Here is a 144,179-nt window from a genome sequence, read left to right on the forward strand (position 1 = left end):
ATATTGATGGATTTTGTTAATCATTTAGTTGTATACGACGATGTAATGCTGGATAAGCAATCAAATTCTGCTAGAATATTTTCACGCGGTAGACATAAAACACAGATGTAATTTATGTAACCCAGCGGTATACAAAAATACCAAAAGTGATCAGAGATAACTGCAATATTTTAGCTGTATTTAACGTAGTTGATACGCATACTCTGCGAAATATTCGCCATACTTAGTGCAGCGGATATATGGATATAATTAAGTTTAGAAATTTATTTAGTCAGGCTCAGTCAACCCCGCATGGATTTATTGCAATAAACTTACATGATCAGCGGTCGAGTTACCGAGTCGGTCTTGATAAAAGTTTTGGATAGTAGCAGCAGCAACGAGGGTGTTGTCTCGGCACCCCAGTCACCGCCGCGATCTTTTTTTTTTTGTTGCGATTTTCAGAAAGGCTTATTTTTGCGATTCGAGAGTGAGTCAGTTAGAGTTTTTGCGATTTTCAGAGGAAGGCTTATTTTGCGATTTGACAGATAAGTCAATTAGAGTATGTTCACCCTCTCTGCTGCTTACATACATACATACATATATTGCTCACCTTTTCAAACCTCACTTTGTTTTATGGACAATGCACACTTGCCGATGATTTGTTAACTGTAGTAAAACAAGCATAAAATGTGTACACAATGAATGTAGCATCTGTAACCATGTACTCCACACGAAAATATATGTGATGGAACTAGTGGAATGGTATAGACACGCACATGGCACGAAATATGTGTGACGATATAATCCAGAGGTCAGGACACGTGGACGGCAAAATATGTATGTGAGGACACAAAGTTGAGAGGTACCAAAAATCCGATCAAAGAGCATTTATATTCAGAGGGATGGCTTTGAAAATACTCTAAATGTCTAAATGTGACACTGATCGTAAAATACTAAAGAAGAAGGAAGTTACCTTTTGTTAGAATAAAATACCAATAGGTGAAGTCTGACTATGTTTCAAGAAGAATTTTCTCAACAGTTCCGTGTTTTTATCTTCAATGTTTATTTAAAAGCCCCCCCCCAAAAAAAAAAAACAAATTCCTTGAGCTACAACTGGGGCAGCAGTCTAATAAGATTCAACACATTATTGTTGTGCTGAATAGATACTTGTAAATTTCAAATATTCCTATAGCGAATAAGGATACGTTTTTTTTCCTTCGGGATAGTCCTTAATAACTTTCTAAGGTTCTGTTCGTTGGAAAAGTATGGAAAATCAATCTTGATAAAACAGAAGAAAATGTCCTTAAATGTCTCCTTCAAATCAGAGTTCAAACTTGTTTCGGAATATTGACTGTTTGAAATAGTATTTACATACACGGTGGTTTCTGTTCCCACTTTTACCACTTTTCACATTCTGATTAAGTACAGAAATCATACATATGCCAAAAGTCTGTAAACCTTTTATCAATATCCTTGTTTGATTCCAGTCTCGCTCCTATCCATCCGTGGAAACATGAATGCCAAGTTACTCCGCAGGTCGATTTTCATATTACCAGTTTGGAAAATCACACATTTCTTCGTGCTTTCGTAGGCACATTGCATTAATAATAATTTAACTCATTAGTAAGTATAACAAGATTTCTAATTGACAAAATTAATTTGCAAAATGAAAACATGTCTTAGAGTGACTACTCAATGATATGAAGTCAAAAGAAAGAAAGGCCACAAACGGAACACGTTGACTGTTAAATTAAGCAATTTTAGGACATACAATTTTAAGAACTCTTGCCAAAGAAATAGTAATGAGCAATGTAATTTCGACCATTAAAACATATTTTGAATATACGTGCTTAAGTAAGATATACTTCTATATTCACCACCAATGCCGATTTCGGAGTGGTTAGAGCGTCCGCCTCAGATGCGGGAGATCGCGGGTTCAAAACCCGATCGAGTCGTACCAAAGACTTATAACAATGGTACTAGCAGCTGCCTCACTTGGCGCTCAGGATTAAGAAGTTAGTGTCATGACTGGTCGGCCTGGTGTCAGGATAATGTGACTAGGCGGGACATCATGCTACATATCTGCGGCATGATGCCCCAGTGTTAGACATCACGATTTACTTGTCGCACTGCAGACATCGTAGCGATTTGACTGAAAATTGTTAAAGCTACGTTAAAAATCCAAACACACAAACACACACACACACACACAATCACACACACGGTTGGTCTAGAATGAATATATCTGAATCTGGGTGGGTGGATAGTGACGTGTTTATCTCATATACCTGCACGGCCAAAAGCAAACGTGGAGACTCTGAATTTTTTTTAAAAAAATGCATTTTGGGAAATTAGCAAATTGTCCATGCTGATTAATTCCATAATTGCTCAAGTATAACCCATCCGTCAGTGAATATAAGAGAATGAGACCTTCCAGCGTATTATTTGGCGACATATCGAGGTCATTTTTGTTCGCAATCGGTTGGCAGTTACACGAGCGAAGTACAGTATATTGAATTCAGTGGTGTCATGCCAAAGAAAGAAGTGAGGGAAAGGAATAAAGTATTGAGGGGACGCATGCTACTCAGATGCTGGAGAAGGGGGGGGGGTGGCAAAATGGCCACCACGCCATTACATATATGATTAGTTCACCTAAATGCATGAACCAAATGATCAAGACAAAGGCGATCATCTGAAAATGTGTTTAGAGAAAAAAAGAGGGAATGATAAACAGTTAAAATAATTTCATCTGTTTAATAGCGACCTGTTTTAATCTATGTACTATCTCGATCAACATTTTACGTCATCTCTTATTCGCTGATTACTTTGTCTTTGCTAAATGTGTTATTTTGATTAATATAGCACATTATTTCACACATTAGAAAAATACAAATAACTAGCCAACATGGCCTGCTCAACCTCCTTATGGTCGCATATTTAATTATTCCCATCTATTTATTCCCATTTATTCAACATATTACATGTATATTTATGGAATGATATTTTAAGCCATCATATATGTTTTATATATCCATGCCAGGTGTAGATGTGATGTATTCAGCATTTTCCATTCTTGTTTTACCTTGTAAAATTTGAACCAATATTAGTATCGAGTAAATATTGCTAGACTTTACGATTTTCCATGCTTGAAATGGTATGACAAATTATGAACCATTCTAAAGCGATTTACTTTCATTTCATCAAAATGTTTTTTTTTTGTTTTTTTTTCTTCAAGACTTGTTTCAAAAACGACCGTGGGAAATTGGTATAGATTTTGGTCGTTGCTAAAGAAACCTTTGTGTTATAAAACAATCCCATCTTTTTATATAGTAGCTGTATTCTGATATAATTTGTGTTCTTGACAACATTATATAGGTCAAGACGATATGCTTTGTTTATTTATTTTTTCTTTCTTTTTTTTGTATTTTCGAGTCTTTGACGTTCTGATATTCGACCTTACAATTCATCTTGCCCTCTTTGTGCTTTGATCCGTAGAATTTGAGCCTCATCCACTGTAAGAATTTAAGGCGTTGTGCATTGATCCGATGAAAATCAGCCTCATCCGCTGTAAGAATTTAAGGCGTTGTGCATTGATCCGATGAAAATCAGCCTCATCCGCTGTAAAGATTTAAGGCGTTGTGCATTGATCCGTTGAAAATCAGCCTCATCCGCTGTAAGAATTTAAGGCGTTGTGCATTGATCCGTTGAAAATCAGTCTCAGCCGCTGTAAGAATTTAAGGCGTTGTGCATTGATCCGTTGAAAATCAGTCTCATCCGCTGTAAGGGTTTAAGGCGTTATGCATATATCCGTTGAGATATCAGCCTCATCCGCTGTAAAGCTTTAAGGCGTTGTGTATTGATCCATTGAAAATCAGCCTCAACCGCTGTAAGGATTTAAGGCGTTGTGCATTGGTCCGTTGAAAATCAGCCTTATCCGCTGTAAAGCTTTAAGGCGTTGTGCATTGATCCGTTGAAAATCAGCCTCAACCGCTGTAAAGCTTAAAGGCGTTGTGCATTGGTCCGTTGAAAATCAGCCTCAACCGCTGTAAGGATTTAATGCAGTATGCATATATCTGTTGAAAATCAGCCTCACCCGCTGTAAGGATTTAAGGCGTTGTGCTTTTATCCGTTGAATTTCAGCCCCACCAAAAATTTTACTTATATTATGTGCTAATTACTGCAGTTCATCATTTTCTCGTCGCAGTCATAACTCATCATGACTTCGTTGTTTAACGTGCTCAGGACTGATGGGTCTCATATCACGGTCTTCATTCACGTTAGAAGTTACCGTTTTAATTGATTTAAACTGTTTCAGTTTGTATGCGTTAGACATTTTCAAACTTTAAAATGTATTATTCCTAACCAATAAATACCTCAGTTACACAGTGGTTATTGCTTCATTTTGTTTCATATAGAATTCTTCAAGCTTCTACTGTCACGAGCTGTTTTCACAAATGTTTCAGGCAGTAGTTTATTCTTGTATTTTTTTTAAAATAAATTCCACTCCTTACAGCTAAAAAATAATCACTCTCGTTTCTACTCTTTACATGTCAAAATCAGAAGTCTCCTTCGCCTAATGGTATTTAAAAATCAAGTACTCCCCCTTTAAACTCTTTACTTGCCAAAAGCAAACGCTATACTTTTGATTATTTACATGTAGAAAGTAACATTCACTTTAAAATGCTTTACATGTCACAAGAGCACTCTACTTTCAACTTTTTAATTGCCAAAGTTACAAACTCTCCTTTCTACTCTTTAAATTTCAAAAGCAAGCACTCTGCTTTTCATTCTTTACATGTCAAAAGCAAACGCTTTGCTTTCCACTCCTTACGTGTCACAACAAAACACTCTCCCTTAAACTCTTCACATGTCAAAAATTAGCACGCTAATTTTTACGCGTCGAGACCGAACACTCTGTTTTCACTCTTTACATGTGAAAAGCAACACCCTTTTTTTCAATCTTTACATGTCAAAGGCAAATACTATCCTTTCCACTCTTTAAGTTTCAAAAGCACACACTCTACTTTCCACTCTTTACATGTAAAAAACAAAAATCTCCTTTCCACTATTTGTATGTCACAAGTACCACTTTCCTTTTCACCCTCCAATCCACTCCTTACATGTCAAAAGCAAACAGTCTGCTTTCCCCTCTTTAGATTCCACAAACATCGATCTCATTTCCACTCTTAAAATGTGAAAAGCAGACACTCTTCTTTCCATTCTTTACATGTCAATATCAGCACTCAACTTCCACTCTTTACATGTCAAAAGCATGTACTCTCCTGTCCACTCATTACGTGTGAAAGCAAACACACTCCTTCAAATGTGAAAAACAGACACTCTCCTGTTCATTCTTTACATGTCAATATCAACACTCTACTTTGCACTCTTTACATGACAAAAGCATGTACTCTCCTGTCCACTCGTGACATGTGAAAAGCAAACACTCTCCTTTCAATGTAAAAAGCATTCAGTCTCCTTTCCACGTTTTACGTGTGCGAAGCAGCACTCTCATGCACTCATTACATGTGAAAAGCATGTACTCTCCTGTCAACTCATTACATGTGAAAAGCATGTACTCTCCTGTCAACTCATTATATGTGAAAAGCATGTACTCTCCTGTCAACTCATTACATGTGAAAAGCAAACACTTTCTTTCAAAAGTCAAAAGTGACCGCTCCGGTGGCCTAGTGGTTAGAGCGTCCGCCTCGGATGCGGGAGGTCGTGGGTTCGATCCTAGGCCGAGTCATACCAAAGACTTACAAAAATGGTACTAACAGCTACCTCGCTTGGCGCTCAGCATTAAGAGGTTAGTGTTAAGACTGGTCGGCCTGGTGTCAGGATAATGTGACTGGGTGGGACATCGTGCCACATGTCTGCGGTATGACGCCCCAGTGCTGGACATCACTATAAGCTGCCACGCTGCAGACATCGTAGCAATATGACTGAAAAATTGTTAAAGCTACGTTAAAAATCCAAATCACACACACTCAAAAGTCAAAAGCATTCAATCTCATTTCCACTCTTTACATGTAAAATGCACCACTCTGCATTAAACACTTTTAATGTCAGAAGAAACACTACCCTTTCCGTTCTTCATGTTGCAAAACTCACAGTGTATCGTTACTGTATCATGATAGGGTGAGGTGGTGGTGACATTTGCATTTTTTCTATCAGGAAGTGAGAAGTTTTTGTTGATTGGGTACAAAAATCAAAAGTGGTTGTATTATCAGACTTCCTGGATAATGAACTATACTATCTGTCTTTCTGGTTAATCAATTATGTTATAATACCAATCTTCCTGGTTAATACAATTGGTTCTGTTATTAGTCTTCTTGCTTACACAAATTGCTGATGCTATCAGTCTTCCTAGTTAAAGAGATTGGCTATGCTATTGATCTTCCTGGTTCATGAAATTGTTTCCTCACAATGCTATTTAACGAAAGCGATTTATACAAGGAGATTTTTAAAAAAGTACCATCTTAGAGCAGGCAATGTTGTGCGAATGGCATGAACAGTATGTTTGTGCGTATTTATATAAATAAAGACATACCAGTATACACACACACATACATACATACATACATACATACATACATACACACCACACACACACGCACGCACGCACACACACACACACTCGCATACATACATACATACATACATACATACATACATACATACATACATACATACAATACTCATTAAAATACAATTTAGGCACACACAAAAACAGGTGTCCATAATGCAAGATAATAGTAGTATTACATGATAGAAGTGGTACCCTGAAAATGTATCTTAAGTGAGCAGTCTTCAGGTGTTCTTTAGGAGATAGATATACGCCGAGCTGCGACGTCTTGTATTCATTGTTAGCATTTTTCTCCACCATTTCTTTTAGCAACACTGGTCTGGCAACCAGTTGTGTGTCATATCAATACACGTTAATATTCATTTGGTTATACAACTATTTATATCAAGACTGGTCGTGAAATGTTACACAATATTCAGGCCATTACTTCGTCTCCTCAACATCTAAAATAGCATGCAGCAATTTCTTGCCATTCGGAACTGTCGCAACTGTAAATAATTACTTAATATATAATGACCATTACATAAAATAGTCCATGCTTTCGTGGGCCTGACTCTTTCGACAACGATGAAAACGATAACGGTATTCTGAACCGACTCACATTTTCACATTGAAAGTCTACGTTCTGCCAACATTCATTGCTTTCCCTTCGGTGATTATATTGAATGTGTTTATTTTTTATGTTTTCATTTTTTTTAATCTGCCTCTTTACTTCATTTAAATATTAGGAGCATCCAACAAAAAACTTGATTACATGGACAGTATAGCTGAGGATTTTCAATGCTATGCTTCAATGATACACATTTAAATCTAGCATTCATGTGGATACTTTAAAATTTGATGTTTTTTTTTTAAAAATCCCCTTTTGGAAAGATACAAACTGTCACGGAGGTGGCATCACGGTATACATTTCTGAAAAGCTACTTTGCAAACGTTTGAGCGATTCGCACTTTGGTTGTCATGACATTGAACTAATTAATGTGGATTGAGATTATACAAAATTATAAATTATCCTTAGTGATAGCGTATGGATCAAACTACTCTTCTACCAAGTTCTTGAAAAGTTTTAAAGCTTCAGTTAATATCATTAGTGACAATGTCAACATGTTATTATTACGGGGAACTATAACACTAGATTGTACCATTTATTTTTTGCAAATTTAGTTAATTTAATGGCAATATAAAGTCTACGAAATGTGATAAACAAATCCTACATGAGTTACTTCTACTAGCAAAAGTTTGATTGATCCAATCTTTGTAATTAGGGGTACAAATATCTTTCACTCAGACATCTTAAACATTGATAGAGAATTAAGTAATCACATGCTTCTAATATAGCAACCAGCATTAACGTGTTCCTCCAAGCGTCCTACATGCGCTGTCTGGATTTACAACGAAGCGGATTTTAACAAATTAAAAGCCCTGTTAACAGGAACTAACTGGGTACATCTTTTGCTAACACCAAGAGGTATTGATGCTGAAACTTACACATTCAGTACCAAATTAGTAAAATTATCAACTTTGTGTATTCCTTGTAAAACCGTAACAATTCGCCCAACTAATAAACCATGGTTTGATTGATGATTAATACAATGTTAAGTTAAGATTATGAGGAAAATGTACAAAGCACGCACATTTGCTCTCAATCGTTGTCATCAAATCGACTGAAACAAATTCAAACAAATCCGGAATAAAGTAAACAACATCAAAACTTATGTTAAAAAGCAAAATATTGATAATATTGGTGCACATCTTTTGTAAAACATTTTGGAAAATTTCGAAATTACTTTTGAAAGAGATAAATCCTTCCAAGTATATTCCATCCCTTGTAGACATAAGAAATAATGCTTCGGTTTGCAGCTATGATAAAAAGAAAATCTAACTTATTAAATGATCATTTTACGTCTACTTTTCAAAAACTATGATATGATTTCCTTAAAGGAGTTACTACTACTGATAAAGAAATTAAAGATATTATTAATTTCATTTCTGTCAATGAAGCCACCGTGTCTGATGGCGTAAGTCATATAATCATTAAAGGCGTCATTCAAACAAGATGAGCACCAATCACAATGTTTTCTAAATAATCGTTCAATGGAAATAAATGTTAATATTTAAACTGAATGAATACAATACTTAAGGTAATCTGATAAAATGGTTTGAAAGTTAGCTAAGTAATATAAAACAAAATAATCATTTTGCACGATATTAATTCACGAGAAATGATAATACAAGCTGGTGTGCCAAAAGAATCCGTGCTTGGGCCTCTCCTGTTTCAAATTTCTCGGCTGTCTTTTTTTCCGTTGACTTATCTTTGCAGTATTCATGCTCATAGTGTGCTGATATATAGCCTGTCATGAATAAGGATCTATTAAAACTTCGTAATTAGTCCAAGCAATGGCTCTTAAAGTTTAATCCAGAAGAGAGAAGAAAAAAAAAACAGTGACTATGTTTTTCACGAACGTAAACGTAACAAATATTCATGAACTTGTTTATTAACAGGCAAGTAGATTCTCGTCGCCAACTGGAATTAATGATTTCATCAAATATCAAATGGAGTTGTCACATTGATTGCATTTTAAAACAGTATCATCTCGATTGGCTGATTTTAGAAAACTAAAATACAAACTTTGCAGGCAAATGTTACCAAAATGATATACAAGATATACAAGGCCGTTCTTGGAATATACCAGTGTAGTCTGTGAAGGATGTTCGTTGATCGATTAAGAAAAATTGGAAGAAGTACAGATTAAAACGGCAAGAATAGTTACAGGACTTACTAAATACCCTAGGAGGCAATATCTCTATTTGGAACAGGGTGGGAAAGTCTGCAGTCTAGAAGAAAACGACAAAAATTATTAACACTCTATAAGATTAAACCGAACCAAAGACCGGACTCGATGAATTACTCTTTCCTATGTGTCCTAACAAACAAATTATAACTTCAGACGTTCAAATAATATGGTCATTTGCAATTTCGGGCTAAATTTTACCAAATCGTTTTTTATACCCTCATAAATACTCTTCTGGAACAGTCTCGAACAGGTTACTCAGTGCACCATGTGTTATCGTATCTTGTTAAATGCCCAGTTGTATCATTCGAAACCTAGATATTATCGGTACTAGATTGCGACATAATGTAAACTCATTACAATTCATCTTTACCGTGTTCAACTTGTTGACACACCATTTTTGTTCCACTGCTGGGATTGAAACCATCTTGTATTTCTTCATGTTCTGTCAAATTGCTTCAGTTATGAGTTATCATGTTAAAAATCAATTATTAACAAAGTGAATATTTATGTAAGCTGAATTTCACTTGTATTATTGATAATTCATGAAATGAAAATCTTCATGTTATACGAAATTTTTTTGATCACCATGTTTGTAATATATAATATACGCAAGAAAGCCCAGAATAGTATGTGAACTAACTATAAATATATTTGGAATAATAGTAGTGAATAGGGATACCCTAGCGACAATGGGAATTAGCATTACAGAGACCCCTGGGACACTCTGGCGACAATGGAAAATTAACATGGAGAAAAATCGTGGGACACTCTGGCGACAAGGGAAATTAACATGGAGAAAAAATTGTGGGACTGTTGAGCGACAAGGGGAAATTAACATGGGAATAAATCGTGGGACTGTCTAGCGTGAAGGGAAATTGAATATGGGATTTTTTTTTTAAATTTTTTTTTAAAAAAAGGGGCTAGGCAATTGAAAGTCATTCTCTTTTCGAGAAATATGGGTGGCCCTGAAAAGGGCCTTTGGGTTTATGTTAATGTATCCATTAACATAAAGGGCATCTGTGGCATCTTCTTGTCCTCAAGCTGCGTCTTACTCGAAGGCCATAAATTAGTGTCCTCTTGAGGCAACCTTGTCTTTCTACGTACACTCTTCGTATCCACAGTTTGGTGTCTGACTTGTCGACAACGGTCCACTTGGACCGGACATACATGAGCATGTCCGTCCTAAACATCATGGAAGACACAAGGGTGGATGATTCGACTGTGGTCCACATCTTGAAGCGACGAGAACAGGTGAATCAATGCAGTGAACTGCGCTTATTTATAGGTAGAGGAAGGATTGAAACGGATTGAGTTCATTCACCAATCAGAACACGCGTTACAAAATTCAGTCAGCCCGCATTCAATCCGAAGAGAGCAGTCTGTGACGTCACGTGTCTATATAGATTCGCTAGCGCTTGTGTGCAGTCAATCTATGCGACAGTGATTCAACATGACGGAAACTCAGAAAACGATCCATTGGGGTGCACCAGCAGGGGAGACTGCCCAAGGGAACCCGGACTTACTTTCAGAAGAGGTGAATTGGGATTTTGTAGATTTTCTTACCTTGCAAGAATTTGTTCCGGAACCTTCGTTTCCTTCTTCATTACAGCAAGTGGAGAATTTTAGACAGAGACAGAAAGAAGAATTGGAGAAATTTATACAACGACAAAAGGAAGCGGAACAAGCTTTTCTCCTACAGCAGCAGCAAGAAGAAGAGGTAAGAAAAAAACAACAGCAACAACAGCAAGAAGAAGTAGCAGCAAAAAAACAAGAGGGTGAAAATCAAACGGTCACGGTACTGTTGGACATTTTAGCGGAGTTAAGAAGTCTGAAACAAATGTATCAGACTTCTTTATTACGACCAAAGAGAATACGACCTTCCCGAGCTAAACACGTTAACCCTGTGACTAAGCCTACCGTACCACCCTTAGTGATTTCAACCAAATCATCATCATCAACAGTACGCAGTCCAGAAGTAGGCCTCGGCCGTGGCAAAGGCTTAAGGCAGTTAAAGTTGATTGCTTAAACTCACCCCTACACCATAAAAACCAAAGGTCCTTTTCAGGGCCACCCACGTCTCTCGAAAAGAAATACAATTTCAATTGCCAATAACTCAAAAAAAAAAAAAAAAAAAAAAACATTTTACCCCCTATAGTACGTGTCTTTGTATGAGTGCGTGAGTGTACGTTCTTATTTTAAAATCAAAACTCAAAGACACTTACCTTATATAATTAATTTATTCTTTTATCCATTGTTACAATCCAATTCACAATTCACAACACTTTAATAAAAAGTTCATTGACTTCTTCTTTATCCTTTTTTAGTCTCTCTGTTTTTTGAATTTCTTCACCGTCACACTCTTTTCCTCTTCTTCTTCCTCCTCGCTTTCTTCCCTTCTTCTTTTCTTCTCCTGTTTCTTTTTCTTCACCTGTCTGCTTTCTTCCTCTGAAGAATCCCTCTCTTCTTCTGAAGAATTCCTCTTTTCTTCTGACTCCTCTTGTTTCTTTTTTGGACAATCTGGAGACCAATGTCCTTTTTCATGACAATAATAACAGGTATCTTTACTTTTGTCTTTTTTAGTCCCTGTTTTTTTTTCTTTTTTGACGGTCTGGACACTCTGAAGACTAATGCCCTTTCTTCTGACAGATATAGCAAGTATCTTGACTTTTATCTCGAAAGGAAGGAGAATAGTCCGTGGGCTGGTCTGAAGAGAATTTTCTAATGACCCCTCGCAAAGCTCTGACGAAACGTTCGATTTGGCTAGTCTCTTCCATCGTTGTGCTCAGCTTGAGAGTGAAATGAATAGTGAAAGGACAAGACACACACCCTTTTATATACGCTGGTCTGCCATGACTATAAATTAGTCTATGGTGTTTAAACTTGAGTCATTTGACGTTTTGCACTCAAGATGAAACGATCCTATTCATTCGAGAAGAAAGAAGAAGAAAGTAAGAGGCAGAAACGTGATCTATCGCCTCGTACCAGTGCTGAAATCTTGGCTTAAATTCATGCCAGTGATTTTGAAGAGGACATGAGTGAACCAGAATCCCAACCCTCTAAACCAAGTTCACCACCCTTAGTCAACCCTGAAAAATACTATTCCATTCGAGAGACGGAAAAGCGCTCCTCTAGAAAATTTAGAACCACGGCTTACAAATACACAGTGAAGTTTAAAGATTTCAAGGCTGAAGTGCCGTTAGAGAAAGCAGAAGGGTTTATCACTGGGGTGTGGGATTCTTTGCTCACCTCACTCAAGCGACAATGTCAACCCAAAGAAGACGATCGCTTGAGACTTTCCATACAACACGACGGTTTGAAATCCCCTGTTTGGATCGAGTTTAGCACCCCTGCAGAATTGACCGTTTCCAAAATCATGGACAAGATTCAATACGTACAACAATCTAATGATCAGTTTGACATCACCGATGGTAAAGCCACACTGGACATGACCCACGTTTCTCCTCCTCAAGGGACTGGACGCAGAAAGATGTTATTGGTGGACGACCTTCGCAACACCAAAACAAGTCTCGTCCAAACTAACAACCCTCAAGACCAGATGTGTTTAGCCCGTGCCATCGTGGTGGGACGAACCTATGCCAACAAGAACGACACGGTAGAATGGAAAAGAACCTGGAAACTATTCAACGATCCGATCGAGCCAAACAACGAAATGAAGCAGAACTCCTGTTACAACAAGCCGGACTGTCCAAAGACACACCCTGTGGCATTCCTGAGATGCAAAAATTGCAAGATGCCCTAGCTCCACGATACACCTTGAAAGTGCACCCTCAAGAAATGCGCGGACCTCTGTTGTTTCGAGGCCAAGATTTTAAGGACGGAAAATACATTCATGTCTATTATCACGATGACCATTTCGATACCATTACCAGTATCACTGCATTCCTGAGATACGGTTATTACTGTGAGAAATGTGACTATGGTTATAAGAATCGAGAGCAACACAAGCATTGTGGATTGAAATGCTCAGGATGTTTGGCCTCTTCACCCTGTCTGAGTGAAGGACCAGTGCCTTGTTCAACTTGTCTGCGCACGTTTGTTAGCCTTACCTGTTACCAACAACATCTGAAGACGCAAGGTTCACAGAAGAAATGTGCTTGTCAACTCCTGAGATTGTGCCCTACGTGTGGACAAGGCATATGTACCAATGCTGCCAAGGCACACGTATGTCGAGGAAAGAAAAAATGTCACATTTGTCACCACATCGTGGACTTGGAACACCAATGCTACGTGCAAAAATACCAACCCCCACCAGAGAAAGAGGACGGTCACAAGAAGAAAGGCAATTTCATCTTTTTTGATTTCGAATGCATGCAAGAGACCGGCATTCACATTCCTAATTTCTGCGTGGCTCATCGAGCGTGCGAGAAGTGCATTCAAGAACCTATTTCAGTCATTGCCCTCACTGCAGCAAGATTCCCGGAGGGCGTGAAAAAATCTTTCGGGGACCGAACACGTTAGCCGATTTTGCCCAATGGGTCTTAGACCCCATCGACAAGACGTGGAGCCAAGAGGACATCGAACGTTACGGAGATTGTCATCGTCATGCCACGGTGATGGCTCACAATTTTTCCGGATACGATGGACAGTTTCTTCTCAGATACTATACGGAACATGGCACCGAACGTCCTAAAGTGACTTTGAACGGAGCCAAAATCATTTTCATGCAAGTGGGACAAGTACAGTTTAAAGATTCGATGAGTTACTTGGCCATGCCTTTGAGTCGAATGCCTAAAACGTTTGGAATGACAGAAATGGCTAAAGGGTACTTTCCACACTTTTTCAATACGGAAGCCAATCAACACGCCGTTCTACCCCATTTGCCTGATGCTCACTATTACGACCCCGACAACATGCGTACCGAACAACGAGAAGCTTTCTACGCTTGATACCAGGCTCACGCCTCTGACCCCTTCGACTTTCAGGAAGAAATGCTAAAGTATTGTCGTTCCGACATGGACATTTTACGACGTTGCTGTGGAAAATTTCGAGAGCTGTTCATGGAACACGGAGGGGTCGATCCTTTGAAAGAAGCTTGCACCATTGCCAAAGCGTGTTCCTTAGTGTATCGACAACGATTCATGCCTGAAAACACCGTGGCTGTCATCAGCCCTCAAACGACCCACTATGTCAAACGTCAATACTTGGTCAAAGCCCTACGCTGGTTACATTACTTGTGCGACAAGGAAGACAAGTGGATTCAGCATGCCCGCAACGGAGGGGGCGAAAAGACCATCGGAACGTATTCGGTCGATGGCTGGGACTTAGAAAACCCCAAGATCGTGTACGAGTTTAACGGTTGCTTATTTCACGGATGTCCCTTTTTGTTACCCTGACCGTGGCACTAAAAATCAGTTTTTACAACGAACCATGGAAGACTTGTACCAGGACACTTGTCAGCGGCGCCTAAAGTTAGAACAGCAAGGATACCAAGTGGTGGAAATGTGGGAACACGAGTACGATCACCGTATGAAAACCGATCCCGAGTTTAAACGCCTCGTGGAAAGTTACCAGTTCATGGACCCGCTGAACCCGAGGGATAGTTTGTACGGAGGAAGGACCAATGCCACCTGTTTGCTGTACCAAGCCGACGAAGAGAAAGGAGAAGAAATCAAATACTTGGACGTGTGTTCGCTGTATCCCTACGTGTGCAAATATTGTCGCTTTCCTGTAGGGCACCCGCAATTGCTGGCGGAACACATCGACCTGAAAAACATTCGACAATACGAAGGCTTGATCAAGTGCAAAGTTTTGCCGCCCACGGACTTGTACCATCCCGTCTTACCTCACCATTGTCAAGGCAAACTGATGTTTCCATTGTGCCGTACTTGTGCCGAAACGTGCAACCAAGACCAACCTTGTCAGCACACCCAGGAAGAACGTGCCTTGACGAGAACCTGGGTCAGCGTAGAATTGTTCAAAGCTCTGGACATGGGATACCAACTGTTAGAAGTGTACGAAATTTGCCACTTTCCCAAGACACAACAATACCACAAGGGTGATCCCAGTCAGAAAGGCATTTTCGCCTACTACGTGGATGCCTTTTTGAAACTGAAGCAAGAAGAGAGCGGCTATCCGTCCTGGTGTCACACTCCCGAAGACCAAATACAATTCAAAGAGAAATACTATGAACAAGAAGGCATCTCTTTAGACCACATCGAGAAAAACGAAGGCAGGCGATCGTTTGCCAAAGTGATGTTAAATTGCTTGTGGGGTAAAATGGCACAACTACCGTGTTTACCCAAGACGGAATATTTGACAGAACCTTCCCGCTACTTCCAGATGATTCACGACAAAACCAAATACATGAAACACGTGGACGTCGTTCGAGAGGATTTGATCTTGGTCAATTACGAAGAAGATCTGGACTTTGTACAAGACGACCCTTTTGGAAATGTCATCATTGCGGCTTACGTGACAACTCATGCTCGCTTAAAATTGTACGAAGCTTTAGAACTGTTAGGAGAACGCGTCCTGTACTTTGACACGGACAGTTGCATTTACATCCATCACCCGAGTCAACAGCACCCTGGCATCGAAGGAGACCGTTTAGGAGCCTGGACAGACGAGCATCCCGACGACAAGATTCTAAGTTTCGTCAGTGGCGGTCCCAAAAATTACGGCTACGAATACCGGGACAATCAAGGAGAAGTGCACACGACGTGCAAAGTGAAAGGACTGACTCTGAATTATCGTACCAGTCGAGTGGTCAACTTTGGGGTATTGAAAGAAGCCTTGCGATCGGGAGAGGATGGAAACTTTAAAGTAACCACCTATCAACCGAACAAGATTGTACGTTTACCCACTCACCACATCGTCATTCGGCCCTTGGAAAAAGTCTATCAAATCGTGTACCAGAAGCGAGTTCGACCTCCCAATCATTTCACCTTACCGTATGGACACGTCGCTATTGGTCTGTATATAAAAAGGAACCCTAGGCAAGATCGATAGTTCATTGTGACTACCAAGACCGAGCGAACAAGATGAATACTTTCAGAGAAACACAAAACAAGTTGTTTAGAAAGGCAAAATTCAAGTGTGAGGCTTCGGAAGTGGAATGCGATTGTGAACCTTGCGATGGGTACGATGCTGTACGTTGTGACCTTAGCGATGCCGTAAAGCATCATGGGAACTTTGTTCTCACAACCCCTATCATGGAAAGTGATGCTGTGCGTGTCAAACCTGAGGGATGCGAAAGTGATGCCGCTCGTCCTCTTGGACATTTTACTGGGTTTCGTTTTAAAGGGGAATGTTCACCTTCACGTCTACCCCCCTACGGATGTCATCCAGCCCTGAGCAAACTCCTGCCCATGTCACTCAACCCTCATCGAAACGAACCTGTGAAAGACGAATATTCGTTTCCTGTGCGTTTGTCAGAATACTGCGACTTTGAAAATCGTCTTCAATCGTTCAAAGGAAAATGGCCTAAGTATCTGGGAGGACCGACCCCCGAAGAATTAGCCAGAGCCGGATTTTTCTACTTGGGCGAAGGAGATAAAGTCAAGTGCTTCAGTTGCGGTGTGTCACTTCATTACTGGGAACCGCAAGATTCGGCCTACGTAGAACATGCTCGATGGTCACCGAATTGTCATTACTTACCCTTAGTGGAACCGAGACATTGAAGTAACTTACCATAATCTGTTCATGGATACTTTGCTAGAGAACATTCGTGCTTTGCCTGTGGAGTTGAGAGAACGCATTTACCGAGAGCTGGTCAAAATACAAGTGAAACGTAAAGAACAATTGCATCCGTTACGTCACCGGTGTTTGAACCACTGGTACCTGAATGCTATTCAAGGACTGATTGAGTTGAAAGTGTTCCATTGGACAGACATTGATCAACGATCCCCGGTTTTAAAAAGGAATGGGTTGTTATTGACGATTCTATCTACTACATTGTAAACGTACTGCATCGAATTCCAGAGTTAACGAATTACCAACATCTTGTACGCAATGTCAACTTGGTGAAAGAGGAAACTTCTGAACGAATTGTAACGTGTAAATTAGGAACTAAACGATTTAGATTCGACAATGAATTAAAACTATGTCTGTGCAAACAGTACATTTCTTGTGTCAGACCAAAGAGGATTTAGTATGACCTATTCATGGATACTTTGCTAGAGAACATTCGTGCCTTGCCTGTGGAGTTGAGAGAACGCATTTACCGAGAACTGATCAAAATATAAGTGAAACGCAAACGCAAAGTTATTCAACCGTTTTTAAATTATGCTCTGTTTCAAAGTATAAGAAGACTGATTATGAGTGGATATTACATCAGGCACAAAGGTAAACGAGGCTATTGGCCACCACCCAAGGATTCCAAAAACAGTGTATATACTTATGGATACTTTACAAGAGAACATTTTGGGCTTGCCTGAGGAGTTGAGAGAAAGGAGTTACCGAGAGCTGGTCAAAATACATGTCAAACGTAAAGAACAATTGCATCCGTTACGTCAACAGATCTTTAACCACTGGTACCTGAATGGTATAAGAGAACTGATTCGTCAGAAATTGTTTCAATGGTCAGACATTGTTCAAAACTTTGAGGTCGACAATGATCGACATGTTCATAATTTTGGTTACTTCGACATTCACCTAGTGCAACGCATTGAGGAAGACAAGTTAAAGGATTACCAACATTTGTTACGTGGAATCTGCTTAGCGTAAGACGAAACATCTAGACAAACTCTGACGTTTCGGTTACAGTATGCAAGATTTAGATTCCCTACTGGAGAACGAAGATCTCTGGCTAGAAAGTACGTGTATTGCATCCGAAAAAAAGAGAATATAAAAACAGGCTGCCATGCCACGACTTATGTCACATGTCATTGAACAGATTCCGTGGAAGGAACTCAATGACCATATTCAAACCGTGGATCATTACCATCGATTATTACAAGAACTGTATCCATTCAATTTGGGTCGACAAGTGGCGTGTGTCTTAGTGACTTGTTTTCTGGGATTTCGTTTACCAGCCGATTCCTTGTGGACTCTTTACGATCAGTACTTACCATACCCCCATGGCCTTAAATGGTCACGAAAGACTCCTTTTGCTCAAAGCCTTGCGTTTTCATCTGGATACTTCTCGACCTCAACAGGAAAAAAAGATTCGTCAACTTTTAGCTACCCAAGACGTGTATGACGATGTGTGTGTAGCTTGTGACTTACATCCCCATTGGACAGATGTCCTTGCCTGGAAAGAATGGGATTTTGAGGCTTGGACCCAAGAAGTGGCCCAGTATGCACGAGAGTTGTTCAAGGAAAAAAGTTACTTTTCAACCCGTGTTAGTGACGGTGCCAGAAGAACCCGTCACCCTGGACGGGACTGTCCTGGACAGGCCTGAAAGACCCTTTCGGGAGGACACTTGTGTGACCTTACCCCCTACTATAGATCTGGTTAGAACATTACCCAAAACATGTTGTACAGACACTTGTGTTTATTCCACGTTAATTGTTATCATGTGCCTTTTATCCTTGTACTTAAGCCTTTGGCTTTTATGTATTTTTGTCTTTCGTATTCATGTTTGAAACATTCAATAAACGTGTTCTGAAAAAAGTATATAAACTCTTGTCTTGTTTGTTTTCGTGTCACAAGTGACATTTCTCACCCTATGGCTACCTCTGCTGTCTCTACTCCCTCTTCCTCTACTGTCAAAGTCATCGACGAACACTTAGATCGTGCCAGTTGGGAGGCTTTGTATCTTCGCCATCCCTTTAACATGCTCATTGCTGGACCTAGCGGTTCAGGCAAAACCGAATTCGTCAAACGTTTGATCGAACATAAACATCATTTGATCGATCGGCCACCTCAGCGGATCGTGTGGTGTTACAAAGAGTGGCAATCGGCGTACAGCCCCTTGCGAGAAAGTCAAGGCGATTCCATCGTGTTTGTGGAAGGCATTCCTAAAGAAGACGATGGCATCGTCTCTGACTCCCGTCAAACCCATTTGGTCATTTTCGACGACATGTTAGGAGAAGACGAAGAAGAAATTAAACTGTGGTTCACGCGCAAAGGGCATCACCGTAATGCCAGTGTCGTTTACATCACCCAAAATTTGTTTCAACAAAGTAAAGCCCATCGCACCATCAGTCTCAATGCGCATTACGTGGTCTTGTTTAAAAGCCCTCGAGATAAATCGCAAGTGCAAGTCTTAGCCAAACAGTTAGGAACGCCTTGGCTGACTCAGGCGTACGACGATGCCACTCAAACTCCACACGCCTATTTACTCGTCGATTTGAAACCTACAACACCCGAGGATTTGCGATTTCGTACCCACTTGTTTCACCACTGGTGCCAAGACGGAGGGCCTGTCCTGTACACGTATCCGTCCTCGACTTAATTTCACTCCACATAAAAAATCTGTTAAAACCTCTGACCCTTTTTCGTCTGTCTCACACAACGTCAACATGACGTCCCTTCAGTCGCATCTTCCCGTCAAATTGATTCGTGCCTTGTATGGCATCAGTCGAGAAAAAAATCCACAAATACGAGCTCGTGTCTTAGAAGCTTGTCTCAAAGAAGTCTTACGATGGTTCACGGTGACGGCACGTCAAATACTCCAAGGAATCATTCAGATTCCTCATCAAACCAAACGCTTTTTCGATCGAAACAAAGTCGCTTTGGTCCAACTGGCCGATCCCCGCATCGACACTCAAACCAAAAATCAAATCATTTTGAAACCTGGAGGGAGCGGTACTCTAGGAGGGGTCATCATTCGCTCTCTCTTAAGATGGGATCCTAATGCCCCCAAAGTTATACCCAAGAAAAAAGTCCAACGAAGCCCCAAGAAGAAAAAGAAAAAGACCACGTCCCCAAGAAGAACTTCTCCAGTGGCAGGACCCTCCTCTTACCAGACACCACCCCGGAAAAAGAAAAGAAGCCCTCAGAAAAAGAAACAGAGAAAAAGTCCCCAGAAAAAGAAAAGCCCACAGAAGAAAACTATTCGCAAGAGAGGCACTTCGGCCAGGACGCAACCTTACACTCGCAAACCAGTGACTGCGTCTCCGGCATCCTCACGTTCATCCACTTCTCCGTTGATGACACCAAGAATTGAAGAGTACTTGGAGACGTTGATTACACCAAGAACTTCTCCGTTGATGACCCCAAAAAGAACTTCTCCAGTGGCAGGACCCTCCAATTTAGTGGCAGTGGCTGCTGCTCACAAAGTACCTTCTCCCAAAATCAAAGTCCAAGAAAGATCGGGCATGTTACAAAGTTTACTGGATTTGTCCAAGCAAGAACTGGCTCGATTTAGTCCGTTGCGTACCCCTGCACGACGTGTCATGCCTGTCCTCAAACTAATACGACGTAAAGACAATCAGTGGCGACGCGTTCCAGTATAAAAAAGGCCTGTGACCAAGTCGGGGGTATCAGTGCTTTTTTGGTGCTCCTGAAGACTCAAAGATGTCACCCTCCAGAAAACCGCAAGGAAAGAAAAGGAAAGGACTACCACCACGTTTAGTCAAGCATGGGGACATGTTATCTGTCCTGTCCAAAGCTTCTCCACCACTACGAAAAAAATCATTCAATCGGCCTCCAAAGAGGTCATCGATACCGTGTGCGAATGCTGTTTGAACGTCTTGAAAGGCACGATCCCTTTGTCCAAACACCAGAAACAATGCTTAAGCAAACATCGTCACGTTCTTCGCCAAATGGTTCAAAAGAAAATTCCCATTCGTCAAAAGAAGAAGATGCTGGTCCAACGTGGAGGCATTTTGCCGCTCTTGTTAGGCCCCTTACTGAAAGGAGTCTTGGGAACCATGTTAGGAGGACTGGGGGGAGCAAGATAAAAAGGCCCTCGGAAGTCCCAAAATTTCAGAATCGACCCCTGACAACCTCATGGAAGGACGAAAACTAGCTTTAGTGCCTTACAAACGATGGATGGAATACCATCGGTGGCAAGAACAACACACCCCGCATTTACCTCCCAATCCCCATTTGAGCGAGATGTCCCAGTTACAACACGAATTGCAGTCCTTGATGGATCGCCAAGATTTGTCCGAAACAGAAAAATCGCAAAAGTACGGTCAACTTTTGCAACGACTGCAACTCTTTCACCAGAAAGCTTTAGACGAAACAGCTCTACCCAGTCTGAAAGATTTTAAGACCTTGAAGAAAAGTCCAGCACCATCACCAGTACCAGTACCAGTACCAGTGACCAAGTCAGAAAAAGGAGAAGAACAAGGGTTTCAAACTCCACCAGAAAAAGTACGCAAGTTAACAACACCACCTACCTCCAGAATTGGATGGATTAAAAAGATGATGGCCACCCCTTCTTCATCACAAGAGAAAAAGACAGTGAAGAGAGAAGTGAAGACAGAAGTGAAACAAGACCCGATATCCCCTGCTCAGACATCCTCCTCTTCAACACCTATTGCCGGTCGCACACGCAAAGCATTGCAATCCAAGAAAATACCCCAAGAGAAAAAGAGTAGTATCTTCCAAGAGTGGGTGCCTTATTAACACACAAACAAACACAAAAAAATAAAAAATGGAAAAAGTCTTAGCCAGCATTTACTACGATCCCTCGCATCCTGCAGGTTACGCAGGAGTTCAAAAATTGTATCGTGCTGCCAAAACTCGATTGAAAAGTCTCCGTTTACCTCAAGTGCAACGATGGTTACAAGAACAAGCTACCTACACTTTACACAAACCCATTCGACGCAAGTTTGCCAGAAGTCGCACCCGAGTGAAAGGCATCGATCATCAATGGCAAGCCGATTTAGCCGATGTCTCTCATTTGGCCAGCTACAATCGTGGCTACAAATATTTGTTTTGTGTCATCGACGTCTTTTCCAAATTTGCCTGGGTCGTGCCCTTGACTTCCAAATCGAGCAGCGAGTTAGTGCGAGCCCTGCAACGAGTGTTGAAACAAAGTGGCCGTCACCCTCTTCGATGGCAAACGGACAAAGGCACCGAATTTCTGAACCAAGCTTTCCAAAAAGAATTAAAGAAACGTGACATTCATTTTTTTACCACCGAGAATCCCGAAACCAAAGCCAGCATCGTGGAACGTTTTCAACGCACTTTGAAAGAACGCATGTGGAAATATTTTACGCATCACCACACTCTGAAGTACATCGACATCTTACCACACCTGGCGCAAGCGTACAGCCAATCTTACCATCGAAGCATAGGACGTGCCCCGCATGACGTGACTCCCGAGAACGAAGTGTTGGTGTTTGAGCGCCTGTTTGGTACGTTTCCGACGAGGGCTGTCCCCAAAGAAAAGTGAAGAGTTAACCGTAGGAGATTGGGTGCGCACTGGCAAAACCAAACGCACTTTCGACAAAGGTTACTTACCTAACTGGACGACCGAACTGTTTCGTGTCACTGGACGAGTGCATGGCCGTCATCCTACCGTCTATAAATTGGAAGACATGAACGGAGAAGTGCTCAAAGGAACGTTTTATTTGCCCGAGTTACAACGTGTCACCAAAAAAGAAGACGACGTGTACGACATCGAAAGCATTCTCGAACGCAGAACCCGTAAAGTGGGCAAACGACGTGTCAAAGAAGTCAAAGTACGTTGGAAAGGATATCCACCCAGTTTTGATTCTTGGATCGACGCTTCGCAAGTCATCGACTATAAAAAGAAGTGACCATCATGCCCTTTCACACAGACGCAGCTACGTCGACCACTCCTCCTTCACCCAGTTCTTCTGTGCAAGATTTACAAAAACAACCCTTGTGGGTGTGGTGCGGAGAACGTGTGCTTAAAACGCAAATCGTCTTTTTCTGCCAAATCTTCGTGGTGTATTGTGTCATCGGAGCAGCCATTGCCAATTTGAGTTTGCAACAAGGAGACAAACAATTGTGGACCATTTTATTGAGCAGTTGCATCGGTTACCTGCTTTCTAATCCCTCCCTGAAATTCACCTCGAACGGGAACCACGGGAACCTTGTGTCCAGTGCCAGTGCCAGTCACCACTCCAACCACAATAACAACCCCATTTTGAGCGGAAACACGCCTTTGACGTCCAGTAACCCCTCGGACAGCCACAGAACTCTGGAATTATGAGTCACGAAAACCAATTTTACTTAACCTTACCCAGTGACAGTTCCATGGAGGTGTTTCCCCACAACACGTTGTGCTGTTACACGGCCAAATTACCTCAAGCCATCCCCTTAGATCACGAAGCCCATTGGGAAGTGGCTTTAGTGGAAATCATTCACCCGACCCAAGTCCAAAATGTCCTTCCCAATCAAAATAAATTTGATGTGGAAGTTCATGACGAACAAATGCAACAGTGGTTGGATAACAATGTCAAAAAAATATGACAAGAAATTCCGTACACAAAATCAAAAGTCGACCATCTATCACTTGTTCATTCCCCCAGGCTATTATTTTAGTGGTCAACATTTGGTCAGCACCATAGCCACCAGGTTTAATGGCGTGTTTCTGAAAGCTTTGGAGTATTTCAAAAAAACTGTCACCCTGGAATACCACAAAACAGCTCGTCGCTTCCTGATGAAATTTCCTGAGGGGGGTAAAATCATGTCTTTCTTATTTTGTCCAGAATTGTTTGACATGTTGGGCGGAGACATGAACATGAGAATGGCCATGATCAAGAAAAACGAATTACCCATCGTTTACGACAACGAGTCTTTTAGCAAGTTATTTCGTAACCCGGTAGAACTGAACCAAGGAATGAATTTGATGTTCGTGTACTCCAATGTGGTGGAGTACAACGTGGTGGGACACACCTCCGTGCCGTTACTGCGTGTCATTCCTTTCAAAGTGGATTCTGCCACGAACGCTGACGAGGAAGGTGGAAACACTTACCACGTCCACCGCGAATTTGTACATCCTCACTATTTGCCTGTCAGCAAGTCGTATTTGGACACGGTCAACATTGCTATAAAAGGAGATCTGGGACAAAATATTCCATTCACCAAAGGAAAAGTCACGGTGAAACTCCATTTTCGAAAACAGTTTTCTCACGACTCGTAAGTCATGTATCCAGTGTACCGAGGGGTTGCTCGACAGCGAGGACACGGTTTAGGAGATATGTTAAAATCGGCCCTTCGTTCGGTGGCCCCGGTGTTGAAACCGATGGTGACACGCGGATTGCACGCCTTGAAAGATGCGGCACTGACGCAAGGCAAAGAATTTCTCCAAAATGTCATCATCGACAAACAAAACCCTAAAGAAGCCTTCATGAGGGCAGGCAAAAATGTCTTGCTGCAAACGGGCAAAGACCTTTTGGGCCGCCGAGACACACCTATAAATGCCCTGCACGCTACCGAGTCAGGCATTCAGCAAGGACAAGGCAGAAAGAGACGACGAAGAAAACACCCTTTCACCAGACTTCAAGCTAGAAAGGCCAAGAAAAGAAGAACCGTTCGAGACTTAGACGTTTTCGATTATTGAGAAAGAGACAAAAAATGATGCACCGAGAGTCATGTGCTTGTTCCAAGTCGGAACTGGATATGTTTGCCATGCCCCCCACCATGATGACCATGCAAGAATCCCAGTGGGTGGAATTTCATCCCGTTTCCTCATTGACCGATTCCGCTCCCATCGAGTTTGAAATCAAAGGACGGCCCGAAGATTACATCGATCTGAATAGCAATTACTTGTACTTGAAAGTGAAAGTGATCGAACCACCCAACGCTAACCTAGACAATGATGATGCAGTAGCTCCCGTCAATTTCATGCATTCCTTGTTTAGCGAAGTGGACTTGTACTTGAATAACAAACTGGTCAGCAACAGCATGGATACTTACCCTTACCGAGCGTACCTGGAAAATCTCTTGACGTACGGAAAAGAAGCCAAGAACACTCATCTGGATGCTTGCGTGGTATGGAAACCTGACCAAGCGACTAAGTTCAACGGCATTACACTTGCTGGGGATGCTTCAAATCCAACGGGATTTGTAGAACGACGAAAGAAAATTCATCTATGTCGTAGTTTAGAACTGATGGATCGTTTGCATTTGGACATGTGGTTACAAGAAAAGTATTTGCTGAACGGGGTGGATATCCGCTTGAGACTGAATCGCAGCAGTGCCACTTTCCATTTGATGGCTGCTGCTGATGCTACTTACAAAACCATCATTCAAGAAGCCAGGCTCTACGTGCGTCGCGTAGAAGTGTTACCTAAAGTGGGAAACGACATCAGTCAGACGTTGAGCAGAACGACCGCCAAGTATCCGATACGTCGCGTGGAAGTGAAAACGTTCACGATTCCCACTGGACAGCGATCTATGATCGAAGATCATCTGTTCCAAGGACAGCTACCCAAACGTTTAATCCTTGGCATCGTAAGTAATGCAGCCTTCAACGGAGCCTACAACGAAAATCCTTTTGAGTTTAAGCATAACAATGTGTCCAAGATTGAAGTCAGTCGCGATGGCAAAACCTTGTGTACCCGACCTTTCGAACCTAACTTTACCCAGAAGAATTATTTGAGATCGGACTTGTCCCTGTACGAAGCCACTGGTCAGTTAGGAACCAACACCAGTCACGGCATTACGTACGACGATTATGAAGGAGGCTATGCTTTGTGGGCTTTCGATTTCACTCCTGACCAAGGCAGCGACGAGGGACATTTCCACCCTATAAAATCCGGCCAGATTCGAGTGGAAATTCAGTTTGCGAATGCTCTACCAAACACGGTGAACGTCATCCTGTATGCAGAATTTGATAATACCATAGAAATCAACAGTTTGAGAGAAGTCATTCTAGACTATTAGAAGCTATGGAAGACTGTTATCCCTCTTTACCTAGTGGAGAAACTTTGGAGATGGAATGTGAGGAGACCATGGAAAAAGAAGAAGTGATCATGATGAAGTCAAGATGGCCAGAACAAGAAGCCCACTTAGTCTCCTGTTTTGCCAAACACTTGGTGGAAAAAATGACGGAATTGATCAAGAAAAATTGCTATGGATGTCAAAACGATCATCCCAGTCAAATTCAACACGATAAATGCCTGATGTTAAGTCAAGAAGAAAAATTGGACGAGTATCTGGACGAAGCTTGGAGTCTCATCTCGGACGAAGACGTGTGGCACCAGTGGTATAAAGACTTGTGTGAACATTCTTGTCCACCATTAACCACTCAAGAGATCCATCGTATCGAAGCTCTCCTGAATCAGAGTGAGGAGACGAAACGAAGAAACGGTTATTTGTCAGACATTTTCAAGCAAAAAGTCAGGATCGAATTGACGACTTATTATTACCTGTGAAGAAGTAAAAAAAAGCACACACAAATCAATGGATACCTGGGAACTTTATTACCTTTTGAACCACAGTTCGTATACGGCTTCTTGGAATCCTGTCGTCTGTGCTAAAGATGAACTCCCTCATCGCAAACCTCAAGACCATCAAGCTTATGTGATCAACACGGACGACAGTCATCTCCCAGGAACCCACTGGGTAGCCGTCTACTTTCCTCAAGAAGGATGTGTGGAATATTTCGATTCGTACGGATTGCCCCCTTTGGAAGACGATATCATTGACTTTATGAGAAGAAATGCTCAGACCACCCGATTCAATAATGTGAAATTACAAGGCACATATTCCTTGGTGTGTGGACAGTACTGTGTGTATTTTCTGCGTCATCGCAGCCTGGGCTATTCCTTAGAACATTTAGTGACTCATTTTGATCCTCGTTCTTCTTCTAGAAACGATGTGAAAGTAGATCGATGGTTTTGTGACCATTATGCTTATCTTTTGTCTCAAGCTAGGAAACGTAGTGTCCATCAATGGCCTAATGATTTCCAACAGTGGAAATCACAATTTCATTCACAACGTTGTCAGCCCTGTTTAAAGTAGAGTGTGAATTGAAAAAGTGTTTGTCATTTTTTTTAAAAAATGTTTGATGTTATAATGTTGGATTATTGTTAAAAAAATGTTAGAGTTGTTGTTTAGTGTTAAGTGATTTTTGAATAAAAATGTTGTGTTTTGAAAAAAATGCCTTTGTCTTTTGTTTGGCTATAAGAATGTTTGATTCATGCTCTTTGACTTCTTACTATCCCTCTCATGACACTCATTGAACGTTGCGACTCGAAAACCGTGTGGGGATGTTTTCCTTCACGTCCGCGCTTTGACTTTAAGAACCGGTTTGTTTCCAGTTTAACCATCCATTGTCGACTCATCCTCCTACGAAGATGTGCTCCAAACTAGCTAAGCTCAACGAAGCCTACGTGAATTTGCATAGGGTCAGACACAGTCTGATACCGAAGCCAGAAGAGATAGAGAATGTGAGAATGTTAAAAGTCACTGAAGACCTGATAGAAGAGCTCTTCAGAGAAGAAGTGAACAGGGAGAAAGAAGAATGGACAGAGAAGTACAGACTTCAGAGACAGCAGCAACAGCAGCAACAGCAACAGCAACAACAACAGCAGCAGCAGCAACCTGAACCTGACAGAGGCTTTGTCGATTGTCGTATCGACACCAAAGAGTTCTTCTTCTCTTTCCGAAGAAGCAGACCTATCGCCAGAAAGTCTATCCTCAGAGGACATTGCATTCTTAGAAACTAAAAGATTGCCATAGCAAACAAAAAAAACAAAAAAAACAGCCCTTTTCAGGGCTACCCCAATACTCTAGAAAAGAAATAACCATCCATTTGCCAATGTGTGTGTAGGTAGAGTAGTGTGAATATAAACACTAACTCTTTTTTTTAAAAATGTGAAGGTATGTGTTTGTGTATAAGATTGTGTGTTTGTAAGTGCTCACGTAGGTTGGTGTGGATAGTAGATTAAAATGATGTGTTTTTTGGCTGTTTGAGGTGTGGGGAGAGTAGATTTGGGGGTTGGATTGGATTGCTTTGCGTATGTGAATAGTCCATTGAAGTGATTAATGAAAAAAAAATTTTTAGAATAGTGATGGGTAGCATAAAAAAGTGAGTGTTTCTTTTAGGTCCGCGCGTTGTTTTTTTGGTCATGATCTAGGTAAGATATATTTTATGTTTTTAGGGGGATGTTTTCCTTCACGTCCGCGCTTTCACTATAAATTGAAACTCGCTGGGCAGTCTAGCTACCCTTGTTGATTGATCAACACCAGAATGAATACCAGAATAAGCAAACTTCTTGAACTCCAGATACATCTGGAATATGTCAGGCGCCTGTTAAATGAACTGGCTGCGGAGACTATAGTAGAAGAGGAAAGAATAAAGAAGGAAGAGGAGGAGAGAAGACAGAGGGAAGAGGAGGAAAAGAAAATAGGAGAGAGGATGGCTTACAAGATACCAGAGACAGAGGATTGGGGTGATGAAGCTAATCATCCTCCCTCTGCGCTCCCAGCCAAACGAGTCAACTGGAAAGACTGGAGTAGAAGATGCGTGTGTGGCGCCAGGCCAGGAAGGTGCCATCATTAGATAGGTGCATCTGGAGTTCAAAAAAACCAACAGCCCTTTTCAGGGCTACCCAATACTCTAGAAAAGAAATAACTATTAATTTGCCAATGTGTGTAGGTAGAGTTAGTTAGTTAGTTAGTTGGATTATAGTGGTTTTCGTTCTTTTGAACATGTACCACTTTTTTATTCACGCACCGCGTGATTTTTAATTACTCCTGGGGGAAGGAAAAGGAGCCTCATCCCCCAGGCTTTTATGTACTCAAAGAGTACTTTTTAATTTAGCCACTCAGGTGTAGGACTAACTAGTCCTTAACAACCTGACTGAAAGGCTAATAGACATGAGTGGGAATAGTCACACCACACACTCGTGTTTCTTAGTTGGATTGAAATGCCCCAGGTGTCAAACCAAGCAGTATGTGACTCCCGCCACGATTGGTCGGCAGCGATGAGGTCACATTAGGACACCCGGTCTTGTGGCATTGACGAAGTGGCCCGCTTTTTTGATATCATCAATTGCCTTTCCCAGTCCGATATTCCGGTAGACAGAGCCTTCCTTTTATCCACTCTGTTTAGGTGGTGCAGGTTCATCAGCTTCATCGCCGCTGGATGATGATACTTCCAGGGCCGCTGCCAGCGTGGAAGTTTCAAATTCTTCAGTGTCGTCTGCCAACATTGCCTGGATTTGGCTGAGTATGTTAGTATAAACAGCTGTGGAAGCTTGATTTAAAACTTCAGCCAGATGTTGTTTAAGAGACAAGGAGACGGTTAGGAGTATTTTTTTTTTTTTTTTTTTTTTTTATTCATCAATTCCTTGTTTATTTTGATTCCCTATCTTATTGGTTTGGAATGAAAACTTGTTTTTATGGTTGTTTGTATGTTATTATGGAGTCCTGTTTTAATTAATTCCTATTTTCCTATTTTAATTTTTTGTGGCCTTAATTGGTTTTTATTATTCGGGGTATGAACGGCTGTGTCAGTCTGTGAACCTACGAGACCTAGCAGTCCGTCATAATTCCCAAACAGTGATTTTGTAATATTCGTCCTTAACTGGTTTTTATTATTCGGGCTATGAACGGCTGTGTCAGTCTGTGAACCCACGAGACCGAGCCGGCCGTCATAATTCCCAAACAGTGATTTGTTATATTTTTAACTGGTCTTTGATTTACTTTCTTAGATTTTTTTGAGTAGATTGGATTCGTGTATAAAACTTATGATATTTTTTAATGTTAGATTAATATTGGGGTTTGTGTTCATCAAGAATTCTGGGTATGTTGTAGGGGATCCAATTTTATGCTGTTTAACTTTAAACTTAGCCCTTTCTTTTTCAAGTGTATGGCAGTTGTTAAAAATATGCTCTATGTCTTCTGGGACCCTGCAGTGGTAGCAGTTAGGGTTATGTGGTTGTGGTCCTATGTACTGTCCGAAGCTGTTAGCCAGCTTGGTTTTGCCCGTGAGTATTCTATTTATGAATTTTTGTTCACTGCCTTTTGTTTTGGGTGGTTTCCTATTTCTACATACTTCTTTAATGATGGTTTTTAGTTTCCTGCCTTGAGTGCTTGTGTTCCATAATTCCTGCCATTTATTATCAATGAGGGTTTTAGATATGCTATTAAGTTCGCATATGCTATAATCTAGGTTGATGTGAGTGGTTTCGTTTAGTTTTTGTTTAGCTGTTATATCTGCCATATCGTTACCTGGTATGTTAATATGGGATGGTATCCACATAAATTCTACTTGTAAGTTATTATTGTTCAGTATTTTTAACAATAAATTGGTTTGCCTAAGATAGTTTTCTCTTGATTTGGTGTTGTTATTAAGTATTGAGTTTATGACGCTTAGCGAGTCACTTATTATTACCGCTTGGGGTATTTTGTTCTCTTTGATCCATTTGAGTGCTTCAAGTATGGCCCAGAATTCAGCTGTGTATATAGAGCAGAGGTTAGGTAGTCTTCTTCCTACTTTAATGTTAAGTTCGGGGATTACGTAAGCTGCTGCTGTTCTGGGTGGTTCTGTAATTTTGGATCCATCAGTGTAAATCTTAATGTAGTTGCAATATTTTGAGTTGATTTCTTCTGTACAGATTGTGTTTAGTTTGAGTTCCTGTTCGTTTTTATTGCCATATTTCGTAATGAGGGTGTTAACTGTGGGGTTGATATTTATCCATGGTTCTTTGTCATAGTGATTTGCAATTTCTGCTTGGAGTTTGTCTATAGGAAGTTGTTCAACTAATTGATGGACTAATTTCCCTGCTGGTATGTTTTGTGATAATTTAGTTCTAAAAGGTATGTTGCATTTATTTATAGCTAGCCGGGTGGGGTGTGTGTCGGGGTGTGTTGTTAGCCTGGCTGCATATCTGAGGGTGAGTTCTTGTCTTCTAAGGTGGAGCGGCAGTTCTCCAGTTAAGATTTGAAGTTCCACTAGTGATGTGGATGGTAGTGCACCAGTGCAAATAATTAGGGCCTTTCTTTGTATGCTATCTAGTTTTTTGAGGTTATTTTGCGGTGCCGAGTTGTAAATTTGGCATCCGTAATCTAGTTTAGATCTAATTAACGATTTATATAAAGCTAGTAAGGTTTCTTGATTGGATCCCCAGGTGGTTCCTTTAAGGTGTGTAAGGAGGTTAAGGTCTTTATTGCACCTTTTGACTAGTTCGTTTATGTGGTGTCCCCAGTTTAGCTTGGAGTCATAATGCATTCCTAAAAATCGTGCTACATTTACGAATTTAATTTCTTGATTTTGGATGGTGAGTTTGGGAAACTGATTTTGTAATTTACGTTTGGTGGTGAATAATACTGCTATGGTTTTTTCATGGGATATTTTGAAACCCCATTTATCAGCCCATTTCCCTATTTTGTTTAAACTTGTTTGAATATCGCTGATTACTTTGTGGTTGGAAGGGTTTCCTGCTCTCCATAATCCACTATCATCAGCAAATTGTGAGAGTTCAATTAGTTTTGATGTTAAGTTGGTGTCCAAGTCATTAATCATGATGTTGAAAAGGGTTGGGCTGAGTACGCTCCCTTGTGGTGTACCGTTTTCAAGTGTGTGTGGTTCAGAGTAGGTGTCGCCGACTCTGGTTGATATTTTACGGTCAGCGAGGAAGTTTTCAATGAATTTAAACATTCGACCTGTGATGGCGTAGTGGTTGAGTTTGGCTAATAAGCCTTTGGTCCATACAAGGTCGAATGCCTTTTCGAGGTCAATAAATACTGCAATTAAATTCCTATCAGCTTTGCGTTTGGAGTTGAACGCCAATTTAATTGCGGTTTCTAATCGTATTAGTTGATCCGTGGTGGATCTTTTGTTTCTAAATCCGCATTGATTATCGGAGATTAAATTATTGCTCTCTAGGTGGTGTTTGAGTCGGTTGGTGACTATGGTTTCCATGATCTTACAAATGTTGTTTGTTAGGGAAATGGGTCTGTAGGAGCTAATATCGTTAGGGTCTTTTCCTTGCTTTGGTATTGGAATTACTATTGCGTGTTTCCATTTATCGGGTAGTTTGCCTGAGGTCCATATTTGGTTTAGTAATTTAATAATTGTTTGTTTAATGTTATTTGGGATATTTTTGTATATTGTGTATCCTATTTGATCTTCCCCTGGGCTAGTTTCGTTTTTGGTTTTCAATGCTAGGTCCCATTCGTAAGTTGTAATGTCTTTATTTAGGTTGGAGACTTTGGGACCGAGGTCTTTAAAGAGATTACTATGGGTTCTTTCTACTTTGTCCCTATGTAATTGAAATGCTGGGGTGTGGTTGGTGTTGCTACTCATATCTGAGAAATGCTGAGCTAGTCGGTCAGCCTTTTCTTTATTAGTAATGGCTCCAGCTATTTTTGGAGTGGTGTTAGTTGTCTTTCCTCTAATTGATCTAATCTTATCCCAGACTTGTTTGGTACTAGTTGTGATATTGATATTCGTGCGGTAATTATGCCAAGTTGATTCCTTTGCCTGTTTAATTATGTTTTTAAGGTTTTTCTCCTTTTGTTTATATATAGTGAAATCAATAGAGTTTTTAGTGCGTTTGAATTTATTGAGGGCTTTTTTCTTATCAGTGATGGCTTGTTTGCATTCATCATTCCACCATGGGACTCCTTGTTTATGTGGGTTACCACTGGTTTTGGGTATGTTAGTGGTGGCTGCCTTTAGTATGGTATCAATCAGGTCTTCGTAATATTTATTAATATTATCATTTTCTATGTTTTTGGTGTCTATTTTGCTTAGTGTTTCATTAAATGAGGTCCAATCTGCTTTTGAATATATCCATCTAGGGGTTCTTTTTAGCGAGTTGTATTGGACCGTCATCTGCAGGGTGACTATTACTGGAAAGTGGTCACTGCCCAAGGGGTCAGTTTGATCCACTCTCCAGTCCGCCACCTGGGTTATTGATGGCGAGCAAATGGTGAGGTCGATGGCGGACATGAGACCGTTTTCTGGGTTAAGGCGTGTTTTTGTACCGTCATTTAAAATGGCTAAGTTAGATTCTGCGGTCCATTCTTCAATCAATTTGCCTCTTTTGTCCGTCACACCGCCCCCCCCATAGCTCGTTATGGGCATTGAAATCTCCACAGATGACGATCTGATTTACTCGTTTGTGATCATTTATTTGTTTGTAAGTAATTAAGTTAGCTGTGCCTGATGTTCCCCCTGGGTCATAAATATTGAATATTTGTATTTGACCCTTGCCTGTATGAATTATGAGGGACTGAATTTCGAATGCTTCGTTGCTACCTGGGGTTGGTGTTATGGTTATTGTTGTTACATTCGGGATGTTATCTGCTATATAGATGGCTAAACCCCCACCTCCTTGTCCCGTGGTTCGATTTTTGAAGTGACCTGGGGCATATCCTGGGAGTTTGGGTATTTGTTTGGTTCTACTTGTTATTTTTGTTTCTTGAATGCATATAATATCTGGTTTGTGTTCTAAGCTTTGTAATTTGGCTTTGAGTTCACTGATATTACTTATTAAGCCTCTAGCATTCCATTGCCATATTATAATGTTCCGGTTTGTTGTATAATCCATTATTGGGGTGGTCATTTATTGATTCTTTTGTGTTGAGGGTTATTATGTTAACTTCAAATTTGATTCGATTTTGCTTATTATGCTTATTATCTGTGTTATTTTATCCACGATGTAGTGGTGGTTGTTGATAAGTTCGGCTTTGATCTCTGTGAGTAACTTTTCTATTGTCGGGTTTGACAGTGATTTGTTTTTGGTGTTAGTGTTATCTGATTCTTCGGGGTGGAGTTGTGAGTCTTTGTGGGATTTGATTAAGAATGTATCTTGTTTATTTAATCTTGTTTGATCTTGTTTGACCTTGGTAGGTTGGGTGTTTGGGCTGTGGTTGCTTCAGTTGCTGGTTTGTTTGGGGTCATGATGTGGTAATTTTTATTACTGGGGGTTAGTTTTTTCGCCGCATGATACGGGATTTGCTTGTTGTTCATGATATCTATGGTTTGATATTCCTTGATAGTGTTGGGGCATTCGTGGGATTTAGGTAGGTGCGGGCCCCTGCAGTTGGTACATTTGGGTGTGGTTCTACAACATACATCTTTGTGGTTTCCCCCACATTTGTAGCATAGTTGGGTATATCTACATCTGTTAGAGAAATGTCCCCAGTGTTGGCAGTTGCTGCAGAACCTGGGTTTGTTTATGTATGTCTCAAGGCGGTGGCGTGCCCCAGAGTGATCTAGTCTTATCATGGTTGAGAGTGGAGAATTTGATTCTAGTATCGCTGTATTGGTTTCCTGTCCTAAATGATTTTTGAGTTTATACGCCCTATTTATGGGGGTACCACTGTCTTTGAGTTTGGCAGTGAGGGTTTCATTGTTTATCCCTTTATTTTGTCCTGTGAGTTTTAGAACTGCTTTAAATGTGGGGGTGTTCGTGCGGGAGTATGTGGCTAATTCATTTGTTCGTGTGGTATTGTTTATTGCCATGAGGGTCTGGTTGCTATTGTGTGTTTTGGTTATTATGTTCTTTGTCCCTATTTGTTTGTGTCTTTCGACGTTAACCCTAATGTTGTTAATAATTTCAATTTCTAGGAATTTGGCCATTTGACTGCGAGTGCTGCAGTGTACTATTATGTATCTTGTGTTTGGCCTAAATATTTTGAATTGTCCTTGATGAACCCTAAGGAGGGCCTGTGTGAGACTGTTAACAGTTAAGTTTATCAGTTTATTGGAGTTGCTACTGATATAAAGTGTGTGTTCTATGGGGTGGTATGAAAATTTGGCCTGTTTCTTTGGTTCTTTGTGGGGGTGTGAGTTTGAATTATTTTGGGGGGCAGGTTTGTTCTTGGTAAACATGGGTCCCTTCCCTTTACCCTTGCCATCCCACACGTTAGGTTTTGATTTAGTGGTTGGGTTAGCTTGTGTTTTGTTTCGGCTGCTGAGTAATTGTTCTTCAGTTAAGGGTTTTGATGGTCCAGGGGTCTGACTGTTAGGTTTTGATTTAGTGGTTGGGTTAGCTTGTGTTTTGTTTCGGCTGCTGAGTAATTGTTCTTCAGTTAAGGGTTTTGATGGTCCAGGGGTCTGACTGTTATGATATTTCGGTTTGTTGTTACTGATATGAATGGGTGGAGTTATCGTTACCATGGGCCCCATTTTGGGTGTAGTTTTTCCTTTGTTACATGAGTTGGGCCCTATTTTCGGTGGGTTTCTTATTATCATGGCTATATGGTTTTTTTTCCGGGGATTGTGCAATGACCATGTATTTGGGGGTGGGTGGCTGGTCTTGTTTTTGGAGTGGCGATATTGGTGTTTCTATAGGTATTGTATCATCCAGGTCCTTGTTTGCCGATGGATCTAGTAAGTTTTTGAAACTTACAGTTGAGTTGATACTTAAGTCGGCTGCTGATATTTGAATTAGTTCATTTCTCTCAGGGGTGGTTAGATGCGGTGTTGTTAAATCTTTCCTTTCAGGAGTGGATGAGAAGTTGAGATTCTTCTCGCAAAGTTCAAGGTGCTTGGAGTTTTCACTGAGATCCAATTTCCCCGTGATTATTTGCGGGTTTGGTGTCATAGGGGTGGGAGGTTTATGTGATTTCATTTCCTTTTCAAGCCTATTGTTTCTCAGAATTTGTTTTCTAGTGTTAAAGTTAAGTTTGTTTGTGATTGATTGAGACATTCCTACTTTGGTTTTGAATAAGGTTTAGGTTACTTATTGTTGTTAATAGTGGTTGTGGTTATGAAGAAACAATGAGAGATGAGATTCTGTTACGTTCCGTGAATCGGAAAATCTCACAGCGGTTAGCTTGTGCTTGTAATTTGTGAGATTCTGACCAGGCGTGGTATCAGTGTGTTTCCTAGTGCCTGTTTTCGGGAACAGTGCTAACAGCTAGAGTTGTTATTATAAGAAAAAGGTAGTGGTTAGTTGTGTAATTTGTCGAATTTATTCTCTATGATTGAAAATCACACAATGATATTTGGTGCTTGTATCATGTGTGGGTTCAATCCAGTCGGTTCTAGTATGTTTCTTAGAGACTGTTTAAGAGAATAGGCGGCAAATTGAGTAGATACGGAATTTAGTACAAGTAAGGTAAAATATATTATAGTGAGATGTAAACAGCATAGAGTTTTAATTGCCCGCAGGCTTAGTAATTTTCCTAGGTAGAGTAGTTTGAATATAAACACTAACTCTTTTTTTATAGTGTGAGTGTATGTGTGTTTGTGTTTGTGCTTGTGTTTGTAACTGCTCACGTAAGTTTGTGTGAATAGTAGATTATGGGTTTGTTTATTGTTTCTTAGCGTATGTGAAGAGTATAGTTTGGGTTTTATTATACGAAATGAGACAGTAGGGGGATGTTTTCCTTCACGTCCGCGCGTTGTTTGGTCATGATCTAGGTAATATCAATTTTATGTCTTAGGGGGATGTTTTCAATCACGTCCGCGCTTTAAGTATAAAACTAACAGTGTTTGCCATTGGAGCCCATTCTACGGAATAAGCAAACAAGAAGATGCCAGCAGCTTCAGCTTTGTATAACAACCTTATGGGAAGTTGGTATTGGATGGTGGATGGATTGAATGTAGCAGAAAGGCTTGAACAGGAATGGAGGCATGCAGTGACAAAAGACTTCGTCTCAAGACAAGTAACCAGCCTCCACTTAGCCATCGATATTGTAAAAGAAATGATAGAGGATGAGGAGAAGAGAATCAGAGGTTTAATTAACCCACCGTATGTGAAAGTGGGTAAGTTGAAAGAAGCGATAGTTTATGTGACGAGTGTAAGGTGTTTTTTAGAAGACATTGTAGAATGGACAGATTGGTCTTTTGTGAAGTGGGGCTTAGACAAGCTTAAGAAAGCGGAAGAAGTAATGAGGAATGTGCTGACCGAAGAGGTCAAGAAGATCAAAGAAAAGTGGTCAAAGGAAAGAAAAGAAGAAGAAAATAGAAAGAAAAAGGAAGAACTAGAGAAACTAAACGCTAACTGGATGAAAATACAAGAGAAGTTCCGAGCCATGGGTCACCCGGACTGGATGCCGGAAACAGAAAAGAAGAAGAAGAAAGGAATGATGGAAAAAATAAGAGGATGGTGGAAGAAGTTAAGGAGTTAGAAGAAGAAAAAAACCCAAAGGCCCTTTTCAGGGCCACCCATATTTCTCGAAAAGAGAATGACTTTCAATTGCCTACCCCCTTTTTTTTAAAAAAAAAATAAAAAAAAAAATAAAAAAAATCCCATATTCAATTTCCCTTGACGCTAGACAGTCCCACGATTTATTCCCATGTTAATTTCCCCTTGTCGCTCAACAGTCCCACAATTTTTTCTCCATGTTAATTTCCCTTGTCGCCAGAGTGTCCCACGATTTTTCTCCATGTTAATTTTCCATTGTCGCCAGAGTGTCCCAGGGGTCTCTGTAATGCTAATTCCCATTGTCGCTAGCTTATCCCTATTCACTACTAATAATGGTTAAAGCTGATATTATTAGCCCAATAATCGTGTTATAGTAATTTAACTCTACCGTCTATAGCTCATTTACAACACGACAATGTAAATACGTCATTAGTCGCCTTTAAAGGTATGAGGTCCGCGTTACGTGCGTATTTATCTACTTTTTTATTTACCTTGTACTGATCATTTGTCATATGCGTGGCGTGATCGAAGTAACGATTGTATTGTATTGTATTGTATTGTATTGTAATCCCTTTTACATGAAGAACGACGAATTGATAGGCATAATTCACGATTTGTAGGTATATATGTAACAGATTTTAACTGCATCTTATAGTCGTACATTTAACTCGGCTTTAATTCAAACTACAAGGACACATCAGCACAATAGTGGATGTGTGGTGTATCAGTCTGAGAACGGGGCAGACCTTCCTTCAGACCGCGGCCATGAACCCGTGTGATCATTATCATTCCATGTCATCACACAGCTTTTAACACCCTGTGTGGTCATTTTCATTCCATACAACAGCTTAAAAGCTCTGTGTGGTACTTAACATTCGCATCATCGCGCAGCGTATACATGAACTAGATATGGAAGAGTATCAGTTAACGCAGTCGCAAATCGCGGATTTCTGACGATATTCCGGACTTTATGAGAAATTGACAAATTTTCAGATTTTTGGGTCAAGTTAGCAACTTTTTTTAACTGCATATATTTTCTCCATGTTTATTAAAATGAATAGGAAAGCTCATACTGCTTTGTGGATTCAATGGGAAAGGGATTTCTCCAGAAAATATAGGATTATTACATTTATAGCATTATATGCATATGTGATCATTATCAGTCTCTAAGAAATTATTATTCAGAACAACATACATACATACCTACCTCCCTACCTACCTACATACATACATACATACATACATACATACATACATACATATACCTACCTACCTACCTACCTACATACATACATACATACATATATGCATGAGGGATCTAGTTCATCAGCGAATCTGATCGAGATCATGATGATATACCTTATCACTCCAAGTCTAATCGAAACATGATCAAAAATACGACATCCAAGCTGTTAGTACCCAACTGTTCACATACGGTAAAATGATTTAGTTACATGACACAATAAAATTTTTTTATATAACTGTCGATGTGCCGTCAAACACCGCTCAGTGAATAAGATATATGTAGACCACGCTACGTTCAGAACTCCGATTTAAGAAGCAATTTGAAGACGTAGTATGCACCGTCATACTTAAAAAGTCTCAAAATATACATAAAAGTGATTTTGTTTGTGTTTGATAGTACGCCTACTTTGAAACTTAGATGAAACAAATCGACTGAGAATCATAAAGGATGAATACTGAATTCAATCTAAAATGTCTGATATCCGAAAATTATCAGCTTCTCCCCTGCATTGACTAAGGGTATATAATATGCAGCGGTCAATAGATTTCAAACGTCAGAGAGGTAAGAATCTATATACAAGTCCATAGGGCGGGTGGTCGCATATTCGAACCCCGGCCGAATCATACGAAAGGCTTATTCTTTTTTAAAAAATGGTACCAGCAGCTGTCTCGCTTGGCGATCAGCATTAAGAAGTTAGTGTTACTGTTAGGACTGGTCTTACTGGTGTCAGGATAATGTGAGTGGGTGGGACATCATACTACCTGATGCTAAATGTCTGCGGCATGATGCCGCAGTGCTAGACATCACTATAACTATAAACTGCCACGCTGCAGACATCGTAGTGATATAACTGAACAATTTTTAAAGCTACGTTAAAAATTAAATCAAATGCATGAAGGTAGTGAGAAATTAGATAGAGTGTGTGTGTTAGAGAAAGGTGGGTGTCAAAGTCAGGAGAGAGAGAGAGAGAGTCAGTCCCTGGTGGTAACGGTATCCGTGACAAGGTTATTGTCAAAGCTGATACTTGAGTATGAGCAAAACGCGGTGGGGGGGGGGGATAATTATGGTTCAGGTTGTACGTCTGTGCAAATGAAACATGAATCTGTGTCTATTTTCTCATTGTGATCTTGACAAACCGATCCCCTAATTGCAGACTAGTTCATTGACCTGTATGACTATCACACGTGTAATTTACAAATAGTATGTATTTTACGTGGTAACTTAAAAAAGCACCTTATTCATCAAGATCAATAGTATTCTTTCAAAATTTAAATATTTGGCATAAATTTGAAAAATGAAAATTCAGATATTATGTTTTCAAGCTATTATTAAAACATTTAATATACATACATACTCTAAGCCGCTTATCCTAATCCCCTAACAGGCTGTACAGTTGGTGTGATCCCCCAAAGGCTGTACAGGTTTTGTGATACCTTAACAGGGTTTACACTTTGTGACCCCCCTAACCGGCTGAATAGGTTTTTGTGATCCCCTAATAGACTGTACAATAAAATAAATTTCGATTATTACCGCATTTAGTTATTTTTATAATACCTTTACTTCGAGAAGGTTAAAGAAAGATCTTCATCATATTAAGCGTTTTGTTTTACATCCTTTATTTTTTAGATAAGTATTGTGACGCCTGAAATTATTGTACCAGGTATCCAATTTTTGAATTATTAGCGTTTCTAAAGTAAAACAAATTTAAAATATTTATCTGCGAGTATGTATGCTGTATCGTGATCATTCGTCACTGACTACGTGATACAGGTGTGTGAGATTGTAAACCTTGACATAATTAAAACTTAGTCTCTTTTGATAAAGAGATAAAATCTGGAACGGTATTATGAAATAACCCAAAATGCACACCGAGGTTATTTTTTTACATTGGGTAAACACCTTGGATTATGAATCAATTGATGACGCAGGTAAACGTGAAGATTTTGGTTCACGCATCTTCTTTGTCGTAAAAATATGGTGGCACGATTGACAATTTACATTCTGAGGACAAAGCAGATTGTTTTTCTTTTCTAAGCATATGCTTTTTCAGCAACTATATATTGGTATATGTGCGTGTTATAAAGAAATGTTGTGGCGTGAGTGTTGCACCATGGTGATAGATAACTTAGCAGTAACAATTTATTGATATTTAGGACGCTGTTGCCATGTTCTAGACTGGTTTATTTGTTTATCGTATCATATTATTGTTGTTTTATTTGTTTTACTTCTCATGAAATACCGTTGATGTAAAAGCCGATCCTCCTTGCATGAAAATGCTTGGGAACTGAGACAGAAATTAGCATTCATATTTATATTATACGTGCTAGACAGCAGCAAATAAATGTTGACAACATTCTTCCCTAATTTTTTTTCTGAAATATTACAATATTTTTTTCTTCAGAGAAGCCAACAAAATTATACATGTAGACCCTCAGAATTTACGGACGTTTTTGTTTTTACATTTTGTTTATGATAAGCTACTGAAGCATCGAAACTACTGCCTGTGAACCATCAAATCTCGATCGATCGAAACACTGATAAAAACAAATGTTCCTACCTTCCATTATAATCATTAAATCTCATCAAATCTGGTTTGATATCTCAAAGGATTATTCCATTCCATCTAAGTTTCTTCGTCCCCCTCTGGTAAATGTGACCTTATCTCACCTATAATTTACATACATTCACACACACACACACACACACACACACACACACACACATACACACACACACACACACACACACACACATACATACGCATGCATGCATAATTAATTTTTATAGATATAGGACATGTATAATTCGAGGTCATAATACTGAATTCCTTTTTCTTATGCAAAATCCCATAAACTTCAACATTACACAACATGTCTATCCAAACAAAAAACTACACCTTGAGAGGATGGCATGATAACAGCCTCATACCCGGTTCATGGCTTTGAATAAATTTAACAGAAACAAAAGGAAAATTTAAAGACAACACTACATGCAAAATTTACAAATCTCCCGGTGCGCTTACTACTTTCAACAAACATATAAAGTAATTTAGTGGAAATAAAATACAGGACGTTCTACATATCAACCCCTCAAAATTGTCAGAATACGTATTAATTACAAAAACAATAAATCGTAAGATTCGTAGTAATTCTTTGGTATAAAAATTGCACGTATTTCTCTGGAATACAAAAATGTATGAAGTACTTGCCATGCTTTCTAAACAACACCAACATACATTTAAATAATGTTACCCGACAAGACAAATAAATACCATATTTCACAATTTTAAAATATAAATTGCAAACAGTCATGCTGTTTGGCTTCATTAACAAGTACTCATTAAATAATTAGAGGAAAATTCGTTGACTAAAACAATGCACGTTTTAAGACAGAATACATCGGTTACGTTTTTGCGATGGTGTACTTAAAGAAAAGAATGGGACTTTCATTTTACACCTTTTTCATTTCTTCTGTTATTCCTCTTCTCCTTCATTCCTTCCATCTTTCCATCTTTATTTTCTTCTTTTCTTTACTAACGTTAAATTCATTTAAATATAATGAAAGAATTTAAATGTAAATGAACCTACCTCAAACTATGATGACACAAATTTGCTAACATTCTTTTTAATAAATCAATATCACCTATTCCACGGTGCTTGATTTTCGTGGATTTACAAGGGTAATGGCTCACGACCTCCCGCATCTGAGGCGGACGCTCTAACCATTGGAGCGGTAAATGTTACGAGAGAGTAGCTATAAATGTCGCGAGAACATTGAAAACAACAAACACGGATGTGATGTATTTTGCTATAATTTTCAAAAAGTTCCTAAGATATAAATATTTTAATAGCGTAATAAAATAAATAGCGTAATAAAATAAATGTCCAATTCCATTAGTTTCAGTGCACTATTGAAGTCATGCAGGAACTTTTATTGTAATCATTCTTTGAAGTCGAACGTTGGAATAACAATTACTCTAAAACGGCATCGCGCAAGATTTACTCTTTGATAAAATGCAAGAAATTAGTCACCCTTTACGTCTTTTCTTATAAATAACAGCGAATTTTCGCTCGCCCAATGAGGAATATCGCTCATAATTTCTCAAGACGCTTCTAACTCACAAAAGTTCGAGTTTTCATGTAAATATTAAGAATATTATGTTTATTAAACAAAATGACACATTTAACAAGAGTCTCAGTAATGCAATAACGAATAAGGAAAACTAAAAGCAAATAAAACATTCTGCCTAAACCTTATCTGTTACCATCCATGAAGTATTACCAAACCTGCGTAAGACTTCCGCAAACAAAAGTGTGCAAGGTTAACGGCAATTGAAGTCGGACTGATTAAATTGTAATACATCTTTGACATTTTCCAGTTCAGTGTCGTTTTATGGCATTTTCTCTTATCTATCCACGACTCCTGAGCTTATACTTGTTTGATGTCTCTCCCAAACAGGAAATTGTTCTAGTAAATAGACTATTATATACAAGTTGTCGGCTGAACGCTAATGATTGGTTCGGCTCATTCCTTAACAGGGAAGCGTTTTAGTAAATTCACAACTTTGAACAAGCTGGCGTTTCTTAGTTTTGCTTCCTGATCGGATTAATAAGCAGTCGGAATTCAGTATCTTATTTGCAACTGTCTTTTTTTAATTATTGATATACATCACTTATTCAACATACAGAATATAGCAATATCACCAGATTTTACCAAACTCTCTCTCTCTCTCAGACCGTTTAAAAAATGCCATTCAGCGATATTGCTTATGAGGATCTGCAGCTATTGTGGATCAGTGGGCATTATGATGCTTTGAAACTTTGCATCCACAATTTGGACAGTAAGCATATGGGTGTCCACAAGAAAGTTAGTGAAATCGTCGGAACATGAAAGGAGCCCTCCTGTGGTGGAGAATTAGATCACATTACGCTTACGTAGCTTTCCTCTATACTTGCTGGCGTTGAATATAGAAAGGAGATAAGAGCATATACTATCTTGATTACGGCTGAACTATACTTAGGTCCGACTTGGTTACTCCTTTCAATCCTACGTTAAATTTTAATATGTTCCTGATCAACACGAAGGTCTGATAGTAACGCCTTTTAAGAGAGGGAACAAAACAAAAAATGATCCTAATAATTATCGGGAAATAATGATCCTACCTGTTATTTTTTAACGATTTGTCTGTAGATATAAAATGTTTTTTCTTATCATGTATTTTGTGTGGTTCATTGTTGGTAATATGTACATCAATCATCACAATGAATAACCTTATAAGCGAGAACAGTCGATAAGTATGTAGGTATCAAATAAATCTAGTCTTCATATTTATTAATCTTAGGATTTTGAAACCGGTTGGTTGGACCCGTGAAGTAAAAGTTTTAATAAATAACCAATCAGGTATTTGTTAAGAGGTCTTTTCATTTTCAGAGCCAGTGAGAAAACGCCACAACCGAGTTAATCCACCTTAAAAATGAGCCAGCCCTGTTTTAATATTTTTCAACATTACTGGATTTAGGAAGGGAGGTAAACTTTGGGGTTTTAAAAACGTATCTTATTCCAACAGTTAACGTAATCTTATATTCTGGATTATAATAATTGCCGCAACCTACGTTAGTTGAATGAAAAAAACGTTCATTCAAGTACGAATACTGCAGTTGTAGCATTATTTCTCGGGGGGGGGGGGGGGAGGGGTGCAAATCAACCGACCGGGTGTTGGTGCATGTACACGAGTTAAAGTTATTCAATAAATAATTATAAGAATTTTAACTGTGCTCTCTTTGTGCTACATATTTTTTAAATATATGAAAATTCGAACGCTTAGTCTAATGCCTGGTTGAATATGTTTTATATATTTATTTCATTTTTTTCTTTATCTTCTGCCAGCATCTTTCTATGCGGACTAGCCTGTCTTTTGATAATGGACCTATTCTGTGATTGCGTATATGAAATATTAATCCGAGTGTAGTATGAAAAATGTATGAAATAACTTATTTTTCCGCCCTTCATTTCTTTAACTGATAGTAGTGAATAGGGACGATGTAGCGACAAGGAGACTTTCATGTTAAAATAGTAGGTATGCCTTATAGCGGCAAGGGAAATTTAACATGGGAAGAAAATTTATGCCTTATAGCGGTAATGGAAATTTAACATGGGAAAAAAATGTATGCCTTATAGCGGCAATGGAAATTTAACATGGGAAAAAAAATTATGCCTTATAGCGGCAATGGAAATTTAACATGGGGAAAAAATTATGCCTTATAGCGACAAGGGGAATTTAACATGGGAATATGGGACTGTATAGCGACAAAGGAAATTGAACATGGGAGGAAATGTGACTTTGTACTATGGCCTCAAGGGAAATGGAACATGGTGGAACTATATAGCGTCAAGGGAAATTGAACATGGTGGGACTGTATAGCGTCAAGGGGAATTGAACATGGGGAAATTTTATATGGAATATAGCGTCATGGCTGGCTTGCTGAGCACCTTTCTCATCCTTTACCACGCTCGGACATCGTACACGTGGCAGAATGTGGAACGATTTCCACCTACCACACGCCCATGTGTCCTAATGTGACGTTATCGCTGCCGACCAATCGTAGCGGCGTTACATACTGCTTGGGTTGACACCTGAGGCATTTCAATCCAATTAAGAAACATGAGGGTGTGGCGAGACTATTCCCACTCATGTTTAAAGCCTTTCAGTCAGGTTGTTAAGGACTAGTTAGTCCTATACCTGAGTGGCTAAATTTAAAAGTACTCTGTGAGTACATAAAAGCCTGGGTTATGAGGCTCTCTTTCCTTCCCCAGGAGTAATTAAAAATCACGCGGTGCGTGATTAAACCAGTGATACATGCTCCATTGGAGCGAAAATCACTTAATTCAAGTAAACAAGTTCCATTATCGCTATAAGGCATAGCTACTATTTTAACATGAAAGTCCCCTTGTCGCTACATCGTCCCTATTCACTACTACTGATATTCGCTATAACTTTCTTCAGTGTATATAAATACATTTACACATACCAATTTTACCCACATCCACATCGTCTACCAAATTATAGATCATCAGTTCTTAAAGTAGAGACAGATTGGCTAAATAGGTTCTGTTAATTATGCAGGTAAAACAACGTATATTTGGTAGAAGATGAATTTCAATTTGTTTGTGTTTTTCCGGCTAACGACCATTTGAGAAAGAAATATTTTATTGAAGTTTATTATCACTATCCGTCTGCAAAACGTTTGTATCTATCATGAGTCACATCAAGATATTAATTTAGAAATCTTTATTACTATAATTCGGCTTTTCGTTTTAGACAATCTTTGATAACTAAAATGAATGGTGAATGATATACTCAGTGGTAGTAACTCCTTTATAGTATTATACTCTGATTATTATAGGAAATTAGGTATTATAGGAAATTATGAAATATACTCATATTTAACACGACATTGAAGTACTATACACAAAGGCACACCCTATGTTTACTTGTATATTTATTGTATTGTATCTTTGGTATGGGTCGATGGCTTAAAATTACTGAATAAATTATTATTATTATTATTATTATTATTATTATTATTATTATTAAGGCAAAATTCTAGGTCAGCATGAATCCTAGTAGCTGCCAAATACCTTTTTAAGAAAAAGTCCAAGGTCACCATGATATTACTAGCACCACATAAAACAGTAAACATTAAGCAATAAAGAGTACAAATTAGACCCCATCCACCTTCACCCCCCACCTTGAAAAAAGAAACAAATGTTTATACCCTTCTGCTTAAAAATGGAAGCATCATTACACCCGATACACCTAACTATTTTAAAATTATTAATATATTTATATATATGACACTTGTCACAAAGCCAACAGGAAGTTTGAAGATTGTAAAATCCCCACTATACTTAAAGGCATCGGTTTTCCAGTGTTCCTGGTTTAGATGAAGAGGTGTTCCTTATTGTCAATTGTTATCAATATGACATGCAAGAGTTAGACTGGGTCAGGATTCAATTAAGTGCACTGTATATGGAATACATATGGAAAAGCTTCAAGCATTCCCCCTGAGAAAAACGAGATAATGCCCGGAAATATGATAATATAATAATCTAATGACACTGTATTATCCTGTAGGGGTGTTTTAAGGTTGTTTTTATTTTGTTTCTTTGCTTGCTTTTTTTATAGAATGGACATCACAAGTTATTCTTGGTACAACAATAAAAAAATTTAATTTTTCCTTTGTGCATTTATTTTACGAAGATAAACATAAAATGAACACCATTTTCATAATTTTCGAATATATATATATATATATATATATATATATATATATATATATATATATATATATATATATATATATATATATATATATATATATATATATATATACGTGTGTGTGTGTGTGTCAGTTTATAGTCATGTCTAGCACTGGGGCATGATGCCGCATTCATGTAGCAAGATGTCCCACCCAGTCACATTGTCCTGACACCAGGCCGAACAGTCCTAACACTAACCTCTTAATGCTGAGCGCGTAACGAGGCAGCTGTTAGTACCATTTTTATAAATCTTTGGTATGACTCGGCCGGGGTTCTAACCCGTGACCTCCTACATCCGAGGCGGACGCTCTAACCACTAGACCACTGGAGCGGTTATGATGGAAGAAATCACAGGCTAGAATCGTAGGACAATGGGAATACAGTACCAGAGTAAAAATTATTAATGTATTGCATCAGGGCTGTTTAGCAAGAATTATCAATCGCTTGGTTTATGCACGTCAAATTACATATGATCTTTTAATGCAAAAGTTTTCTGTATATATATATATATATATATATATATATATATATATATATATATATATATATATATATATATATATATATATATATATATATATATATCAAACGAAACACTTTCCTTTCTAGGGCTCTCTGTGGAAACTGAATGGAGAGGGAGATACAGTTATTATAGGTTACTGCTTTTGTATGGGAAAATATGAACGAGTTTTTCGAATGGAATTACAACACGACCTTGTAGTGCAGTATATCCATCCGAAAAAACGAATTCATATTTTCCCATACAAATGCAGTAACCATTTTATTATATACTAATTTTTTAAATTTTACCTGATGCTTAATTATATTAACAAAATGCACTACACGAAACAAAGTAACCGAATGTATGCCGCATTCCAAACTAAATACACAAGCGCATATTCATCATTACACAACATTATTACTGCGTACATAACTCCGCAGAGATAAATTTGAACTTAGTCGCGCGCTCGACATAACTTTCGAAAGAAAATGGCGTGTATATTTAAAATTGAAATGTGGAGTCATATTGTGAATGAGCGTACATTGCATCAACTTTTCCATTTGATCTGGAATGAATAGATTTGGGTATTTTTTTTCTTTCGATTCTACGAAATTTCGTGATTATGGACTGGATTTGTATGTGACAATTCCACATGAAATACATGGGATTGAAGAAATTAGGGAGAAGCGTGTTGACATTTGCAAATGTGTTTCTTTTTCTGTCATTGAATGTTTAAAATCATAATCTGTGAAAAATATGAAGTCTTTCAATTACAATTATCAAAAAGACGCTATGGAATTTAATGCTTATTTCATTTTGAGTGCAGTAAGGAGGATGTAATTGCACTTATCATCGAAATTACAGTACAATTTCGAAATGTGTAATCAAGATTGAAAACCTATGACATGGCTCATGTAATTCGGATTTGCAGATCTAAGAAAATACGTTTTGATGAAATTCAGGATGTAAAACTTTAAAGTATATTTTTTGCCATTCTTATCACCAGCTAAAGAAGACAGTATATGACTTGTTACTTGTATGTTATTTGTAAGGACCCTTTCTTGCGTCTGTTGCTACTGTAGCTAGCCTAAATCCAAAACATTGTTTCAACGCGGAATGTGCCAAAGCAGCTGGTATCTGGCAGTCCACGAAACATCTGTTTTAGTTCATTCAGAAACAAATTTAAAGAACCACAACATAAAGCGCCTCTTACGCGAGTGTACATGATTTGTTTACAAATCAAAAGTGCTGGCGTCTGCGTCCATTGTTTGTTTACAATAGAAAGTAGTTCCTTTGTGCACGTGAATGCTATACGTGTATTGGCGCGCGGGTTCAGTATCGGGTAATATTGCACGATTCTGACAATGTAAAGTTAACCGGGGGAAAATGAGCATATAATAATGGTGAAGATTGTATTAGTATCGTGACGAAGTGGGGTGAGGGATTTTCTACTGGTCCTACCTAAAGAGTGAATCTTCACACATACACATGCACACACACATATAGTTATGTTTATTTTATTTGTATTTTTTGTAGTCTTTTCTTAATGATTATCTGTAACGTATCAATATTTTGTACTTAACCTTTGTCCAAAAGCATAATGGTGTATCTGACCAGTGACATTTATTTTGACAACAACATAATATATAGCTAATATTCATCAATGATTGTGGATTAAATATTGAGATCATTGGTTGTAAACATGTTTATTTAAATTTGTGTTAAAGATACAGTCTTGATAAAAACCGTAATTGTTGTATTCAATGTTTACATTTGGTGGAATTATTTATTCCAAGTATTATTCACTAGAATTAAATATTGCTCCATAATATTCTTGGACTAAAATTTTAATTTGTAATTATAGTGAATTCTGAGGACATTTTGGATTATATTATTGCGATACATCAAAAGACTGTTAACTTATCACCTCATTCCAGGTCATTGGCACATTAAAAATTCTAGAATACATTCAAATGAACACATTCAATATCGGAATTTATTTGGAACACCACTGGAATTCAATTGGAATTTAATACATCTGGACCTGTCATATAAGCATTAGAACTATTTTGGATTCAATGCACAATACTGTAAGTTCGTTTTACATTTTGACTTTGTATTCTAGCGAATTAATTTTTTTAAATTGAATTTTACAAAACTTGTTTGTTTTAGCTCTTTTCCGTTACTTAGTTTAAGACCACATAGTCGTAAAAGAAAATTAGGGCTCTCCTCCGGGATACGAATTTCTTTAAAATATTTCAAAAAACTTATTCTGAAATTAAAATTCTAAGTCACTGCTATTTTAATTTCACATCTTTGAACAAATCTATAGTGATACCAACAAGCTTTGCTACACTGTCAGCTAAAGTCTAGAACTTTATTTTAAATCCTACACAGGAAGGGCTGGAGTCCTTGAAAAACAATATATTACTCCAGCTTGCCAGACAAAATAATCTTTATAAGACGAATGCTTCTGTAACGAATCAATAAATAAAAAAGTAGTTTGGTACAATATTTGGCGGAAAAGTAATTTTGGGATACAAATGATTTGGGTTGGATTAGTAAGTCTTTATCCGGCTCTGAAATTAAAGGAACAACTGAATTTAAAACACCAGATGGAAATCAAGTTAAGAAGGCTTAAGCTCAGAAAGAGAAACAAGAGAGGCAAATATAGATAAAGAGAGAGGAAAAAGAGACAAATGCAGATGAGGAAAGAATTGATGGAATACAGATTGAGAAAGAGAAAAAGAACAAAGAGAAATGCAATTTCAATTAAAGAATTAGAACTGGTAAGTCCCCCCAACCCTAAAAACAATTTCAGGTTTTGATGTTGCCAGAACTATTAGGTTAGTACTCACTTTAAGGAAAAAAGAAGGAGATAAGAATTTTCCTCATTTTGAAACAATTGCTGAGATTTTGAAATGGTCAAGAGAGCAATGAACTATATTATTACAAAGTATAATTCTTGGCAAAATTCGTTAAGTCTTCACTTCACTGGCGGTGCAACAAAGTGCTGATTACGATGTGTTTAAGAAATGCAGGGCCAGATTAAGGCCTTAGGGGGCCCTGGGCACAGCCAAAATAGTGGCCGATAGATATCCTGCCTTGTCCATAGATATGGTTACATAACTATTAACAACACTGCCTGTGAAATAAAACAATAATATACTGGGCCCCTTGAGCCTCGGGGGCCCTGGGCATATTGCCCACTTTGCTATATGGATAATCCGGCCCTTAAGGAATGTATCTTAAAGGTTATATCGACAAAGGTTTAGGAACTGTAAAAAAAAAAAAAAAAAAAAAAAAAAAAAACATTAAAAACTACCTTGATGAAGAAAAAAAAGTGGAACCGGTAGAAATTCTGCTCGTACAGCTAACGATTATTCCTTGATTCAAAAAGTTTCCTTTGCAATAATTATTCCTCTCAGCAGTATTTTTGGTATTAAGAAAAAACAAATCCCAGTCTCATACAAGCACCTCCAAATATGGCACAACATTTAGGAATCAAGTTCTAATAATGCTATACAAAACAGAAGTATGCATATATATATATATATATATATATATATATATATATATATATATATATATATATATATACTGAATAATTTTTATTTCGATCTAGATACAGTTGAGATCTTTATCAATATTTTGCATGAACAATATTCTTGTGTCTACATATATATATATATTTAGGCTTACCTACCTACCTACCTACCTACAGACACATATACATACCTACATACATACATAATGCCCATTAAGATGCTACTTCGTAGGCATACGTGCGTTAAATTGATAGACCATTAACTAAATAGTACATTATTTCACTTAAGCATCTATATATGATATTATGTAATATACATATCCATATATTGTACTTTACAACACCGAAAACCATCTTTTTCTGGGCAGAACGAAAGCTTAACCATTTAACACTTTGCCCTGATGACAGAGTAACTCAACAGGGTTTTATCTCATATCAACAAATTGCAAACATAATAAATATTCAAATAAAAATGAGATCATTAATACAATTATTATTAAATATTAATAAAATTATAGTATATATCCACCAGATGCATCAATCTTCGGCGCTAGGATCACATATATAAGATGAAGGACATCTCTCTCTCTATATCTATCTATCTATCTATCTATCTATCTATCTATCTATCTCTAAAACACTAATACACATAAAGCACGTGGTTGCAAAACACAGTGGGTTGAGTTAGTTATCTTCATCAACCAAAAAAAAAAAAAAAACAACAAGAAAACAATGTTACGAAGATGTGTAGAATTCAAACTTATGTTTTAGAAACAAATCATCATATTTTTCTACACTTTGCAACAAACACATTTTAAACATTTTATATCGGCTGTTATGTCTGAGAATTCTTTCGAATTAACACTGAACATTTGAGCGACTCATCGTAGTGATTTTCAATGAAAATATTAACGAGAGCTGAAATGCATATGGTAGATAAACGAAAAAACGAATATAACTAAAACAATAACATTCAGGTGCATTATCATTTTAAATGAAACATGATCGTTCATCAAATGATGGACATCGAAGTGATTTTACGAAAAAGTATCAACATTCAATACAGATTATACAATATTAATGCAGATATTAAACAATATTTAATACCAATTTTATTCAACATTAATACAGATTTTTATCCAACATTTAATACAGACTTTACGCAAGTTGAAAACAGACATTATGCAACATTTAATACAGACTTCATACAACACTGATACACACTTTATACAACATTTAAATGAGACCGTATACAAAATTTGATACAAATTTTATACTACAATATACGTTACTAATATTGCAGATTATGCAGACGCTTTATTTATATGTACATGACATCTGAACGTCTATTTGATGAAATTTCACTAAACTCAATGCCCATGTAGACAAAGACACGTGTTAAATTACATGATTTGAATCATAGAATGACATTATTAAAATATGAAATTTCACGGAAATCTATGCCATTTAATCAGCATTGAGGCCAGTCTCGCTCGCAGTGCTATTCAATATTCATCAATATATGAGAGCTTGTATCTACAGAACTATGAATCCATACAAACATTGCATACAGAAAATACAAGTACAACATAAATGTAACCATTCATACGTTATGTAGAAAATGAAAATAACGTATTATGCTACGCTTTTGCAACTCGTACATATCAAAGAGACTCGTCCAACGCTAACTAAAATCATTTTATGAAATAACACAGCTTTTTAAATCCGAAAGTGAAATGGCATATTGGAACGGATAAAAAGTATAGTGTAAAACCTGTTTTCAGTAGGCATCCGAGGGTTTGATGTCTATTTTAACAGCACAGGAACACAAAGTTACATAATACCGACACTGTTGAGTGAATTGCCATGCCTAGGGATGCAACACGGTAGCTGACTAGGGCAGGTCCGATGGTAAGATTCCAACCGTCACTCTTTTGGTCGCAAGTACTGCGTGCAAGCCACTGATCCAAGCTGGCTTGAACCAGTAAATCTAGTATACTCAGGTATACTTTAATTCAATGAATATTATAATATTAAAGGATATAAATGGTACATAACAAATCTGTCCCATGTATTATTTAGGAGAGATTTTACTGCATGTCTTGAATAACACTAACACACACACACACACAATAGGAGGACAGTGAGTTCATTGTTAGCATTTTTATTTCTTTACAATGGTCTGGAAACCAGTTCGATACCAATGCAGTTGTTCGTTAGACTGGTTCCACGATTGTGTGTATTAAGGTTTGGTAGTTCGCTCTACCACCCTATTCAGACAACCACATCATTTCTTCAGCATCCAAAATAAAAAGTTAATATTTCTTTCCATTCAGAAAGTTGCATCTCTAAACGACGACTTCATACATAACATTTATGTTAAATAACAATTCACATTTTCATCTGCCGGACAACAAAAGTGAATTCGTCATTCAGTTACCTCATCACAATGGTATGTAATGTTTTTCTATACCCGCGAACATCTTTCTAAAAGTCGTTATTTCACCGTCATTGTTCTTCGCTTCTTACGATTCGCGCTGAATGCGCGCATTGATTTAAAGTCTGCGTATCACAATGGTATTCGTCAATCAGACTTGATTTTCCCTAACTGTGACTGGAGTGTCTCCAGTTGAGACGCGCAAGTTCTATTTGCCAGTCTGTATTTTCTTAATATCCATTACGTTTTATTCCTCTAATTACGATGAAATTGCACATTTATTCAATCTTCGTCATAAAACTTTAAAGTTTTTGGCTGTGATGTCGATTTTACATGACCTTGCCACCGAAGATAATTTCACCATGCCTGACTGTATATCTCACATTTTATTCCAGCAATTAAAATTAATTTGCCCATTTCTATGCACCCCATCATCACAATGACAATATTCTTCTTTGATATATTTGGACACCTTTGTTTTTCTGCCAGTCGGTATTTTTAAATACCCACTCACGCTTTCTTCCCAAGAACTTGGTAAATTTGTCAATTCTATATAAAAAATCCTATTGAACGTGGTTTTGTTTTCTTACAAGTTTGTTGATTTTCTGTTGTTTCCTTACTGAACATGTACCTTGTTTCTTTAGTCCAGTCTTTATTGTCTTGACGTCATATTTTATTCCAGCCATCATAGAGAATTCGTCCATTTTATCTTAGAACCCATCATCTGAATGGCGTTTTTTCTCGCCAAATTGTAATTTTGCGACGTCATCACCGGAGCTTGCCACCAAGCCCGGCCCTAGAGCAAGGCGAACGAGGCAACCGTCTTCGACCCCGCGCTAACTCGCTTGCTGCCTTGGACCCGCACATCCTATGGCCAAGCCTGCTTGCCACTTATTATCCATGCCAGTTTAAATATTGCTCAGCATTCCTGAGGTTTCATTTCCAAAATCAGGATTAAGTTGCTCGTGTAATTCACTCTTCTTGATAATGATGAAAATTATTTCGGCAGTCCGAAGATTTTCCTCGTCGTCAGTTCAAGCCTTTTCTCAACAGACCTCTCGTTTCACGACAGTGAATCTGGTACATTTGCACATTTTCTAATCTCTCTAATCATGGCTATTATAATTTTCTAGACGGATTGTCGTTTTTCTGTCTACATGACTCGAGATACTTTGTGCCAGTTTGCACTCTCCTAACATGCTTGCCGTAATTGTATTTTCCATTTTTGACACGCTCTTGTCAATAGCTTCATTAAACGCATGTGCAATCGTGAACTCGTTCAGTATTCAAAAAAAAAAAAAAAAAAAAAACCCTTACTCTCCCCACTTCCATGTATCTTGTAACAAAGTGAAAAGAAGTTAACAGAAAACAAAACTAAACATTTTTATCGGAGCGAAATATAAAACAAAAAAAGCTTACTAATCGAATCGTTAAAGTGATTAATGCCAGACTAGCATTATCAAAATATGTATGTGATAACTCATGCATTTTGTTTAAAGTAAGGTCACTTACTTTCCTCAATCTGTTAATATTAGCTGTTGTCAGTGAATTGCTAAAATTGATTTAATTTAAAAATGTCTAAAATCAAATAAAGAAGAAAAGTAGTCCAGAACACCTTTAAAATGCAACGTTTAACCTAGGTCATCAATTGTTGAGTAGTTATAAACTTCGTGTCTCATTACTCTTTTTACTATGCCGCATCGAGAAAAGAAATCCATAAGCTGCTGCCTAACAAACTCTGCAATCATTCCACATTTTTCGAGATCATACAGGCCTAATAATGCACCATTTGCTTTCTAGACTGGTCACCGGTTAATCGGAATACTTATGAACGCTTCCGAAACAAAAATCATCTCGATTTCTCTAAAAGAAAAAATTACGGAAAAGGCCAAACGTGTTCCGATTACTCCAAAGTTTAAGACTGCTCTAACGTTTTAGTCCCAGATAACTATATCTTATATTCCACAATATCTTTTTCTTTTCTTTTTGAGGGAGGGTGGGTGTGGTTTTAAATTTCGTTTGATCATAAGCTAACACATTTTCAATCTTCATATTAGCGACCTTTTGCAAGTGAAAAATATTTGACTAATCTGCACTTTTGTGGTTTTACTGTTTCGCGAATGCAGTTAAAATTCAACAACTTTAACACCATCACACCTACGATACATACAGTCCACGTGACCATAGGCAAGTTCAATCGTGAAAAAAATTCCACCGGTTTCTTTTTAAAATTACTGAAATCTTTCGACGAAAAGCTGATCCTTTTATTAAAATATAAGAAATCATTACATTTGGGGTTTTAACTGTTGTATTGTTAAGTATCCGTTTCTTTCAAGAGGTACGTTTTAATATCACTAAGTATCCGTTTCTTTCAAAATGAACGTTTTCATATCCTTAAGTATCCGTTTCTTTCAAGACGAACGTTTTAATAAGACTAAGTGTATATACATGATTGGAAACTTTACTTTCAGTATGATGCGATTCGTTTCCATTTCCTTGCTAACTATTTCAGTGACCAAACGTAAATGATAGATCTCCTAAAAGGCTTTCATTATCTTAAAATGTATGTGCATACTGTATGGATAGTATAATTCACCTCATAATTCATCCTTTAGAATGTTTTAGACGTGGACCAAACTTCTGCACATTAGGTTTGCTCAATTTGGATCGATGGTCCTTAGTAGATAGCTGAGTGTAGAAGACGATCAGTGCGAGAAATATATACTTTATTGGAGAACGAATTTTGCACTCAAGCTTATTTGTATTCCTTATATCCAAGTAATGGTGGGTTGGACATGTAGAACTCTCAGCTGGAAGATTTACCTTCAGACCGCGAACCGAAGAGAGACAAATTTTGAAGGATGTATTGAAATCGAACCCCAACCATTGTGGTAGCGAGTCAAGTACTTTAATTGGTACGCTACTAAGTAAGCTCACGAAATCCTGGGTAAAACGTGTTTAACCAGTACCATTTATTTTCCAAGGTTGATTGATTTTAAATGACTTTAATTTCATACAAATACAGGAAACGTCACAGGAACGTGGATATCAGACGTGTTTGTCAGACGTATTTGACCCTTATCGTGAAAAGTAACCGTGTTGTCAGACATTTTTGACCAGTAACATGCCATATCACCAATCAACTTGTATAGCAAATAGTAAGAAAGAGTATTGGTTAGGGTGACTACACTTATGGATTCTTCCTCTAGTTACAGATTTTTCGTCAAGATTAAGGACTTTACGCGGAAATTGACAATTTGTCTACTAGTCTGCATTTTCTTTAAATCCACAAAGTTTCTCGGCGAGTTTTAAAAATAATACAAAAACATAAATCTAGAAATAATTTACATTGGGTGACCTTACCCGGATGAACAATTCGTATTGATTTGTAGCGTATAAATTTAAGTGTGGAATGATATAAAAGATAATTTGCCCGCAGTGAAATTTAAGATTTATTACTTTGCTGATATATGCAGCAACTTTTGTAGGTATTTTGTGTATATCTCGTCGACTTCTTGCAGTCAACCTGATGGGGTAAGGAAACCCCTGAGAGAGAGAGAGAGAGAGAGAGAGAGAGAGAGAGGGAGGTGGGGGTGGAATCGAACGTGATCACGGGTGCGAGTGCATACTAGGTAAGCATGCGCATTTGCTCCTTTGGGGTGAGCAAATTCTCTGATTGAGCAAAATTAGTTTGCTCCACTGATACCATTTCAATATTCGCCGCCTTTCTGGAGCATAGTTACAATGCTGAAAAGAGATTTAAAGCTGATTACAGATTTTTAAAAATAAGAAAATTAAACAATCAGTTATCAAAATTAAAAACAGAACGCAAAATGGTTAGTAGGAAACAAGTTTGTTACATTGAAACAATGATGCAATGAACTGCATTACGTTAATTTATAAAGCAATTGCCAACGTTTGAGACCTAGGGTTCCAACAAAAGGTGAGAGAGTACATTGAGCATGTATTTTATGTGTATTGCCTGGTTTGTGAATAGTGTCTGTATACATCTAGAAAGATAAATGAAACATTTAATACCTTTTCCTCTACTGCAAGATGCATAAATTTCATTCAAAGGCATCTAAATCTTGTAAAAATATCACCCGGAAAGAAACAATATAGAAAGAAAGGAAAGACAGAAAGAAACATCTTGCAGTTGATTCAGAATTTTTTTGTGCAACAATCTACGTCATACTCACTGTAATTCATACATAAGATATTATTGAAAAAAAAGACGAAACAAGTATGAAAAATTAGAAAATCAAAGCTTGAAAAAAGTAACCACATAAATCATTAAGAAACTATTGATGTTCCATGTTTCAATATGAAAAGTCTATTTATGTTCCATGTTTCAATATGAAAAGTCTATTGATGTTCCACATTTCAATATGAAAAGTCTATTGATGTTCCATGTTTCAATATGAAAAGTCTATTGATGTTCCATGTTTCAATATGAAAAGTCTATTAATGTTCCATGTTTCAATATGAAAAGTCTATTAATGTTCCATGTTTCAATATGAAAAGTCTATTGATGTTCCATGTTTCAATATGAAAAGTCATTTGGTGTTCCACGTTTCAATATGAAAAGTCTATTGATGTTCCACATTTCAATATGAAAAGTATTAATGTTCCATGTTTGAGTATGAAACTTCGGTGCTTACCTCTCAAGACCCTTTTTATTCTCAGCCAAACTTTTCATGGTGGATTCAGTTTCTAACCGTGCTTCGTTGAGTCTGAAAACAATAATTAAATACACCCTCTGAACTTTGTCATTCCAGGCTACCTGGTACATTACTGTCACTGAGAGTTGGGACCGGGGGGGGGGGGGGGGAGGGAAGAAGAAAGGATTATCAGACTTCTTCGTGATGACATGCGTAAACTCAGTAGCGTACTGACGAGAAGGGATGGTCGTACATTGGGGTTGCCACGGGCGCCAGAGGTCTTGGAACACCCAAACCACGGGCGCCTGAAGTCTAGGGACGCCAAAACTATTTATCAGATCAAACCGATTAGCTTCACGTTATCTGTAAAAACCAGGAAAATTAAACAGTCACAAGAATAGCGTATTTTGTGCAGAAAACTGTTTGTATGGACAGTGACGTTTCCAGCTAAGAGTGCCGCTTGGAGGACCACAAGACTAGTGAATTTCAAAATATCTTTCAAGTCATCATGCGTGAAAATAAAATTGAAAATGTCTTATGCATGAGGTTACCGAAATGTACAGTTTGTACACTATATGTACATTGAACACAATACGCACGATAATGTATATGGTACCGTATGTACAACATATGTTCAGTATACAGTATGCGACCTATATATAAAGTATACAGTATTTACACTATATTAGGCACACTGTATGTACAGTATACGGTATGTACACTATATGTACAGTATACAGTATGTACACTATATGTACAGTATATAGTATGTACATATAGTATGTACCATATACATATAGAGTATGTACACTATACTCTATATTAAATCATTATATACATCAAATCCGACCACGACAATCTCATCAACTTTTTTCCACTGTTTAACAAATAATGAAAATCACTGATTGTACTCGGCTGTATAAATGGCCTAAGACAGAGTGACTGAAACCGACCGAAAGTAACTAGCACGTATTTCTATTCTCCAAATATACTAGCATTGTTCGAGTACACTTGAGTCGCACTTCCGGTACTGATGTAACCGCAGTTACCTACTGCTAAATGAAATTACATGAATTACAACTTTTTCTTTCGCATGATGCACTGTTCCGGATGTACACAGCAAGCCAATCATTGCAGTTTAAAAGGAAATCCTCAAACCAAATTTAGTATATCCGCTTCAGTTGACATCCGTACTCGACCGATGTTAACTTACGCTTGTTTTTGTCTTGTTTTGTGTCTTTTTTTGTGTACATTCTGTTCTTGGGGCGGGTACTTTACAGTATTACTGAAGTAATTGCACAACTGTGTATGAATTCTGAATACTGGAAATGTACAAATGAACACTTTAGTATACAAAAGATCCATCACGCGTTAATTATGTGTTGCTAAAGAAAAATCACACCAAGAACTAATATATTTTCTAAGAGCGGATTGCTACGAATTTAGTACTAAAAGATACACGATTGTGTGATAATTACAAACAGCATTCATCATTGAAGAAATAAATAATTTTATGAAATTTCTTGTTATTTTATTGATATTTTTAATTTTATTCTATTTTAACTTCATTGATCTACAGTTCACTCTACGGGACATGGTACATTTTACACAATTATTTCCTTTCTTCCTTCTCTCTATCCCTGCGATGGAAAATAGTATTCACTTGATTGTCTAACAGCAATTGTTACAACATTGGAAAATGAAACAGTATTCTTCAGTGCGTTTAATCAGTGGAGCAAGGAAAATATATAGGCTGAATGGAAGCCTTTTTCTTGGAATCGGAATGATAATCTTCCTTTTCAATTAACAATCAATTACCATTTACAACTGTTTGTCCTTGAAGTCAAAGACGTAGATAAAGTACGATTAGTACAATTGTTAATCACACCTGAAAACGAAATAAGGACGATATTAAACTAATGTTACAAAGTATAGTATGTCTTCCCTACATAACAATATGAAATTGTTCCTTGTGATGACAAACTCTTTTGTAATTTTGTTCGGAGAGAGAGAGAGAGAGAGAGAGGAGGGATGTTGCTTACTTACTGTTTTGCAAGATCACAATACATCTTTGCCTTAGATGTAGGGCTTGGTGTTGATATTAGTTGTTTATCTGTAAAACCAGCTGCACCACACTGTGCAGTCTTTACATTCGAGATAGATTCCTGAGAACTTGTCGCATGTTTCACTAGAGAAATGTTCCCATCATTTTTTTTCGAGGCCATGACCTCTGTAGTATTGGACCCTAAGAGTTGTGGCAAGGTTAAAGTGGCTTCTTTGTAAGTTTCGTCCAGCTGTAGGAATAAAATATGTGAATATCATTTATAAAATGCAAAGTTTACACTGTAATTTTGACTTCCTTTTGAAGTGTAGAGTTTGTTTACTGTTTAACGTCACATCCGCACATAGTATTTTATGCTGAGAGAACAGGAAAGAATTGCCTGACACATATACACATAGTACTGGATGGGGCAACAGGAGAGGATTGCCAGACTCAGATACATATAGTACCGGGTAAGGTAACAGGAGTGAATTGCCTGACACAGGGTCACATAGTACTGGATGAAGCGACAGGAGAGAATTGACTGACACAGAGAAACATAGTACCGAATGAGGCAACATGAGAGAATTGCCTGAAACAGAGACACATAGTACTGGATGAGGCAACAGGAGTGAATTACCTTGCCTAGAGATTCACTATACCGGATGGGGCAATAGGAGCGAATTGCCGTGCCTAGTGACAAATTTTGAAGGATGTATTGAAATCGAACCCCAACCATTGTGGTAGTGAGTCAAGTACTTTAATTGGTACGCTACTGAGTAAGCTCACGAAATCCTGGGTAAAACTTGTTTAACCAGTACCATTTATTTTCTAAGGTTGATTGACTTTAAATGAACTTTATTTTTATAAAAATACAAGAAACGTCACAGGACAAGTGTTTTTCCCTTGAATATCACACTACAAGAAACGTTAGGCCAAGAGAAAAATAACATTAACAAAATTTTCGAATGTTCCAAATAAACGCTAAGATCTACTTTAGACCCACTTTCACGTGCTATTTATTTTTCATGAGTTTGATTGAATGAATTCGCAAAACTAAACAGTCAATCGTGTACATCTAGAAACAATGAAATCAGTGAGAAGTGGCAGATCCGCGAAAAACAATCGATGACAAAATCGATGTACGTATCGAAATTTGAGTAACAAAAAAACAAAACAACGGCTCCCAGTATTCGAATCGATAAACGATGAAAGAATTCATTCACTACCAGATTTTTGTTAAAGAAAATCCTGATCTATGAAACATCATGCGATTGAACATTTTTTACCCATACTAATATATTCCTCACAAACTCACGTGTTTCCGCCTAAGGAGTTCAACATGTAGGGAACACGTATCCTTTAACCAATTAAGTTATCTAACAAAAATGTCTTGGCTCTCATACAGGTTAAAAAAATTGGAAAAACTGAAACCGTGGGAATAAATATAAATATAAATTCATTACAGATACAACCTTAAAAACCAAAACTGGCTTTCTGTCATATTTCAGAAATTCCCTGAATAACGAAACAACTATAATAACATTTTCCCCTACGCTCTACCTATTCATTAAAACATAAATTTCTACGTCAAAGATTTTCACGTAAAACAAGTCTTAAAAATGTTTGAAGCATAATTTTTTTAGATATTTTATTGCCAATTGCTATAGTAAACAAGGATTTGACAATAAGTTCTCAAAATTAAGTAGAGCCCTCTCTCTACAAAAAGAAACACGTTACATAATAAATGGAACACAGAAAGAGAGGAATACAAGTGAAATACGATGAAGTGTAATTTGTGAATATATTCAAATAGGTTTGGAAACAAATAAATGAGAACACCAATTGTGATGATTACTGGACATTCTGCACAAAAACCAGACAAACATCTAGTGCAGAAGTAGTCATAGTATGTTTCACAATTTGCTCGCGATAATATTGGTCAGCTGTCTACCGCAGTGACCGTTAAGAAGTAGATGCTAGACAGTTGTTCGTGGTTCATTTTGGCAAACAACTAAGTTTCCCACTGCAATGGTTTTAAAATTAGGGTAGGCAGGTCGTAATTTTTTAAACATAATAAATATTTGATGTGATGTTTTAAACGGGGGATGGGGTGCGTGCTTGGGTCAGAAATGAGAAACGGACGGTCGGCCAACCAGAAATATATTTTTCGATTGGCCTAATGTCACCAATATCGCCTTTTAAGAAGGCACTAAAAATAAACTTGACTGGTTTGCAGATATATTTATGTGTACTTACTTTTCCAAGTCTAATGTCAATTTCTTTGTGAAACTCAATGACGCATTTCATGTTTACTTCCACTTTCTTGGCACGTGTCAAGTGCTTCAAAAGAAGCCTGAAATAAGATTCGTGATATAGAATTGAAACAAAAATAATGACACATTTACTAAATATGTCCTGCAGTTAAAAATGTTTTTAATGAATGAATTTATTAATTAACTTAATTACGGACTGTGATGTAAAGTGCGTGACATTTTATGTTAGACCCATGTACTGCAATGTATAAAAGATGAATTACATGTCATGCCATGGCGTATTTCAGGCCCCAATTGGACAAATAATCTGAGGCGCGCACCTTTACATGTCACTGACATCTCACCTCTGTCAGCGTGGGTTTGAGTCCCGGCTCGGCTAACCTGGGTATGTGAGAAAGCTTGCTAGTAGCTTCCAGATTGGTAGGTGGGTCTTCCCTGGGGTTTTCCCGGGTTCTTCCTCCAAAGAAATGTACTGGCCGCCATGTATAGCCTGAAATATGGAGATCCCAAGCGAAAGCCCCTTTGGCATATCTTTTGAACCCATGAAACGGTGTTTTAGTACACCAGTCCAAGAAATAAACAATCACAGTATCAAGCTTTGGAGTCAAAGATGATTTTGATAATCATCATGAGGAAAGGGCGGGGGTGGGTGGGGGGTGGAATTTGTTTTAATTATACTCATACTCACCCAGAATGTTTCTTTACTTCTCCATGAACTCGCTTTAAATTGTCAAGATAACCTTGAAAGACTGATACAAGTTGTAAGTTACTCTCTTCCAATTTGTTCCTGAAAAATATCAATGAAATTAGAGATCCTCTTAGTATGTTGTTGTCGCCAACACAATGTTACCAAATGTTTCAGACTAAACTGTTTATTACTTAAATCTTATTTGAATAACATTATAACACCACATTTTCCCCAATAATTTGCCAAAAACTTTGACATGTGACTGATTTCCATATTAAATTTAATAGTTACAGCGAAAGATTTTAGTAATAAAGCGTACTGTATGCATAAAAACAAAACAAAAACAACGTATTTTTAATTCCGAATAGATCCCAACAAATGACAAAATATCATTTGTGTTCGTGTTTTTGGATTTTTAACGTAGCTTTGACAATTTTAGTCATATCGTTACGACAGCTGCCGTGTGCCAGTTTGTAGTGATGTCTAGAACTGGGGCATCATGGCGCAGACATGAAGCATCCTGTCCCACCCAGTCACATTATCCTGACAACAGGCCGACCAGTCCTAATACTAACCTCTTAATGATCGGCCTGGTGTCAGGATAATGTGACTGGGTGGGACATCATGCCACATGTCTGCGGCATGATGCCCCAGTGCATAGACATCACTAAAAACTGCCACACTGCAGACATCGTAGCGATATGACTGAAAAATTGTTAAAGCTACGTTAAAAATCCAAATCACACACACACACACACACACACACACACACACCTCTTAATGATGAGCGCCAATTTTCTTCAGTAATTATGCGTTGTTTTACTGTCTTCATTATTCCTTTTTTAGGTTGTTGGGCTCAGAATAACTTGGTTGCGAGTTCGAATCTTGACTAGAACAGTTCGGGGCAATTGTCGTGTTGTGTCTCTGACTAAGGCGCTCTATTCCCATTACTATCCGACTCAATAGTTATTCATATCTTGATTTCGTCGCGAGAAACCAACCAAATTTACATTGAGCAATTATCTGTTCAGTTTGAAAGCAACCAATTTTACTCTGCGAAGAAGTCGTCTGCAGTGTGCACCGTAAGAAAACAACCAAGTTTACTTTGTGCAGATGTCGTCTGCAATTTGCATTAAAAAATTACTTACATTTCTGTCTGGTGGATGAACACTTCATGAGGATGCAATTCTCCATATCTTTTGTGTTTTCCGAACGTTGTTTGAATACCGTTTATTGTCTGCCTGAATTGTTTAATGGTTGCTATCCTGAAAAGGTGAGAATATATTGATCAAAACGGAACAATATGGTATTTGAAAGTATAGCAGTAACGCGAACTTAAAGACGGAGGGGATCAATTACAGACGAAAATGGAAGATTTTATAGAATTTATATCAGCAAAATGAAAGAAGTTTAAAACACAAAAACAAGCGTCACCAATGTTATATCGTAACGTAAGAAAATGTAAAGAGAGCGAAAGCATTGTAATTATTTTCATTTTTATATTTGTCACGCTCGATTCTAATGTTCAAGTCTTTATCTAGGAAAGCATGAAGTGTTCTTTCTTGAAAATCTCGTATTGCAATTACAAACAAAGGAATCAAAAATATATTTGAGCTGACTTTACATCGAGTTCAAACTTGTGAATATATGTGCATATATATGCGTGTTTGTTTGAATTTTACGATGGAGACTCGGACACTAGGAGCTGATTTATTTCTAGCTGGTGTGTTTATTTTGTTTGTTTTTTTTAATTATTTTTTTGTTTGTTTGTTTTGTTTCTGGTATAAACCAACATCGTATGATTATTAATCAGTCAGAAACATCTGTTTAAACTAAGCTAAAAAGTAGAATTTGTGTGTGTCGTATATTTTAAGGGAGAAAGAGAGAGAAACTGACTCACCAGTATTGTTCTTCTTGGCAGCCTATTGATGTCATACGGATGTCCTGTTCCTTAATTTTCTCCAGCAGTACTTGTAAATACGCGTCTATCTCGTTTATTCTTTTACCTTCCTACAATTAGGAATTACCAAAAACATTGTACCATCTTAACGTAAAAAGTAATTAATTATCTTAACGATTTTTAAAACCATCTGATTAGACTGTTACAGGTGTAATGGCTAGGCTGTCTATCAAAAAATCAGGTAACTGACAAGTCAAGTGCTGTTCAAATGTATGCTCACCTACACAGTAGAAAGAAAATGGCACATTTCGGTTATTGCCACCCCTTCCTTTTAAAACCCAACATTGTTTCTCACTAAAGATTAAAGTATACAGAGATATAAAATGTTAATAATTATCAATAGGTTAGTTAGACTTGCTTTGCATCTCATTCGCTTGTTTCAAATAAATTTATCAGCATTTCTCGTAGAAAATAAAAGTTTCACAAATTTCACACTTTCAGAGACATACTATGAAATACTATGACTAGAATGTAAAGGCAATTTAACCATAAATATCGATTATTTGAAGTGATGCACACTTTTTCACACACACCCCAACCGCCATAAAAAGTAATCAATAAAAAACTAGATCATTTTGGTATCAGAATAAGGTTATTGAATTACAACTGAAATGAGATATGTTTACTTATAGTTACAAATATATAATTAAAAAAATGAATGTAAAAATACACTACAATTTTACAGTTGATAATAAACATTATCAAAAACACTAAGGGCTCATGAGAAATAAACGTGTTCTTTCTAGTGTTATAAACTAACATCTTTTCTAGCTTTTCTACGCTACATGAAGCGATTTTAACGAACCTAAATGCTTTCTGCAAGGGCTTGGTTAAAGATGTATAGTTATCAATGACTACATGAGGTGTAAATAGACGGAAATATTGTTTTAAATATACATAAAATAGTATGAAAAAAGAGCATAAAACTCTAGGAATTTGTAGTTCTTGTTAGAACACAATGTTATAACCCCTAACATTCTGTCAAACATTTTGGTTTACATAAATAATGAAAGTGAAACTTTCAAATTTGAAACGAATCGACGTTGTTTTTGAATTCTATAAATAGTTCACAGGAATAAGATTTACATATTCGAATAACTTCGGCTGTAGAAGCTTATGATTCATGTAACGAGGAAATGTGCATTGTGGGTGACGAGGACCCACAGCCCAGAAGAGGAAATGTGCATTGTGGGTGACGAGGACCCACAGCCCAGAAGAGGAAATGTGCATTTTGGGTGACGAGGACCCACAGCCCAGAAGAGGACATGTGCGTTGTGGAAAAACCGTCTGTGCAGATGGGATTAGTGTTCTAAGGAGACGGATAAACAAGTAACAAATAACGATAGATGTTTCGTAGTTGAGCTATGTAGAACAGTTGTTGTTGTAGGGTTTAACGCCATTTTTCAGCACAAGATAGGCTATACATGGCGGCCAGTATTAATGGTGGAGGAAGAACCCAGGAAACCTCGGAAAGAACCACCGACCGACGATAAGCTCCTGGCAAGCTTTCTCACATACCAACATAAGCCGAACCTGCGATTCGAACCCACGTAGACAGAGGTGAGATGGCAGTGATCCGTAACGGTGAGCGCTTTAGACCACTCGGCCACTCGGGGCCCCCCTATGTAGAACAGAAAAATGTAGAACTTCTTTCTTCGTAAAAACAATTGTGGACTGGAACATCTTGGTGACAGTCGTGTGTGTTCGTCAACAACAGAAAGCTTCCAGGCAGCTCTTGAACAGTTCTACTGACTTTTTAGGGATTCTCTCTTCCTGTGCAATTTTATGCCGTGACTGGCCCTGCACTGTATACATTCAGATTCCAGTGCAATTGTATGCAGTAACTGGCCCTGCACTGTACACAGTCAGATTCATGCCATAACTGGCCCTGCACTGTATACATTCAGATTTATGCCGTAACTGGCCCTGCACTGTATACATTCAGATTCATGCCATAATTGGCCCTGCACTGTATACATTCAGATTTTTGCCGTAACTGGCCTTGCGCTGCACACGTTCAGATTTATGCCATAACTGGCACTGCAGTGTACACATTCAGATTCATGCCATAACTGGCCATGCCTTGTATACATTCAGATTTATGCCGTAACTGGCCCTGCACTGTACACATTCAGATTCATGCCATAACTGGCCCTGCACTGTATACATTCAGATTTATGCCATAACTGGCCATGCCTTGTATACATTCAGATTTATGCCATAACTGGCCCTACACTGTATACATTCAGATTCATGCCATAACTGGCCCTGCACTGTACACATTCAAATTTATGCCGTAACTGGCCCTGCACTGTACATTCAGATTCAGATTTAGAACAAATAGCAGCAAATACAACATATGCATGTACTGCCTAAGTATGTATTGTCGAAAACGTTTGGTTGAATTCTAAAGGACAAGCTAGCACAGATTCTACTCCAGACAGGTAAATTCACAACCATTATGGCTTTAAAATAGTCAGCTCGTAATTTCATTGAAAAGAATTTATTTATTCGTGTTTCTCTGTTAACATGCACATTATTTCCGGGAACTGAAGAAAGTGTCGTATAAGTCACATCCCAGGAACTGAGGTTGGACAATGATGCAATCTACAATAAATTAAGGACTCTTAACTTGAAGATTGGTATTGAAAATAACGACACGCACAAGATCTGATTGCTACTCCAATAAAGATGGTTTTTATCCCAACCAAACAAGACCTATTTCAACATTACGGCATGCGGAAACATAAACACACACACACACATATAAAGTGTTAAAATTCAAGCAATAAAACACGTTCAATGGTGTGGTTTCAGTGTGCTTTTGGCTTTGAAGAATGAGAGAAAGAGAAAATATATTTATTTTACCTTAGCTAGACTTCCTCTCAGGTTGTCAACGACATCTCGTTTATTTGTGAATTCGACTATTTTCTCGCAGCCTTTCTGACTTGTCAAGTTTAAAACTGGCAAAATAGTTCCAAATAACTTTAGATTAGACTCGATAATTCCTAAGGTTCTTTCTGATTCTGCCGTAAGCTTCTTTGTTTCTGTTAACCATACATTTATGGGATCGAGGAAACCTCTGATGTATTCTCTGAAATTTAAAGAAAATGTGGGTTTTGTTGGTTTTATTGAATATCAGGTAGCAAATTTCAAACGAAAAAGCTTTACTAAAGAAAGAAAGGGAAAAAAGAAAACTGAAGTACAACGTGAACCGACTTTGTCTCTCCTTGGTGCTTTATTTTGAAAATGTCATTATTATCATTATTATTTATTTTATTTTTTTGTGGGGGTGTGTTATTTTTTCAGTAATGTGCCTATCGGGAGATGCAAATTTCCTTCTTTTTTGTAGCTCAAGCTTTGGACCAAACATCTGCTGTTTTAACAATATGAACACTGTAAGACATTGAAGTGTAAAACGTTAACGAAGATATTAATAATCATTTATCAATTACCTAAATGTTAGAATCTTCAGTATGTCACAAGGGTAAAGACCATGACTTTAGCATTATACTGCTGTCGGTAATGTTGCAAATATCTGGATGAGCGAAATCTGCAATGTGACAATCGTCACTAGACCATGCGTTAAAGTCCACTTCAACGTCTTTTCACCCGTAGCTACTTTCTATAAGATTTCTTCGTTGTTCTTTCATATTGATAGGCAGAGTACAATTTCTTTGAAGATTGATCCGTCACAATCTTTCATTCTTCGAAAAGCCGTCACCTAACGATCGATGAAAGGTCACTTAAGTTGATATGTAAGAGCTTCTTTCGTTGGCTCGCTGATGACTCGTACGACTAGCAGCCATTCGTTGACAGCTGTATCACACTTCCGACGCTAGTGAGACCACTGATAACTACTACCCTACATTTTAGTGTAGTAAGGAATATCCTTACTCATTTGGCCATGATGCACGGTGTCCATTAATCTGGCTCTTTACTTCGAATGCTCCCTGATACGCACTTCTTCACTAATTAATCCGAAAACCCTAATTTAAGTAAGTACAGGCCTATGATACTAGCTTGCCAATTTTGCTCAGGGACTAGACAAAGGCAGTCACGGGCTAAAAGACACTAAAAGACAGCATAACGGATTTTCGCCTGTTTCAAGTATATAGCATGACAGAGTATACGCTAAACTACATGCAACAAATTCTTCCTTTCAGAAACAGAACTTAATTAGCATTTTGTTTCGTCCAATGCCCTTTAATGACAATAAGTTCCTGTCTGTACAGCAAATTTGTAAACTAAGAAAAGATCAGAGGTAACACCGCACAATGATTTGGCCTTAATAATGTACGCTCTACACCCACGTGCTTTATGAAAAATACGTACAACCCATTTTAAATTATACAATTTACATTGTCATCTATATTATTTACCATTTACCTTAGGTAGCAGACAGACTGTTTAACACGTTTCTGACAGCGAACAATTTTTTCTGTGTGAAATTCATGATAAAAAGCTACAGAACAACACTGTTTCGCTAATTTCATATCTTCACGGAGATCACTTGTTAGGCTGCATGGTGGAAATGGCACTGAAAGAAAAATTAATTAATACAGTTTGTAAAGAATTTGATATAGGGCTGCAAATCTCAAGAAAAGCGCTGTGTATAGAATGAGCAACCATGAACATATGTAGCGTCTGTCATATAAGTTTTACCTTCGTGTGCAAACTATATATCAGCTCTACCTAAAGCCCTTAAAGACTTTATTGGTTTTGCATTGCTTCGTTTTTGGTGTCTTAAGCCACAGCAGCACTTTAAAAGCTATATCTTGCCAAAGCATGCAGAGTAAATTCCTTTCCTATGGACACATTACGGTAGCCGCTCATGGCTAATCTGATGTTGGGATTCGTACCAATACCCTCTTCGTCCCAAGTCCAACGCTTTAACCAAGGTGTTGCAGTAGGTATGGCGCACTAGAGACCTACATGGCATTGGTTTGAATTCTACTACAGGATCAGCCTGGGTAGCCTAACTTGGTGTTTCCATGGGCAAGACACCATGCTCTAGTTGCCTCAGCAATGAATAACCTGCTTGCATTGCTGTGCAGTATATGTTCAAGACCAAACCAAATCGTATCACTGAGCCGACTTTACCTCAAAATACCAGAAATGATTGCGCTAGATTCATTCCAGACCGATATTTATGGCGAACTAGATTTTGAACGAAGACTTGACACACTGTTAACAGACTAAAGTAAACTATATTTGCTTTCTCTCCTGGAACGGTAGAAAGTGTGACAAAAAGAATAATACCACTGTTTCTGAAACGAACGGTAAATGTCGGGGTGATGATGTCAGTTAACTTGACTGTAATATAACCCCTCAGTTCCTTTTGGAAACAAGATGTGAATCAAAACATTTATAGCATTCAAAGAGATATAATCTACTATGTTATCCTATATATCTAAGATTTGCAGAATATTTCGACAAAATTGATTCATACAGCACCTTCTATATTGTACAAGCTATTTATGCAGAAAATCAATACCTGTTTCTGGCACAGAAATGTTCATTTCTACCAGCGTATCCCTGTTGAATAGATACATGTCACCTTCAAGTGCATTTCTGGGATAGTTGCAAATTTCCACTGTTGCAGATATATATTTGCACAACTCCTTATCTCTAAACAACAAGAGTTGATTTTCTGGAATTACACCTGTGCACTGAGCCACTTCTTCTTGAATATTCGAGTATCTAAACAAAAGAAATGACAACAAATTATGAAGATGATAATAAAAAATCGATTTCCCAACCTTAAAACTACACTGAAGGTTTCATTATTGACATGTTTCAAATTATGACGTGTATTAATAAGTATTGTGTAAGCTCACCAATTATTAATGTCCATCAGGCTGTAATTAATAAGTCCAACAGGCTGTCATTAATAAGTCCAACAGGCTGTCTTTAATAAGTCATACAGGCTGTCATTAATAAGTCATACAGGCTGTCATTAATAATTAAGTCCTACATGCTGTAATATTATAAAGTACTACTCCTGCAAAGAAGAAAGATATGTATCGCTTGATTCACCATTTTTTTTTATTTACAATAATAAGGGTGAGACATTATCACCCTACCTATTATTCATATAGAACTTAAATCGGTTTAGATTGGCGATCTTTATATGTAAAACTTAATATAACAGTTGGTTTCGACACACTATCCTTTTGCTCATATCAGTTCATATCATAATGAGTGGATTTTGAAAAAATCTGTCAAATCATTTATTAAATGTCCTCATAAATGTAGTATAAATTTAATAAGAAAAGTTACAATAGGATGGCATACTGCATTTATCTACAGTGTGTATATATACATATTGCTTCTAGATCATCTTGCAAAATCATATGAAGTAAAATCAAATAAGAAATAATTAGTAAAGAGAAGGTACTAAGATCAAAGACGTATCTCTATTACTTACTTCTCATCCCCTCTCATGTAGAAAATCAATTCCAAACATGCTGCTGGGAAAAATATTTCTATTCGTTTCCTACTAATGATGGACTTTACGTGACCAAAAGACTGTTCGAATGACCATGCCTTGGCTTTGTCTTTCTCCATCAGTCCAGCTAACATAGGTCTCAACAGATTTTTTAGAGATCTATATGAAAAAAATAATATAGATATTTTACCTCGTGAATCGGTTTCTCACTTTAATTCTCGTATACTCTCTCTCTCTCTCTCTCAACGTGCGAGCGTTTATCTATCGAAAACGTAAACAAAAAGTATCTCACTGAGTTGTTGTCAATAAAATTTCCAGAATGTATAAGTTATTTACATAATATAGATAATCATATTGTGGTTACAACTTTGTGGCTGATTTCTGTGGAATAGTAAACAAAAAGATTTGTTGTTGCAGAAAATAATAGAGGTCATCCTTACTGAGAAAGTAAGCAGTTGTTGGGGAGATCTTTGGACCACGTGATCGTTCCGTCTGGCTCTGTCTGAATACCAGAAATTACGCCTGAAGCTTTTTCTGAAGTTATTTTATGCCTGAATGAAATAAAGATTAATAAAAGTTACATGATTATATTATCACCTTATATCTAACATTCAACCTCTCGGAAACAATATATCTATCTATTGGATCTTTTGATCTTAGTGATGAAGACTGTCATAATTATCTGCAAATTCAAGGGCTATAGGACAAAAAGGTAATGTGGAAAGGATGCTAATTTTCATTTCCACAATTTGCTATTTGGAACGCCTTATTGAGAATGTCAGATAAGAGCCGAATAGCCGACTGTCTTCACCTACAGAAAGCAGCATTCTAGTTTGTATGTAACAATAATGGGTCGCAAATGTAAATGTTTGAAATAAACTACAAATAATTTAGATTATTTTTAAGCCAATATTGTTCAACTTAACTAAAAAAGACTTTAAGTGAAATTAATGCATTCATTATAAATATACAATCATAAAAAGTGATGCAATAAAAAGTCAAGATTATCACAAGTTTATAATAATAATAATAATAATAATAATAATAATAATTACATGACTACTGTGTTCTTCCGTCCTCCATGCGCCTGAAATGGAAGCTGTCCCGTGGCCACGTGATAGATTGTACAACCAAAGCTCCATAGGTCAACTGAAGCATCAAAAAACTGATTTCCGGGTTCTTTTAAAACAGCTCTCTGATACAAATCCGGATGCTGAAAAAGTTATTTAAAGCTTAATCTATAATTATTTGTTCATATTTTTACTGGGTGATTTTTTTGACCAACAAAGACAGTGAAAATCTTATTATATGATGCAGATATTTTGCTATCTCAATAACACCTGGTAATGTAATCTTTAATTGCATTTTTTTAATAAAATGGAACAAAATTTATATCATAGGTAAGAAGATAAATCAGTATTAGCACTAATATCAAAAGTATCCGCAGAAGCAGACGAGAAATTAATTAAAATTACGGTGATAAACAACACGTCTTAATATGCCTATAATTTGCTGTGTTTCAAAAGTTCAAAACTCAATGACAGATACTGAAAAACGATTACCTGTAATGTCATGAACATTTCCTAAAATGCACAGGTAATTTCACTCACAAGATATTCTTCTGTTCCATAGATGCTTTCGAACTGTTCTTCATCTTTCAGTTCTCTTGCAGCGCCGAAATCTGTAAGCTTGTAAACCGACCTGAAATTAAACGGTTGGAAGGCTCATTTTAAAAAGAAAATAAAACTGTTCATTGTGACATTGTAAAGAGATATCGGTGTATCGATATATGTGAACTGTAGTTTGGTGTTTTTCGTGTTTTACGGCACAGCAACACACGAAGGTTATTCAGCGCCAGGGCAACTGGAGTAAAAAAACTTGGGTACACACCACAGAAGCCGGCTCTGGCTGATCTGATTGTTGGTTTCGAACCCGCATCCTTGCGGTTTCGAGTTTGGTACGCTACCACTCAATCACTGTTTCCTGCTTGAAATACGATGAAGTACCTGTGTGTATGTGTGTGATTAAATAGTTCGGACATTCTTGTTTGCGCCATGAAAATTAAGACAGAGATGAAAATAAAACCGTGATTATTTTCGTCTTTTTTTTCATTTGGAAAACGGGCTTTTTTCATAGGAAATAATACCTTATAAAGAACGAAGCTATTTGGACGCTATACTAATAAATTTTGGTGCGGTCTTGGCAAAATGTTACTTCTTCTCCTTGTACGGACAATATGAACTTTATCTGTATATATATATACACACACACACATACATACATATACAGGTGGACTGATGTGAGTTCAAATCTTATAGTTACCATAGAAAATAATTTCTGAAGAAAAGCAGGACAAAGATTCAGGAAAATTCCTTGGCTTTAACCTATTTTATGTTTTGAACTGTTTTGAAGCAGTTAAAACCCGAAATAACAAATTCTTGTGGAGCTCTTTTTCGGATCAGTTCTATATGTATATCTGTGTAAGTACTTTATGTGATTTTTCCGATGAAAACAAAGTTCGATAATATCCCAGTCCTATCAAGATTGTGGTGGTGCGAGTTAACTATGGTAATTGGGATTCCTTATTTGTGTATCAAGGTTTCGAAGTCAAAACGGTTGACTCACAAAACACTTCTATAGTCATTATAATAATGTAACATTTCTTTCAATTCAGACACGTGCCAATGACGAAATGTGAAGAAATGGGGGGGGGGGAGGGGTATCATATACCAGGTACACATGAAGCGTGAAAAACTTTTTCGAGATTTTTCAGCTTTGTTTGCTTTGTAAAGACTTTAATAGTTTTAGCTATGGGAGTCAACAACTGCGATTTAAGTACGGCTATTATTCCCAGTAAAACAGCAAATAATGAATGCATATTATTTGTAGAATTTTGTGTTGTCCTTGTCCATTAACCCAAAAGAAGTTATTTTCATGAACATCAATATGTTTACGATACAAAGCCCAAGTTATAATACTTTGTATAAAGGTAACTACTGTTCAGGACGTTCACATGTTATACGTTGTAGCCTAAGTATAATAAAGAATTTGTTAATAGCATTCATTACAAAGTTCAAAGTTCCGTGAGACGGATTTACGTAAAAGAAAATCCTATTACCATTCTCGATGCTGTATTTTTTGTAACTTAACGCTGCGTTTAGTGTTCCTGTACTAAGAAATTAGACTGTCAAAGGCATGTGACATTCATAGGTGTAAAATATCAAATAAGGAACAGAATATAGTTTCACCCAGTATTTCTCCACTTTCAAAGTGACATCTAAAGAATTTATTTTTTATACGCAATGACGTTACTGGACGTACGTAATACAAATTCACACACTATCTCCATTCAGACACGATCGTCATTCTATTATTCACGGTAACAAGATAACCTTTATGATAATGTATATTTGGCAACTGACGGAATGAATAAAGTTAGGTGTTTTTCGTCTTTTTTATTTTTTTTATATACATATATAGTTAGGGTTTTTCCACGCCCTTACAACCGATAAATCAATAAATCAATATCAATACTGGATATGTAGAAATGAATACAAGGCTGTTGCGAGGTGAGTTCATCTTCATGGAGACAGTGTATTATGAACTCAAAATCAACAAGATAACATGCTACTCATGACGGATAAAACAAACATGACTGCTGTCAGGTGGGCTTTATTTTCGTGGATACAATAAAAACAGTTTTTATAAGTTAACCTTGTACAGTTGTAACTAACGGTACCTTACGAAACTGAACTTTGCTTGTAATAGTCTTAGTAATAGTAGTAGTCGCATTAGTAATAGTAGTAATAGCAGTAATGGTAGTAAAAAGAGAGGAGTACATTGAAATACAATGAACATCCCTGATTTTCATAAAATAGTTAGCTTCCAACTCACTTGCAAGAAACCAGCCTAACATTCAACAAAGCAATTTAAGCGCAACAGCCTTGTCATCTTAATATAATACTAAGTTAAAATGCTTGACATCAACGTTCCCTATAAGCGAATGTAGACGTGCGCGCTATGTATTGTACAAGAATTACAGAGACTTGAGCAAATTTTTTTATAGATTTTCGTCGAATGCGATGCGCAGAGATGATCTGAGTAGCTGCGCAGCTTAGAGGGAACGTTGCTTGACGTTTGGTCATTTATCAAATGCTATCACCCTACAGCGCCCACCGTTCGATGGAAATACCTTTACACCAAGATTAATGTCAGATAAAATTTAATAAATGTCTCGAATGAAATATGTTTTTACTAAGGCAAAGCAAATAAATCATTCGACTCATGTGCCAGTACAATGTAAAATACAAATCTCGTGGTGTAACATAAAATCTTCTTATCTATTCAATACATTACTTATAATCAAGTCAACGGTTGCCAATACATTCATATATATATATATATATATATATATATATATATATATATATATATATATATATATATATATATATATATATGTTTAAGCATTATATTATAAAAATCTTGTATATTCTCTCTCTCTCTCTCTCTCTCTTATATAATAACAGCAAATAAACCTACCTCCCAGTATCATCTATAAATTTCATTATGTTCCCTGGCTTGATGTCTCGATGAGTGATCCCCTTTGATCGAATATACTCCATTCCTGCAGCTAAATGTTCGAAATAATTGTATTTGAAAGTTATAAAGGGTTTACAAATAACTGTATTTGAGAGTTATAAAGGGTTTACAATAACTGTATTTGAGAGTTATAAAGGGTTTACAAATAATTGTATTTGAGAGTTATAAAGGGTTTACAAATAATTGTATTTGAAAGTTATAAAGGGTTTACAATAATTGTATTTTGAAAGTTATAAAGGGTTTACAAATAATTGTATTTGAGAGTTATAAAGGGTTTACAATAATTGAATTTGAGAGTTATAAAGGGTTTACAAATAATTGTATTTGAAAGTTATAAAGGGTTTACAATAATTGTATTTGAGAGTTATAAAGGGTTTACAAATAATTGTATTTGAAAGTTATAAAGGGTTTACAAATAATTGTATTTGAGAGTTATAAAGGGTTTACAATAATTGTATTTGAAAGTTATAAAGGGTTTACAAATAATTGTATTTGAAAGTTATAAAGGGTTTACAATAATTGTATTAGAAAGTTATAAAGGGTTTACAAATAATTGTATTTGAAAATTATAAAGGGTTTACAAATAATTGTATTTGAGAGTTATAAAGGGTTTACAAATAATTGTATTTGAAAGTTATAAAGGGTTTACAAATAATTGTATTTGAGAGTTATAAAGGGTTTACAAAAGAAAGAATTGCCATGCAATTATAAAAAATAAAGACCATGTGGTGCAGTGAAGTAACAGTTAAATGTGGTTTCACGATAACGTTATTTCATATTCTACGTTCTAGGAATCTGAACAAGATTGTTAATCTATCCATTTATCTATCGATCTATCGATCTACCTGTTTAATCTGGATTCCTAGCTGTCTTTTAATCCGTACATTAAACGGGCCTACCTAAATACCAGCATACCTTCATCCATCCATCCATACATACATACATGCATGCATGCATGCATACGTACGTACGTACGTACATACATACATACATATATACATGCATTTCACAATATAACATTAGTTTGCGTATTAGTATTACATAACATTATACACAGACAGAAAGACAGATATATATGTATGGGAGGAAATACTGTTTGTAGAATGTAACAGAGGCGATTTAAAAAAGACTGTATGCTGCATTTATTTCACATTTATTTGAAGTTTTAAATCTTAAAATCATTTAATTAAATTGCATTATTTAATACTATTATCCATTTTATCTCTAATTTTCTAAAACTAGCAAATAAAAGTATAAGCAACAGCAACTTTAAATGATCGTAGATGGCAGTCGCCGAGGTTGCAAAATACTATCACTATGATTATACTTTTTTTTTTTAAATTTAGAAATAAATCATCAAGTAAACTAACCACTATTATGTCTGCAAGTTTCTAGAAAAGACGTAGATTTGATTGATTCCATACTACTGACAGAATAATTAGCATAAACTGATGGTTGTTAATTAAAATCAGTCTTACCTTACTCTATCTACATAATCCCAAATGAATTTTTACAAGGTATTTATTTCGACAATACTGTTTACTTAGTGTTATAAGAATACTTATTTTACACTCCTCCTTCTAAGAGAAAAAAAATGCTATTTTTTTGGGCGCAATCGAATATATTTATGAGTCATAGTATCATGTTTAATTTTTTAAACATCATCAAAACAAATAATTATGTTAAATAAAAACAGACTTTTTGCAAGATGTGATAAACCTGGAGATAGAAAACTATTCATAATATTTCGGATTTTGTTTACTGATCGAAATGATACGAGAACATAAACGGCAAGAGTGATTTTTCACCTTTGCTTCACATTTAAAATTTTTATAGAAGATACAGAACTAGGAAATGCAACATTTTATTCATTTAATCATGAACCTTATTTCAGATGAAGTATTACAAAAACCGGGCACTTGACTCTAGTTTTAAAATGTTGCTTTAATTTTCATATTGTGTCTTACTTAACTTTGCCTGCAAAATTTGAGTTATCGTCAGGTTTCCTGTGTACACCACGTTCCTTATCACTGCATTATTGTTTTGTGAAGGCTTTACTTTTTATGCTTTTCTTGTTAGTTTTTATAGAACTTTTGAGAAACAATGTTACACGATCGACACAGTGTCCGATTTCATGAAACATAAAATAATAGCCGCATAACTACCATACAAATCCGCTCATTTAAACAAATTTAAACGCAAAACTTTACTAATGCCATACGATTTAAATAAAAAAATGTATTCCTCATTACTTGTATCCTCAAGGAATATAATGAATTCGTCTTCCGGAAATCCAAATCCATATTGAGGCTGCTCGAGCAAGGTGAGTAAGCTTCCGCCCTGACAGTACGGCATAACAAGTATAGCATTTCCGGTCGATAGCTGTTAATAAGATTAATTACATACTATGTAATAAATATATACATAAATTGATTAACCAGCTAATTCTTTTTTAAAGTACGTGCTAATTTTAATTTCGATAAACTTTATGATACTTAAAACATTGGATAGTTTTTGAACGGTGAAGTAGAAATAAGACAATGTGCAATGCTGAGACAAGTGTTCTGGGCAGAAGTAGTTCATAGTATATAGCGGTAATGAGTTCTCATATAAAATACATCAAAATATCATTAGATACAAATTCTGTGTATATACTCGTAAAACCCGAGAAATCCGTTGAAATTAGCATGGTCTTAAATTACCACTAACCTATCTTTGTCAATTCTGTATATGTATTTGGAAGGCCTGGTTATGTATGTGCAGGCCTGTAAATGCCGTATTTATGCATGTTATACTTGTATATATATTTGGAAGACATGTATATGTATTTGGAAGGATTGTGTATGCATATGTAAGGCATAAATATGTAATAGGCATTTATATGTATTTGGAAGGCCTGTATATGTATATGTAAGACCTGTATATGTGTATTTGAAAGGCCTGGTTATGTATGTGCAGGCTTGTAAATGTATTTGGAAGGCCCGTATTTATACATGTTAGACCTTTATATATATTTGGAAGACATGTATATGTATTTGAAAGTGATTGTGTATGCATATGTAAGGGATAAATATGTAATAGGCATTTATATGTATTTGGAAGGCCTGTATAAGTATTTGGAAGGCCTGTAAACAGCAAATGGGAAGTACAACAGGTCTCAGACTGATATATCCTTAATCCTTCCCCATTCCCACATAATTGTCTATACATTCAATGCTTTTATATATCTTTCTCTAATAACACAAGACAAAGCTTCACAGACAGACAGACACATACAATCACCTACCTCAGTCTCTGACGCCAAGAATGTGATAATATTTCTGTGCTTCAATTTGCCTAATAATTCAATTTCTCGTTTCCGAGAGGCTGCCAAGGCCCTGGAATCACGTGTATTGAATAATTTGACAGCACACTGTTCACCACTTTGCTAAATAAATAAATAGAAAAACCTAAAATTAAAATTTAGCTGCAAAATTCTCTTTACCGATTGATCAACCTATCTGAGGTTCTATCTGATTAGCTAACAACCTACCATTCCACCTATCTTTGTAACTATTATGAAAGACTTTGCTTCATGTATTAATTTTTACGTTCCCATGTTTCCGAAGTTGTATGTATGTATTCTTCATTGAGCCCACAATGAATATGAATACATGGTTTTCATCTTTACTCAAATGTATTAAAGGAGGACAAAACAGCACACTATTAATAATGTTTATTTAAGATCAAGCTCTGAGATAAACGATTAGGACGGTTGAGATGTATTATGTAAAGCGTGGCCTCTCCTGCTGAATAACAAGCCCTGTGACCCATTATGTTACTTGTATAAAAGGTAACGCTTGACCAATAATTATTGTTTTATGTAGTTTTCACATTTAGCTGAATTAATACGGAACTATGTCGCAAAGAAACAGGTTTATTTTTCACTTTAAAATACCCCCAATACGTATTTTTGGACAAGTCTATAGTGGATACGTATATATGGCAAATATGCCGTTTCATAAGTAATTACTGTCCTATGGCTGATTCTTTGAACAGTGCATATAATGGATTTTAGTTTGTTTCACAAACAAATATATTAAAAGTGTAAATTTCTTTGAGAAAAAAGACCTTGTTAGTTGTTATTACATTTTGAACGCCTTGTTAATGAGCGCATTCAAGTAAAACCTTTTTTTTTGCCCTTTGCATACGTGCGTTAAAATAACTGTTCATAATCGTCATTAATCCTGGATATCATCGTTGTTTTTATCATAACTGACCACGTGCTTTGTGCAAAATTGGAGGACGGGAGTGGTACTGTTTAATGTGAGTTGTCTCCTTTACTTAGACAACCTCATTCGATGTGGTCAATGACGCTGTCTTCACTCGTACATACAATCATGGCCTTGACAGACAATTCATTCTCTGTGCGTGCTTAATTTCCTTAATCTCCTCATTCTTGAGAACCCCTGCAGGAATGAAGTAGCATGGCGTGTAAAATTGTACTGCACTGCTACGAAGAAAATGACTCCAAGTAGATAAGATACACATTCAGAGGAGGTAATTATATTCTATTTTTATACGCACAGTCATGTTTTGTATTGCGTAGTATTTAACCCACATTCATAGGCATGTTTTATATTGTGTAATAATAATTAATCAATGAAATGTTCTAGAACGTGACGTGTCAAAAACTAGAAGGTATGCTCGTACTATGTGAACTTGTAAATAGCCGATTCATTATTTTCCTTGGTGAAGCAATGATCGGTCTTTTACAGATATTACGCAATTGTGTGTAACTACACTGAAGATAAGCTAGTCCAATATGTAATCCATCCTACACACTCAGACACCCCCCTTTCTAGTTATATCTTTGACCTTTTCTACCCTTCTGTACACCTTTCTATTTGAATTTTTCACCTAAAATCGTGACAATCCGTATTGTCAAAACCTCTACATTTATGATGAATTGCATTGATTGAATGAAAGATCATTGTAATTATGTATTGTACCTTCAGAACTGACGGGTATACGTCTCTCTCTCTCTCTCTCTCTCTCATACCAGTTTCAATATAAAGATTGAATTGCGAATGTCATCTATTCCGTGCATCCGATAGTAACTGAAAGTGTCTAAGATTGAGTACAACAGATAAACTATGTGTTTCAATCTATAACCTGACATTCACAGACAGTTTTAAATCGTTAAGAAAAATATCAATATTTATGGTTTCCAATGTGACAATTGCTTGTAGAAGAAGAAGAAAAGAACCGATTTGTAATCAGCTGTATATTCTCTCTCCGATGATAAAATGATAATAATAGTTTCAATGAACAAGACTTTATGATGATGACTAACTGACGATGATGAGTATGCTGATGATAGAGACGGTTGCGATGACCAGTCCTGTACAAAAATTTAGCATACCCTATGTCGACCCAAGAAAACTTCCGCTGTGGCCCCTTTTCCGATGCAGTCCGCTTTGTTCCACACATAGTTGTTAGAGTAGTTAAGTGGACCGCTTTTATCACAGGGTTGCATCTAAAACAAAAGGCAATGTATGGCTATAGTATGTATGTATGTTTGTATGTATGTATGTATGTATGTATGTATGTATGTGTGTGTGTGTGTGTGTGTGTGTGTGTGTGTGTGTGTATGTATGCATAGGCATGCATGATGTGGTCGTTCAATGTATTGATGAAATAAATATTCCTGATGTCTTCACATATGCATCGTGATGTGAATAAAAAGCCGTTATCCTATCAAACTACACAACACATTCTTTTCCAACTGTGAAATCTCTTCGTATATGCAGAGCAAGATTAAAAACAGACCCCTCCACACACACTAATTAATGACATCACTTTGTAATAATTCATGAGATGATAAATACATTTCTTTGGACATTATACTAAATCTTTACTGCATAATAGTTGTATCAATACGTATGGTGCATTTGGAAATAGGAAGGATGGAAGTTTTGTGTCTTTTTATTATCTTTGTTCTTTTTCCCTGACAATACGTGTGAACACTTGTTTACATCGTTAGGGATAAACCCGTATCATATGCTTATTAACTATGGGTCAGGTGAGTGGTAAGTGTCATTTACCTGTGTACTAGTACACTAAATATCGTCATTTGTATGAGATACTAGTACACTGAATATCGTCATTTGTATGAGATACTAGTACACTAAATATCGTCATTTGTATGAGATACTAGTACACTAAATATCGTCATTTGCATGAGATACTAGTACACTAAATATCATCATTTGTATGAGATATTAGTACACTAAATACCGTCATTTGTATGGGATACTAGTACGCTAAATATCATCATTTGTATGAAATATTAGTACACTAAATACCGTCATTTGTATGGGATACTAGTACGCTAAATATCATCAGTTGTATGGGATACTAGTACACTAAATACCGTCATTTGTATGAGATACCAGTACACTAAATATCGTCATTTGTATGAGATACTAGTACACTAAATATCGTCATTTGTATGAGATACTAGTACACTAAATACCGTCATTTGTATGGGATACTAGTACGCAAAATATCATCATGTGTGTGTGTGTTCTTTTTAAAAAAAAGAAAATAGAAAATGAAGAAATAGAAAGTTCTCCTAGTAAACGTCATCTCATTGCAACGGAATTTCATTCGTTATTCGTTTTATCTTATACTATTTACTTCATGTACCTTGAAACCTGTAACTTATTAGATACAGCCCTTGTTAAAACATACCTGTCAACGGACAATTATAGCAGTGTATCCACAATTTGTATGGATGAAACACCAACAACAACAAAAAATTATGTCAAATATGGCAGGAATACTTTACAATTATATATTGCATTCAAACGGGGAAGAATACCCACACCCTCTATACATACCAACACCCTGCATACATACCCACACCCTATATGCATAACGATACCCATTTTTTTATGTACCAAATTCACCATTTACCGTCTCATTATTATTGTGCCACAAATATTCTCATGAATTCTTATACATCGAGGGAAGGGAAGGGAGGGGCATCGGGTATGATAATGTAGATGTTTGTAAAAAGAAATCTTGTACCCCCATAAAAGCGTGAAGAAATTTAAACATTTTTAATAAATTCACATTGTAATGGAATTTCTTTCCTTATTTTGACTTTAAACCGTTTTTTTAATGTACCTTGAAATTTTTAATTGTTAAAACTTACCTGTCAATGGACAAGTTGTGTATCCACCACTTGTATAGCTGAAACACAAGAAAACCTTCTTGTAAGACATGTTCTTGGTTTATATGAAGTTATGTTTTATTAAGTAAAATGTGGCAGGAATACTGTACAATATATAATGCATCCATGCGGGGGAGTACACATACCCTACACACCCACACCCAGCATTTATACTAAATCCGCCATTCACCGTCTCATTGGTATTGTGTCGAAATATATTCGTATACGTGTAATCACATCACTGATCTTCTTGGTCCGTCTTCAAAATATATAAATCTGATCCTATCACGTCTAATAAAGGTGAAATATACAATTAATTTTACATTACGTTCAAAGAGTAGCTATTTTTTTAAATACCAAATACTACATACCTTAGCCATTTTGAAAGTTATCCAAAACCTCCATTTCGACACAGATTGCTTTAAAGTAACACCGAAGTGCATAGCGCCACAATGGTTTTATCCCTGATAACGGGAATTCCCGGAGTCTATTTTAAGACGTGTCGCATAGGGTTAGTGACAAGTTCAATACTACAGCCATATAGGTTTCCGTTGCTCGTCTAGCGTGTGTATGTGTGTGTGTGTGTGTGTGTGTGTGTCTGTGTGTGAGAGAGAGAGAGAGAGAGAGAGACAGAGAGAGACAGAGAGACACGGAGACAAGAGAGACTGAGGGACTAAAATGTGGTCACACACAAGGGTCACGGAATATACAGTGTATCTTCGATTGCCTGTCTGTGTTATAGGTTATATCAAGCGTGTTGTTTCCGTCAAGTTATAAATCGTTCTTTGAATCAAAGCGAAATATGAGCATGCAGGGAAAATGATCCTATTGGTATGGACTGCCCAGCGACCGCCAGGAATGGTGTATTGTATTAATCAATTCAATGAAATATATTGAAAATCGTCAATACCATAGCATAACAAAGCACATTTTTTTTTACTTGGCTTTATTCATGACATTATTCACGGCTCTAGCTCAAAAAAAAATGATATACCGACATTTCTGTCCAGTATATGATCAAGTATAGAGTTCCATACAAAGCCTTTTAACCACGTGTTTGGTCCCGTATGAAGGCCCGTACAAAGCCTTTTAACCACGTGTTTGGTCCCGTATGAAGGCCCGTACAAAGTCTTTTAACCACGTGTTTGGTCCCGTATGAAGGCCCGTACAAGGTTTGTTTTACCAAGTGTTTGGGCCCCTATCAAGGCCCGTACAAGGTCTGTTTTACCAAGTGTTTGGGCCCCGATAAAGCCCCGTACAAGGTCTGTTTTACCAAGTGTTTGGGCCCCTATAAAGACCCGTACAAGGTCTGTTTTACCAAGTGTGTGGGCCCCGATAAAGGCCCGTACAAGGTCTGTTTTACCAAGTGTTTGGGCCCCTATAAAGGCCCGTACAAGGTCTGTTTTACCAAGTGTTTGGTCCCGTATGAGGGCCCGTACAAGGTCTGTTTTACCAAGTGTTTGGGCCCCTATAAAGGCCCGTACAAGGTCTGTTTTACCAAGTGTTTGATCCCTATAAAGGCCTGTACAAGGTCTGTTTTACCAAGTGTTTGGGCCCCTATAAAGGCCCGTACAAGGTCTGTTTTACCAAGTGTTTGGTCCCTATAAAGGCCCGTACAAGGTCTGTTTTACCAAGTGTTTGGGCCCTATAAAGGCCCGTACAAGGTCTGTTTTACCAAGTGTTTGGGCCCATATAACGTATCTAAAAGACATATAAAGGAACGAATGAATGCTTGGATTAATAGAAAGATGAAATAATTAATTGACTAAAATAAATACACAGAAGATAATAAAAAAAAATTATAAAGGTACCTAAGGAAAATAAAAAAAAATTATGCTATATGAAATTAAGGACAAATTACACAAATACAATGAAACCAAAAAGAAATAATAAATGAAATTGGAAAAATAGAAATAGAAAAAAAAAGACAATAAAATAAAGAGCATGCAAACGAAATAAATTTTAAAATTAATAATTTAAAGAACAAAGAAGAAATACACATAAAATAACAATGTCAGAATGTCCATTTAACTGCATTGTTTCTCCGGCTTCTTTTTGAAACATGAAGTTTAATTTCAGTGAAGGCACGACCCAAAACATGTTTTCAAATTCTGATCTTGATAGTCGTTCAAAGTATAAATCTTGCATCGGTAAACAAGTCTCAACCAAAATCATCATCTATGGGAAATTTATACTAAAATCCCCATTGTTTTCGCACTTTGGGGCAGAATTTGCATACTCCATTCTTAACTACTACAGTGAATTGTCTTCAGCGAAACAGTATATGATTAACATGCATAGCAATGAGATATATGACAAGTCTGCCAGCAAGTTCTATGTTTGCCTAACGAGGCAGCGAGGGGAAGCAGGCACAGAATCCCTTTGTGCCTGAAAACCATAGGGGGAGGACATGCAGTAGTCAACTATTAGGTTGCACATATTTAGGCTAAAACATGTTCAGAGGTGAAATCCGGGGTCCCCCCTTGACATTATGTGCGTACGTCCATGATAGGACACCATAGTTAATTGTACTGCATTGCATTGCACTGCATTACATTGTATTGTATTGTATTGTATTGACAATATTTTTTTGGCTATTTTTGTAGTGGTGTTCTGAACATGTTGCTTTGGGGAAGGAGGGATACAGAAAAATGACCTCCTAGATCAATAAAATGTTGATCCGAAATAACAGGGATGTTAGTTTTGACGCATTCTGACAGTACAAGTAGCAAATAGTCAATAATTGTATTGTATTGTATTGTATTGTATTGCATTGTATTGCATTGCACTGCGTTGTATTGTATTGTATTGTATTGTATTGTATTGTATTGTATTGCATTGCATTGCATTGCATTGGATTGTATTGTATTGTATTGCATTGCATTGCATTGCATTGCATTGCATTGTATTGTATTGTATTGTATTGTATTGTATTGTATTGTATTGTATTGACAAGATTTGGTAGGCTATTTATGTAGTGCTGTTCTGAACATGTTACTTTGGGGGAAGGAGGGAATGACATAGTAAAACCTCTGAACAGAAAACTTTATATTCATAAAGAAAAAAATAATTTAAATAAATTATCCAGATCTTATTTGATATATATGCTGAAATATATGTACCTGTGCATTGAATATTGTTCATATTTGCATGTTTCCCAGTATAGTCACACATAGTCATTCATGTTAAATATGTACGAATGAGTGTGCGACGATAATTGGTTATGTGCATTGTCTTCTATTTTTTAATTTTTTTTAACATAGCCGATTACAAAAACTGAGGACCACATGGCAGATGGGTCAGCCACGACCAAGCGTGTTAACCTCGTTAAATATAGTTTATTATTATTATTATTATTATTATTATTATTATTATTTATTATTATTATTATTATTGACGATAACAAGCATTTCATAAATTATATTGCCGTGATATGGGAGGTAAGTTGTAATCACTATGCACCGTGGATTGGCTTTATAATCTCCCTTGATAAAATATTGCCATGATGTCCCAGAGTCCAACATGCTACATTTTCAACATAACCTCAGCATTTTACTGCACCATATAAGCAACAATTTGCAATATATACCAACATGGAAAGTAGAAAACACGATGTGATTATTTTGGTTTCGAGTAAATATCTGAGATGTAGTTTATAAATATGACCTCAGCGTGATGACGTAGTTAAGAAAGCCTATCGGTCTGTCAGAGCTTTCTCATCCATTCCTGCGAAAATAAAATGACCATATCTGTGAGACTGAAATATACCCGGGTGTATCTCGACGCAGTGTAAATACTGAAAAATCATAAATTTTGCTAGGCAGAAATTTATCCACGAGGACCACTTTGGTTATTTCTGCAATTGATTATAGGATTACCCCCCAATGAAATATTCGTTAAGTCGTACCTTCTCGGTCAATCCTTGTTTCGTAATTGCCGAAGTAGTCCAAATGTGAACTCTTGACATACATTTGAGCTATGACTTGTTGGGTTGACCCTGAAGTTGCGAATGATCGATTGTGAAGCAAAAGCATCCATTTTAATACGTCCATCATGGTATCAGTTGGAACGCTATAAGAGAATGCATCCCACAGCAGACAGATTATCGCCATTATTCACCTCTTACGATGAACAGGAGTACAGACTGGTCCTATTCTACATCCCCACATTACATATATATATATATATATATATATATATATATATATATATATATATATATATATATATATATATATATATATATATATATATATATATACATACATACACAAGGCCAACAAACAAACAAACAAAAAACAAAAAAAAATTAGCGTGCAGCACACAGAAAACGGATTTGAAACGAGGTCTACAACGTTCAGTCATGCCGCAGTTTACAATCACAGGTATACGATTTAATGTACGCGTATAGATTTTGTTTAAGAAAATAGGCAGACAAATATTTTGTATGAGTATGTTTCTTATACAACAATTTTATAGTTGTCAGAATATAAATAAATTATGAGATAAGGGATATAGAGTATAAGAGCGGGATATTTATTGAAATGGGAGGTAAATCGTGTGAAACTGAAACATCAGTCTTAAGAAGATTTTTGACTAGCAAGTAAATTTTTTTAAAAAACTACTTGCCAGAACTGCTTTAACATTTTATGTCGTCTAATAAGCCCGTGTAGACTAGCGTGGCGTGACCTTATGAAAGGCACTTACTCCAGTTACCTCGGCACTGCATAATCTACTTGTGTTGCTGTGTCATCAAGGACAAAAACCAAACCAATCCCAATACTACTACATCCGCTAATACAACAGTAATTTCCACTACTACTACTTATACGACATCCACCATTGCGCCATTACTACTTCTCCTCCTCAAGCTAAAGCAAGCGATACATGAAGATAATTAAATTAAGTAGGGTTTTGGGATATACATCAAGATTTACATAATACTTAGTTTCCCGAAAGTGAAACTGAAACGTTGACAGGTCTTTGTGGCGCCTGTAAAGTTTTCTTGGCAATAATGCATATTTAACCCTCCTCCCTTTATAGTACCAGAATCTGAGTATATGTATAAACGAAATAGTTTTCATTTTTTGATAAGGTTACCTGTTTAAATTACTTCAATTCAATATTATATTATATTATATGATAGATGATATTTGTGATCAAGTGCGATAATTTCAGGCAAGAACCAATCAAACGCTTGTAGAACAATCTGATATTATATATAGTTTTGTAAGTCAAATGGCTAAAGATTATGGAAACATTTTCCATCAACATGATTAAGAGCACAGCTTGTGATTTGTAAATCCGCTGTTATACTTTTCAACAATCGGATAACCTGAGTCGTGGATTAAAACACTAGTTTCAAAGAGCTTGATGCGATTGACTTTGTAATTGATTTTAAAATGCTCTTTTTACTGCACTGTCTTCCAGTAATGACTCCGAATCTGTGAACTCTATGTTAACTTTGAAAAAGTTATATTAAATGTTATAGACAAACATGGTCCAATAAAGCAAATGTTATAGACACATGGTCCAATAAGCAAATGTTATAGACACATGGTCCAATAAAGCAAATCTTATAGACACACATGGTCCAATAAAGCAAAAGTTATAGACACACATGGTCCAATAAAGCAAATGTTATAGACACACATGGTCCAATAAATAGCCATGTAACAATCATTACCTTGTATGAATAGAGCACTAAGGTAAGCTTTATATGCTAAATATGTGTTGGTTACAAAATATATTCTGTACAGATCATGCAAAGCCTGGAAAAACGTTAGGAAGCAGAGAAATTTGGTAAACAAATTAAAGAGCTTACGTTTTAGAGAGATCCGCAGGGGGCACAAAATCTAGGCACTTATGGTCAACTTTGAACCATATTTTTATAATAAATGTTCGGTCGGTCAAGATAAGATTGTTCTCGCTGAAGGTACAAAAGTTGTAAACAATGTTAGAAAAATAATGCGAACTTCAATAACTTTTCTGTAATTGTGGCATTGGAATGGATGTTTATTTTGACCCTTTAACCCACCAGCATCAGTGCTATTAATAGCAATAGTAACATGGATACAGTCTTTGAATTTAAGCAAATTAACAGTGAAGAAGTGCATAAAATGATAAAAAGTGTAAATTTAAAGAAAACCACTAAAGAAGGGGATCGTATTTATGTGAAAAGGTCAAAAAGCTGAGTCACCAATCCTTGTGCCACATATTACAGATCTAATTAACAAAAGTATACAATCAAATAATTTTTTATGATCATCTTAAGGGAGCTCAAGTAGTTCAGATTTTCAAAAAAGAACAATTTTCCTTGATAAGAAAAATTATCGACTGTCAGAATTTTGCCCTTATTGTTTGAGAACTCAATTGAGACCCAGTTAGCATCCTGTTTTGAGAACAATTTTAACGGACATTTAGATTTTTTCGTAAAGGTCATGGATGCCATACCAATCTGCTACGCTTGTTTGAGGACTGCTGAAAGGCTGTCGATGAAAACAAATACGTAGCTGCAGTCCTGATGGACGTATCCAAAGCTTTTAACTCCCTCCCTCGTGATATTCTGATTTGCAAGTTAAAGGGCTTATAGTTTGTCAGATGACTCAGTGGGGATCTTACTGAACTAGTTGTCGAATCATAAGCAGCAAATGAAGCTGGTGTCCTGAATAGTTGGTCTGAAATTCAAAAACGAGTTCCTCAGGGATCTATGCTTGGACCACTACTTTTTAACGTTTTTATCAACGATATTTTCTATTTTATTAGATATCGCTCCTTATATAACTATGCCGATGATGACACTTTGTGCTTTTACTCGCCGGATTTTAATACTGATTAACACAAATGAAGCAGAGTCCAATATTCTGATTGACCAGTTCACTGCGAACAAAATTCAACAAGTCAACCCAGAAATGTTTCAAGCAATAGTTGTGAGTAGAAGACATTCATAAGCAATATTGCCATAAATTGTGACGAAAATAAAAAACTGATTTGCATAATTACAAAAGACGCAATTAACCTACCTGCTAATGTACAAGGAAATATAATCAAGTTGTTATAATAGTTATCACCATCCGGACTGGAAAATTTGTTTATCACTAATACAAGCACTATTTAAATGAACCTATGTATTATATTTTCCTCTGCTCTTCTAATGATTACTGTGGAAATGGAATAGCCATTATTCCCAGATGTCATCTGTTTCTGGAAAACACTCCTGTGTTTAGTTTCAGGAATTTTAATCTGAAACCATGTCGCTGTGAAAGTCAGTATTATATTTATTAAGGTTACATTCTCTCTTAATTGGTCAATCAGGAAGTTTATTATACTTTGGGTTTATTTTTCTTTCTTCTTTACATTGTTTCCTAATTAAACGTAGCTAATCCGACTTGTTGTAAGAACAAAATGGTTTTGGAGGGTAAAGCAGAACAGCGCGACTATTCGGAACATTGCAAATTCAGATTATTTCCTTATTTCCTCCTATGTGACTTCTATGACAATGCACTTCTAAAGAGAACGCCGAAACTAGGCATAATTTCCGTGTTTGAGTTCTCAGAAATGCATTGCTACCAGAGCAGATGGGAGTAGTTCTATAAGAATGACGACGCAAATCTTAAGGACTGGGAAACTGATTGATAGGGGAAAAATTCAAATAAATCTGATCTTAACATTCCTTAAAATACTTTCGAGAAATTTGTTTCACGAAATAGGCCATCATATTAAGTTCCAACCATTTCATTTTCAAGTTGGGTTCGGGTGTCAGTTTTTGCTGCGAGTTTTTTTCCAACCCGGATAGTTTTGTTTCTTTCATCTGAAAATAACTTTATTTAGAAGAAGAAAAAAAAAATAAATAAAAAAAATCCTAGTGTAATATATAGAATTAATTCTTTTTCTACAAATCAGAGCATAACAATGCTCAGCCCCCTCCCCCCATTAAAAAATTTAGTAGTCTAGTATATGTTGACATGTTTACAAAATATAACCAACTTATTTTCTCCATCTGTGCATTTCAACTAATACCAACATATGGAAGGTCAAAACCATGGCGAACATTGTTTTTTTTTTTCTTTTCTTCTTTCTGATAGGAAATGCTAGAATCCATAACGACTTAAGCCTGTACTGAAAATAAGGCACGAACATAAGCATGACATATAGTGGGATTTTTTTCCTGATAGGAAATGCCAGAAGCCATAACGACGTAAGCCTGTACTAAAAATATGGCACGAGCATAACCATGACATATAGTGTTGTTTTCCGATCGAAAATGCTAGGATCCATAAAGACTTAAGCTTTACGTATATTCCATCCTTAAAGAAGGAATTATTGTTATGGCATACCGCTCATCCTGATTAAGAACTGCATTCTAGATGGCTGACCATTTCCTTAAAACTGTCTGCGTTAAACATTATTTGTGGTACCTTTCATATTTTGTTTAGATTAAGCAATTTCGTTGCTAAATTATCCAAAATGGGTCGGGAAGCAGGTTTTCACATTACTAGGTAAACTCATGTTCATATAAATACAGCGGTACGAAGTAATTAAACATGAAAAACACAAGAAAATAAAAACAAAGACAACAACACCCCCACCCCACCCCAAAAAACAGTTGACAAATGTTCGCTTCTTAATGCATACGCATACAACAAAGTCCATCCATATCTCCTCTTGAATGATTCTGTAGCGATTATAGTTTCACTCTTATAACCTTCAAGTGCTTCCTTAAAAATCGTTTGTGTAAATTATTTCACACTTGAAGTTATGTATAAGCTGCAAGAAATACTGGCTGAGTACCAAATTGCTACTGCAGTTGTCATCAGCATAAACAGTGCTTTAGATCAAAGGTGTTGTCTAGCGATATTGTATACAAGAAAAGGAAAATGCCCTGTAATGCATGTACCAGTCCATGCACTTTCTTTTTCGATGCACAAACTACTAACGGTGACATATTAACCCATGACACTGAGTTGTATTTTTTTAAATTAATTAATTTAATTGATTAATTAAAATGTACATGCATGTATTATTTGTACACCAATAAATAACGCAAGTTGTAATTAAAAGCGTACTTATTCAGTTGCTTAGAGAAAAATGTAATAATTTATTAAACCTACATTTTATTTTGAGAAAATATATAAGATTTGTAAATTTCAATGGCTAAGCTTTGTGATATTATGCGAATTTAAGCATACGCAACATCCATATACTGTGAACATGTAGAATTGAAAACCTACGTGATTTGATGTTACTTCCCCATTTCTAAAAAATGACCGGCCTTGCTAGTGGGAACGTCTTTGAAGTACTCAGTGGTCCAATTAAGAGTCCCTAAATTTGAATCGATACATCTCTTTCGAGCTGTATATGTGCAAAGGTAGCAACTTGAAAGGATAGTACGGTTAGTATGAAAAGTTAAGACAACATAGCAATATGTTTACTTTGTACTTACCAAGGTAGATCTTATTTAAACGCAGTCCTGTTTATGAGGTGTACTATTTCAATGCGAATATAACATATACCACGTAATATATTGAAAATATTCGTTTTCCACTGTAATATTACCGAAATAGCACTCCCATAAAGATGAAAATATACAAGTATTTGGCAAATATGAGGCCGTCCAGTTAGTACGTATGCATGGAGGTGGAAAGGGTAACCCAAATGCATACGCTTGCGTATGGGGGTGGTCTACGGATAGGTATTTACGCATAGGAAACGGAAGGGGGGGGGGGAACCTCGATAATAACTTTTCTAATACGTAACCTGTTCGACTGGGTTCAGTCGTTGTTTGAATTTTTAGCGGACACTAGACAAACTGTTTAAAGTTTCGCAGCTTATTTCTTTGATGCAGCCAGACATTCAACGTCGGTGGACTATCTCTTTTATTAAACACGTTAATATTATTAATCCTTTATGATTTCTGCGTGGATTAAATACAGGTCGTTCTATAGAATTGTGGGGGTGGGGGGTGGGGTGTCAAGCGTACGTGCGTAGGTGGGGTGTGTGTAAAAAAGTACGTATGTGTACCGGGGGGAGGGTAAGCTACCAAAGCTGTCAGGATTATTAAAAGAGTAGTAGTAAAGCCATGACTATAAATCATCATTTGTAGTATACAACCCATTATTAAGCAATGTTTACATGTTCAGACCATAAACATATAAATCCAAAGGTTTCTATTGTTTGCCTTAGAACAGTGTGGAAGGAGTTGCGGATCATTAGGTGTGCACGTGTACACGTACGTGCAGTATTCATATAATTTACGACAGCGCGTTTTGAATCACACCACGTGGTCAACCGTGGTCGGAGACTTACCTGGGCAAAGCAATTTACTCTTTGCCACAACACCATATAACCTTTAAGGTAGTGATGTGCTGTAAAACTACAAGACCAACCCAAACAGAGTATGGATTGGTATAATTAAGAACAGTAGTATATATGCTTGTAAACAGACTGAAATGAAAGCTTACTCCCGGACCTTGCAAGCTATTTGTTCTGAAATACCGTACACAGGAAATACAGGATACACGATGGTAATTCAGTTTCTATAATAAATCTGTAAACACCATAAGTTGTACAATTTTTTTCTTAATTTCTAAATACTAACGACTAACTATATATCTCACATAAAATAACTATCATTGATGTGTGTTTCTGTTTTGAGAAAACTATCTATGCTGCAGCGTTTAGAAACTACACGTGCCTCAAACTTGTATCAATTATATACCTTTCCAGTGGCAGTCCTTCCCTATTTATATCACACTCACACTGGAGCAAAGGTCAGTCCATTTTTTCTGCCTATACCGCCCTCCTCCTAGTAGAAAAAACAAGCTGGCTGATTCTGTCATTTTGGAGCAGTTTCCGAATCTCCTGAACTATGGAAATTCGATAGGTGGCAACCTGATTATTCTTGGAGATTTCAACTTTCACTTTGGCTGTCCCGGAAACTCAAATACATCAAAACTCATAGATTCCATTAATGTTTTCAACCTCACACAGTTATGAGTGACCAACCCACCCATAAACATGGTCACATTTTAGACTGGATTCTTCAAAGACCTGATGATAACATTATACGGTCCTCCCTGGTATCCCATGACCTTACATCTGATCACATCTGCATTATATGCCATCTTGACGTATCAGTCCCTAACCCTGCACCTTTATCTGCTACTAAGAGAAATCTCCGTATGATAAATAGAACAAAATTAATGCACGACATCCAAGCTAACCTAACAACTTGCTTACATCCTACCGCAAAACAACTCGATAACTGTCCGCGTTCATTACTTGACAAACATGCCCTATCTACCAAGTGCAGAGTATCAATTCAAAAGTGTTCTCCATGGTATAGCAGTGTTAGGGACCAGCTTCGCACTGATAAAAGAGACCGCCGTAAAGCTGAGAGGCTCTGGCTTTCCACCAGACTTACTATTCATAAGCAAATCTATGAAGTCGCTAAGAAGAATGTCACAAATATAGTCCATGCAGCGAAATCAGCCCACTACACTACTAAGATCATGGAAAGTTCCAGCTGCAAAGAGCTCTTCGAGATTACTAACAAGCTAATGTTAAGGAACAAATCAACACCACTTCCAACTACCTTCTCTCCAGTCAACCTTCCGGACATGTTTGCAAATTTCTTCCGTGACAAAGTACAAACCATTAGAGATAAGCTTGACACCACAATTTCAATTGACTCGTCGTCACCGTACAGTTGGGATACAGAATTTGAGCGGCAACCATTAGCAGCATTTGAACCTGTCTCTATGGATTTCGTACGTACATTCGTGATGAAGAGTGCACCAAAGTCATGTGAACTTGATCCAATTCCAACATCATCCATTCGATCCAGAATCAAACACAAAATTTGTTCTCTGTGCTACATTTCACTGTCGGACTCTAGTCCAACATACCTATCTGACCTCATCCATGTGTATACACCGGCAAGATACTTACGCTCCTCTTCTGACAATCGTATACTCGTTATTCCCACTATGAAAACAAAGTCATATGGACAGCGTTCTTTTGCATACCAGGGCCCAGCAACGAATTGCCCACTAAACTTAGACACAAAGACACAGTGATCACATTCAAGAGGGCTCTCAAAACTCACTAATTTCGACAGCAAGAACAAACTTCCTACCTGAAACATTCTCAGCATGTTTTTTTTAATATTTTTTTATGTTTTTTCTAATTTCATGTTGTTTGTTTTTGTGATAATATTATTATGTTTCTTATGTTATAGGTGTTGTCTAATGTTGTAAAGCGCTTAGAGCTTCTAAAGCTCTATACAAAGTCCTCATTATTATTATTATTATCTCCCCTGTCCCTTACTTTTCACTTCTTAATTCAATTATTTACCTATATAGGTAATATTCTCACAAGAATGTAAAATGAGCATCAGTGAACGAAACAAATACGTGGACAAAAGCGACGACATGGACATCTGCGCGAAATGTCATATCCCCCCACCCTTTTTTATGAAAAAAAAATTCATGGTGCATTATGGAATATATCCCTTTTTGGCTATGCCGCCCATGAATGACGGTACAAAACCTATTACCAGTTCTAGCTGGCGTGATACATAACGACAGCAAAAGAATAAACGAATTAAAAAGAACTAATTATACTTAAGTACACAGGAAATAGGGATAAATTGAAATAGCGATGAAACTTTGTGGATATCTCTTCAGAAAATATTGTTTCACAGAGTTTTAAAAACAAGATCTGCCTTGAAAACATAAAACAATTAGGAACCAGTCAGGATCTCTGAATTCTATGGCGAGATATAAATTTTAACATATCATAAAATGCACTTATAGTTCAGCTTTTAACAAATACCGTTAAAATGTAGTCGCAGTGCAATACATTTCAATATTACCCAGGTGAAATCGTGAACATTCACAAATTCGAACCTTTGGAGTTTCGATAATTATGTTATCATTATATCCTTGAAAAAGAAATGGATTATTTACAATCACACGGAAAGATTAGTAACACTCCGAATCTGGAATTGAAAAACGACAGTCCGACCAGACTCTAGTTATTGTATTATTGGTGTTCCTCTTATATCTATGCTATTTACAATCGTATTATACATTATTCAGGCAAAGGAAAAATATCACAGGATGATTTAGTTCCTCGTCTTCTATCCCACCGAGTATGTTACAGGACACACGGTACTAATTATACGGAAGAACTGTGAACCAGTCTAGAAATGGGTGAACAAATAATAGAGTATATACCCGTTTGGTGGTCGATAAATGGTTAATATGAAAATTAAATTTTTTGGTAAAAATATCTTTTGAGAGCTTATCCTATATGTAATTTTTAAAAAAATATAGACAAATTTCTACTGATGCAATTTTAGCATTCTTACAGGCTTGACTCAGGAGTACTCAATAATGAAAGTAGCACCTGTTTCATTTGGTGCAGAATCAATAACATGTTTTTCATGCACATGTAGTTTCATGCACATGTATGTAAACAAAATGCTGCGGGTCATATGGTGTTCTCCACACATAAGCTTGCACCAAGGTCAGATGTGCATGATGAATTATAGGTCTCATCATCAGCACCCAGAAATTTTAAGTTATTGAATTTTGAATATGATGGTGTTTCCATATGTTTACTATTGGAGTTGAATTAGTGCTGTGTGTCCTACAAGTCAAGGGTTTTAGTACTGATGTAGTCACGTGATGTATATCCACATACAACAGTGCCTGTAAACATGTTCAAGTTTCACTTTAGCTATCTATAGACCCAGCCGGATGTTAGCTGATCTGTTAAACAAACTGTGAAGGTTCCTCGTTAACAATTTTATAAAGAAAAGGGAGATGCATCGTGAAAAAGAGGTCGTATCATTTTTAGATTTGACTCAAGGATGCAATCAGAATAGACTTGATAATAACACAAAACAGGTGCAATAGCAGTTTGCGTATTCCATTACAATAAAATCATGTAGCATGAAATAAAGTATATAAACCTACCTGTGTCTTCATCAACGTGGAACGAGAAATTTCTGACCTGTTACATATACGTTATATTTAGCCCTAATCACACGCGGTTTTCCCGAGTACATGTATCTTAACTTTCTTTGATCCTGTTTAGACACATGTCGCCGAATTACCAAGAATGAATATCCGTAACTGTCTGTCTATATAAAATATGCATTCCCCCACACACGTACCTGCTTGCATGTTACATACATACATACATACATACATACATACATACTTGCATCCATATATACATGTTGAAAATGAATTCGTAATTTATTTATCTAATTAATCAGTTTACAGTTGAAATTACAGTGGTGTTCTGCGCCATGTAGCCCTTATCACGCGATATTAATTACTTATTTAATTAATTAATTAACTAATTTGCAGTCTAAGTGACACTAGTGTGCGTGCCCCGGCAACTCGTCTAGCCCTTATCATTAAAAAAGGAAATGCTGTTGATGGAAAAGAAAATAAAAAAGTCTCTGTGTAGTTGTTGTTGTTGTGGGGTTTAACGCCATTTTTCAGCACACGATAGGCTATACATGGCGGCCAGTATTAATGGTGGAGGAAGAATCCGGGAAAACCCCAGAAAGAACCACCGATCCTCGAGAAGCTACTGGCAAGCTTTCTCACATACCCACATTGGCTGAATCTTAGACTCGAACCGCCGCCTCTGTGTAGTAAATTACTTGTACAAATATATTGATCTGATTGTACTGATAAGCAGAACTGCAGGTATGCCACTCTATTTCTGCCGGTCAAATCATAACAACAAAAGAAACCTTTTGTGCAAACTGACATGTAACTTTTTCTTTTGAATTAATTTTAGTTAAATTAAATTGTGCATCGTCCACATAAGATTTTTTTTTTAATCTCTTGATATTTTAAAACTTGTAGTCGTCAATAACCACATTCATGGTGGTCGTCAAGTAGATACATGGTTCATTATCTGTGTGATTTACAAAGTCATATGCTTTTCAATTTACCCCCGCTCTCCCTGAAAAAAATAACAAGAAAACAAAAATCCAGTTTCAAAACCCATTGCAGTCTTTTCATCCCATTGCCTGGGCCGAGGACAGGATTTGTGGCCCTAGGAGAAATTCTCCAGTAGGCCCTTATGAATTGCAAATATTGACGGCGGAAGCCCCTATCGATGTGGGACCCGGAATTGTGTCCAAGTTGTCCTACTCTGTCCGCGGCCCTGCTCACCTTCAGTATACGTATATCGAATAGAAAATAAATTGATAGGACGTTATTTTCGTAGAGGAATTAGTTGGGATTTTTTATAGTGTCAAAGAAAATCACACAATCTGGAACTAGAAATACAAAATAAACGTCAAAAACTTACTGGATGTTAATATTAAAATCTAAACTCGCAGTTTTTAGAGCGGATGAGGAAGGAAATGATCCACTTCTCTTTAATTACGTACAACATATACCACATGAAATGCATCCATCCATCCATCATACATACATTCATACATATGGTAGATCATTCGAGTCAGCTTGCTCTGTGACAAAAGAAATAAATACACGAACATACACAAAAAATATTCAAACTTCACTTTTCACATTCTTTTCTTCAAATTAGCCACCGATTATTGTTAAGTTTCCTTTTGGTTGGACACCTTGGATTTAAAGACTATAGTCGAAACCTGTACATGGCCAAAGGTATGATGATGTTGTTTGTGAATACAATGGATATTTAAATAAGGTCTGCAAGTTACGAAAGGTAAAATTTTTAAATATTAGTGCGTGGTGCTGTATTCAACAAATTTATTTATTAGCGAACATAATGTCAGTGCATTCTATCAGAGCACCAGTCTAAATGTTCGTTTATTAAATGCCATTTTGTATTAGCATTTCGGTATGTTGGTCATATACTGGCAGGTTGCACCTTTAACCGCATGGCGGCTTTTGAATCGTCTGCCTCACAGGCAAATAATTGATACCGGGATATAGCCGAAACCCATATGCAGCTGAATCAGGGCTCCTTCGAGGATGTGGCAAAATTTAGATGCTGTACTCTTTTAAGATGTCTTTCATGACAGCGGATTTATGCGCCGGTGCGTTGTCGTGCGGCAGATGATTAATTCCAGTATCAATGACGAGTGGTTCGGTAGTATCCCACAAATTTTGGCACCACTTTGGAGGCATAAAAATGCCGACTGACACTGGAAGTGTCAGGCAACGGGTACCTGGGCGACTGGGGCTTTAGCATGTACAAATAATGATCATAAAACTGACTAGACAAGCTGAATCATCTGTGCTTCGTGTCTGTGAATTTCATCAGATGCGGTGGCTTGCAATCAAAATTAAGTTGTTCAAATTTAAACACTGTTCGTACATAATCGAAACAAAAGGAGCACACACCATGGAATGGATTGATAAATAAGCGATGCTCCAGTGCCGGTTCGTGTTTGCACAAATATATTTCACTCAAATACACCTGTAAAGACTTCCCTCTGGTACAGAGTCATACTTTCGATGTTAAACTTAAAAAATTATCATTTTCGGCCGATGTACAATGCACCACGCTATTGGTCATTTGGCACTACATACTAAGGGAGGCAGCTCATGAAATCCAATAGATGTCAGTAGGACAAAGCACCAATATATATGTTCGATCCGCCAAGGTGTTATCAAATCGGAACCTTGGCTAGCGAAGATGAGTCTGAGTACGACGATCGATTTAGAGTCTCTTTTAGTTTACCTCGATCCAGCTTTTAATATTTTCTCTAGAATCAGATTGAAAAAAACAATATGTATTTCATAACAATCTCATTCAACCATCTCTGGTCACTCTTTTCATATTGGCGATGTCATAAAGCGTTTAAAGCTTGAAATGGTCGTTGAACATATTGAAAACAGCTGACGAAGTGATGTCGGTGATAATTGAAATATATTTCACTATGTATCGAACATCGTCATATATTTCTCTCGTCACAGCAGCCACTTCCCGCTCACCAATCACAGAAAGCGGTTTTTCAAAAAGTGGGTCATCTGCGATGCATTTGCGACCACCGTATTCTGGTTCGGAATAATGTTCCACATTCTATACATTCTTCCTCCCCACCCCTCCCTCACGCGCCTGTCTTATTCTTTGAATCTTCAGTTTAAAATGTACGGCACTGAGTTGCTCTAGAGACTTTTAATGACCGTTTTAGATCTGAATATTTTTCTTTTCCCAGGCCATTTCATGGGCACGGGCTCTAAGTCAGATTGCATAATTTTTTTAAAAAAAAAACATGTTATCTACCTACCTGTCAGCATGCAAGGTTATATAATGAAGTTGTATATGTAGTCATTTACTCGATGGACAGGAACATTTGTTCATCACTTTAACAACGGACCCGTGTATTCTTGTCTCCTTTAAAAGATGTTTCTATATTCAGTCTGTTGTGGAAATGGAATAGAAAATATTCCCATATGGCATTTATTTCTAGAACACTTTTCAGTTTTAGGAATCAGATGTATTTAATATGGAACTAGGTCATTGTTACATGACTATTCTATAAATCATAAGGTCACTACGTAACTGAATCAGTCAAGCAGACAATTTATTACAATTGGGAATGTTCTACCTTTTCTTCCTGATTGAACTTCATTTCTCCATTATGTTTTTTTTTATATAAATGGTTTGGAGGGTAGAGCATGACAGCATGACTGCTCGGAACAGTTCAGAGAACTTCCTTCATCACATAAAAGACAAGACACTTTCAAACATAGCGCTGTAACTAAATTTAATTTCCTTGTTCGAGTTCTCAGAATATGTCGCTACCCGAATTCTACATAACGGCTGTGTATAGTTCTACAAGGATTGTGAAAATGTTAGATAGGGTTAAAATTTAGGTCAATCTGAACTTAACCTGCCTTAAAACACGCCGTAACAATTTCTTTTATCGAAATAGACCAATATGTTATATCTCAACTGTTTCACTTCTGTGTCGGTTGGGTTTGTGGTTGGTCTGGGAATTTCATTCCAACCAGGGCGGTTTTATTTCTTTAATGTCAAGATACGTTTTATAAAAAAAATATAATGATTTATAGAATTAGTTTGTTTCCCCTGACAAATGAAAGATCAACAATCCCCAGCCTTCAACCCTCATGGAAAATTAAATGATCAGTCCCTTACGTCTTGAATTATTAACAAAGTTACCAGCTTATTTTCTTCGTTTATGTAATGAACTAATAGCATTTTTTCTGATTTCGTATAATGTTGATAATACTGACGAATTTACAATTATCTGCATGGTCGTTCTTAAAATAGTCAACATAATTCAACAAATATATATTTGTAAGTGCACAAAAGTTGAAGTATTGTCCACATGTACGCATTCGAAAATAATAAAAGAACATCATCGTCTTTGCAGAAACCTATTGTGTACCGGAAGTATTTGGAAAGTTCTGTTTTCCAATAACTTGTAAACAAAATAAACTACCATACATTCTCGCATATAGGTGGAATCCAACTGTAAAAAAAACATAAACTCTGATCTGCCTCTGCATATCGCTCCCTTAGACGATGTCTATGATATTTGTTATACTGATTACTCCTTAAAAAACTGCACGGATTTAGATCTGACGGCGTATTATTTGACATAAGAACTGGGCCTGTGCAGTTTGCCGATTGGACACGACTTATAAGCGAGTACAGACGGGTATTAATAGTTGTGAGGACAAAAAAGAGCTAAATCCAATAAATAGTTTTGGAATTTTCCAAGTACTAAGTTATTTTCTATTTTAATATCGTGTATGGGTTCATTCCAGATCTTTTCCCGACATGTTTCATCTGTATACAACGATGTGCTATATCTGGTGAACAGCTGGTGTCCAGGCTGTTTGTCACAGAGAGATACAGGTCTGTTAGATTAAAATATAGTTGCTAAAACGTAAATACTGCCACAAGCAAATCATGCCACTAGCATTGTTGGGGGCTTCATATCAGTCGCACGCGTCAGTACAAAGGTGACAGTTGTGCATAAGTTAATACACACAAAGACTACCCATATCATTTCTTCAGTGGTTGCTGTTGTTGTTGTTGTTGTAGGGTTTAACGCCATTTTTCAGCACACGATAGGCTATACATGGTGGCCAGTATTAATGGTGGAGGAAGAACCCTGGAAATGCCCAGAAAGAACCACCGACCCTCGAGAAGCAACTGGCTTCTTCAGTGGTTCGATAGCGATTATGTAGGTTCACTGTTATAAGCTTCTGGTGCTTCCTTAGAAATCGTTTGTGTAAATTATTTCATTTCAAAGACTTTATGAGCTGTAATAAATATTGCTGAGTCCCAAAGTGTGTAACCCACCTTAGTAATAAAGACATGATTCTTCTTCTTTATTATTATTATTATTATTATTATTGCATCTGTCTTTCATGCTGTATTTTGTTTAAACAGTGAATTAGGTGTAAGGGTTGCCCTGCAACATTCTGTGCAATATAGAAAATAAACTGTAATAACATCTTACGCACACTATCTTCAATCTTTAATTGCACAAACTGCTAATGGTGAGATGTTGACCCATGAGACTGTCTTTTTTTTTTTTTTTTTTAAATGTAATGTTACCTTATTTGAATAATCTGACTATCCATGGGACCGCCGTTACAGATCACTGACTTCACACGTCTATCCACGTGAGTTCGAGTCTCGACTCGGTCAACGTGGGTATATAAGAAAGCTTGTCAGTAGCTTCCCGTGGCTTTGTGGTTATTCTAGACGCTTTACCGAGTTCCTCCACCAAACATATCGGTTGCCATGTAAAGCCTATTATATGCTGAACAATGGCGTTTAAGCCAAAAACATTATTTTAAATGATAATGCAATTTGTAACTAAAAGTGAACCTATGTATTGGTTAGAGAAAATTGTAGATAAATATTTATATCAATTTAAACAATTCTTTTGAAAGCTAAAGATGTATAAAGTTGCAGGTGCAGTACATTTTGATATTATTCTAATATTGAGTGTATTCAGCAATCACTGTGAAAAAGTAGAACTGAAGCCTACCTGTAAACGTGATTAGACGTTACTTCTCCGGCTTACATGTGGCAGGCCTTGATTAGGGTCAAGGATCAGTATCCTAGTGATCCAATAAGAGTCCCTAAAATAGAACACACGCAATTCATAGTTAACAATTCGAAATGATGATATGAATGAAAATGCAAGAGGAACTTACACTATTACGAAATGAATCCAACATAATCCGATTTTAAAAAAAGAGTTCTATTCATGTCCCAAAAATTGAATGTTCCAAGTAAATTTCATATCCTCGAATGTATGTATCACAGTGCCATTGTCCAGAATGACTTTGATTAAGTCACAAGAGTTCCAGAATAATATTTTAGTCTAATGAGCGTATTGTAGTTCCAATCTATAATCCTAACAAATGTCGCATCTCAGATTAACTAAACACAACATCTGCACACTGATTTCAACATATGGAATAAGAATCCGAAATGGGAATGATTCCAAAATAGGAAAAATTTGATTACTCAGTTCGCTTCTTATATACACATTCAAGAGTCTATTACGACTATATGTCGCAATATAACCCACGTGACAGATCTTACTACTCAGTCTAATATTTAAAAAATACCTATTCATGTGAAGTAGCCCATCCAATGGGAATAACTTACTTTTTCTAAAATCCCACCTGATCTAAACCCTCCAGCCATTGAGACAATTACCCAGAAGTTGTCAACAGGTTTAATTATTAGAAACTTTTATAGATCCTACGCAATCGACACTCGTAATATCCTGAAATACAATGGTATACCCAATTACAAAAAAATAGCTAATATGCTGACTACATACGATCAGTAGAGTGTACAGTTATGAATAAAAACTGCAGATAATATATGCACAGTCATGATCCAAGAGTAACAAATATATAGATATGTATAACACTATAACATTGCAGAATATTGCAGCTTTTAAGATTACAGCATGCCCAGTCACGAACTTCTCTGCTGTCGCAGTAGTATTTTGCACAAAGACTAATACATTTCTTAGGTTGCAGATTAGAGTTCCGGAAAACGTTTTGTCCCCACCCCCACCCCAACATATTATAATGTATACAGCAAACAATTTGATAAAAGTTAGTTCATTGTGTCTATATATATACTTATGCCCTACTTTTTATATATTCCCATACTGCAAAACTGTATGTTTTCATGCAAGATTGGTTGGCATCTTCAACATCATGAGTAAAGGTAAAAGTGAAAGTTGCTTCGCTCCAGGAACTGGGTTACTTGTAGATACCTTCATTAATGAAAAGATTAATCTTTAATTGTCAGTCTTAATTGTTGCTTGTCTAAACTGAACCAAATATTATATTCCAAACATTTGCACCCTCCTCTCTTATGCGTTGTTTTGTTCAACCCACCTAACCCAGCACAAACCCATTCAAACATGTCCCCAGAGGATGCTAAGTTGCCGGTGGATGGTTCAGAACTTTTAAGCACTGTTCACATATATTAACCACAAATTTTCCTATTCAAAGGTACCTGACATTAGGTACACACGCTTGCACAAACGAGCAATATTATACAACACCCGATCGCGATTTTAAATCCCACCATCGGATGAAACCAAAATTGACTACGTTGCGTGTCTTCGCGAAAGGCAATTTACTCTGCTTACCAAGACACGATATACCATTCAGTGTGTTAATGTGTTGTAAAACCAGACGAATGCAAACAGAGTAAGGATAACTATATAACTTGCAAACCGACTAAAACGAAAGTTTACTCCCGGATATTATTATATGTATATATCACAATCACAGTATATGAGTATCCTTCTGTTCTGAGAAAACAATCTGATCTGCGGCGTGTTTTTAAAAACTACATCTGCTTGAAATTTGCACCTCTCTAGTGGACAGTTTGTCCATATTACTGCTCTTGCCCTGTCCGCTATGTATCACTGTACTCATCTGCCATTAGGGTACTGCTTTCAGGTAATACTCAGTTCACAATTATTACTTCCAGGTCAGTATCCATGACTGTCGTCCCAGTATTTTAATAGTATTTTACCTGTCTCATTTTGGTGGCGGTATATATTAACGTATAGAACTCTCTAGTGGACAGTTTGTCCATATTACTGCTCTTGACCTGTCCGCTATGTATCACTATACTCATCTGCCATTAGCGTACTGCTTTCAGGTAATACTCAGTTCACAATTATTACTTCCAGGTCAGTACCCATGACTGTCGTCCCAGTATTTTAATAGTATTTTACCTGTCTCATTTTGGTGGCTGTATATATTAACGTTTCGGACATTCTTGCTATTGCATTATGGTTTATGTGTGAAACGCTCTGGTGGCCTAGTAGCGTCCACATCGGATGCGGGAGGTCGTTGGTTCGATCCCCGGCCGCGTCATATCAAAGACTTACAACAATGGTAATAACAGTTGCCTCAGCATAAAGAGTCAGTGTTACTCTTAGGACTGGTCGGCCAGGTGTCAGGATAATGTGACTGGGTGGGACATCGTGCTACATGTCTGCGGCATGATACCCCCAGTGCTATACATCACTATAAAGCTGTCACACTGCAGACATCGTAGCGATATGAATGATTTCTTTTTTTAAAGCTACGTTAAAAATCCAAAATCACACACACACTGGTTCTTTGTGTATCTTTATGCGGCAATGCACAGTAAATAGTGTAGCATTTATGCTGGTCCGGAAGTGAAATCAATGTTCTTTGTTTACAGTCTAGCTTCTGAAAATGCTGGTTAACGTATGACAAAAAAATAATTCTGAGTTCATCCTTGAAAATACAACAGATAAACGTAAGAATTATTAGGATTTGTACACAATTTTAAGTTTAGTACTGCCAAACAAATGTATTAACTAGACAGGAAAAAATTGCCATAGCCGTACAAATTTAAATTTAAAAGTTTGTTACAGGCAGAAACGTGATATTTGTTACATCTTGTGTATACTGAACTATCAAATTTAAAATGTTTTTTTTAAAAACATTTTTACTAAAACAATTAAATTTCTCAATTTTTTTCTTCTTCAAATTTTGTGTAAATGTGTTCATATTTATAGTTTCTAGTGGGTTGATGCTCACAATAATCATCATGTAGGTATTGATACACATACAAAAGTTCAAATTGTGGATAATCTTCGAATTCTGTCAAACAAAATATCTTTCAAAGCCAGAATGGTGTCTTTATTCAAAGCACATGAAGACTCCGTCCTGGTTGATATTGTACCTTTAGACTATTATGGTTCCATACATTTGTGTATGTGTTTATAATGGGGGTGATCATATGTATACCACATACTTTTGTATGGCTTTCAGCAATTGTTTATAAACATAGTTATTTGGTACCTAATGAGAGGATGAAGATGAAAACTTAACTGAGCATACTCAGGTTGTCTACTAAGTAATTTTAAACTGTCAGAGAATGAAAAATATCAACAAAACTATAGATAAATGGGATAACATATACTTTTACAAGGACTATTTACCTTGGATGCAGAAACACAGCAAAATAAAGTAAGTCGACACAAAATGCACTCGCTTTTTGTTGTTAATTATGGTGGAGACATTGACTGAAAGAGTGCGTCATTGTGGTATAACTGATATATCAGTCTAATAAAACGCCTTACTGACACTCTGTTAAGGAATTGTAGAAATCCTTTTACTTATTTATTAAATACATGTACTCTGGTTTCGGGGTTGTTGGTTTTTTTTTTTTGTGTGTACAACGATACCTGAGGGTGATTTATGTAAATTATACAGTCTTTCGAAACAGTGAGTTCGGTTCATCCTATGCCGCACGTGCGAAATGCTTTCGATGGGAAAAAACCCAATACTTCCAGCGCACAGATGATGTATGATTTCATCGTCTGTGTATAAATGCCTCACCGTAACACTAAATCTTAAGCCCGACCAAGAGGCGAGAGTGAATCAACTAATGCTTCTTATGAAGTATAACCTACAAAACAAATATACAATACCATGGCAACAAAACACAGTATTTATTTTTTTTTACTATATAATCATTTTGTCTTTAAAAACTGCTCAGGCCACTTTGTATTGATCTAAACATTTTTTTTATATATTTACTACACTAAAGAAACGACTTTCCCCATTTGAAACAGATTATAGATAGACTATAACCCAAACCAATATCTAGCTAGTGTCAGTCCTCTCACAAAACTAGGGCGCAACTCAACAATTCAAACACACAACCTAATCCGACTTTGTCAAAAGTCGCTAAAAATAAATAACCCTTAACAGGGAGCGGAAACCGGATCCCTTAACGGTGAAAGGGTATTGGAGTACGAACCCAAGTTCAAGCCTGCTGGGTCTAGGAATGGAATATTCCCCCGGAGTTCTAAGAGAATAATCCAGGCGGACTATATCCACGGATAATCATATTCTGGTTGGTTTTAGAGAGTGGCTGGGAGCAAAGAGTCCTCCCAACCAGAAACTCCACCGGTATGTTAGTCAAGGGTATTGCATTCCAGCTTCTTGAATGAATCCCCAGATAAACTTGGTTTGAGGAATATACGAGTTCCATAGGGAGTAATAACAAACCAGGACTCAGCAGAAGGGATAACTAAAACCAAAATTGATAGAACAGAACCAAGATCAACCATGACAAAAACTAGTTATTTAGCACTATTTCTTTTTTACATCAACACTGCACATCTATCATGGGTGGGGAGGGAAATAAGGCAAAACACACATTTGGAAAGTAGGGTGTCATCTCTTGACTTCAAACTAACTTTGTGCTGGGGAGAAATGAGAGACATCAACAAATACTTAAGGACTTGCACGACTTCAGCTGGAGAGGTATGTGAGCTGTTTATTAATTTCTTGTGTATAAGTTATACCTATTGTAATATACCACGTTTATTTTTGTATATTTCCTATATAGCTTCGGCTTGCTAAATATAACGCAAATATTTCATATTCTTGTTTGTGATTTAGCAAGAGATTTATACTAGCGATATAAACCTTTAGTACCGTATGATTCTTATCAGGCACTGGTAGGTTCACTTCTGAACCTGTTTATTTTATTTTTTTTTGGTAATGATTGTGTGATCTGTATAGCTTACCGTACATACCCTCATTAGGTTTTATCGTATATGCCCGTGCAATGCATAGTACACGGTGTTAGATGTTTTTTTTTTTTTTCCAGCTGATTGGAGTCGACGTGGTACCAGCTGTAGAGTTAACCGTAGAAGCTGGTCATAGCAACTGTAAAGCTGAACCATAGCAGCCGTAGAGCTCAGTTCCTTGGTCAATCAAGCAATCAGCGCCCACCAATCGGTCAGTAATGCTCGATCAGCAACACGTGCTGATCGAGCATTACTGACCGATTGGTGGGCGCTGATTGCTTGATTGACCAAGGAATTTAATGGTGGTCGGCGACTAGCAGGACTACTGACTGCTTAGATTGACCAGTGTGACTGGTAGCCAAGCGTGCAACTCCATACATGTAATCTTTTAGCCGCAGGCTAATTTTGGGGTTTGTAATACCCACTGTTTTGGGATTGTACAGATATTTCGTATGATATCTGTTCCTTTGTTTTCAACATTTTACTGTTTGAGTAAAATACTTCATCTGTTACCATTTGATTTAATTCATTTTTACTGTTTGAGTAAAACGCATCATTTTTTTCGTCGTGTGAAATTACTATGGATCATTCACCTTTGTCCATTACTGTGCAAGGCCATAGATTTGTATTTTTATCTGTTACATTATTAGGTTCGTGCGGATTAGGGTAATTTGTCCAATATTTGGATCTTATACACGCACGTATTACTCATAATTATTTCTCATTAAAATCTTTCATCATTTAACATTGTATTTATATCACCATCAAAAGTGTTCTGTTATAAATCCGAAATCCAACCTGGTTATCTGGTTACACACTCGTAAAATTACACCAAAAATGTTCAAACAGATCATTTGAATTTAACCTTTTACAATCGATCTAATATGGTTGCACGTATTTTACACGAACAAAAGTCCATATATGTAAGCATGTTTGGGGTTACAATGTCACATTCAGTACATCATATATGACCTAATTGTACCTATGGTTAACTATTCAGCATATATTTGGCTGCATGCAGTTATCCGAATGTTACTTCCATCATTGATTTGCTTATGGATGGTAACATATTTTAATTTGGTATTTTGACAAAGTGCGGCATGGTGGCATCACATTCTAAGGAATCATTCTACTTAATTGTTAACACTGTTAAAAGTACGCTTGAAATGTTTCAATAGGTCTTTTGAATTCTGTTTGCTTGATTGACCTTAATAATTACCTATGCCACATATACAAATGTCCATCCTAGTTTACAGTTTTGGGAATCAGAATTTTACATTGAGTTGATGATGTAGGTTTATCATTGTCGCTTGAATTCTCTAAATACTTATTACTGGTATGCACTAATTATTGCACTAATAAACAAATATCATCATCCTCACATTGTCGTAAACTTTGTTATATCGAACGTATATTATTAGTCTATAAATGAGATAATATGATAAACAAACTACAATAAACCTCATGCGTGTTTGGGATGAATATTAACTTTAATACATACCCAATGCTTCACTTCCGCGTGTAACTATGTCAAGTTGCTTTTTTGTCATGCACATATTTGCACCCTTAAAATCATCATCAAATCTCCATATTTAGCACGTTTTCAATTAATTTATATTCATCTCACTGAGCTATAAGATTACGTAAAACTTTCTTTTATATTTGTCATGTCTAGCTTGGTATTTGGAACAAGATTGGCTTGGAACTCTCTAGCAGTCTGATGATAATAACAAGGTCTCGTTAAGCCATGGCCTATGTACCTGCCATAAATTAACTCATACTAATATAATGATTCCAAGTAAAGACTTGGCTTACGTATTCACGAGAGAGATTAGCACCATTGTTCCGTAACTTAGAACCTCCCTGGGGCTCTATTTTCCTATTACTTTGTCTCCTTTGTGGTGATTGACATTGAAACACAATGCATTTTTCCTTTAGGGCATGATGCCAGTCCCACCATAATGCGAAATTTGACCTGACACAATAAATGTGGAACATAGCACTTACCATTGTTTCTTTAGTGTGCACGCCTATATAGATTGGAACAGGTATATTGCAACTTGTTGCAGACATCACCGTGAACAATCTTGCTTCACTATACATAGACAAAGTATTATAAGCTGTGCAGGCCCAAACTAAACTTGCTTTAAATACGATTCATTAGTACATTTTGATTAAGATTTGCCAGTACGGGCAATACATGTGTACGAATAGCTTCCACACTACACAGTCAGATAAAATCAGAAAACAAACTCCCGCCATAACGTATACTGATAACTGATGGAGGTTTTTAGGTTTGATGTCACCTATTTATTATTAAATCACGCAGTTGATGCTGACAAATATGTCTGCAACATATCGGTTTACATTTTAGACACTTACCGGTATTTCTTGCCGCTGTTCAGTTACTATCAATTGATGGGTCCATTAGGCGATATGTGCAAACTATTTCCAGATCAAAATACTGTATCTGACAACTTGTAAAGTCACTTGGAAGAACACAAGCCTACCTTTTGTGGTCATTTCTAAATTCGTTGCAACATTCTGCTGTTCCCTTTGATATATCAACCAAGTCAATGCAACATCCGGTCACATGCTTCCGTTGCTTTGGTCATGTGACTCGATATGAGCATCCATTTCGTCACACATTTGTCTACAACAGCTGAACGATTTAATGAATAGGTGAGATTATAAAACTAACTAGTGCATGAGTGGAACTTTGTCTCCATCCTATGTCAATTAATAATACGACCAACTCTGACAATATAATATTATTAACCAATCAGGGCCTCACAAACCCATGTATCCTGCATTTTCATTTCAACCATTTCTTTCCCCGTTCTGATATGTTGATATATAATTAGTACCGTGAGTCTCACGATGAAGTTGTTTGTTACCTACTGAAAATGAATGCGACATAAAAACTAAATTTAACAGTGAGACATTTAGATCTTAACAAATAACAAATCATGAGATACCGTTGTAGATCAGCTTTAAATACACAACTATTCCAATCTTTATCTGAGTGCGATAAATTTGAATGTTATATAACAGCATGAACTTCAACCTTTAGACCTCTGAAAATTATTACATCCGTATAGCTTTAAAAAAAGTAGATTACTTTAAAATATGAAGGAAAGATTTGTATTTCTCAGTTTCTACATTTGAAAAAAGTTCGAGAACACGTTTGTGCTTATTTTATTAATTATCTTATTGTACCGGCTATAGGTCAGTGTTGAAAGTCACGATTCCGAAATGATGCAAGAGAAAATACCTCATGATATGTTAACTCCTCTTTAACCTCATTTTAAGTAATGGGGAATGCTACTATCTGCATGCAGTTTAAACTCACACGCAACAATATGCCTGTAAAAATTTGTTTCAACTCTTCATTATATATATATATATATATATATATATGGAATATGGGATCCATAAAAAGCAAATGCCACGCAAATGGAGTCACTTGTTACATTTAAGATTTGAATCGATAACAAAATCGTTACAGAATTCATAATGACAGCGTGGAAAAACGCAACAGAAATTTTGTGTATTCCATTACAACAAAATCATTCAGCAATGGATAAGTACGTACGCATACCTGTGTCTTTACCAGCGTCCAGCAAGAAATGTCTGACATGTTGTGACGTGTATGTTATATTTAATCACAATCGAAACTGGTTTTTCCTACTATATATATATATATATATATATATATATATATATATATATATATATATATATATATATATATATATATATATATATATATATATATATATATATATATATATATATATATTGCATTACTATACGTTGTTTAAACACGTCATGTCGCCTGGGGATAGTATGGGGGGATGGGCAGCGTCCCGCTATGAGAAGGCAAATACAAACGAATACTGTTTGTTTTGGTTGAAATTTGTATATGTTCAGTTACACCAACTTGCCAAGAGTGTAAGTTCGAAACTGCCTATATGTGTGGTAAATTATTACTTCCGGCACATACATACATACATACATACATACATACATACACACAAACACACACACACACATACATACATACATACATACATACATACATACATACATACATACATACATACATACATACATACATGTTCATCTTCTTCATTATCTGTTGGATTGACAAAGTTTTGCATTGTTGGATTTGTTTTATATAAAAAAATAGCCCCAAAACACAGGTTCAAAAAACCTTTTGTAGTCTTTTATTCCTAAATGAAGTATCCATCAATCGATTGGGAAAAATATACGTTATTTTCAGAAACAATTAGTTTTTTAATATCAAAGATTACCATACTATCTTGAACTAGAAAAACAAAATAAATGTAAACGTTACTTTATTTTAATATTAAAATCAAAGTTTCAGAGGGTTCTGTGTATGATGATGAGGAAAGTGTTTTTCTTCACTTTAAATTTGTGCAATAGATCATCAAATGAACTGTGTCCATTTCAAATTCAATCAAACAACAGATCGCAGATGAACCGTGTCGATTTAAAATTAATTCAAAGAACAGAACGCAGATGAATTGCGTCCATTTCAAATTCATTCATACAAATTTACAATATGAAGGCAATGTTCGTATTAACAACTCGATTCTGTACCATTTACTACCCACCAAAAAGCGCCCACAGAATGGACAGTGATAAAGTAATTATACTTGCTATTTGAATTTAGGACGCTTGCGCCCATCAGGGCATTGCGTCCAAACGTAATTATACAGGAAAGAAAGTAGCTATATAGTACTTCCTCTCCCTTGACAAAAGGCTTGACCAACGACAAGGGTTTCAAAGAAGAAAGGTTTCGTCCGATTCAGCTTTATATGAAAACTAAAGATTGTTAAAAATAGAACAAAATTATTTCTGGCAGGGTCAGTGCTGAGTGTAGTTAGACGCAATCCTTAAAATTTCACAGAAATGTCAGGGGAGCAGTTGAAATTCTTCGAAATATAGCAGTCACATTCAAAACTTATTTAGGATTCGTAAAATCCCACGATAAATTACAATGTGCATACCAGTACACACCCAGTATCAAGTACATACCAATCTGACTGACATCAAGATATCCACACAAAGGAGAGTTGATGGACAAATATGTTCTCTGTTGGCCTTTCGATTGCGATTTTCGTATTTATAGAACTCAGTGTAATAATGATATAGATTATAGAAGATTGGGAACCAGTGGAGAAATAAGTAAAGATCAAAAGAAGTATGTGCGTTTGGGTGGTCAGGATTGGTTGATAATGAAAGAACGATTTTAGTCAAAATAATCTTTTGAGAGCTTATCAAATTTGCAACTGAACAAAGTGGAGACATTGTTTTATTGATGGAATTTCAGTCATTTTACAGACTTGAGTTTGAATAAGTCATTACTGAAATGAGTACCTGACTCTTTGGTGCGGAAATGAAAGAACATGCTTCAGATACACGTAGATCCGAAAATGCCGCGTCTCATATGGTCTTCTCTAGAAAGAAGCTGGCGTCAAGGATAAATACAGGTTTTATCAAGAGCACGCGGTTTAAAGTTTTTGAATTTTTAATATCATGGTATTTGCATAGGTTTAATATGGGAACTGAATTAGAACCGTGAGGCCTATAAAAGATTTAAACATCATTTGAAACATAACGTTTCAAAGGATAACTCTTACAAAGACGATATGCAACACATTATTTGATTGGTTACTAAATATAAGTGGCGTGGGAATTCCAGTGTGATCTGAATAAGAACCTGTATTTATGGCTGTCATATCTTTTGTTTATAAGTAGCTCTCGGGTTTAATCGGATTGCATATGCCGTCTCTCCTGGCTGAGAAGAGGGATAAATCAAAGCGGGCTGTCAAGTGCGTCTGAAGAAATATTAGTATATGATTTTACATATAATCTAATTTTACTATTTCCCTTCTTAGTTAGGTTATTCCTTATTATGCATTAGTTTCATGCAAAAATATACGTTGATGTTGAACGAAGTGGATCGACGACCTTGACTAGTGAAGATGGGCGCCTCTGTTTAATTCAACTCTCTTACATGTCGAAAGACGCCACTTTCGTGTTTAGGTCCAATGTTAATTTGAAATGTTATTCTATATTTCTATGCTTTGCTTTTTCTCTCTTATTTTTATACCCAAGGCATTAGCTCAATTAAATATGCCACAACAGTTTAGGTGATTATCGTTGCGCAGTTTATGAAAGTGTGTAATTTAAAGCAACTTATCTTACACTGTCCATGTAGGTCCCAAACTAAAGAACAATTTTAGGTAAGATAGAATGTAACAGTTGCATTTTGGATTCGAGGGAGGTGTCAACAATCAAGCTGGGATGTGAAGTAGGGCGGTGATGGTGAATAACTGAGAAACACGCGCAGTCTTGAGATTGTTGATGCCGATATCTACTGTAGATATATACAGGTTGTGAAAGTGCATACACTCCAGTTGGGTGTTTCGGGTTTATGCAAACGAAAGAACGTGAAATATTATGTTTTGATTTTCTTCACTGTTCCAGTCTACTCAAAGAATAAAACAGACTTGGCAAATCATATTAATAACTACAAAATAAACCAATGTGCTCCGATATTATAGATAATTACAATAAATGATATATACAATACATACAACGGAGACTATATACAATACATACAACGGAGAATATATACAATACATACAACGGAGACCTACTTTGAATAAGAATTTGCTGATATAACATTGTATGGGCACTATAAAAAGTTCCACTCCAAGCTAGAACAATGGTTTCCCAGACTATTTTTCATTAAATAGGTCATACATACATACATTAAATACATACATACATACATACATACATACATACATACATACATACATGCATGCATGCATGCATACATGCATACATACATACATACATACATACACCCATACATATACATGTTGGAAATTAGCTCATAATTTAATTATCTAATTAATTAGTTTACAATGTAGGGGCCCCGAGTGAAAGTGGCCGAGTGGTTTAAAGCGCTCTCCGTTACGGATCATTGCCATCTCACCTCTCTCTGCGTGGGTTCAAGTCTTAGATTTAGCCAATGTGGGCATGTGAGAAAGCTTGCCAGTAGCTTCTCGTGGGTCGGTGGTTCTTTCCGGGGTTTTCCGGGTTCTTCCTCCACCATTAATACTGGCCGCCATGTGTAGCCTATCGTGTGCTGAAAAATGGCGTTAAACCCCAGAACAACAACAACATACATACATACATACATACATATACATGTTGGAAATTAGCTCATAATTTAATTATCTAATTAATTAGTTTACAATATAGGGGCCCCGAGTGAAAGTGGCCGAGTGGTTTAAAGCGCTCTCCGTTACGGATCATTGCCATCTCACCTCTCTCTGCGTGGGTTCAAGTCTTGGATTCAGCCAATGTGGGTATGTGAGAAAGCTTGCCAGTAGCTTTCTCGTGGGTCGGTGGTTCTTTCCAGGGTTTTCCCTGATTCTTCCTCCACCATTAATACTGGCTGCTATGTATAGCCTATCGTGTGCTGAAAAATGGCGTTAAATCCTACAACAACAACAACAACAACAACAGTTTACAATTTAGAAGACAGTGGTGTGCTTGCTATGACTATTTATGAAGCCCTTATACAACAAAACAATTAATTAAAAAGTTAACTAATTTGCGGTTAAAGTGACACTAGTTTGCATGCACTGGCAATCCGTATAACCCTTATCACTCGTACAAGAAAATGCTCAAGACGAGTTACACAATAAAAGAATACCCCTTTAAAATAAAGCGTTGCGAGAAAGATTGACCTGATTGTACATATGCTAGAAATATATTGACCTGTTTGTACATATGCTAGAAATATATTGACCAGATTGTACATATGCTAGAAATATATTGACCTGTTTGTACATATGCTAGAAATATGTTAACCTGATTGTACATATGCTAAAAAGATATTGACCTGATTGTACAGATACATAACACCGCAGATACGTCAGTCCTGTTTCTGACAATCATAAGCAACACGAGAAGCCTCTTGATATACAACTTTTTCTTTTGAATTTATTTTCTTAAAACGAAATTATGCAATGTCCACTGAAATGTTTTCCTTTAATCTCACGATATTTTGAAATGTGTTGGTGTCAATAACCCCATTTATGGTGGTCATCTAGGAGCTATGTGCTTCGTTATCTGTTCCATTTACAACGTTAGTATTGCTGAATTTAACAACTGTAAGCAAAAACGCGGGTTTAAACATCTTTGCCGTTTATTTCCTCTCACTGCAAGTATAAATAAATCGAGTGGAAAATAAACAAAATTTGTTGTATTTTTCAGAAAGGAATTAGTTGGTTTTTTTTTTAAAATATGAAATACAATCAGACTATATCAAAGACAAACACTCGATCTCGAGTTACATGTTATGAAACTGCATTAGCTATACTTTGTGTTTTGGGAAAGAGCATGAAATATTAAATATTAATTTTAACACTGTTCCAGTCTACTCTTATAATGAAAAAGAATTGGCGAACCATATTACTGACAACAAAATAAACCAATGTACTCAGAAATTATAGATAACGTTACAATAAATGATACATACACTGCAACAATGCACACCTACATTGAATATAAATTTTCTGATACAACATTTTATGGGATGCTATTTAACGATCCACTCGATTCTAAAATAAGGGTTTCCCAGGTTATTTTTTTAAATAAATCGGATTTCACTCTGTTTAGATACGTCGGATTTCATGATGAATGGTAAAGGACTTTGTTACATAAGAAAATAACAAGAACTTTGTTACATAAGAAAATAACAAGGACTTTGTTATGCAAGAGAATAACAAGGACTTTGATACATACATACATACATACATACATACATACATACATACATACATATATACATCTTTTCAGATGCATTGCCTTTTACCTTGTATTCATTTATTATTTAGTCTGAAAATGCGGGGAGGGGGGAGGCGTGGTCGCATTTTAACAATCCGATAAGGCAAGCCATTTGCTTTCAGCTTCGCTAGCCAAGGTTCAGATATGTTAACCCTTGGCCACCGCATCTAATTAAAATTAAGTTCTTCAAATCTGAACACTGATCTTACATGATCTTCTCTGGCCAATGTTCAGATGTGTTAACACCAACTAACAGTAACTTTAATTCATGATTCATGAACATTGTCTTTTTTAAATCGCCGTATTTTTAATTAATACATTTTTCATTCGTTAACTCAGGGCCAAAATCTCGAACTATTATTATTTGTAACACGCTTATTTCATCATTATTGCTTCAGTTTCCCACATTTATGTAATCTTTGCGTTCTTAGATTGAAAAATAATGTTAATACATATCGACACTCAACGTCAGTTCCACTTAGGGATATTCAACACATTATTTATTTTACGAAGTACGTGCTAACTGTCCTGAAAACTGTTTCCTGCCCTCTAAGGGAAATGCCACCTGAGGCGGCACAATCGTTGTATCTCTTCATTAAACTGGAGCAGATTTTCGTTAACAAATACAGCTCTCGTAAATTACGCGTACTATAAGCAGGAGGCTAACAGTAGTTTTGGATTGTTGTTACTGATCTAGGATAAAGCCTGCTATCCCAGTGACTTTATCCTCACGTCACAGGCGCATTTATGCAAGCCCACGCACGAATGGTACCATGAGAAAGAATAATCATGTGTGTAAGAAGACTTCAAATACTTGTACATCTATTTGACTAAAAAGTTATTGACTACGCCGGTATTTCTACACATGCAATAAATATTTCTGTAATTATACTAAAATAGACAATAACCTAGATATGACTCGATCCATTAATTTCACCATTCACAATACCTTAAGGATTGTTACAACGCGGGACAATCTAAATCAGAGGTCTCAAACTCAACAACCCCGAGGGCCGAATGAAGGCATTTTCGATGGCCTAAGGGCCGCTTCATGTTTGTTGTCTCTCACGACACCTTGTGACGCCAATAATTTTGCGGGCTACATGATACGGCTTGGCGGCTGGCGTGCGGCCCGCGAAACGCTTCTTTGAGATCTTTGATCTAAATCAAACAATTCTTGGAAATGTATGAATATCAATACGACAAAATCACACCATGCATTGTAAATGATTATCTATATTTTCAAGCAGATTATCTAAACGATTTGAAAGAAAAATATATTGTTTCAATCAATGCACCTTCAAATCACATATCTACTTTTTATTGAAAACTATCAGTGTACACTAATACAATCGTACTTTGAAACCTTTTAAATGATCAATATGTAAGCCTAAAGTGAATATTTCTTTCTACAATGCCATCCTCCTCCAAAATATACAGCAACAATAATTTGTCAAGATGATGAGCATAAACTTTTTCCAGTGTAATTACAAACAGGACACAGATGCATCGATACAAGAGAGCGCACGCCGTAAAGATGGTGCATTATATAATTGTTAATTCCATTGCAATGGAACAGTTGACCGGTCTGTGCATTGGAATTGCTTCTTTTAGACAAACAAAACACGTACATGTAAATAAAATATTTACATGTTCATGTAATTCTACTACAGTGTTGATTTGAGACCTAACAGGGTATGAATACTAATGAAAATAGACTTTGCTTCGATCTACCATCTCAGACGCGCCAGTGGACCAGATGTATCTCGGATTTTTTTATTCATTTTTACTCATACATAGCTTTGTCTGATACCTTTTTCCCATTCACAACCGTAATCATTTCCCGTCGTCAATCTACCGTTCTCTAATCGGCCATACCTTGCTGAGTGGCTTTATTGACGATTTTACTAACCGAGACTGCGGTTATTGCTGTTGATGGAAGTGCAACTGTTTTGCTGGTGTCCGAGGCACTAATCGTAGGAATCGATATCGAATCGACAAAACTGCTAGCAATAGCGGACATTTCAACTGATTGGCAGCGAAGTTTATGATGCTATCAACGAATCACATTGAAACTTGTTTATCGATCGGTGCAGCGCCCGCAGATAAGGTTGTTAAAACCTTTTGAACTACTGTGAACAATCCCTTGGCAATATCATCGAGACCAGTTCCGTAATATGCCATGGAAACGTGTTTTCTTGCATTGACAACACGCGTCGGTATAATACATCAACGTACGACCGTCATTGTATTTAAATGTCAGGTTAATCTCAAACATAGGACAATCTTGGTCCCGCGCAGATTTTAACATAATGCCCATCCTCCGTCGAATTTCTTCAATAATTGAGTCGCACGCGCACGTGTAGAATTTCATTGGTGACCAAATAAGGACTCGAAAATCTACATGCATGAACAAGAGCATACACACTCAGCTTTGCCGTCTTGATCAAATCCCCACAGTACGAGGCTGACATTGCAGGAGTAACGGTACTAATTCAACTCCCATAGTAAACATGGAAACACCATCAGATTCAAAATTCAATAAATTAAAATTTCTGGGTGCTGATGATCAGATTTATATTTGTCCATGCACACCTATCCTTGGTGCAAGCTTCTGTGTGGAGAACACCATATGACCCGCGGCATTTTTTAAAATCTACATGTGCATGAAAAACATGTTATTGATTCTGCACCAAAATGAATCAGGTACTACTTTCATTACTGAGTACTCCTAAGTCAAGCCAGTCAAAATACAAAAATTGCATCAATAGAATTTTGTTTATATTTTTAAAATTATAGATAGGATAAGCTCTCAAAAGATATTTTTACCAAAAAATTTAATTTTCATTATTAACCATTTATCGACCACCAAACCGGTATATGCTCTATTATTTGTTCACCCATTTCTAGACTGGTTCACAGTTCTTCCATATAAATATTACCGTGTGTCATATAACCAGATTTAATTTTTTTTAGAAAAAGTTGCATGTTACTCATTGATATTGGAGCATAATTGTAAAAAAAAAGAATTGGCTATGCTTGTGCATTGATAATAGTACAATAGCATTTTATGTGATACCACTGTCTATAGCTCAATTGCATCCGCATTACGTGTTGCTGTGTTGTATTGTACTTATTAGTGGCTTATTCCTGTTATTAAAATAATTGTTTTCGGCCTTTGTATCTTCATGTTACCTTTCGATGACATGCATGCTACACAAAAGAAACACAAGCATGCTGACATCAGCAAGTATGACATCACAGGGTATCAAATTACATGAAGCATTGTATTTTTTATCTCTCACTGGCTATAAGACAAGTTTTAAATGTTTTAAATTTCAAAATTGCATTTCTTTTCTTGCTGACTCTCGCAGAAATAAGATGCAGTGCATCCCTATTTATATCAATCAAACCAAACAAATACGTGTGTCACATGACATGTCAAAATGATAAGAGGCCATTGCCCTATTGAAACTAAAACAATACACACACCCATGAAGCATCAAGAGATGCTGACATTCCAAACTTATTTAAACTATCATCACATGTGATTCATCAGCCCCAAATCTTAATACAAAGGTATAAAAGCCAAAGAAAAGTTCCATAACCCTTATTATACTAAGAATTAAATAATAGAGTGCTATTTTTTAGTATAAAACTATGGGGAAGGGTGAGGAAGCAACGAATAGACATAGTAATTTCTTCAAGCCTAGTAATGTTCCCCACAACAAGGGGAAAAATGTGCATCAACCCAAAAGACACAGCCACTTGAGGTATGTTACATAAGGACAACAAGAGACAAATTTGAGAAAGCTATCCAAAGTTTCTATAATGCTGACATTGATGCTGGAGACAGAAAGCCCATGTATAAACTGCTGCAGCCCAAGCTAAGAAGTAAGCTGGAGGTGGAGAAATATGTGGAACACTTTGCGATGCCAAGGCAAGTCCATGTTTCTATGCAATATTCAGACACTGATAAAACTTATCACTGCATAAACTACTTGTTAAATTTAACTAATAGAATTGAATTGCATATTAAAGTTATCTAATACATACATCTATACCTACTTTACCCAAAACTCATAAAAAGGTTTTTAAAAAAGTCTCAAAATCATTATTGTGGCTACTTTCCACTATAAGCAGTGTTAAATTACTTACTTTTTAATATAAAGCTGAATAAAATGCATAAATTTTTGAAAAAAGAGAAACAAAGCAAACCTTGCAATCACTCAATTACAGTCATAGGGGAGGGAATACACCTTGATTTTTGCATTCCAAATAGCAAGCTCTATTTTACAGCTGAATGATTCCTTATTATTACTTGATAGTAAGTGCAGAGCAATGTTGCCGTTATAAATAGCTTTTGTTTCAAATCTGCAACCAGATTTCTAACATGAAGGTTGTTTTCATCTATTCACAGCAACAGATCTGGTGAACAAAACACATATTGCTTAGTGCACACAGGAAAACAATGCTGAGATGTGGTATAATGTGTTCCGAGAGCACCAGTTCCAACACCCTGACTATAAAGGTTTACTATCATGTGACTTGGTACATGAAGAGAAAAGAGGTCTGGTATTGTGGGAGAGAGCAATATGTTCAGCATGCAGTTATACATCAAGAATGTTTCAACTGTATGACGAGATGCCGAAGAAAGGTTGGGGAAGAAACACTACCTGTGTGAATAATGCAATACAGACAGGACTTGTGCAGACTTCTATTGGGAATGAAGGGTTGAAAACTATTCTTTTAAGTGAAAATGTCCCTCCCTGCTCCCTCAACAAAAGGGATGCAGAAAAGTTCCAATACTGTTTGACAAAAAATTGAATGTACCAATAAGAGAGACATGGCCGAGCATATCAAAGATGTCAAGCAGTTTAATTGTATGATAGGAAATAAGACAGATATAATTGATATTCAATGTGACCCAACATATAATAATGCAATTTACAGGTTGAGGCAATGCAGCATGTGCAGTTCTGTGCACAGTCCTTGATTTTTACAATGTTCTCTGCTTTGATTTACTGAATGTGTCTCTAAAGTTAAATGATCAGTATTGATACATAAGTGATTGTGACGTTAGTGGCTTACATTTAAAATCTCTCCCCCACCCCTTTTGGGGAATCGTTGCATATATTAAATGGTACTTAACTATATAGGCCAATTTGTGGGCACCATCATTTGAAATTCTGCCATCAGTCCATACTATACTCTTTTCCCCATGACCTGAGCTATCTACTGCCACTGTCCAGTGTATAAAACCCTTCCCATCTGTCTTTTATATAGAATTGTTCTCCAAATCACATGCAAACCATGAATAAAAGACTCCATTATGATTGTCATATGCAAAATCCACCAAAATGATACTCTGAATGCACATGGTAACCATGGAAACAAGAGGCTCCTATTATGGTATAGGTCACATATAGGAGTCACGGTACTAATTTAACTCCCATAATAAACATATGGAAACACCATCAGATTCAAAATTTAATAACTTAAAATTTCTGGGTGCTGATGATCAGACTTATATTTGTTCATGCACACCTATCCTTGGTGCAAGCTTCTGTGTGGAGAACACCATATGACCCGCGGCATTTTATTCAAATCTACGTGTGCATGAAACACATGTTATTGTTTCTACACCAAATGAATCAGGTGCTACTTTCATTACTGAGTACTCCTAAGTCAAGCCTGTAAAAATACTAAACTTGCATCAATAGAATTTTGTCTATATTTTTTTTTATTAAATTACAGATAGGATAAGCTCTCAAACGATATCTTTACTAAAATTTTAATTTTCATTATTAATCATTTATGGACCACCAAACCCGTATATACTCTATTATTTGTTCACCCATTTCTTGACTGGTTCACAGTTCTTCCATATAATTAGTACCGTGTGTCCTGCAGAGTCGCTGCCAATAGTTCCCGGTTGACCTGAAAATCTTACACGAAGGACGCGGAGGGAATGAAATCCAGATCGTGCCAGACATCGTTAGATCACCACCAGTATGCAGAATAATCTGAATTGTGACGTCACCAGTGTCAGTTATTAACGCTTAACTTCACAAGAGTTGCCTCTGAGGACTGCATATATTAGGAGTTCTCAAATTTTCTCTCAGTACGGGTTAATGTATGTTCCATACTCGATGAACAGAACTTCGATTTACCCTTACGAACCAGCGAATTGCAGTTTTCTTGCACAATATAGCACGGATGTTAGCCATCGAATTTATTTTTATTTCTAGTTTTCATGAATCAAATACCAAGCCCTTCCTGATAGAATTTACAGTTTCGCTCATGCCCAGAAGGATCAGTCTAAACTACTGATTAGTTGCTATTGACAACACAATAAACAAATCCTTTTAGTGTAATATATTTTATCTAATTTTTACATTCTCGGTTTATAAGAATTTTTTTAAAAATATGAACTCGATTAAAAGTCTACTTTCTAGGCTATTGCCAATAAATAGGGAAACTGGGCATTTTGAAAAGCGTCTGTCGGTTTTTAAAAAATGCCCAAATTTCTTCTCTGCGTTAATATCTATACAAAAAAATATAAAGACTGGTTTATGAATTAGCGTTATAATTTATCTATCACTCAATGGATCAACTTACGCTCCATAGGTATTTTTTTTTAATTTACAAAGAGAAATAACAGAATAAAAGCAAAATTTAAAAATAACATGACTTAATCCTTTTTATGTGATGTGAATAAATGTTTAGGAATTAAATTTAATTATTTAATAATTTATCTAAATGTATTGCAATTTCTGCTGAGATATTTCACAGAAATAGTATGATGTCTCAACGATCCACACTTAGCATTGGTAAAACTTACTTGTGTGGATATAACTTCCTAACCACCAACACTTAGCATTGGTAAAACTTACTTGTGTGGATATAACTTCCTAACCATCTACACTTAGCATTGGTAAAACTAACTTGTATGGATATAACTTCCTAACCACCAACACTTAGCATTGGTAAAACTGACTCGTTTGGATATAACTTCCTAACCATCTTCACTTAGCATTGGTAAAACTAACTTGTATGGATGTAGCTTCCTAACCATCTACACTTAACATTTGTAAAACTTACTTGTATGGATATAACTTCCTAACCACCAACACTTAGCATTGGTAAAACTTACTTGTGTGGATATAACTTCCTAACCACCAACACTTAGCATTGGTAAAACTTACTTGTGTGGATATAACTTCCTAACCATCTACACATAGCATTGGTAAAACTAACTTGTATGGATATAACTTCCTAACCATCCACACTTGACATTGGTAAAACTAACTCATATGGATATAACGCGCTATACGCCCTATAATTGACATTGGTAGAACTAACTTTTCAGGAAATATACAGTATTTTTAAATCAGTACGGCTGTGAATTTAACGGTCTTGCTGGCTAAGGGTTACGTAACATTTATGACCGTTGACTGAAACCCTCAGTGGATGGTCAGACTAGGAACTATAGTAACTTCATACTTGACACATGCACTATTTCCAATAGCTGCTCGATAGAGTTCAGTCATATTTGATACATGCACTAAGTCCAATAGTTGGTCGATAAAGTTCATACTCGATACATTCACTATTTATAATAGATGTTCGATAGAGTTTATTCATACTTGATACATGTACGATTTCCAATAGCTGTTCGATAGGGTTCATTCATACTTGATACATGCACTGTTTCCTAAAGCTGTTCGATGAATTCATACTTGATATGCTTTTACATCAGATAATTGGTATCGCGTCAAGTTTTTTCGGGTCGCTATTTGTATACGTATTTTTATGTACGACTTTGGCAATTTTATTGTAATCATATTGAGAGTTTTGTACCAACTTGACTGGTTATGTTTATTTATCAAACAGTACACTTAATACCATTTACAAATAGCCTCGACTAAACAGGAAGTAATATTAAACATGCTGAGTTGCAATACGTTAAATATATTGCTACTCTAGGACTGAAATATATTTGTCCAAATTAGCACTAACTTCTTTTCTTCAAACGACTATTAACATGTTACCTCATGTATTGTGATTATTTTTTACGATACATTGTATTTTTATTTTGCTAAAAGTCCACTAAGGACGTCTTCTATTAAAAAATCGTAGCATAAAACGCAAACTTACCTTCCGATTTCAAGCAAAATTAGTTTCATTCTGGTATTTAACAAGTCAGTTCTTAGAAATGTTATGGAAAGTAGAGACTCATTTTAAAACCATGTAGATGCTATAAATAATTATAATTATTAACTAATTATTTACGATGCAAATTTCATCTTAAGAGAGATTACACTAATGTAATTGCTAAAAGACAATCTTCAACTATTCACATGCATTTACTTTGGTGTGTTGCTTTTTATATAGGTTGTTTGTATGCGTAGGGTCTAACGATACATCATGGATGTATAGTGATCAATACAAATTAGATAGTAAAGAGTAGAGATAGTGAAGATGAAAACCGTTAAAATCTTGAAAAAAAATTAAAATCTTGAAAAAAATGTCCCTACCCGTGTATTCCTCATACATAAGAGACAAAAAGTATATATATATATATATATATATATATATATATATATATATATATATATATATATATATATATATATATATATATATATATATATATATATATATATATATATATATATATATATATATATAGTGAATAATAACCTTTTCAGATCCAATCGAACAAGCCAGGTATTTGGTGTGTATGTCAGTGATTTACTAAGATAATTGTTAACAAAATTACAAGCAACAGTGCAAAACACAATTTTTTGCCTAAGCGTTTTCGTTTCTCAGCAAGTTATTGGTAAATGCAAATTTACTAAACACCTACAATAAACACAGTAGAATACGTTGAATTTACCCAATTTTTATGATTTCGAATCTAATATTTCAAATTTGTGTACCGTTTGATGATGATTATATATATATATATATTGTTTGGAATATTGGATCCATAACAAGCAAATGCCACGTAAATGGAGTCACTTCTTACATTTAAGATTTGAATCGATAACAAAATCGTTACAGAATTCATAATGACAGCGTGAAAAAACGCAACAGAAATTGTGTGCATTCCATTACAATAAAATCATGCAGCAATGGATAAGTACGTACGCATACCTGTGTCTTTACCAGCGTCCAACAAGAAATGTCTGATATGTTGTGACGTGTATGTTATATTTAATCACAATCGAAAGTGGTTTTTCCGACTATATATACCTTTTATTATTGGCGTTGTTGAAACACTTCAAGCCGCCTATGGGTAGTGGGGGGGGGGGGGGGGGAATGGGCAGTGTCCCGCTATGAGAAGGCAACTACAAACGAATATTGTTTGTTTTGGTTGAAATTTGTATCTGTTCAGTTACACCGACTTGCCAAGAGTGTAAGTTCGAAACTGTCTATATCATGGTAAAATATTAGTTCCCGCAGATGCATACACATACATACATACATACATACATACATACATACATGTTGAAAATAAATTTATCATTGAATTATTTAATTAAATAGTTTACATTTTGAGTAACAGTGGCGTGTTTGCCGTTACTATTTATGTAGACCTTATCGCACGATACTATTAGTTACATAATTAGTAAATTTACAGTTTAAGTCGTACTAGTGTGCATGCATTGGCAATTCGTCTACCCCTTATCACTCAAAAAAGATAAGAAATGTTCTAAACACACTTATAAGATAAAAGAATGTAAAGTGTCGAGAGAAAGATATTGATCTGATCTTACAGATAAAGAGATAAAGTGGCGCTGCAGATACGGGCATACAGGGCCGACAAGAGGGACGTGGCAACCGGGAATATATCCCCGGGGCTCCGGTCCCATAAGGGGGCCAGGGCCGAACGACACTTTTCATTTTTAAAAGAAAAAATTTGTTTGAACAAGAACTAGGGAAGGCCCGGGTGTTTCTTAACGCAATCCATGAAAAAAGCATTATCTGGACTTACCACTATTGATGTTCATCCATGCATTTCAAGGCAATGAGGCAGGTATTGACTGGCTAAAAGGCTTTATGAAAAGGCATCCAAATCTAGCCATTAGTGCCCCAGAGGCAACCAGTGGCAGCAGAGCTATGGGCTTTAACCAGCCAGAGGTAGTCAATATTTAGTAAGTATATAAGGAATATCTTGACTCAACACTTGCTGATGGTCTCAGAATACGGAACATGGATGAAGCAGGCATTAGTATTGTCCAGAAGCCAGTCAACATCGCTGCATCAAAGGTGTTAGATCAGTCGGTAAAGTTACAAGCGGTGAACGCGGTCAAACTATTACTGTAACATGTGATATGAATACGGCCAGTACCTTTGCACCGCCAGCATTTATCTACCCACGTAAATGAATGGTTCCATCACTGATGAATGGCGCACCAGCCGAAGCACTGGGCTTGTGTAGCCCAAGTGGGTGGAGAGAGAGAGAGAGAGTCATATGTTCTTGCAATGACTGGAACATTACACTTGGTTTATGAAATGTACGAAGGGATCTCCACACATTATTCTTCTTGATGGGCACCATAGCCATAAAACGTTGGAAGCTGTTCTCTATGCGCGCGAGAAAGATTGTGTTGATAACCTTTCCTCCCCATTGTACACATTGGCTCCAGCTCTTGATGTCACTTTGTTCAAGGCACTAAAAAGTGCTTTCAATCTGTAGTCTAGCAACTGGACGACAAGCAATCGAGGAAAACGAATAAGTGCATTTGAAGTTGTTAAAATAATTCTGCAACATATAACCGATCTGCTAGTTTACAGAAAGCTGTCACTGGCTTTAAAAAGCCTGTGAACTTTGGCCTTTTAATCCAAAGAAGTTCACAGGTAACTGATGAACCTCAGCCAGTATCAGATAGGTATAATGCGTGTCAACAAGCACTACTTTTGTCATCACAACTGATTGAATAAAAAACAGATAACTGATCACCTGTCGGTTACTGGCTGCATAGTCGTGTCGGAGTGGTCGGGTGATGCAGAAACATCTGTTCAAGAGGACAAGACAGCTGACAAACAATCAGTTGGTATTCCTATAGTTATTGCAGGTGGGGCAGGCGATACGGAAACAGTGAATGGGGGAAATCGGTCAGTTGATGATCAATTACTTAGTAACATTATGATCACTTCTGACAACGTAGAAACATTGACTGAACCAAGCAAAACGGTTGAATTTCTGCTAACTGGCAGTTCTACAGCCAATGAGTACCTGATAATCAACAAACACATCACTCTGCCATCACCATCGAGGAGACAGGCAATGGGTAAATGTTGGACGAAGCTATTCTTGCTGGAAGAACGGAAAGTGCTACCTTGGGGGTATCTCATAACGAATGCAAAAATGCAGACGATTCAGCATTTATGAACACATTGCTTAAACTTTCGCCGAAGTCTAGCATATCCAGTCAGCGCACAAGAAAGCGAAAGGCGGAATCGGCCATGAGCTTACCATCATCACCGAATAAAAAGACTTATTGAAAAGCAAAGAAAGACGATAACAAATACAAAAGGCAAATGTGATAGGACTGTACAGGAAAGTGGGAGCAAATGGAATGAAATCAAAGTTTCAAAACAGAAAGAAATGCAAAAGAAAAAGAAGTGGACATGTAGAGAGAACAAAACGATAAGTAGAAAACCTCCTAAGAATATGAAGAAAACTTGCATTGAGGATCATGAAAAGGGAAAAAAGGCTTCGGGTCCAAAGTCATTTGCTAAACATGATCATGCCTTGTCAGTAGACACAACACATAATACACATAACAGTTGTGGAAACTGTGAATTTGAATATGGAGAAAGTGATGATCCCTTAATAGAAAATTTCTGGTCGCATTGCAAGGAATGTTCCAGATGGTGCCATGAATCCTGTGGCACTACCCTCAATATGCAATTTTCTGTGCTAAATGTGAATAATAAAGAATTTACTAGGAACATTCACGACTTTTGGGCTTTGTCTTTTTCTTCGTTAACGGTGGAAATTAAGGACTATTTAGACTTGAGCATTGTTGTAGCTGCTTGCTTTTCTGCATTGTTGTATGCTAATTTTAATGATGCAACAGTGTGTAGTTTTAGCATGTTTGTCATATATAAAATGTCCATATAGGAATAATCCTTGATTTTACAGTTCAATAGTATCCATGTAGGTTTACAGACTTTTACAGATGTCGAATGCATTGTGAGGCAAAATGCCTCGGAGGGGGCTTGTTGCCCCACCTTTGGGGCACAATGCCCCTTTATAACGTATTACCATTTTTCATTTTTCTCGTAAATAGTTTCTTCATTGTAAACGAACATTATTCCATTATGTTTTGATTTTCCTTACTGTTCCGTCTACTAAAAGAATAAAACAGACTTGGCAAATCACATTAATAACGACAAAAATAAACCAATGTGCTCCGATATTATAGATAATTACAATAAATGATATATACAATATATATAACGGAGACCTACTTTGAATAAGAATTTGCTGATTTAGCATTTTATGGGCACTATTAAAAGATCCAATCCAAACTAGAACAAGGGTTTCCCAGACTATTTTTAACTAAATAGGTCAGCCCAATTTAGATAAGTCGGGCTTCATAGGGAGGTGCAAAGGACTTTAGCAGATGACAGCGACTACATACATACATACATACATACATATATATATATATATATATATATATATATATATATATATATATATATATATATATATATATATATATATATATATATATATATACATATGAAGATACATGTTGAAAATGAATTCATAATTTAATTATCTAATTAATTAGTTTACAATTTAGAAGACAGCGGTGTGCTTGCTATGACTATTTATGAAGCCCTTATAGAACAAAACAATTAATTAATCAGTTAACTAATTTGCAGTTTAAGTGACACTAGTTTGCATGCACTGGCAATCCGTATAACCCTTATCACTCATACAAGAAAATGCTCAAGACGAGTTATACAGTAAAAGAATACCCCTTTATAATAAAGCGTTGCGAGAAAGATTGACCTGTTTGTACGGTTTGGTCTCACTAGAGCGAATCCCATTTGAGCGCCGCTCAGTGAGGCGCTGAAGAAAAAACAATTCTCATTAGGGCAAATCCCATTAGGGCGCGAAAAAATCTCACTAGAGCGCTCTTCCAATATGGCGCGGAGAAAAAAATTAAGTACAACAAGATTGAATTGCCATCACGTTTGAATATATATATATATATGTATGTACAAAAACGGCGGTCTCGTCACACTATTGGAAAATAATTACTAGACAGAATCCAGAAAACCACCAATACACATAATTTTATACAACTTTTATACCTTACACCGGTTTATTCAATTTTGTACGCAAATAAACAAGTATATATAAAATGTAATGCAAATTAAAATATATAAAGTGGTCATTCCTAGCACAAATACGATATTACATGAATAAAACAATATAGATACATATATAACACAAACACAGTACTGTAATATATTGATCCTTGGTCAAGATCACTATAATTTAGAGACCATGTTATAGAACCCAGTCGCAAGACCTAGTGTCTGAAGAAGGATTGTCATAAAGAAATATACCGGGAAGGAAAACAATGAAACCAGCTCCAGGGACAGTATGAGTACGCCACATCGTAAAAAAATAAAATGCAAAGATCAATGATCAACCCCCCGAACGAGAATAATAAATACTTTGTTTCTTCAAAATTCTTTTGATTATTTCGCGCTCTACTGATATTAGCTATTCGCGCTGTAATGGGATGCGCCCTAATAAGATTAGCTCTAGTAGGACAAAAATATTTTTTGCGCTCTAGTGGAATAAGCTCTAATGGTTTGCGCTCTAATGAGACGTTAGAGGATTGCTCGTCGTGGAGAACAGACGTGTTTTGTGTGTGCTCTGAGCTACATTAGCTATCGTGGCACGTATCGAAATGATGCGAGCAAAGCAAACTGTCTAGTGAGAAGGCAAGTGTTTTTTTTGTTGGTATTATTATATATTTTTTCTGTAAATTCATTAACTGTGGTTTTGTTGTGCACGTTTCCAGTTGGGAAACTTTGCACTATTGTAGTGTATTGTTAGTTTTGCCATTTGTGTTTATTTTGTTCATATTAACTTTGATGGACGGTCAGCCAAAGGTAGGTTTGAGAAGTACTCAACTCAACTCAAGGAGATTAGTGCTACTCTATTTCAAGAGACTTACTATAACACGACTGCCCTAGTATTGAAATTACAATAACTTTATATAAATTGAATCTTTATACAGTGGTGTGGTACCTGTTTTTTCAAGGAATTATGTTATATGAACTTTAATCAAGAGATTTAGGCTTTGTCTTACTACAATGGAAATCATGAGGAAAGAAATATAATGACAAGATCTAAACTGAACCAGTACTTCAGAACTAGTGTAGAAGATAGACGACTACTTGTGCACCATCCACCAGGATGTCAGACTTTGGATTTTGAAGGAGCCGCACAAGCACCAAGACAAGCGGAAATACTGATGGCATTGCATGTCATGGGTGTGGAGATCGGGAAGATAGATGCGCTTCAAAATGGAGGACTGAACAAATATGCGATATACACAAAAGATCGAACTCCGTTATTAGAAATGACGGAAATAGAAATAAAAGGGATGAGAGCAGTGGTAAAGGAGACAGAACCCTTTACAAGAAATATCGAGCCAAAGTTAACAGAGATTCATATAGTGGGACTTCCATTCGAAGTGGATACAACACGCGTCGGTATAACACATCCACATACGACCGTCATTGTATTTAAATGTCAAGTTAATCTCAAATGTAGAATTATATCTTGGTCCGGCGGAGGTTTAACAAAATGCCCACCCTCCATCGAATTTCCTCAATAACTGAGTCATGCGCGCTCGTGTAGAATTTCATTGGTGACCAAACAAAGACTCAAAACTCTATATGCATGAAAACGAGTACACACTCAGCTTTGCCGTCTTGATCAAATTCCCAGAGTACGAGGCTGACATTGCAGAGTCGCTGCCAATAATTCCCGGTTGACATGAAGATATTATTTAAATTTCCGAAGACAAACTAATCTTACACGAAGTGTAATATATTTGATCTAAATTTGACATTCTCTGTTTACAAGATTTTTTTTATGAACTCGATTAAAAGTCTACTGTCTAGGCTATTACCAATAAATAAGGAAACTTGGCATTTTGAAAAGCATCTGGCGGTTTAAAAAATGCCCAAATATCTTCTATGCGTTGATATCTAAACAAAATTCTAAAGACGGGTTTATTAATTGGCGTCATAGTTTATATATCACTCAATGGACCACTCCTAAGGTAATTTTTTTTAATTTACAAAATGAAATAACTGAATAAAAGCAAAATGTACAAATAACATGACTTAATCATTTTTTATGTGATGTGAATAAATGTTTAGGAATTAAATTTAAGTTATTAATTATTTATCTAAATGTAATGCAACTTCTGCTGAGACATTTCATTGAAATAGTATGTCTCAACGATCCACACTTAGCATTGGTAAAGCTAATTCGTATGAATATAACTTCCTAACCATCGACACCTGGCATTGGTAAAACTAACTAGTATAGATATAACTTCCTAACCATCGACACTTGGCATTGGTAAAACTAACTAGTATAGATATAACTTCCTAACCATCTCCACTTCTCATTGGTAGAACCTAACTCATATGGATATAACGCGCTATACGCCCTATATTTGACATTGGTACAACCAACTTTGAAGAAATAGTCAGTATTTTTAAATCATTACGACTGTGAATTAAACGGTCTTGCTGGCTAAGGGTTACGTAACATTTATGACCGTTGACTGAAACCCGACAGTGGATGGCCGGCTTGTGCTTATTCAGTAATTAGACGAGAGTCGGCTAATCGATGCAGAGAGATTAAACCCTTTGTGTCGCTAAGAAAGGCCAGATTTCTTCGTTCACAGATACGAGTGAAAAGGGGTTTGTTCGGTAAGCCGTCATCAGACTAGGAACGATAGTAACTTCATACTTGATACATGCACGATTTCCAATAGCTGTTCGATAGGGTTCATTCATACTTGATACATGCACGATTTCCTATAGCTGTTCGATGAATTCATACTTGATATGCTTTTGCATCAGATAATTGGTATCGCGAAGTTTTTTCGGGTCGCTATTTGTATACGTATTTTATGTACGACTTTGGCAATTTTATTGTAATCATATTGAGAGTTTTGTACCAACTTGACTGGTTATTTTTATTTATCAAACAGTGCACTTAATACTATATACAAATAGCCTCGACTGAACAGGAAGTAATATCAAACATGCTGAGTTGCAATACATTAAATATATTGCTAATCTATGACTGAAATATATTTGTCCAAATTAGCACTAACTTCTTTTCTTGAAACGACTTTTAAAATGTCACCTCATGTATTGTGATTAATTTTTACGATACATTATAATTTTACTTTACTAGAAGTTCGCAAAGGACGTCTTCTATTAAGAAATCTTAGCATAATAACGCAAACGTACGTTCGGATTTCAAGCAAAGAACTGGCGTTCAAGGTTAGTTTCACTCGGGTATTTAACAAGTCAGTTCTTGGAAACGTTATGGAAAGTAGAGACTCATTTTAAAACCATATAGATGCTATAAATAATTATAATTATCAACAAATAATTATTTACGACGCAAATTCCATCTTAATAAAGATTACACTTATGTAATTACTAAAAGACAATCCTCAATTATTCCTAGACATTTACATAAGTTTGTTGCTTTTGCGTAGGTTGTTTGTATGCGTAGGGTCTAACGATACATCATGGCTGTATAGTAACCAATGCAAAATTAGATAGTACAGAGTAGTAAAGATGAAAACCGTTAAAATCTTTAAAAAAAAATTAAAATCTTAAAAACTAATTGCCCCAGTGTATTCCTAAAAAGTAAAAGAGAAAAAGTATATATATGAATAACAACCTTTTCAGATCCATTCGAACAAGCCAGGTATTGAGTGTGTATGTCAGTGATTTCCTAAGATAATTGTCAATACAACTACAAGGAGCAGTGCAAATCACGATTTTTAGCCTAAGCGCTTTCGTTTCTCAGCAAGTCTTTATTAACTGCAAATTTACTAAACATTGACAATAAACACAATAGAATAGGCTGAATTTACACCATTTTTTATGATTTTGAATCTAATATTACAAATTTGTGTACTGTTTGATGATGATGCATATATATATATATATATATATATATATATATATATATATATATATATATACACGCGCGTGTGTGTGTGTGTGTGTGTGTGTGTGTGTGACAGAAAGTAACAAAGTAATTATATTATGTGTATAGGCCCGCCATTATTTGGCTGTTTGGTATTCAGCATGTCTATTCTGGCGACTCTCATCTTCGTGGTGTAGTACTATTGAATAAACAATGAAAGGAAAACTAGGTCTGTGATATTAGAAGTAACATTAGTTCACTTTCATTTTCTAGATGTACGAAACCAATATCAGAATATATATGGCTATGTATATGGCTATTCTTAGAAATGTCTACCTCTCTGTCCGCATCCTCCAGTTGGTCAACAGCAGATGGACGGATGGATGGACGGACGGATATATGGATGAATATAGGGCTAAAGAGGCTACAATTATTTGGCATTATAATGCTTTGAACCTTAGTTTACTCTGTGTACATGCACTGTAAACGAACGAGTGCGACCGAAAGTACCTGTACAGATAAATAGATATTACTGTCTCGTCTTCAGAAGTGATAGCAGTGTTTAAGCATGCGGCTTCGCTGAATATAGATGCCCGATAATTAAACATCTATTGCAAGCGTTCCTAAAACAGACTGAACGTATTTTCGAATAAATTTCTGTTTACATGCATAACGGCCATAATTAGCAGATTGAAAGGAAAGTGTGTATTCCACTACATGTATATATAATAATTATATGAGGTCACATTTAAACATGAAAATGTGTATTTACCTTTTATTTACTTTCCTATATATACGCATTAGGTAAATATTGATCATAGCTTTCTATACATGATTAAAGAGCTAATTGTATTTCTCTGTTCTATACTTACGTGACCTTTTCCACAAGAAAGGCTAAGCAGTGTAGTATTTTTTGCGTTGATTATTTCAAACATATTTAAATTCTTGTAAGTCAAGAAATCTCCAACGAACAAGCGACAAATATGTCATACAAATATCCATTTAATGTATTGTACAATTTAATTTTTTTATGGAATATGCTCTTGGGCTGTATATATTAGCGTTTTGAAAAAAAGTCCTTTCTCTCCGTTCGACGAGTTTTTATTGATATCCATTTTATAAGCAAATAATTTGAAGTAATTCAGTTCCTTTATACGTTAATTTGTTACTGTCCACCGTTGATATGCAATTATGTTCCTTAATCTAGAGAATGTAGCATTTGCTGTCTGTATATATGCTTTTCAGAGCTAACTGTCATACGAAACATACAAGTAAAACGAAAATCCATTTCGCTTCTGGGATTATGTTAGTTGTAGAAATCTTAGGAACAGAAAAGAAACATTTGTCAGTCTTTAATTAATGTTGGTCAAGTTTTAAATATAACTGATTTGTTTTTCATCTGAATTACAGTATATCGAAAGGAAAGTTATGTAATTCTCAGCATCAAATGACCATTAGAGCACACCTTTGTGTTTACTCGAGTTAATGTGTTGTATATAATTGATACGATGTAACGTACGGACATGAGGCAAGCGAAAGTATTTCAGGATATTTTAACTCCTTCCTCATCTTCTATCATCTTCAAGCTCGTCTTAGTCTTGGATTATTTACAAGCTCAGTGCAAAGAAAATTCACACGCAGCAGTGTCTATGAAAATATTAATGTTTCAATTCAATTCTTTATACACTTAGTCAAACAGGGATTGACATTAAACAGGACAGTAGTAAGACACTCGCAGCTTTGTGGGAAATCCCACGGATTGTATCTGAAATGTATGCCGATAGCTGCCATTTGGACCACCTCAGTTAGTTATTAAACAAGGATTGACAGAGAAATGACGAACGTATCAAACGTTTCTTTCCCCCCATCTATGGTCTCCGTTAATCAGGTCGTTAATTCAGTGGTAGAAATAGCCGAGGTGGTCCAAATATATATATATATATATATATATATATATATATATATATATATATATATATATATATATATATATATATATATATATATATATATATATATTAAATCTCCATTTTATGAAGAATTATCAGGCAAACAAAATATATGATTTCTCTGTTAATTACTGCGCCAAGGCATATATTTGTCTGGCAGAAAAATCCTTGACAGTCTCAATGGATTATTGTTGTTGATGTTGTTTTGGTTTTAACGCCATTTCTCAGCGCGAGATAGGCTATATATGGCGACCAGTATAACTGGTGGAGGAAGAACCCAGGTGAAATCCCGGGAAGAACCACCAACCTACGGGAGGTTACTGGCAGCTTTCTCGCATACCTACACTGAGAGAGCCAGAGAATCGAACCCGCGCGGAAGGAGAGATGGCTGTGATCGCTAAAGGCGAGCGCTTAGAGTACTCAGCCACCCGGGGCATCCATTGGCCTGCAAGACTGTGTGAGTCAGATTACGATAAAGAAAATATTATTTCATTCATAAAGGACACATATAGAGATCGAAGAGAATTTACATAACAAACAACAAAATTAAGGAACATTTTCATGACAGTGCGTGTGCTTGTGTATGTGTGTGTGTGTTGCATTTTTAACGTAGCTACCATGTCTGCGGTGTCTGTTTACAGTGATGTCTAGCATTAGCACATCATGCTGCAAACATGTAGCATCATGTCCCACCCAGACACATAATGCTGACACCAGGCTGACCAGTCCTAACACTAATCTCTTAATGCTGTGCGCCAAGCGAGGCAGCTGCAAGCACCATTTTTATGCCGTCTTTGGCATGACTTGACCGGGGCTCGAACACGCGAACTCCCGCGCCCAAGGCGGACGTTCTAACGATTTAGGCCACCGGAGCGGTTTCATGATAATTATTTATAGTAAATTAATTATCAAATGAAAATATCGAAGATGTTATAATATTTCTTAAAGAAACTAACGATGCTATCATTTTGCGACACTCGTGAAATTCCAAACGTATGGTCCAGACGTCTTACTTTGCCCAGTGAATAAGTCAATTATAGTATAAATGAACCACGATAGAATTTATAATTATAAAATAAAATAAACGCAACTACAATTTGCGTGTTCCGGTACAACAAACTCAAGTTTGCAATAAATAAAGTGCAAAAGCCTACCTGTTTCTTCATCAACGTTCAACGAAACATTTCTGACTCGTAGTTACATCTGTTATATTTAAATACAATCGCAAGTGGTTTTTCGAACTCCACGTTAACTTTTACTTTTTCTTTTGGGGCCCCTGTAGGCCGACTGTTCAAAACCGCTCGCCTTTACCGAGTACTACCATCTAAAATCTGTCTATATGGGTTCAAATCTCGGACTCGGCTCAACAAAGATATGTGAGAAAGCTTACTAGTGGCTTCTAGTTGGTATTTAGTACATCCCGAGATCTTTTATCACCAGCTATGCTGGCCGCCAAGTATGACATATCATTTTCTGAAAAATGGCATTAAACCAACAACAAAAAACTACGCGATAACAACGTTAACTTTGACGACACTTGCATGATAGGACACTTTGGGACTTTGTGGAAAGGCAACACACCATTTTTGGAGTGACCACCACTCACTCTCACTGACGTTGAAGAAAGGATTATAAAATAGAATTTAAATCCCATATAAATAAAACTAATGTCGTTATCCGCTAACCATCGTAGTATCCCCTACCATCTATTTTGTGAGCAAAGTTAACATCCCCCATCATCTTATAATTATATGCATTATAATTTTACCAGTGGAGTGAACGAAAAAATAAAAAGTACTAATGCAAACTTACATACCGAAACCTATCCGTTCTTGTAAGCAAAGGATGAAGTCCAAGTGGGTGTTAGAACATTTTTGCTAAGCTAGATTTAATAATCTAACTAAACATAGCTACCTGCCTTGCAGACAGCAAGATTTGTTGCAATAAGTTTAAATTGGCTGACAGCCATATTGGATTTTTCAGTTATGCTGTGTTAGCATTGTTTCAACCCTAAACACGAATTTACTTCGGTTTACCGGATGTTACTCTCTTCTGACATTTCACGGAATGAGTGAAAATGCGTCTGTTTGGAGAGAGAGAAGGAATATAGGACGACCAATATAGCATACGTAGTGTTTTTATCAATTGAGAACTTTAAATATAGGACAGCAGTGTATTAATGTAATATCTTAAGACAGGTCAACAGTACTTCCCATTGACTTACTGAATTCATTAGACTTCTTAGGAAAGTCAGAGATGTGATTACAATGTTTCGATAATTTTGTACACGTATTGGTTGAGATCTGATTTATGATTGAAAATATTTTATGGAAAATACCACAAATAAAGAATCTGCATGACCACACCTAAGTATACAATGTGAAATCCCTCAAATCCGAGACATCGTTAAAATCGCTTCTTTTTCCTTCATGGGGGGTGGGTAGGAACCGATTGTTGTCTGCCTTAATATAATCATATAAAACTGAAACTCCACTACTCTAAAACTTGAAACAAATTATGACCCCAAGTTTCATAATCCCATCAAACAGAAACTCACTTTAAAGCATTGAGATATATTTATATATTTTACCTCATCAATTCCTGGCAAAAGCTGAGTCAGATTATTTTCGGTAAGCAAGTATATCGGCAAGAAAATGTCACCAGAGTATGCAAGGCTGAAGCAATAATTGACAAGCATGCCGACACAAATTAGGTCAGACATTAGGTCAGTCCGAAGGTTTGCCCGATAAAAACTAGGCTAATTATGTGCTATTTCTAGAAAGTGTTTGTTTATTTGCTAATTATTAAGTTGTGCTTGGTGTAATTCGTTGGATTCACAGAACTATTTTCTTTCTGTTTATTTTTGTTTTGTATAGTAGTATCTTGGCATTGAATCAACCCGTTTCGTGGTCTCGCTTGGATGCGATGCTGACGAAAACCAACAAAACATTATTTTCAAAGTCAGATTCGTTCAAAGGAGAACAAAGTCAGCACATATACGCATTTAAGTTGCCACGCCTCTCATTTGTCTTCATTCGCATGTCCATATGTCAGTAGCATTGAACTATCCCGTACAGGGTAATTTTGTCTTCATTCACATGTCCATATGTCAGTAGGTTTGAATTCCCGTACAGGGTACATTGTTCTTCATTCGCATTCAAGATGTCAGTAGGATTGAACTATCCGTACAGGATAAATTGGATCAATGAGTATGAATCTGTGCCAAACCTTACGTTGCAAAGGGTTTGGCATAAGAACATCATGCATTGCAAGTTATATTGAAACATCATGGAGTATCATTCATAATTTTACCAGACTTATCACGAAGATGTTACGATATCTCGTTCCTTAACCGTTTCTAGAGACAATGAATATTTCTTTGTCGAACAAATGTATTTATGTATGTGAACAGATGTCAATTTTGGAAGAAACATTCGTGGTTCAGCTTCCTTTTTCTTAAATGTTATATAAAACCCCATAAACTACTACCTTTTTTAATGTTTGCAACCTTACACATATACACCAATATTTTCTCATAATTGCTCTATTTCTCTCTGCTAAACCCTGAGTAAACCCATACGCTCTCAAAACAGAAAATCACCCGTGGTCCGAACTGTCTGTCTGTCTAATTGAATTGTAGTGATGTGCGCACACTAGGAGCATGTATCACTGGTCCGAACTGAAAGGTTTTCGGTTTTTATTAGTCTGGTTCCCTGCTGCGCATGTGCTTCCACCGTTGCACTCAGCTTTATGAATAGCGGAGCGCAACGTAGGGATCATAGGAAGCAGAGAAACAAACTAGTTCAATGTGCCACTAGAATCAATTTGATGAAAACTCAGATGTTCGAGATAACAATATCTGACGGATACCGGTAAGAGGTCATATTCTGTTTATGTTTCAGACCGATAAAGGTATTTCAGAACACCACTGTTCTAACGACAACTCTCTCAGACATGAATTACAAGGCAACATATGATATGTTACTGAAATTAAGTGGATTCCAATGTCACCACATTATAAATCATTATCGTTGGATGTCGATCTACGTATTTTTTTTTAAGTATAAATATTATAAATATAGAATTCAGGGTTCTCAACAGAAATTCATGATAAGGATCATTGGGCTATTTACTTATGTAACTCAGGAGTCCCCATCATATGTGGGGGGGGGGGGCATAAACTTGGCAGTCCCTCACTTTCTAGGGAATGGGAGAAAAAGGAAAAATGAAAAAGCACATGTTGATCACTTTGATAATATCGGGATTTAATTCTTAGTCTTCGTAATATGACACTATTAGGACAGAATTTTTAGTACAAGTAATAAGTAAGTTTTTATTAAATTATATCGGAAGTAATTTTCTGTTAAAATATATTGAGATTAAATCCATTTATTTTGGTATTACACTTATATACTATTTAATAGAGATTGCGCCCTTATGTACCGAGAGGCAAAACCGTCTTGTACATACATTGCCCTTGTATCATGAGTCAGAAAAGAACTACACTCAGTAAGTTCTGTAGATAGGGAATTAGACGAATTCCAAAGATTTTTCTAGAAGGGCAAATGAGCTGATATTCAGAATTACCTACGTAGTGACGTACATAGATCCAGACGATAGTCTGTAAGAAACAGTGAAGCCTCACTTTGAGATTCTGGTGAACACAAGAACCTGGCATATATCCATAATTGGCTTGGTCCTAAGAAATTTATATAAATAGCCCCAGCCCACGAGCACGCCAGTTTGTTCGCCAGAAACTCATACACACTTCTGTCTTTGCAGGTAAGAGTGTCGTCTACGTACAATTTTTCATAGTATAAGGATTTTTAATGTTGTAAGAATTTTTAGTGTTAAGATGTTAATCTAAAATCAGTATATTTAAACATTGAATTATTCTAATATTTCTTTACTATTCTTCAATATAATGTATTGAAAAGTTTCATTATTTAAAGAACTTATATTTGCTTGTAATTATATTATTGATTATAGTAAAATGCAACGTTCGCCTACCAACTTTATACTCAGTAACAGTTAATTTAGAAATAAAATACTCTTTAAATAACAGAGTTTAATATGTTGACATTTTAGAACAAATTCAGTAGAATATATTTCAATTACGGTATTGGTCCGAAATTTTGAAATTTAGATTCTTTTGCTATCGTGAATTTATTCGATATTTAATTATCTGTATTACATTCTAAACATTAGATATTATGCAATGTATGATGTTGGTAAGTGAAAGAAGATCGTAGTTATATATGTATTTCTTATATCCACAATTTAAGCTTATGTAGTTTGATATTGGAATGTTATTTTCTATGTGAGTATTCAATAAAGTTTGTTCGCCAGAAACTCAAACAGGCTTCTGTCTTTGCAGCTCGGTCCCCTACCATCGCAAGCCAAATTCTCCAGATGTAGCCATATCTTCATCGTCAAGTGACACCTCTTTCAAGAGGATTGAGCGTCTCTCTTTTTTTTCCTTTCTCTCTCTCCGTTGGGTTTTGAAAACAGCTTGACCTAGAGCTTATGAGACAAATCACCTCGTAAAAACACTAACAAAAAATAGTTTTCAGTAACTGCATATTACGTTTAAACATTATACATGTAAATGTATTATCTGTTACTCTTACAGCAAGACCAAAAGCAAAAGATACACCTTAGCATTTAAATTATCACATATAATGCCGTGTTAGTTTTTTTTTTCTCTGCGAGTACAGTAGCATCTCAGTTCCCACCAAAGACACATGGTATTAAACTGTAATAGTCTGTCTCTGCATGAAACAAAGAAGGGGCGTGTGTGTGATTTGGATTTTTAACGTAGCTTTAAACATTTTCAGTAATATCGCTAAGATGTCTGCAGTGTGGAAGTTGATAGCGATGACGATCATTGGGGCATCATGCCGCATACATGTAGCATGATGTCCCACCCAGTCATATTATCCTGACACCAGGCCGACCAGTCCTAACACTAACTTCTTAATGCTGGGCGCCAAGCGAGGCAGCTGTTAGTACCATTTTAAAAATAATTCTTTGATATGACTCTGCCGGGTTCGAACCCGCAACCTCTCACATCTTAGGCGGACGCTCTAACCACTAGGCCACCGGAGCTATCCAAAGAAGGGATGTAAAAATATACCAAGCAACATATGTGCAAGAAAGGGAAAAAAAACACAACGTTTTACAAAAAACATGGTAATTTTTCAATATTGTTAAAAGCCTTAAGCGTTGACCCTTAGGAATAAAGGTGGGATGTTATGTGGCCTTGCAAATAGAGAAGATAAATTAATATTGGTACATGTTCCTTACCAAAACACATGCCGTTCGAGACTAAGATTTGAACTGTTGTCAGGATGAATTTACGCAAGCTTTAGGTCAAGATATTCAAATAACACTTGTCAAATGGAGCTTTTGACTATTTTATTCTTATTGGCATTAGTGTCATCTTCATTACAAGCCAGTTTCAGATTTATGCCAAGCCAACATACTCTTCTGCACGCTTCTAAAAAGTGTCTACTGATTGTTATGTATATCAATATTGTGTCTTTAATTTTTGTTCATTGACTGTAGATTGCAATAAGTTATAAATATTTATTTGTTTTCGTGTTCTATATATCGAACCTATTGACAAGTTTGGGGTAATTTCCCACTGTGTCGTCATCAATTTAATTTAAACACCGTTACGACAAAGTAGGACATAGTTTATGTTCCAATCAAATGCAAATGCTTCAGGAATCATTTATACTCAATTAAACATTGTTTCTTTGAAGTATGTTGAAGGGTCATTTAGAGGGGCAGTCAACTTTCACACAGTAACTTTGATCTTAAGGATTAGGTGGCAGGGGCCAGTTTCGTTAATTGGCCCCTGGCAAATTTCTTAACTAAAGGTTATGGTATTGAGTTTTTCAGCTATTGCTGTTTACTAATTAAAGATGTGGATACATTCGTGGATTAGTTGCTTCGGGCTTGTGTTTTTCTTGAAATTGATGTCATACATGTACATCTTCCATAGTTACTCTGCAGTATGTTGATAGTGAAATACTAATAATCGGCTAGGGAAGCTAGCTCTTTTCCTAGATGACAACTATTTTCAATTTCATCAGCCTGTTTAGTACACGCTGTTTTGCAGAATTATCATCTAGGAGAAGGACTTGTGTTTGCACTGTGAATATAATATAGTGTCAAAAATGACCATCGAACGTATAAATTGCAGTTATAAATTTGGGATTGGGGTGCACAAACTTATTCTACTACGAACTGCCATTGACTTCTCTGGTCAAGTGGATAATATTCTAATGCTTTGTTTTAATATAGGTATCCAAAAATATGGCCTTTTTTTAACCTCACTTGCGTATTTTATTTTTCATGATTCAAAAAAAAAAATACTAAGCCGGTGATTGCGGCATTAAATTTGTACATAAAAACTGGCCCCTGTCCACCTTAGCAGTCTGGTTTCTGTCAGTTCAAGTCTAGCCCATTGCTATTCTCTTTATTGGCCAGGATAGACCAAAATATGAAAGGAGCGTCCGGGAGGAAAATGAGGCACGTGACGGGGGTGCATTACAGTGTCCATTAAGCTGCTATCTATTGCAGAAAATCTGATAATGCGATCTTAGACCTTCGTATGTTTTACTATTTTCATTCTTATTTTAGTAGTCCTTATTGGACCATATTATATTGATAAAAATATGCGACGAGGTAGAATAACGTGAAACAAATCTTGGTTAGCAAAAACAAAGGCCTGACCGAGCCAATTAGTTATCTTATTGATAAAAGAAGCCATCATTATGTTTAGGAGTTAATATTAATTAT

The 144,179-nt window shown here is 36.5% G+C and overlaps 1 protein-coding gene and 1 long non-coding RNA gene across 7 annotated transcripts; one reads left to right on the forward strand and one right to left on the reverse strand.

Moving 5' to 3' along the window:
* Window positions 1-51,959: 51,959 nt before the first annotated feature.
* Window positions 51,960-103,298, reverse strand: LOC149799720 (serine/threonine-protein kinase TBK1-like). Of its 6 annotated transcripts, XM_089959089.1 has the most exons (23): window positions 103,203-103,298; window positions 100,458-100,590; window positions 89,025-89,129; window positions 87,108-87,271; window positions 83,183-83,220; window positions 81,386-81,499; window positions 79,268-79,408; window positions 78,234-78,363; window positions 75,922-76,012; window positions 72,990-73,080; window positions 72,435-72,592; window positions 71,820-71,930; window positions 71,359-71,538; window positions 70,426-70,631; window positions 69,318-69,468; window positions 67,797-68,022; window positions 64,869-64,978; window positions 64,117-64,233; window positions 62,969-63,067; window positions 62,264-62,360; window positions 60,010-60,257; window positions 57,964-58,035; window positions 51,960-57,049 (listed from the first exon to the last, which is right to left on the reverse strand). In XM_089959089.1, exons 6-23 carry the CDS (start codon window positions 81,497-81,499, stop codon window positions 57,013-57,015), a joined length of 2,379 nt encoding a protein of 792 aa, XP_089815215.1. In that variant the 5' UTR covers window positions 83,183-83,220; window positions 87,108-87,271; window positions 89,025-89,129; window positions 100,458-100,590; window positions 103,203-103,298; the 3' UTR covers window positions 51,960-57,012. The 6 variants fall into 6 exon arrangements, with proteins under 6 accessions (XP_089815215.1, XP_089815217.1, XP_089815218.1 ...); XM_089959091.1 differs by lacking the exon at window positions 100,458-100,590; XM_089959092.1 differs by lacking the exon at window positions 87,108-87,271.
* LOC149799721 (uncharacterized) lies at window positions 80,168-108,453 on the forward strand. The gene is made up of 3 exons (XR_016421208.1): window positions 80,168-80,520; window positions 101,965-102,055; window positions 108,359-108,453. It is a non-coding gene; the product is annotated as an uncharacterized LOC149799721 (long non-coding RNA).
* Window positions 108,454-144,179: the final 35,726 nt, after the last annotated feature.

The sequence above is a fragment of the Sinohyriopsis cumingii genome, chromosome 5 (genome assembly GCF_028554795.1).
Source record: "Sinohyriopsis cumingii isolate HCF-2022 chromosome 5, ASM2855479v2, whole genome shotgun sequence".
Taxonomy (NCBI): Eukaryota; Metazoa; Mollusca; class Bivalvia; order Unionida; family Unionidae; genus Sinohyriopsis; species Sinohyriopsis cumingii.

Bases quoted from the DNA above. Each gene is read 5' to 3' on its own strand.
- LOC149799720 (XM_089959091.1), bottom strand. From the start codon at position 81,499: ATGCAACCCTGTGATAAAAGCGGTCCACTTAACTACTCTAACAACTAT. The intron at 79,409-81,385 runs GTATGCTAAATT...TTATTTATTTAG, and splicing joins TTTTCTTGGGTCGACATAGG to CAAAGTGGTGAACAGTGTGC. The intron at 64,234-64,868 runs GTGAGTCAGTTT...TCACCTTTTCAG, and splicing joins TGCCAAGAAGAACAATACTG to GATAGCAACCATTAAACAAT.